Genomic DNA, 144,179 nt, shown 5'->3' with positions numbered 1-144,179 from the left:
AAGCGTACTGTCCATGTAGCTCTTGTGGAAAGAAAAGGCCTGTTAGAGGTGGCCTGCCAAACAGAATTTCAAACGGTGAAAGTCTATGTGTTCCCTTTGGTGTGTGCCTTATTGCAAAAAGGGCTAAAGGTAAGGCTTGTACCCAAGTAAGTTTTGTTTGCTCACAGATCTTAGCTATTTTATTTTTCAAGACACCATTTGCTCTTTCAACCTTCCCTGATGCTTGTGGGTGGTATGGAGTATGTAGGTATTGGTTAATCTGTAACCCTTTCAGCATCTCTGCAAAGACCTGCCCAGTAAAGTGTGTCCCTCTATCTGATTCCACAGTCTCAGGTAGGCCGTATCTACACACAATTTCAGCTATCAGTTTCTTAGCTGTCACTGCCGCTGTCGCCTTGGCGACAGGCCAAGCTTCTACCCAAGAGGAAAACATATCCACACATACCAGGACATATTCATAGACACCACACTTAGGTAACTGAATGTAGTCTATCTGCAGTCTCTGAAAAGGGTAATCGGGTCTTACAAGGTGTTTCATCTGTACCTTAGTCAGTTTACCCGGATTGTGCTTTGCACAAATCATACATTTTGCACACCAATCTGTTGCGAATTGTGGAAAACCTGGTGCAACCCAGAACTTATTGACAGTGGTAATCATTCCCCCTTTGGAAATATGAGAGGGGAGATGAGATATGTTTACCAAAACAGGGTACAAAGCTGGAGGTGCACACAATCTACCATCCTCATGTTTCCAAACATCATTCTCTTGCTTACAGCCTAGGTTTTCCCATTTACTGTGAGTCTGAGTGCTTGCCTGTTGCTGTAAATTCACGAGAGTATCCATTGTCAAATGCTCATTATTGTTAAGTGACTCTCGGAGAAGCCTAAGGGCTGCCTTTTTGGCTGCTTCGTCAGCCCTGTTATTACCCATAGTGATGGGATCTGTTGCTCGCTGATGCGCCTGACATTTAATAACAGCTATAGATTTAGGTAGTTTCACCTTGTCTAGTAGGTCATGTATGAGGTCTGCGTGTTTTACCACATTTCCACTGGAGGTTAGAAACCCCCTGTGTTCCCACAAAAAACCAAAGTCATGCAGGACTCCGTAGGCATAACGGGAGCCTGTGTAGATGTTCACAATTTTTCCCTCTGCCAGCTCACAGGCTTTAATCAACCATTTACAGCAGGTATTAGTTGTTCTCTGACAGGGTAGACTGAGGCCTGGGGCAGCGTTTGCTGCTCAGTCATCGTACGGACCTCATCCTGGTTTATCTTGGGAGTAATCAAAAGCTCACCTTCTGCACCACAGAAGACCCTCAGGGAGGTATAAATTCAGGGATAGCTGCATTAAGACTGGATTCAACATATGTTGGAGGTGGAGGGTTATTCAAGAGTGCCAGATCTCCAGTGGGATATATCCCAGCTGAACTAGAAGACACTTTAGATCTTGCCCCAGAGTTTGATGGACCAGGACGCACTTTGGGTCTTGCCCCAGGGTCTGATGAGCCAGTAGGCACATTAAATCCTGCCCCGGGGTCTAATGGAATGCTCTGGGTACTTGAATCAGGGACCTCTGGGTCCACTGTAGCGGGCTCCAAAAGAGAAATTGCAAGCTGTTCTATGTTAACCATCTCTTCCTCCTCCTCCTCAAGCTGCCCATTATTTCCTGACTGGTTTATTTTCTGGGCCTTAGTGCCCACTGTAAAAATGCCTGGGGCCTTTTGCTGTCTCTTATGGGCCTCTACTATCCACCTTGACCAGGCGGCCTTCTCACTTGGCTCTGTAAGTTTAGATTTGTAATTTTTATAAAGGTGAACCCAACAACTTACATCAAAGGTTCCCTCTTTAGGAATACACAAATCCATGCCCCTAGTCAGCTTGTACCATTTAGGTAACTGCTTGCTGACCCACTTGCCATACTTTAACTTCATCTCCTCTTTTGGGGTAGAAGGAGAGATAGGACGTCCATTCCTTTTATCTGGTGATCGGCCAGACACGTATGCCGCAACTGTTTCCCATAGCCCGGCTATGATGGACGGGACTCTTACCCACTTCTCTCAGTATACCAGCGGCTATACCTTATGGCGTGTGGCTGTCAGGGAAATTCCCACACCACGTATCCCCTCTTCTAATCTCCAAATCTTCCAACAAAGCCAAGCCACAACTAACAAACTAAAAACTCCTAAAAGTACTTGTCCTCGAATATCATCTAGGCAAAACCACAAAAGTACAGTGTCCTCTAGGCTAGTAGTATTTGTCATAGAGAAACAAACCAGCTGCAGCTTTGGAACATGCCCTTAAGATAAGATGCGGATCCTAAACCAGCGTTGCACAGAGCGACAGGCCAGTAAAGTCACCACACCAAATCACCGTTAACCTTCAATCTTTGTCCCTCAGCTGCCCAGGCAGTAGTTAGTGACAGCTTTATCAATTTCAGAAGATAGAAAACATCCGTGTCTGAGGGCGATAGGGCCCTCTTACTTAGCACACCAACTACCCCCACTTGCGTTCTCCACTGGGTGGAGGGGCGTCTTGAGGCAGCGCAATCACTCAGCCGTAAAGGACCTCTTTCACCCAAAGGTATCTGGACACCGGTATTCCCATTCACTCACACAAGCATATCCAAAAGTGTTAGTAAACAATTTACAACTGTTTCAGGTTCTTGGGAACTGTACTCACGACAATAGAACAGAGGGATTAGGAGCATGATAGGAGTGTGATTTCTAACAGCAAGCACAGTCCCATCATGCCTAGGTACCAGCATTTACTGGTTGCCTGGGTATGTTAGCAATCATACTCCTATCATGCCAAGTCATATTGCAAAATTTTTTTTTCCACTTGTGGTGTGTTACCTACTTTTATTAAAAATATGAGTTTTTATTATTATTTTTAAAGGTGGGGGGTCATTTTCGGTTTTGGCTAAGTGAACCATGAATGTTTTGGTCCAGAATTTTCATTTTGGTGGATCCCTAGAATAAATAGAACTATTTCATTTTTAATTATCCTGAATCCTGAATTTGTAGTCACAAAACTTTCTAGGCCCAGAAATCAGTGAGAGGAAAAGTAAAGGTTTTTATTTACTTCATTTTAATCTGCATATTTTATTAAAGGCCATATTTTCTCACAGTGACAAATGAGTGCGGCCCTCGCACGTATACAATTCTGATGAAGTGGCCCACTGCAGAAAAAACTTGGACGCCCCTGTACTAGAGTATACTTTTTAAATGGCCTTACTACACAAGTCACATTCATTATAATTATTTACCTATTCCCAATATATCCAAAATCAGTGACTGATAAACTTAAAGATCCCTCTTCTGCACACCCTACGCCTGCACTGTGTATAAGATACTGCTTATCAAAATAAGCATGCTTTGGAATTTATGTAATTCAGAACTCTAATTATACGTATTTAGATTTACAATAAAAATTGTGACAAAAGTATAATTGGAAACACAAGATCAACAAAAGCAAAAGGAGCTGGGAGTTGGCTCAATGTCGATCGTATGCGTGAAAATATGTCTTGTTCATTACTATTTGTAACAATAGACCATTTCTCGGTCTAGGCTGTTATTTGAGGAAGTCAGGGTATCCTGAGTGTCAGGAAGGAGCCAGGCTTGGGAAACTCTTCAAGAAACTTATATAAACAGTCGCTTAAGTGACTTCTGTGACCAACCCCACCCTGTGTGTCAGACCTTCTGTAGATAAATGTGATGATCCAAAACCTTTTTAAGATAAGAAGTCTAGACTCTCTCAGGCTTATTGTTTGCCGGTGTTTTCTATGAAATACCACTTGCTGGTACCAAGACACCGGTGAGAATCAAGGGGCTGAATCCAAATCCAGAAGAAGGCAATACGTACACCAGCCTACCAGAACCATGGACAAAAGTTATGCGATGGCCAAGTTTGGACTGGAGTCCAAAGAGATGTTACGATCTAACCAGAAAGACTGCTGGTATTACGTGAAATATTTCTTCCTTTTTACGTCCATCATCCAGTTTCTCATCATTTTGGGGCTGGTGCTTTTTATGATTTATGGTAATGCTCATGCTTCAACAGAGACCCGACTTAAAAATGTAGAAAGCCACAACCTTAAACTATTGGGAGATATAAAAACACAAGAGAGAGTTGTCCAAATGCTCAGCATTAATCTAACCCGGGCAGAGAAGGAGAAGAATTTGTTGTACGTCATGCTAGAAGGAAAAAAGAAAGAGCTAGTCTCCATGAATGCAACAGTTATGATCCAGGCTGCCAAAATAGTAAGTGAAATAACTGTATGAATGAAAACCTCTTTAAAACTGGATGATATTAAATCAGTTCCTTCCAAAATTGTTTCATGAGGTTGGATTGAACAAGAGTTATATAATCAAAAGGCTTCATGTTAACAATTTTCAAGAATTTAACTTGAGATGTAAAACACGTTCCACCATTATTTTCATGTTCTGCATTCTATGGCGATGACATGTGCTTATAATGAAATGTACTTTGAATTTGTTTTTCTAGTATTGTATTGCAAGTAAACCTTCATGTGCTTGATAATGTTGTGTACTCAACTAGTGCATTATATGTAGGTAACACTTTTTAATTATTAGTTCAGGTTTTATATAGGTAGATAAGCATTTAGACTCTGCAGGATGGCTGCAGATACCTGTATAAAAAAAAGAGCTGCGGACTTCAAATAGAAAATATGGTTTGTATACAGGAGCTATAAAACCAACAGCTTCTTTGCTTAGCTGCTTTGAATACTGTGAGCATTTTTGGTTGTAGGAAAAAAGTCACAAGACATATATATATATATAAATATGATCATAAATATCTATAAATATCAAATATATTTTTTAAGTTATTTCTGTAGGATAACTCTCCATTGTTCTTTATATAACAATTACCCTTTAGCTAAAGTAATGTATTCATGTGATTTGTCTCTTTTGTTTTGATGGGTTTTTATACTTAATCTTAAAAGGTAAATGAGAAAACCAAGTCTGTGAGTCATGTACTAAAGAAGGTAGAATCGGGTTAACCTCAATAACAATGGTGCATTTATAGCAAATTCAGAGAGGTTCCGTGCCACAAACGCTATCATTCTAAATTGTGTACGTCGTGTACATACACTAAATACACACCACTTGCACACCCTAAACACACATGTACCCCACAGGCATAGTCTCTGCATCCTGTATTCTTCATGATCTCTCTGTCTCATGATATTCCTTTAAATCAAATTGGTCCAGATGGATTGAAATTCGAGATTCTAACGCCAATAACTAAAGAATGCCTTTGATTATTTACATGCAGAGAATGTACATGCAGAGCAGACTCCAACTAATATTAAACATTAAAAAATACAATTTGGGGGACTAGACTGTTCCTTTAACATGTTACTCAGTATAACTGAGGTTAGACTAATACTAGTCAATAGCGAAGTTAAGAGCCCTGGACGTAATTCTGTAACTATAGCTATGTTTTTTTTCATGCTGTTTGACCTTTTTTTCTGCATACTAACCGCACATGGAATTGTTTCATCTTAATGTCATTCATTATTTTGCAATTCCAAGCAAAATGTTGCGGCTTTATTTTTGCTTGTGTTTCTTCAAGATATAGGTTACCTATCATATGCATAATGAAGAAGTAGCATCTCAATCTTGATCGACATAAATCAAGACTGATTGACTGAATTGACTGTTTAAAAGTTGGCTAGAAATCATAGGAGTTGTTGGTTATGCAAATCTGGATAGCTACTTATTGTTCTCCTTATTTGAGCAGAATTCATGGTTTCTGTCCTCACAGTGCAATTGATTTGGATTCAGTACAGATAAACTTCAAAAGAGGAAACGAGATTTTGACTTGTAATTAAATGATTTTAAAAAGTATGCATTGTTTCAACATCTCCTGCGGCATTTATTTTCCACGGAACTATCAATAATATGTCAGGCTTTTCTTTGTACTTTTTGGGTTACTTATTTTTCTTGCTACTTTTTTTCTGTATTTCAGCAAATGCTTAATAACCAACTGTCTTTTTAAATAATAAAGCAAATTGAAAAACAAAATCCTCATTGTCCTCGTTGTTCAACAACTTTGGTGCCTTAGACCTTCCCTTACGAAAAATTACTGCAGTTTTTCTGAAGTAATACTGCTATTTTTTGGACATGAAAAAACTGCAATACTGCACTTTTACTGCAGTATTACTGCACATTTACTGCAGTTTTACTGCATTTGTACTTCACTGTACTGCAGTTTTACTGCACATTTACAGCACTTTTTTTTTATATTGCAAACCTACAGTTGTACTTCAATGTACTGCAGCTTTATTGCATTTGTACTTCCGTACAAAAATAACTGCAGTAAAACTGCAGTACAGTGAAGTACAAATGCAGTAAAACTGCAGTAAATGTGCAGTAAAACTGCAGTAAATGTGCAGTAATACTGCAGTAAAAGTGCAGTATTGCAGTTTGTTCATGTCCAAAAAACTGCAGTATTACTTCAGAAAAACTGCAGTAATTTTTTTGTAAGGGTTTAGAAGAGAGAGTCCTTCATTGGGACACAAATCCATCTCTCCCTCTTTCCTTCACTGAAGTCCCTCTTTTCAAGGAGCTCAGAGTGTTTGCTGGGTATAAGGGTATTACACCGGTGCCTCTTCTTTAGGGGCCCTAAGTGAAAATGTTTAAAGGGATCCCACCTTAAGTATAATTTTTTTTAAAAAAGATAAGGGCCAAGCTTGACTGAATCCTCTGTAAACTTAATGGAAAATCAATACTTTATTTCCTCCAGTTTCACCCCTAATTTATTTGACCCCATTACCTTCTTTAAATCACCAATAAATCCCCTTAAATGATACTCCTTGATTTGTCCCATTTCCACTTTTCTCAAACAGAACACATTTTAGAGTTTTCATATACTATACTATAAATATATTGATCATCTTTTATACTGTTATGTTTCTCTGTGCATAACTCTGCTTCTAGCAGGTGAAAGTATTAAGAGTGCATGAATAAGGTCCAGAAAAACAAACAGATCTTGGCATTACTGCCTTAATATATACAGTGTGGAGGACTAAGGACCAAGATGCATATCACACAGTTATGCTAGTGATACTTCTGCTTATCCTATTTTTTATGTATGTTTCCGCTAGTAGCATTGCTCTCTTATTCAGACAACTGTATTTTTTTTTATACAGGTTGAACTGACTAGACTAACCTCAAAACTTGTGACAAATCAAACACCTGCACCAAAGTGTGACTCCTGCAATGAAGCTATCCAGAAGATAAACAATACATGGTTTGGTGAGTTATTCAAACACAGACCAACATAAATCCATGTACCATCAGTACCATCAGTACCATCTGCTTTACCCTAGGTAGCCATTGAATGCTTGATTTAAAGCTAAATGATCCTCTCTCAGTAATGGACTCTTTCCTGATATAACTTTTAAACTTTTGCCCCTATAATTTAAGACTATGTCCTCTTATTGTGGTAGTTTCTCTTCTTTTAAATATACTCTACTTCTCTGTCGTGCTGATTCCCTTATTTAAATGTTTCTATTATATGTGATGTATTTAAATGTTTCTATTATATGCCCCCTGTCTCTTCTTTCTGGTAAATTGTATCCTGTAATCCATAAACCATTTAAGTAGCCTTTCTCTGAACTTTCTCCAGCATATCAATATCCTTCTGGAGATACGGTCTCCAATACTGTACACAATACTCCAAGTGAGGTCTCACCAGTGATCTGTACAACGGCATGAGCACGTCCCTCTTTCTACTGCTAATACCTCTCGCTATACAACCAAGCATTCTGCTAGCGTTACCTGCTGCTCTACTGCATTGTCTGCCTACCTTTAAATAATACCTTGAAATAATAATAATACGTAAATGTATATTATTGTAAGTATGTGTAAGCATGTGTATGTGTGTTAGTGTGTGTACATAAGTGTGTTAGTGCGTATGTTGGGAGGCAAGGGATACTTGGCATCTAGCCCAATGTGCCAGAAGGTGCCAGAATGCCCTGCTCTTACACATATAAGCACACACTATATCCTTCAACTTCCTTGTCCCAATAACCCTAGGGTCGCCCCTGACACTCTAACACCACACTCATGATAATACCATACACACTGACAAAAAATGCTAATGCACATATTCATGCTAACACTTTTATTTTCAATCTCTGTGCTACTACCATTGTGTGGTCAGGTAAAGTGACCCTTCTGGGTTTCTCAGTTTCTCTGGTGACTGCGACTAGGACAGTTGGGATCTGGGCTATTGTACACAGATCTCCACATTAATATATATATATATACACATTTGATAGTGACTGTAACATGTAACTACAAAAGGAGCTTCTTACTGGCACAAAAATCTAAAGTTTAAATTTGTAAAATGTTATATTTTTTTTATACGTGTTTTAAAACCAGTCCCTCTACAATAATCTTAAATACCTAAAGTGTGGAAAAATGCAAGTAAAGTTCTTTTGAGATTTGTACTTTCTCCAGATATAATCCATTCCTAGGATTATCCATGCTATATCACATTGCAACTCCCTTACCTCCTTTATTCCTTTTTCTCATTTGCATCTCATTCTCACTTTTCTCTTCTGAAACAGTTGACAAGTTACTATGCCAAAATGAGAAAGAACGTATTTTGTCTGAATACAGAACATATAAGGAAACTTGCAACAAGACAGTAGATAATGTGAGCAGTAGGCTTAGACAGGCTGAATCTGAAAAAGACAAGTATCTGACGCAGACCAACACACTTAGGAAGGAAAAGTTGGACTTAATTGCACAGATGGACATGTTCCAGAGATCCTGCACAACTATTGAAAATAAATTTAAGGAAGAACTTGATCTCCTGAAACAGAACTTTGAGACAGCTCTTAAGAACACTCTGCCAGATGTGTGGAACATTAACTATCAACGATCTAAGTATGAAGCCATTCAACAAGCCTGTAATCCTTTACCCTCTCAAATCACCAGCAACATAGACCAAGCTTTAACTCGCTTGAGGCAGTATGTCACATCCACTTTCAATGAAAACAGCCTCTTGAAGGTCAACAACCAAAGGAGCACTGAAGATCTGAGGAAATGTAGCCAAGAGAAAGAAGAAATCTTACAGAGCAAGCGTGATGAGCTGTCTACTATGCAAAAGAATTCCAATATGAATCTAATGAAGATTCAGGAGGAGAAGAATAGGATGAAGATAGAGAAGGATGAAGTTGACAGGAACCTTAAAGAGACACACAACTCTCTGACTAGGACCAGTATGCAACTAGTGGGATTGATGGAAGAGTTACAACGCTGCATTAAGAAAGTAAGTTATATACACATTTTTGGGAAATTTAGTCAAGGGCCAATATTTTTACAATGTGAAATGTCACTCCGAGATGACTTAAGAACATTTTGTTTTCGGTTTCCAAAAACATCGATCTAATGCCATTCTTCTGTTTTTGGCCATAATAAAAATCTGTTTTGGATTTATTTGCATTGCCAACTTAATTATAAATTATTTTTATTTAATAAATTATATATAAAATAATTATGTGTAAGAGACACAAAAAAAGTATATTAAAGACCTGATTTCCATCATGAATCCTCTAGAATCCTTTCTATACAAAGCAAGTCTACTTGTTATTTTGGGTTTTTTTCATAGATCCTTCGAATTTCAAATAGTCACTTTTGATGTGGTTAGTAGCATGGCTATAGAGTGGGATTTTAATGAGACATTGTAGGTAATTTTGTGGTTATTAAGGATTATAAATGTAATTTTGTAAGGATTTTGGTAAATAATATTTAATTACACATTTCTTTGCTGTTTGTGTAATTATTAGTATTGCTTTGTTACACTCACACTCTATTTTTCTCTTTACAGGATCCATTAGGCCCTGGTACAGGTGTGGGTAAGTATGTTACTTAAAGTACTTATAATCAGCTGCTGTGCATGGCGAATGCCTGCACTCATACATTTAACCTGGTGGATCAACCTGCGCCCTTCAAATTTGGATTCCTATTTTTCTATTTATTTGTAGTCTATTGCTATATATACAGCTTCTGTTCAGTTGAGATTGGCCTGTTAGTTCCTTTATTTTTCTCCCTGTCCGTCGTGCCTAGTCACTGTATATATCGCTTATCATTTACACTCAACCTGCATCAACCCACTTTTAAGTTGATGCACATTTGCCTGTATTTTTTTTATATATATATATCTGTCTCTGTCTAGATGATTGTCTCTTACTTGTGTGTATTCTTGTCACTACCTACCCACCTATGTATCACTATACTACTTGAAACACCTGGTGACTTAATGTTCCAGCATTAGAAAACATTTAAAAATAGTTTCAACATAATATGTGCCTCTATTTATTATACTTTAAGAGTTAAACAGAAAGAAGAGATTATTGACGTACAATATTTTAATTATGACTTTTATCTGCAGCACCAAACCCATTAAACCAGGAGGTTAAGAAGACAGTGACATAAATGGAGGAATGGCATTCCAAGTTCTGAAAATAACCTCCTCGCGGATTGCAAAAATACAATCAAAACTAAAAGACGTTTGATCAAACATCTGCTAGATTCATTATCATTACTAAACCAATGGAACCAGTCTAATAGGCCTAGAAATTAAATGTCTCTCTCCCTCCTTCTCTATCTCTCTTCTCTCTCTCTCTCTCTCTCTCTCTCTCTCTCTCTCCCTGTGCAAAAGCTTTAGGTAGGTGTGAAAAAAGGTTGTAAAGTAAGAATGCTTTAAATAAATTCAAACCGAGTGAATGGAGGAAAAATCAGAATATTTGATGTGATCAACATTTATCCTCAAAACAGAATCAATTCTTCTATGTACACTTACACAAATGTCAGGTATTTTGTAGGCACATAGTCAGGTGTATGATTAAACAATTATACAAAACAGGTGTTAACGATCATCAATTTAATATGTAGATTCCTGCTGTGGAAGAGGAATAAAACTGGGTGGGCAACAGCCAAATTCAATAGCAAGGTGAGGTTGCTGAAGACACAAGACACAAGGTAGTTAGAGTGCATCAGCAAGGTCTCTCCCAGGGACAAATTTAAAGGCCGACAGGGGTTTTCAGATGTTCTGCCTAAGCTCTTTTAAATATGCAAAGAAATGGGCACTGTTAAGGACCACAGATGCAGTGGTCGACCAAGAAAACTTAGTGCAGAAGATGAAAGACACATCATGCTTACTTCCCTTCCCATCGAAAGATGTCTAGCAGTGCCATCAGCTCAGAAGTGGCAGAAAACAGATGGATCCCGATACACCCATCTACTGCCCATAGAAGTTTGGGCAGAAGTGGTCTTCATCGAAGACTCGCAGGAAAGAAGCCAAACCTCTGATGTGGAAACATGGCCAGTCGACTCAATTATTCACGGAAACACAGGAACTCCAGTGCATGCAAAAAAATTCAATGGGTACTCTAGACTAATTTAATTATTTGGCTGTAGCAGAAGGCAGTTAGTTAGCTGAAAGGCTGGGAAAAGACTGAATTAGTGTTTGCAGTTAACAGTGAAACATAGTGGAGGATCGTGAAAACAACCCCAAACGTACACCCAAAGTCAATTAAAAAACGGCTTCAGTGTAAAGAAGAACAAGGACTCCTGGAGGTGATTGAATGGCCCCATAGAGCTCTGATCTCAACACCATCCAGTCGAAGGTCGATCACATCAAATATTGATTTGATGTGTATTTTTCTTCGGTTAACTCACTTAGCATTTTGTTAAATGATGAAATTAAACTATGAACATTTCTTTAAGGCATTCTTACTTTACATAATTTTTCCACACCTGGCTAAAACGTTTGCACAGTACTGTATATTCTGTAAATATTCTATATATTTGTATATATATATATATCTCAATAATACCACTGTTGTCATTATTGCTACTCATATAAGTATATCCATCGCTATTAATTAAACCACCAGTAATAAAATAAGATGAACGTATTCTTTAATGTAAAAATTATTTTGTATATTGCTGAACCTTTTCACTATAACAAATATATGCCATGTTTCTGAATTAAAACGATGATTACTATTTAACTAGACATGTTCACCTCATTTGGGCATCATATTAAGTATCCATCGAGCTTTAGCTAATCCAAGTTATTTAACAACCTGTTTACAAGGTCCTCTTGAGAAGCTCTGAGCTTGTTGGGTAGAACTTGAAAATGATCATCTTGGGGTGGTTCTGAGGCAACTACATCAGTTATGAACACTAGATGAATGCCCCCTACCTATGTTTTAAATAGTGAATACATACTGCTATAATAGCTTTTCCAGGGAAAATTAACCCTTATGGTGGTTAGAAAGGAGGGACGACATTATTAAAATCTTTATATTTTTTTTTATAAAATGTTGATCTTCTGCCATGCACCTTGGGTAGTTGCCTGTCATGATAACTCTCAAAACAGGTCCACCAAAGAAGAGATTGTTGAAATGTGGTGTTAAAGGATCCTCATAATTACACTAAGAAAGCTAGCTGTTTGTTTATACCCACCACATTTTCCCCCTGATTGTATCAACTGTTTATATAAGCATTCATGGATTTTTCCTTTCTCCACCGAAAAAAAAGGCTATTTTTTTTCCAGGAAAACCCTTCTAATTTTCCCTTGCATGCCAATTATTTCTTTCCTTTAAATTCTACCCAAACACAAACGTATTGTTCTTTGTGTAAATATTTCTTTGCTGTTCCGGAAGCTGAAAATAAATGTTATGGTTGAGTGTAACATGAGCTGTTTCCTGTTAGTGATAACTGTCACCGATTGACGTGTTGGGAAGGGATTGGTGACAATCCTATGCTGTGACTAACCACTGGGAAGGTCAGGAGGACAAATAAATATTTGGGAACAACCTAGTTATTGAATACATAGTTATGTAAATAGCTGACGTGTTTTGGGACAGAAAACACTTGGCTTCTACACTCCAATGTCTCAAAGTAAACACACTTATAATTACTTTTTGTTATAAAATGTATTATATCTGCTAGTGCTCTAAAATACAACGATATAGAATGTTTCTTAACATTCTTAGTGCTTTCTTAATGCTACGTTGTAATTATTTCAGATCAGTGAATTGAAGGGGTAAGACTTACGGATCAACATGATTATAATGTATTTTACTTATGTTAGGGGTGGTACTAGTGTAGAGAAGATACAGGCAGGTACAGACAGGTTGGCGACATTTAGCCAAAGTGGCCAGCACTGCATAATTGCCCAGCAAGGCCAGACTGAGAATAAAAAACAGCCCTGACAAAACTGAACACCAGCCCCAGATGTTATAGTGCATTTTGTTTTAGTTACAATTGTCCTAGACTAATAAATATTTTATGTTCAGTCCTCTTTAATAAATACACCATCTCGCCCTCACCACTTTGCAGATCTTGATATGCTTATGAGCAGTTAGCCTCATCGCTGGCCAGGTGAACGTTGTGGGTGGAGGTCTGTTTGAGACCTCTGTGTATATATACAGCAAACATTCCCATTGATATCAATAGGAGCACTCTGGTCACTGATTGGCTACTTCAAGCAGCCAATCAGTGGTAACTTACCTAGGTCATGTAAAAAGGGGAAAAGGCATATGTAAGTACTCAAACATTCCTTTAGATGGAGTTTTAGGACATTAGACTGTCATACATGTGCACAGTGTGAGCTATGAAAATGCAGCCCACAGACATTTAAAGCACCGGATCTGGCAAAAATAAGAGATTCGGGCCATCTGCAAGCTGCCGACTGGTCAGTTCTTGGCCTCGTTCAGATAATATGCCCAGTACAACCTTCCCATTAATCTTCCTGTTAGCAACATAGTTACAGTAGGACAAAAAAAGGAATGTATGTTATTGATGTTAATGTATTCAGTACCAAGGACAGTGACCTCTGTGGGATTTTCTGCAAGTGCAAACTGGATGCATTTAGATATCTAAGTTAACAGTGATCAAAAAGTAAAAATCAAAAGGTAGCTCAACAGATACAACTAAAATACAAAAAGTAAAAATCAAAAGGTAGCTCAACAGATACAACTAAAATACAAAAAGTAAAAATCACAAGGTAACTCAACAGATACAACTAAAATACAAAAGGCTTAAGAATGTGTAGTTAAACAACAGCTACAAATCTTCCTTTACGGATACTTCTGGTTTGAATACATAAGAGAGGTCATCGCCTCTATGTCACTTACTTTTTATTTTTATTATAAGATCACGTTAGGTGTAAATGGGATACCACTTGTTAAAATTTTAGATATTTCTGATATAGTCTATAAGCTGGGTAAATAAATCAAGCCTATGTTTAAAAAAATACAGAACAGCCATTCTATACACAGTATCAATTTTACCAATTCAATATCCCGGAATAAAAAAAATGAACCACATTCTAGGAGATAGATAGGAACAGGTCATAGTCTACACAAAATGTTATAGTGCAAATGTCGGTAGCTCTATCCATATGTGCTTTATCCTTGAAGATGTTACAAAGAGCCTATCCCTTTCCACGAAAACTCCTTTAAGGTTTTCTGAAAACAATTCATCAACAGGTATCTCATCTTGTACATGTGGTTCTATGTCCTCCAGGAGATACCGTATTGGCTCGGATATAGGCCGCCCCCGTATATAGGCCGCACCCTAAAAGTTTGGTGCTTTTTTAAAGAAAAAGGTTTTTTTCTTTAAAAAAGCACCAAAAAAAACATGCTGCCACTCTGTCCCCCCCCCGAGATATGCTGCCACTGTCCCCCCCCGAGATACGCTGCCGCTGTCCTCCCTCCCCGCGATACGCTGCCGCCGTCCTCCCTCCCCGCGATACGCTGCCGCCGTCCTCCCTCCCCGCGATACGCTGCCGCTGTCCTCCCTCCCCGCGATACGCTGCCGCTGTCCTCCTCTGCCCCCCCTCCTCGACTTACCGGAGCAGACTCCCGGGTGTCTTGCGGGGCCGGCGAGGGACATCTACGCAATACGCGTATGCAACTTCCGGTACCGGTACCGGAAGTTGCATGCGCGTATTGCGTAGATGTCTCCCGCCGGCCCCGCAAGACACCCGGGAGTCTGCTCCGGTAAGTCGGGGGTGGGCAGAGGTAAAACGCTTAGATAACCTCCCGTGCCGGCACCCCCCCCCGTGGGAAGTGCTGGAAGGGGAGGCTGTCTGAGCGTATCGGGGAGAAGGATGCAGGTCCCCTGCACCGCTGCGGGGGATCTGTATCTTAACCCCGCTGCTTGCCCGGGGCTGCTTCGGGCGCTAGACCCCGAATATAGGCCGCACCCCCACTTTAAAAACTTAAAGTGGGGGAAAAAAGTGCAGCCTATATTAGAGCCAATACGGTATGTATCCATGGAAGAAAGCACATGCCATCGTAATTACGCACACTTTCTTTAGAGCTCCCCCAGCTGTATCCAAGAACAATAAGAGACCAATGGTTCTTTCAATTATTTTCCTCTAAAGACTGGGGAGGGAGATACTTTTGGGGAAAGTCTGAGGGGGCTATGGAAGAGGAGATTCACACATCAAGAATTAAAGGCGGTAGAACACTAAGACTTGTGGAGATTAAGCAGGCCATGGAGGGGGGGCAGCAATTACACTGCCCTTCTTTACTAGCTCTGTGTGCAGTGGGTTGGGGGGACACAATAATGTACCCTTAAGAAGGGGGTAACTGGCACTTCCTTGACTGTGGGTAAGTAACACTCCTTCTTACACCACTTACATATACACATTCATGCTTCCATATACACATCCATGTTAACACACACTTACACATTCATCCTAACACACAAACACTTACACGTATACATCCGTGCTAGCACACAAACACTTACACATACACTTCCATGCTAGCTCACAAACACATACACATGCATGCTAATACATAAACACTCAACATACCCTTGCACATTTTTGTTAACACACAGATTTATAGATACATTCTAACATGCATACACACATACATACTCACTTGCTTCTTGCACCCCCTTTACCTTACGGAGAGCTTTATCTCTGACAACTCGTACTGGGTCCTCAAGAGAGGGAGAGAACCACTCATGCCTTCTACTCCAGCCTCTGTTGCACTGAACTTGCATCCACTCACACTTTAGTTAATAGACCTGATTCACTATGAAATATACAGCTCTGTTATGTTTAACTGCAAAATGTAAAGCCAATAGGATTTATTTTAGTACCATTGAGGATTATATTACCATTAAAACAAATTGGTCACCATTATTAGCAGTTCACTAGAACAGATATTTTTGGGTTAAGGCTGGAAGGAAACTGCATATTATACAGTTATACAGTATACCGTACTGTGTATATTGGGTATTTAGGTCAGAACATAACCTTATTTACATTATTATTCCTATGTAAAAATCAGACTTGACTTTAATAATTTAAGATCATCACGTGTTGATGTAGCCTGTAGCCCGAAATGTAACCCAGGCATGGTTGTGAACATTTATCATACATTTTCTATAAATATAGCTTTGGTCATAACCTAATTTAGTCAAAGACTATAGTAGAAAAATCTAAGAATACCCAGGTGTGTTATGTTTTCCATTTTCTAGCTATTAAAAGCAGCGTCTGTCAATTTCCTCTACGTGTTAGGACCAGCTGTTCCAATGGGCTTAGAAATTAAAGTTTGTATGGCTTCATATCATAACACAATACATGGGTATAATTATATTTATTACTGCAGTGGACAATAGGACACTCCGTGCTGTCCCTTTCTGAAGGATGTTTGATGTTCTAATTATTAAACTAGAACACTTTACCAGCGAAGGAACAAAATGTTTTTTTTATCACTAAAATATTAATAACTTCTTTTCCTGCATGCTCTTTATTTTGTGGTGTTTTTTGGCAATTGGATTACTTGTCCTGTCATGTTAGTCACTGCAACTTCCTGTGAACAATAAAGTAATTGAAGTGAATGATGAGATTGTGGAAAATTAGGGATTGTAGAACAGAAATGGTTAACTGATCACACCCATATATTTTGGAAATGAGTCCTTCCCGCAATGCTATGTAGTGTAGTCTGGTATATTTAAAGGGACACTCCAGCAATCATGTGCTCTTTTATGGATATGATAGCCTCCCTTACACATTAATGGAGGGATTCTGCAGAATATGTGTTTGCCCCTTTCCCCACCCCCAGGTATTTTCCTTGCTGGAGATATATTTGGACAAATACATCTCCTGACAAGTAGTACATTTACCACCAGTCAGCTCCCGTACTGGCTCGATCAATGTCATGGGGATTCTAACGAGACTTCTCAGGTCACATGAGCAGACAGCGCTCTCATTGACTTTAGTGAGACCATTTTCCCGCCACTGATTGCTTGCAGCTTCTTCTCCCCATTGTTGCTGGAATATAAATTGGGTTTAATGATTATACTAAGAATAGTTGCTTGAGTAACAGCTAACCTCTAGTCTGCTTTTCTCACCAATAATAAGTCCCACTGATGTAACTTAAAATTACATACAAAACAGCCCCTGGACATATATACTAGGACGTATATCAGAATCTGAGTACTTAGCCTCAGAATCAGATGATGGCATGTATGTTATGCTTGGAACATTAAGCCTTGTGTGGTAAGCATTTATCACCAGTGTCCAATGTGTTTCTGGCACAGTCATGTGGCGACCCTATTCATATCTTCCAAATGTAACCAGGTTCAGCTCCAGTTCCAAGTGATTCCCAATACTTTAGTCAAGAGTCTGAACTACTTAGGACTCACATGCCCAAATTCTGGTTTGATATGTATGGATATGGCTATTACATGACAGCATGATGTAATTTCGGTAGGATTTCTGCATGAAATGGTTGGAACTAGAACAAAGTAAAAAGGATGAAGGCTTGAACCAATAAGGCTCAGCTGCTGAAACGATTTCTACAGAAGATCTTACTTCTCAGGAGATCCTGTCTTATTTTCATTCCCTGAATACAGCAATAATTGTATTCCAATATAGGCATACACAAAGACGATCTTTTGGAGGCTACAAGAACATAAATGCAAGAAGTGGTTCCCTATGTGCCTTTGAGGAAGGTATTTTAGGTATCAGGGTAATGGGAGTTAAAGATAGAGATACCTTGTGGATGGAGCACAAGAGGTTATAGCAGAAGCTAAAAAGATAACATGTTAAAGTTTGACTTATTTGCAAGAACAAGAGTAAGATTTTTAATGAGACAGCCTTGTAATTGTTCTGCTGCTACTACTCAAGGTGTAGAATGAGGACCCTCAAATGTCCCCCCACATGATGTTGATTGTATTGTTGGGTGCCTTTTGAGACAATCTATGTGCTGAGTATGCAAAAGTCACTTTCCATGAAGTCATTGTAAGACGTCCCTTAACAAGGAATTCACTCTGCCCGAATTACAGCGCTTATAGCTCTTAACAAAGCGTGTAGAATATCTACTGAAAAATCTATGCACATAACGACTACCATTACATAGTAATGATTTTAAGGGGTTTAGAAAACTATACATATTCTCACAGCTCTTAGTATTTGAATGTTTCACTAATTCAAAAAGTGAAGCTAGAATTAAATAACCATGGATTAAAAAGCATACATTATCTCCTAATGTAATGTATTTATTAACAGCAGTGCAAGGCAGCTGCAACTCTTTGTTCCTACAGACCTTCTACAGACTGGGTTGGGCTCTCATCATGATGCTAAGAACGTGGCAAAGAAACCTCTGCAGGAAATTCCCTAGATATGGCCTGCCTCAGATCACTAACATCGATCAAAGGACATATTTCACAGGATATGTCATTCAGACGGTTTATGAGAATACAAAACAACAAGAATTCAGTGCAATAAACACATATCATATTTTTGAACACCTATATAAGGCATATTGGGGATCCTGTCACACTATATGGCCATATATTGCTTAGCCCGCCACCAAGTCAAAGTACCCCAAGTTTGGCGAGTCCTAATTTATTTTTCATGGCTATATTGCGTACCAAGGAGATGAATCAATGGGAGTGGACTGCGTTTTAAGCCAAATGAGAGCCTCAAACAATTTAAAGCATACCTTGGAAATTCCCAGGGTAAGCTACCCAGCTTTCCCCCTCTTCTTGGAGTTTGGCTTCATAGAAGGGCTAGGCTAGCCCCAGACAGCCTTTAGTGGGTAGGTAGTGAAAAAGAAGGAGGTGAAAAGTGGATGGTCATGTACCTAGCAAAAAAAAGAGAAACTGAACAGGAGATCCAAGGATGCAGAGCTTTACCGAGAGACTCCAGGTCAAACCCAGAGAGTTTCCAGGTATGTTAACAAGGTTCTGGGGGTAGAACTAATTTTCCATTGCTCATACCATCCTCAAGCAGCTGGTTTATGTCTTCCTTTCATGATAGGATAGGATCATTTTAATGGTTTTGTGTATGGATCGTATCCTATGAGTTTGTGATACTATACAAAATAGGTGCCATGAAAAACCCTTTAGGTAGATACACTGTCTCAGTAACTGCTAATAAACATTTCTTGCCTTCAACTTTTTCTTCACAGTTAAGATTTATACAACATTACTAAATTTAGAACACAACTGCAAAAAATGTACTTGTTCTAAACAGCAGCAGCACTGTTGGATAGACTCCAGATCATTTTATTGTTTACATTCAAACTTATCTGACAAGAACAGTGCTAGATCCTGAATCCCAAGCCTAATGTTTACATAAGAAGACAATGCCTCCTGAAAGCCTAAAATACCCAATTTCAGAGGTAAACCATATTACATTAACTCTATAGTCCGCTATGAAAGGCAGTGACCTCATGGCAAGACTGGACATTTTTAGGCTCACCTTGACTACAGTGGATATAAAAGGCTACACAGCCCTGTTAAAATGCCAGATTCGTGTGATGTTAAAGAATGAGACACAGATAAATCATGTCCGAGCTTTTTCCACCCTTAATGCGTAGACTTTTTATATCCACTGTATGTTAGAATTAAAATAGATCTCAGGACAGAGTATGCTGATGGTATACCTACTAATATGGCACATTAATCCCAAAGTGTGCGTCTTCGCTACAATGTGTTGTATACTGTAAGCGGCTTTGTGTGCAATCTACAGGTATGCAGAACTACAGATATTTACTATAGGGGAGAGATCGTCAATATAAATATATACTACAAAATTATATAGTTTTGGTTACTTTGCTTATTTGGTTCAGTGCTAAGGGATCTGCTGGTGCTATGTAAATAAATGTGATGTAATGTAATTTTAAATATTTAGATAGTATTCTTTTGTCTAAGATCAGTGTTAGTGTGATGCGCATGCTGACTTAATCTAGGTATTTGTTAACATGTCAGGTTGTTGTAACCTAAATATAACTACATAGAATCCACGAGGGTGAGCAGTACTCAATAACTGCAGAAATAAGGCTAGTTGACTTTAGCGGTAGTAATAATCTCTTTATCCCAGGTCAAATGTTAAAAGGACATAGAGCCTTTCTCACTTAAATCATGACAGCTGGGAGGTATGAGATAATCAGTAAACAGTAATGCAGGGCTCGACAGAACAATGTACTATATAATAGCATGAAATGTCCAGGCTAAAGGGAAAGTCACACAGATGACAACTCCTTGGGTCAAAGTTTGTGGCTCCCAAATTACAAATCTGGAGCTACTGGTGAGTAATCCAGAGCTGTGACCAGCACCCAGACCCAGCACACTGCCGAAAACGTCCAGGACAGGAGTTTAATCTGCACAAGGACACTGGCTGAAATCCTCTACTTAGCATGACTGCAGAAGGCCAAGACGTACTAGGATTGAGGATTAAATTACCAGTAAAACAATTTGGTCACCATTATTAGCAGTTCACTAGAACAGATATGTTTGAGTTAATGCTAGAAAAGTCTCAGGGTCAGCTCATTTTCTAAAGTTCCAAGATATGTTGAGTTAAGGGGACACATTTTATATCGGAGCCAACACCTGCATGTTCCCCTACAAAGTATGACTTGATGATGAGTGCATGATGTGAAGCTAATGTGATGAGATGGGACTCATAATGGGATTACCTGCGTGTTAGATTTATTCTATATACTGTATATTTTTTATAACAGCAGCATCTCATTGTGCACGTGTATAGCGACCATACACGCCGATTCAATGTCTATAGGTTTGAAGAAATTATGCCCTCAGCTACTATTTGCAAGTCTTCCTTTTACATCCAGCTACAATACGCTCCCATCCCTTTGCTAAGTTGGTGTACGGAAATCCTCCTGGCAGTAGCGTGTGACAGGATGCTGACTATACTGTATGTGCCAGATGAGGAAATGTCCTTTGAGAGGTTAATGGGGCATCAAAATACCAAAAAGAGAGTTAGACATGTGCTTCCTACAGCTTATCTCTATTACTGCCACGATTAAGGGAGAGCTGTCACGTTTTCCAAATCCTACATTTTTACAGATCCATAGACAGCATAAACATGTAATAAGGTTGAAAGATTAAAATAATGAATTCAGAGTTAAGACATTTATTTTATTTACACAATAGATGAAGCCATCCTGCTCTCTATAGCTGCATGGGATGTGGGGTAAAGTTGGTGAAGTAGCCTGCTACCATTTCAGCTCTTGGCTGGGGTGGGGAATATAAAATGAACTTAGTGTATTATAGGGAGGGATAGGGGTTTTAGTTGAGGTATTCCAGTAGGGGGTTTGAATATTATGTCATTATTATGTCAGTCTCACCAACAAGGAATGCATCATATTAGCTTCACATCATGCACGCATCATTAAAGACCAGGGCCTTTTATGCTATAGGACCAGAGCAATTTTGGCATTATTGCTATGTCCTTCTTGAACTGTTTTTTTTTTTTTTCAAGCACTGCCTTTGCCATTTAATTGTATCCCTGTATGTGATTGGCTGTAGCAGTGATCACATGCATGGAAGTGCATGGCATCTGCTGTAGGTTTCAGATATTGCTGTACAATGGGCCGTTTACCTGGGAGATATTTAATCTCCCCAACCAGCCTATTTACACTATGAATGCTGTCCCGGCTCAGCACAGCATCCATAGACTTCATTTACTAACACCCACACACACACTCCCTGTCACACCGCTTATACATTATATATACAGATTCATGATCAAATACAACACATACACATCCATGCTCACAAACACTTACACACTTGTGCTCATACGTACAAATGCTTCCAAATACAGATTCATGCTCACATACACGCATACATACATACTCATGCTCATATGCATGCAAACATACATATCCCCTACAGTTGCCCTTCTGCTTAAAGCAGGCAATCGGTGGGCAAAAAGTGCTCTGAAATCAATGGAAGCACTTTTCACACATGCACATGGAGGGGTTTGAATTGCTCCCCAGTGTTCATGAGCCAGCACTGGAGATTTACAACTCATAGTTTATGTAAATGTTATCCAGTGGTATTGCACACGTAAGCACGGTTAGTTTTAATACAGCGAGGGGAAACATATTTGTGGTAAGACATAAGGCCATCCCATACCTCTTGTAAAAAGAACAATGAAAAATGTATAGTGCAGGATAAAGTGATACATACTATGAATAGTTACAAGGTTTATGAGTTTGTTTATAGAGAGCAATGAAGACATGTGCAAGGAGAATGAGGGACTGGAAAGAAGAGCCACAGTAATCAAGCTTTCCCTGATGATTGTATATAACCGTGTGACTGGAAACGTTTATTTTCTAAAAGAGGAAATGGCACAGCTGGAAGATAGCTTATATATACACATTAAACTGTAGCACTTATCTGTATTTTTGGAATCTCCAGGGTCCAGAGAGAATACTAGGAATGGGTTGCTGCTAAGGATTGCTTCCTCTTCCTTTCACAAAACTGATGTAAACATTCACACCCAATTTTGATTTGGTTTCCATTGATAGAAACATAGAATTCGATGAAAGACAAGATCGATTCAGCCCACCTAGTCTGCCCATTTTTCCTGATGTAAAGGCCCAGACCTTAATCAGTCCTTGGGCTGATTCAGGATGCCCATCCCCTGCATGTTTAAATCACTATTTTTTGGCCTCTTCCACTTATCTACCATCATTCCAGTAAAGTAAAAAAATTTAAAAATTTCACCATCAAGGGCATTTTAGTATCCTCATGAAGTATAACATTTGCTAATAGACGTGTTCAAACTTCCATTGTACAAGGCAAATTCTGGACATAGTAAATAAAGCATGTACAGTATGTTCAGAGCTGCAAAGTGCCATGAGAAGTACAGCAACATGTGGTAACTGTGTAACCACATGGTGCCTCTAAGATCATTATAAAGGGAGCAAAAGATATGCGAGGTTGATCTATATACACCAGTTAGTCTATCAGCACAATGGTTAGTTTGTCATTGGTTTATGTAGAATTTGCACAGACTGGTCCAGAGTGTGGACTTATGATTTTGTTTTATCCTCTTAAATAGGTTATTTTGTACCCCCAAAACCAGAGCTTTTGCCATTTCTGCTGTTTGTTCAACTGTGTGTCTATAGTATTATCTTTTATTTATATAGCGCTTAATACAATACATATATTTAAGGGGTATGACAAGAATCGACAGACTAAGACAAACCGATACATTAGGTGGAGAGAGCCCTGCTCGCAAGCTTACAATCTTGAGGGTATGGGGTGAGGACAAACATAAGGCACAGAGAAAGGGTGAGAGGTAGTGTGGGGTTGTATCAGTGACAGGAAAATTCTAGAAAACATAAACACTATATATATATATATATATATATATTTCTGAATGTCTCAGTGCCCCAGTGCTACAAAGGTTAACAAGTTAAAAAGTATTGAATGCAGTTTATTATATCAAAGTTTCATTTCATAAAATCTTATGGTAGTTATCACAAGTCAAACCTGCCCTATGAACCTGTATGTTGTGAGGTAGCTGAGTGGGAGTTGCAACACAGACCGCCATTACTTTTTCAGCTGCCTTGGTCACCCAGCAGAGATCATAGAATTTCCCCTATCGATGTATGAACCCCACTACCAACAAAAGTGTGACAGTTACTCATTGTGACACAGGGAGAATGCATAGAAAAGGGACACTTATGAGATATGCAGAAGCGGTCATTCTATAACTGTGTCAAAATAATGATTTTAAACACGGTCACATGATCTAGGAGTGTTTTCAGAGAACAACCTATGTTGTAAAATGGACCTATGATCTCACGGCGTTCTATTCCGCCCTGTGGTATGTATATACATACAATACACACATACATAGCAGCATAGATATTTTATCCATTGATAAATGGCACATGGAATATATACTTCAGTAACCCAGAATGCTTTGAGAGGTAACATCAAAGAAAGAGGACCAAAAAAACCCAAAACATGTCAATAGTACAATTTGTAATACAGATCAGATGATGTATCACACGTTTCTGAGAAGGAAGTTCCCTTTAGAATTATGTAACCTTGCTATTTTTCGCTGACAAATACTTTTGAGGTCATTTTCCAATACAGAAATCCCGGAATATAATGTCCAGTATCTCCTCTGCTCCAACCTTGCCAGTGATGGACCCCAGCTGCCTGTTGGCTACACGAAGCTGCTCTGCAGCTAACACTAGATCTTGTTCCCGATACACAGGGTACTGCCCAAGAGCATCCAGACAGGAGGTCAAGTGTAATCGATGCCGCATCTGTGTGATACTGGGAGATCCTTCCAGAGGGTCCCCACAGCTGGGGAGAGAGAAATAAAACACCCTGATTTAGATAACAAGCTAATTTGTGTTCTCAAATTACATCAAGGTTCTCTAAATGTCCAGTACAAAATCTTTGTTTTCATATATACTTCAATAGAACTGAAAAAAATGTTATGTTGCTGGTAAGGCACAGAGATAACGGCAAAGACAACTGTTTGATCAGAGTTACTATTTGACTTTTCAGGGATTCAATTGGAGTATTCACAATAATAATGAATAGTGAAATCTGGATGCTGAAACCACAACTTCCCCTGCTTTATTGAATAACCCCAAGGTGGATTAAAAAGGGTGCGCTAGAGTGGGTCTGACAGTGTTACTAGACCCACATTTATGGTTCCAATACTGTTCCTCCTCTTCTAACATTCTCTTTCCATAAGAAATCTCTTTTCTCACTCCCCACATCTGTCCCCCAGTTTTTTGAAGACATTACAAGAGCTTGGGAGACAACACTAAATACAGGTGTTCCATATTTTATGAGGAGGTCCATGGGTAGCTGTCAGCAGAGGCAAAGCTATCGCTACCAACACTGTGGACCTCTGAAGCCTTTGTTTAAAAAAAAAAAAATAATTGAAACAAGGCATAAATCAGGATAAACTGATTTCCGGACCACTGATTTGCTTGAAAATGAGGACAGGATGTTTACAGTAATAATACTGCTAAACCTGCTTACATTAAAGTACACACATTCTCTGGGTCAGGGACATATATTGTGTGCTATACATATGAGGTTTTCTATATCTTATTTTTTCCCTAACTAGTAAAAAGGAGGGATTGGGGAAGTGACACATGGGAAAGCATCTGCGAAATCTATGAAATATTAACAGTGAAGGCTTTTTTGATGCATTCGAAAATTCATGGAGGGATTACCCCTATGCGTTTGCCTCTTTACCCAGAACCCCATCATCACTTTGTGGAACAGGAAGTAAATTTAAATACACATTAAAACATTTCCAAAAAAAAAACACAAAACAATTTAAGCAAACTGTAGTTATACGAAAAATGTTAAACAAATTTAATAAAAACAGAACTATATAATTGGATCACAGAAAATAACTATTCAGTCCATCTAGTCTTCCCATTTTTCCTGATGTAAAAAACTCCTTATTCAGACCCTGGTCTCATTTCAAAGTCCATGCCTATAAACCACTTCTCACAACTAGTCTTAACATATTATTATGTTTCTGTAATATTTCAATATATATACAACTCAAGATGCTCCTTACATGTTTTCAAGGCTCCCTTGGAGAATGTCTAGGAAATCGCTGACTCCTTGACCAGTGTGGCAGGACAAAAAGCACACAGGGGGTATTTTAGGACCTTCACAAAGCTCCTGCAGGCTGATGAGGGCTGACTGGGTCAGAAGATCCACCTTGTTAAGAACGATGATTACGTCACCAAGGTTTTCTGCTTGAGAAGTGGAACATAAGAGACTTTGCCAATGGTTGAGTAAGGCGTCCTTGTTAAGAGGAACTTCGCTGGCATCTATCACTACTACAAGGATGTCGGCATCGCCCTGCCTTGGTAAACAAAATAAAAATATTTTTCATATATATTTAGAATTCACAGATATTTGTCAAAGAAGAAGAAAAAGGACTGATTAAAATGAATAAAGGTACTTTGTTATTTCCAGTAATTTGCATGGAAGACTTACTTTAATGTATGTGATAGCTGAGTGATCCCTCATCTTGCAAATGCACAAGGAGGGACTCTGCAGAATCCCTCTATAGGCATCTGCTGCGCAAGAGATGGGTTATAAAAGCATGCATATGACAGCTGTCACCTGACAGTTATATTTCTTTGTAAATTCAAATTTATAGAGGAACCAATCAGAATCCTGTCTTTCCGCCTGCCCAGCCCGTTCTCCTGGATTTAACTGGACACCCTGCAGGCATGTACAGAAAATGCTCTTATTGGTTTTAATCTGGAGCACTTTACTGCTGCCAGAGGTCAGCTTCTACAAGCATTCAAAACTTGAGGGCTTACACTGCCTCATTTTAGCAAGGTAAGTATCTTTTTGTTCTTCTTCCGTGTAAAGTACTTTAACTAGGATTTATCATAGGGGCACCAAACTGTCCCTTTAAGTTTATAAATAAAAAGTGAAAGGGATTATTAAGGCGTTTGAAGACTTTGGTAAACAAAAGGGACCTGCTTTAGGCCAGTCCTGTTTGATATAAACCTGACTAAAGTTGGTCCTTGCCATCAGACTGACACTACCAAAAACTCACAGTCCAAAGCCTCATATACACCTACCTGTGAAGATCTTCTTCAATGAACAAAGAGAAAAACTTATGAACTAAACCAAACATAGAGAGAACCCCAGTAATCTCTGAGTGGACAGTAACAACATGGATACGTGCATAAGAAAGAAGGACATGGTGAGCAACAATCCAAAAACAATACTCACAACCTAATCAAGACCTTGGGCCCAGTGGAGCAGGTGATTGTGTCTCATTTTAAACCGAATATTAAATGACAGTTTTGCATAGCTTGTAAGAATTTATCTTCAGGTGTTGAAAAGTAAATTGTATGAGTTAAAGTAGTGCGTGCCAGATAACACTTTTCATTTTCATTTCATATAAATTGCACTTATTTGGAACAAATAGCTTCATTATATAAATGTTGATATGCACGTGGACGTGGAAAACGAGAAAAACAAAAAAACAATTCATCATCATAGGGTAGAAAGGATGCAGCTGTCTCCCCAGAACCTGCTTATTTGCCAGATGCACTTATTGGAGGCTTAAATCTTGACAGGAGGTGAAAACAGGAGCAACAGTCCTGTGACACTACTTGCTTTTAAACTTGAGGCATTTTATGTTCATCATTTCCAGTAACTCCATTCATTTTAGGAGTAGTTTAATCTAAACTTAATTATGGAGTAGACACAACAGCTCCACTATTGCCAGCCACATACCTCCGGTAGGTCAACACTGCCTTTGGCCCCCCATTACATTACAGTCAATCTGTTTTCTTGCTTAAGCCGTGAAAGGCCAGTCACTTGTCATTTAATTAGTACATATGCTCACAGTAGTCTCTTATGACAGACGTTCCTTTTGCCGGTGACATTATTTGCAGGTTGTCCTATCAACATAAATGTGGTGTGATAAGCCAAGCTGTACTTCCAATGAGATTGAAGATGAGTGGCGTATGGCTAGAAAAATCCAAAAGCTCAACAACTGGGGGCAAGTCGGCTCCTAGCCAATGCATAACTAAACAATGATGTCTGAATATCTGCACTTCAATGCATATTATGACGGACAGTTCCTTTTAAATTGTTGTGGTGTCCATGTTGCAAATTCATTAGGACTGACATTTTAGAAGGATCCACTCACCGCTCCTTTGCTCTTCGTATTCCTTCCATCTCTACTGGATCATCTGAAGCCCTAAGCCCAGCTGTGTCACTCAATATAATGGGGTAACCTCCAATATTCAGCATAGTCTCAACCACATCACGGGTGGTGCCAGGAATGGGAGAGACAATGGCAGCAGGTTTCTGACCTGAGAAACGGCAAGGCATTCATCATTTAAAAGATAAGGTGAACAGTTCGTAGCAGGTAGTTATGTTGTAATGCTGGAGGTTATAGAATAACTCAAGAGTAGGTAGCTTCAGGCTTTCTAGGTACATGTGTTTATTTATTAAGGGCTAACAGATTTACTTTTAGGATTTTACTATTAACAGGAGGTACATGCGTGCTGTTATATAATAAATACAGGTATGAATACATTAGGAAAGGAAGAGTAAGGAGTGAGTGGACATATACAATCATTCTTGACAGAGAGTAAGAATTGTTGTAAAGTATGACATGTTAATAGATGTGTGTGTGTGTGTGTGTGTGTGTGTGCGCTTGGAAGAGAATGGGTTGTGGGAATTTGCAATGTACCTAAAGTTGTGGTAGTCTGCATTTGTGGAAACAACCTAGGGGAACTCAGTTTAGTTGGATCCCACGGCACTTGTCATGCTGCCAGGTTCTGCTATCGACAGGCACGTTGCTTCTAGACGGTTCGGAAGTGTGAATCCAAAGGCTAATGGATTATTATTATGAAATGCTACGGACCAAAAGCCAATACATAAAAATATCCCCTTCGTAGGGCAGAAATGGAAAATGCAGTTACTTCCAAAAGAGGTGCATTAACCATATGATGACCAAGAAAGTAAGGTGACAAAAAAATATTTTATATATATATATATATATATATATATATATATATATATATATATATATATATATATATATATATATATATATAAATAATATTTTTTTTGTCACCTTACTTTCTTGGTCATCATATGGTTAATATATATATATATATATATATATATATATATATATATATATATATATATATATATATATATATTTGCCAACTCTAAAATTCTGTATAAGCACCGTACTTTACCACGGCGCCTAGAACACATCTGACCTCTGTCAGTGCTAAAAATAAAAAGTCTGGTCCTCAAACCTTTCAGCAGTGCTTTCAAAGGGTCACATCCTACAATGCAAAATGCATATTTACACAATGGGGAAGGAAACCAACGCTTCAGTGTAAGCGACGCGCTTGAGACGGTTTAACCTCTCTGCGAGGAGACACACTGTCAGGGAGAGGACAACCTTTATTATTTCAGTCTTTTTTTTTTTTTTTGCAGAACATTTCTAAATATGGCTTCCTCAGAAAAAGCTCTATTAATGTGAATAAGTCACTCTTACCCAAATATAGTTTGCATTTCAGTAAATGAAATAAACTTATGTAAATAAACGTATGTTTGGTAAAAGTTGATTGGTTGGGCAATGAGAAGGGCATATGACAATTAGGATAAGAAACATATTGTTATGCCTTTTCTTCCATCTTCTGTCATGATGCTTCAGTTTTCATGAGGTAAACAAAATCAATCATAGTGATGTAGACTCTTCGAACACCTACGCCTACTTAAATATTAAAGAGATGAAACAAAAAGATACTTCCTTTCAGGGCCCTACTAGGGATTAAAGCTGGCCTTGTCAATTATATAAATCCAGCTGCCTGGCAGATACACATAACCAAACTCTGCATTCACAATTCTGGAGTATCTAAAGTATCACAAAAAAGGACAGTATCTGGTACATGAGAGACAATTAAAGGCACCATTAGGGATACCGTCATATGGTATGGCTATTTTACCTCAGCGGCAATATTTGGATCAACTGTCATATTAATTAATTTCCTATTATTTTCTTGTCTATCTGCCTTCATCCTGAGAAAGACTACAAGAACCAATTATGGATTTTTAAAATAGAAGAAATAATGCAATTTTAAGAAAAGGTTGTTAAGGCATATGGTGCTGTGGCAGGGTAAATAGTCACAGGTGATACCTTTTATCAGAGCACCATAACAAATATTTAAAGTCACATAGGATTTTGTGACCTCAGTTTTTTATTATTTAGACTGATATTAATGATAAACAGGGAACGTGAGTGATTTAAGACTATTCATTAGGGATACAAAACTGCATATCGCATGTTATCAAACACAAGTTTTCCTAAAGCATTATTTTTTATATATTGTCATGTTTATTGATTAAAACAGAACAAAAGAAACCCATAACACAGAGCATGAGATCTAACAACATCCTCTAGCTTACCAATTCTTTATAAGAAGAATAGTGGAGAATACAGGAAAAAGAAAGAGGTGAGGTAAGAAGGGGAGGGAACCATTATCCAAGCCCTAATGCATTATTGTAAACACTTTTATATTGTTATGGAGTACCATCTAGTGTCCAAATGCAGTATGACATTTATAACAACTGTGAAATACGGGGATAACATTATGATTTTGCAACAATGGAACGTAATACAGAGCTGTAGGAAGACATTGTATGTCATATTACCAATAGTTGCAAACCAATCTACCCTGTCCATTTTTCCTGACGTTAAAACCCAGAACTTAATCTGTCCATGGCCTTGTCTCTTAAATTCTGACTAGCCTTACGCATATCCCATGCATGTATAAATGTCCTCTCTTTCCTAGCCTCTACAACTTCATTTATCCACCACCCCCTCAACAACATTTAAGCCACCGGCCACCTAGTTTTAGATTACAATGTCTTGTTCCAACATTTCTCCTCCTTTGAAATATACTTCCCTCCTCTAGTTTGTCAATTCCATTGAAGTACTTAAATGTTTCTATCACATCTCCCCTCTCTCTTCTTTCCTCCAAGCTATACATGTTGCACAGTCTTTCTGGATATTTGTTATCCTGCAAACCATTTACCATTTTAGTAGCCCTACCCTTATGGAGATGGGGTCTCCAGAACCATATGCAATGCTCGAAGTGAGGTTTGTAAAATTGCAAAACCACCCTCCTCTTTCTGCTACTAATGTCTCTAGCTGTACAACCCAACACACTGCTTGCTATCCCTAACACTTTATTGCATTGTCTTCTCACCTTTAAGTCCTCAAATAATTACTCCAAGTCCCTTTTTTGTTGTTACTGAGAGGACAGTGACCCAAGTGTTATATTCTGCCTTGGGATTTTTACAATTATCAACATTACGCTGCAGCTGGATAGCAAAATAGTTTGTAGAGAGGTAAAGTATGTGATAATAGGGAGATAATATAATTTAGCTTCACATTAGCTTGAAGTAAAATAAGGGTTAAGGAAAAGAGTTTTGTATTATTAGCAGACGCATTATGTCACGTGAACAGGTTTTGTTTCATCAAATCCAATTTAAGGTTAATATTACCCTTCATCAGCTGCTAAAAACTGTATGTATGTGTGTACATTTTGGAAAGAGGTACATGCTGGAGGATAGATCGGGGAAGCAGAGTTGAACTTAGGTCTCCAAAGTATGCAGGACATACAAAGACAACAATTGTGTGCGTTTGTTGCCAAAAGATTAACCAGTCTAGCTCTCAGAAGATTGAAACAAAGGACCAAGGACCAATCATCCTCCGACCTAAAGAATTATCAACACAGGACGGCTTCCCACACTTATATAAATGTAGCAAAACAGTAGCGCTTACTTATGACATTCAGAAGACTGCTTTTTCCAGCATTGGTGGCTCCTGAAAGGACAACGTGAACCCCGTCTCTTAACCTTTCCCCTCGTCGACTGTCGGTAAGATGTTGCGCCAGCTCATTTCGAAGCCTTTTGACCTGCTCATCAACTGTTAATTGAAGAGTGGACATAAGCAATCCAAAGAAAATTGCCTTTAAATTATGAAATCATGAAAATTCTGCTTTATAGCCAGTACACTGTAAAAGCTAAACAATTAGACAAGCAGTATTGTAAGCATAATTTGCTACATATACGGTACTGTGAAAACTTATTTGCCCCTTCCTGATTTTTTTTTTCATGTTTTCCAGACTTTCAGATCATCAAACTAATTTTAATATTGGACAAAGCTAACCTGAGTTAATGATTTCATGTATAGAAGGAAAAAGCTATCCAACCCTACCTGGCCCTATGTGAAAAAGTAATTGCCTCCTTAGTTACTAAATCAACCAATTAACCAATTTTTTTTTCAATGGAGTTCAATTTCACTATACACTCCCAGGCATGATTGCTGCCAGCCCTGTGGAATCTAGTAAAAATATCTAAAAAAGCAGTACCACAGTAAGAGCTATTATCTACAAACCGAGAAAACATGGAACAGTGATGAACCTTCTGGGGGTGGCCGGCCTACTACAATTTAGGGCTGCAACTGCATCTAATCGATAAAAATCGATTAGTCGAATAGATTTTTATCGATTATAAAAAGAGTTTTTTTTTCAGAGAAAATGCTCTGAAGAACTCGTCTCCTTATACAATCCGACCTCAAACAGAGATCGGATTATAACACTAGAATCCAGATCCCCCGAAACGCTGCAGGGGACCTGGATTCCCCTCACTGTCAGCCGGCGGGTGTCCGTGCGATGCGCACAGTCAACTTCCGTCTCTCCCCTCCACGTCCGCTGGGGCTTCTACGATGCAGCGCCAGCATTACATGATGTAGAAGCCCCAGAGTCAGCCGGTGGGGGTCTGCGTGATGCGCACAGACAGACTCCGTTACTCCCCTTCACTTACGCTGAGGCTTCTATGAAGCTGCAGTGAAAGTGCCTGTCAGCAACGGAGGTTCACAAAACACCAGGGAGTCGGGAGAGAGACAGAGTGGTGTATGGGAAGGGGGAGGACGCAGAGTAGTGTATGGGAGGGGGGAGGAGGCAGAGGGGTTTATGGCTCCCATACACCCCTCTGCCTCCTCCCCCTCCCATATACTTGGATACACGTAAAATTGCTAAAACTGAAGTCACATCATATACAAATTATGATCAACAGCTAAATTTGATCATACAACAAAAAACATGCAATTTGTTGACACATACAGTGTATTCTAATAAATACGGTGGAAAGGTGAGTTCTGGTGGTTATTAGGTACAAAAGATCTTACCTGCAATAAGAACCCCATCTTCCACATTATCATCTTCACTAAAATCTATGAATGCTTCAATATGTGCAAGTGCCTGAAAATCACAAACAGGAAGATATGCTCTTGTAATTTGCTGAGACCAGATGAAATTCATCTGAGAAACAGATGAAGAAAAGAAGAAAGGCAGAAGAACAAGAAGAAGCAAGACAAGATGCAGAGGTGCAGCAATGCAGAGACATTGAGACAGAACATGAGAAAGTGTGAGTGTGAGACAGCATGAGAAAGTACGAGAGCAGGAGTAATGTTAATGACAACGCATTGTTTCTAAACGGAAAAAGCCCTCTGAATTTCATGCAAACCGACGAATGCTCCATTTGCACAAGTCTAGTTAGTAATTAACCAGGCACGTCACGGAAAAATGGTCAGTTAACAACAAATGATGTGCCTGGCACATTATGGCATTGGGTTAAATTAGAAATCGTTCTAAGATTGCTTTCTTTGCTTAAACGGTGTTGCTGTAATGCTCCGATGAGGCATTCAACACCACCAAGGTGTAGCCCTCTGTAGGACCTCAACCTTCGCCATATACTATCCGGCGGCAGTCACCCAATTTAAAAGAGCTAAAAACGTGGTGGCAGAGAGATTTTGCCAATTAATCAAGTTTCCAGGAGGGTCTCTCCAGACCCTCCTGAGAATTCTGCAGGTTGAATATAGGTACTGCTTTCAACCATGCAGGTCAATGGAGGCCAGCTTTCTAATCACAATATGATTAGCAAAAAAAAAAGAAAAAGAAAAAAAAAATTGGAAACATTTTTAAATAATTATGCAGTGATGTCATCAGGTGAACCATCCAGTCCCAACGAAACTTTTAAAAAAGCATCCAAAATAAAAAGTTATATCATAAAAAAATGTTTATTTTTATATTCCCAACAATCCTGGCATGGAATATGTTAAATACTAGCATTTCAAAAACTCATGGGAGTAATGAAGTAATTAAAAACGTATGGTTTGATGGGGGTAAATTGATTTGGCCAGATTCAAAGATGCCCCAAATAGGACATTGGCGCAGATTGACAAGATGTCAAGATGAAAAGAAAAAAATGTGCACCATGTGCACCTTTGAGCCCCCAAACCCAGCAAACCTGTGCATTGGTGGTATCACTGTGACTCAGGAGATGTTGCTGGGGTGTTAGTCAGTGACATATGCCAAGAGTTGTAAATTCATACGCAAAGTACAATGCGTTTGAATGTTTTTTTTTAAATACTACCACAAACTTTGGCAAAGGCTGGTAGTAGAATTAATGCATGGAAAGGGTTAAAATACCAGCATTTGAAATTCCCTGGGGTGTCTAGTTTTGAAAAATATGTGGTTTGATGGGGGTAAATTGAATTGACTGGCTTCAAAGATGTCCATTTTTTTGAAAAATAGCAAAATGCTACTTGTACTCAGGACAAATAAATTCTATTTCGCAGGTTTTTTCATTAGTTTTTGTAGTTGAGTAAAAAGGGGTTTCAAATAAACGCAAGAAAATGAGCTTTTTTCATATTTTAGATTTTTTCTTATAAGAAATTAGATATGATCACAAAATGTTATCTGAAGAAAGCCCTTTTTGTTCTGAAAAAACCCAATACATAACTTGCGTGGGTACAGTAAACGAGAGAGAAAAAAATTATAGCTAAACACGATAAACGCAAAAATGTTAAAATAGCCTCGAAGCGAACAAAAAATAGCCTGGTGCTAAAGGGGTTAACACCTAATAACTAACATTCTGGACCATATTATCACATTGCAGAATAAGAAACATGACTTATTTAGCCTCTAACCTTGACCAGTCTGCGACTCCATCCTTGATATAGGTTTCCAAGTTCTCCAGACATCTGCCTCAGCGCTTGCCTTCTTTGAAACTCCGTGTCTGCATGGATAAGGTCACCAAGGCCTTCTACCTCAGTCAGATCCAGCTTACCATTTTGGAAGGCCCGTTTAGTGAACTCCCCTGGCTCTGCTGGACGCAGTGTTGGTATACTCCCTACACACACAGAACATACTTTATCTAAAGAAACTTTCTTGGCTGAGTAATCAGGTTATGAAAATATCAGTTCTGCTCACCAGAGAAAAAGTAATTTTATGCACGCACACATATACACATATATAAGCACACACTATATGGACAAAAGTATTGGGGCACACATCTTAATTATTGAATTCAGCTGTTTCCCATCTGCATTTACAAACATTTGTGAGAAACATTAAGTTCTACTTACCGAGAGCTTCTTTTCCCTGCCAATCCCTGGTGACACTATGAGAGACTCCTCCTCCGTACCTGAGATAGGGCAGGACTCAGAACATTTAAAAGGCCCCTCCCCTCCTAGCACCCTCAGTGAATATCAAAGACCACACAGGAAAACAGAATCGCTGCAAAAACAAACATTTATTGAAAGGAAGGGAGGGAACAAAACGTGTCACCAGGGATTGGCAGGGAAAAGAAGCTCTCGGTAAGTAGAACTTAATGTTTCCCTGCCATCCCAGGTGACACTATGAGAGATATAACAAAGAAGAAGGGTGGGAAACAAAGAAACTCAGGGGGAAAACACCGCCCCAAGAACCGTACGACCGAACAGGGCATCTTCCTGAGCCATCTGATCGAGTCTATAATGTCGAACAAAAGTACTTAGAGATCCCCACGTAGCTGTTTTACAGATGTGTTCAGGCGAGACAAGACATCGTTCAGCCCATGAAGTGGAAACTGCGCGGGTAGAGTGGGCACGAATCCCCGGAGGGGGAACCCCGCCAGCTGCTGTGTAAGCTAAACAGATAGTAGACACAATCCATTTCGCCACCGTACGCTTAGAAATGCCAAGACCTCTACTGGGACCAGAAGAGGCTACAAACAAACTAGATGATTTGCGCACAGGCTGCGTGCGTTCCAGATAAATAGAAAGACATCTTTTTAAGTCCAACGTATGGAGCGCTTCTTCTTCTGCCGATTGAGGGGACGAGAAGAACGTAGGCAACACAATTTCTTGGTCCCTGTGAAACGCCGTCTGTACTTTGGGTGAGAATTCCGGGGGCAAGGCGAGGATGACCTTATCCGGAAAAAAAACGCAGAAACGGTTCTTTCATAGAAAGGGCCTGGAGTTCACTGATACGCCTCGCAGAGGTAATGGCCACCAGGAAGGCCGTCTTCAGAGACAACAGGTGTAGGGACACTGATTGAAGAGGCTCAAAAGGTGGCAACATGAGCCTGCGAAGGACCAGGTTCAGGTCCCAGGGAACCATCTTGGAGACAGGGCGAGGACGAATACGCACCATAGCCTTGGAGAAACGCCTGATGATTGGAACAGAACTCAAATCAAAGCCAAGTAAAGCACTAATGGCAGCAATCTGAACCTTGATGGTAGAAGGCTGAAGTCCATGGTCAAACCCCGTCTGCAAAAATTCCAGAATAGCAGCTGGAGAACACTCTGAAGGAAGAATTTTCCTGGATCCACACCAGCTACAAAACTTCTTCCACACTTTAATGTATCTGATGGATGTGACCTTCTTACGACTGCGCAGAAGAGTTTCCGTAACCGACTCAGAGAAGCCTCGAGACCTCAGAATCCTCCGTTCAACCTCCAAGCCGTCAGCTGAAATACCGCAGGATTTGGATGAAGGAACTGACCCTGGTGAAGCAGGTTTTCCCAGGCCGGGAGCCGTAGGGGTGGTGTGTGGCTGAGTGAGACTAGGCCCGCGTACCAGACACGTCTGGGCCAGTCCGGGGCAACCAGTATAACTGATGCCCGGTCGAACTTGATCTTTTGAAGAACCTTGGATATCAGAGGCAATGGAGGGAAAACATAGGCGAGGTTGAAACTCCAAGTCTGAGCGAAGGCATCCACCGCCAAAGGCTGGTCCCGAGGATTGAGAGAAAAGAACGCCGGAACTTGAGCATTGTCCCTGGAGGCCATGAGATCTATCTCGGGCATTCCCCACCGTTGGACAATCATGTGGAAGGCTGCCGGATGCAAAGCCCATTCGTGGCTTAGAACGGGAGTTCTGCTTAGAAAGTCGGCTTGGGAATTCAAAGCCCCCTGAAGGTGAACCGCAGACAAAGTCATGAGACGAGATTCTGCCCAAAAGGAAATCCTGAGAGCTAGACGCAGTAGGCGAGGACTTCTTGTACCCCCCTGCTTGTTGATGTAGGCGACAACCGCCCGATTGTCGGAACGAAGCAGGATGTTGCCGCCAAAGAGATGCTTTTCCCAGTGATGAAGGGCATTCTCCACCGCCAGCAGCTCCAGGCAGTTCGAGGGTAGGAGCTGAGTGGCAGGCGACCAGAGACCTTGAGCAAAGTCGTCCCGATAAGTTGCCCCCCAGCCTGTACTGCTTGCGTCCGTCGTCAGGAGCTCTTTGGATGACCAGGCCCATCGTCTTCCCGAGGCCAGAGTATCTCGTAGGAGCCACCAGGAGAGGGATGCCTTGACATGCGGAGGAAGACGAACCAGTCTGTCCAGGGCGAATGGGTTCTGCTCCATCAAATGAAGAATATGGTTCTGAAGGACCCTCATGTGAGCCAGGGCCCAGGGAACTGCATATCTTGCTGAAGTCATCTTGCCGAGAAGAGACATACACCGCCTTAGTGGACTTCTTCGTGCAGAAAGCACCTTGCAGGTTAGGGAATAAATACCGCTGATCTTGCTCGAAGGAAGAAAAGCTTTTCCTTCGCAGGAATCCAGGCGAAGGCCGAGGAACTCCAATCGTTGAGAAGGGACTAACTTGGACTTCTCCCAATTTAGAATCCAGCCGAGATCCTGAAGCGTCTGGACCACCCGGGAAAGGTGAGACTGAAGGAGAATCGCTGAATGCGTGTGAATCAGCCAATCGTCTAAGTAAGGGATGACCGAAATGCCCTGACGTCTGAAATGGGCCACCACCACTGCAAGGAGTTTTGTAAACACTCTGGGGGCTGGAGACAGTCCAAATGGCAGGGCTTGAAATTGAAAATGACTGATTCTTGAACCCCAAGGAATAGCTATCCGCAGAAACCGATGATGGGAGGGATGCATAGGAACATGAAGATACGCATCCTTTAGGTCTATGGAGACCATGAAGTCCTGAAGGTTTAGAGAGTCCAGTGCTGATCTTATGGTCTCCATCTTGAACCTTAGGAAACGAAGGTGACGGTTCAGGAAACGTAGGTCTATAATGAGACGAAACCCCTTTGGTGACTTTGGGACCAAAAAGACCCGAGAATAAACTCCTTGACCCTGTTCCTGCCGGGGCACAGGAATAAGGACTTCTGTATGTACAAATTGATGGACAGCCGACAGCAGGAATCCCCGCTGTTCCAGGTTCTGAGGAAGGTGGGAGATCAAAAACCGGTCTGCAGGTTTGCTTTCGAATTGCAGTCGATAACCCTGGGATATGATGGATCTCACCCAGGAATCCTTGGTGATGAGGAACCAATAGTCCATGAAATGCCGAAGTCTTCCTCCCACCGGGATGACTGACGAGTCATGCAAAACCCTTGGGATCCTGGGCCGCTTTGGGGAAGGCGAACCTGTCGTGTCTACCTCTCTCACGATGGAATCTGCCCCGGAAGGCATGCTCCCTTGCAGGGCGAAAGAAACCGGAACCATAACCCCTGGACTGGCCTGGAAAGTATGGACGAAAGGACTGCCGCCTCCTGGGAGCAGTTCTGCGTAGAGGCATCCAATGTTTATCCCCAGTCGTCTTCTCAAGCAGGGACTCCAGCTCCTCGCCAAACAGAGACCCTCCTTTAAAAGGGATATTTAGCAGTCTGATCTTTGAGGCATTGTCAGCCCCCCAGGCTTTAAGCCATAAGGCCCGTCTGGCCGCCACCGAAAGTGCAGAGGCCCTGGCTGACATCCTGACATTTTCAACCGAGGCATCGCAGAGAAAATCCACTGCCAATTTGAGAGCAGCAATGTTCTTGAGGATAGTTTCTCTAGGCGTTTTTGCCGCAACCTCTTCCTCGATCTGTGACGGCCAGATTTTAACAGCTCGAGACACAGAGGCAGATGCTATGCCAGGTTTAAAAGCAGCAGAGGAAGCTTCAAAAGATTTCTTAACGGCTGCTTCAGCCTTCTTTTCCATCAGATCCGAGAAATGAGAGCCATCCTCCAGCGGCAAGGCAGTCTTCCTGGAAACTTTCATCACCGCGGTGTCAACCAGCGGAGTTGCACAAAATTTTTCAAAGTCCTCCTCAAACGGAAAGAGGCGTTTCACCCGCCTGGACAGGTTAACCCTCCTCTCTGGATGATTCCACTCCTGCTTAATGATGTCGGATAAGGCAGGGTGCACAGGAAAAGAAGGTGACTGCTTGGAGAAGCCGGCAAAGAAGTGATCCTTCTTAGGCGTCGCTGTTTCCTCCAAGTTCATGGCAGACTTTACCGCAGAAATGAGAGTATCAATTTCTTCCACCGGGAACAAATAGGAACTTTCCTCTCGGATTTCACCTTCCTCAGAAGAATATTCCTCCAGCTCAGGATAATCAAACTCGGAGTCAGAAAACTGCTGGTAACCCAGGAGCGATGGTTCCCGAACTGCCGGAAGATGGGAAGGAGCAGGAACCGATTGACGAAAAGCCGAAAAGGTGGACTGCATCTCCTCCTTGAGCCAGGCCAAAAACTCTCTCCCACCAGAGGCTTCCGAATCCGCAACGGACTTTAGACAAGCAGAACAGAGCTTTTTCTTAGCATCCTGCAGAGGCCTGTGACAACCAGAACACTGCGCATGTTTTGATTTAGTTAAAGCCTTTTTAGGTCTCTCCTCAACAGAGGGAGGCTCAGAATTATCTGGAGCAGACATAATCAGACAAAATGCAACAGCACCGTCAGAAAATATATAATAACCCATTGTCAACTCACCACACCGCTTAAATAGCTCCAAATCAGGCTACAAGCTGCAACAGCAGCAATTCTGGCGCCAAAATTTTGAATTGAAACGAAAACGAGGCTTGGAACGCATACCGGACATGCCTGGCGAACCGAGCCGGAAAAAGCCGAGACGCCATCTTTAAAAATGCTGAGACGCCGAGCCGCGGCGTCTAGGAACAGCGAACGGCAGTGGAAGCAGCGGGGAGCTGAGGGAAGGAAGCCGGACGGATCACCGCACAGCCAAGGTAAGTAAGCGCCGGGCAGCGCGGCACCAGCCACCGGCTAAGGTGCAGAGACTACCCCCACCCGAGGGGGCTTAGCCCTAGGGAGAAACGGCTCAACCTAGAGCCGAAATAAAATAACAAACGGGAGACGAGTCCTCCCTACCTGATGTAGGGCAGGAAAAAACACTGAGGGTGCTAGGAGGGGAGGGGCCTTTTAAATGTTCTGAGTCCTGCCCTATCTCAGGTACGGAGGAGGAGTCTCTCATAGTGTCACCTGGGATGGCAGGGAAAAATGGCTCAGTGAATGCAAGCATAGTACTGTGATAGGATGCAACATTTGCAATAAGTTAGTTAATGAAATGTCATCCCTGCTATTTTACATTTAGGAACAGCAGCAAAAGCCTCCAGCACTCTACCGATTCCATTCCAAACATCCACTGGCATTAATACCAGAACAAAAACTGTGCGGCGGGAGCTTCATGGAATTCAGCATGCCACCACTGAATTCTGGAGCAGCAGAAACAAGTTTTGTAGAGTGACAAATCATGCTTCTCTGGCGAGTCTGGGTGGGAGTAGTTTGGGGAATGACTGTGCCCCAGTGCACAAAGCAAGGTCCATAAAGACATTGTTAATTGAGTTAAAGAATGTGACGGACAGAACAGATCCTTGAACTCAACCCCACCAAACACCTTTGGGAGGAACTGGAATGGAGATTGCAAGACAGGCCTTCTTGTCCAACATCAGTGCCTGACCTCACTAATGGTCTTCTGGATGAATGGGCAAAAATTCCCACACAAACACTCCAAAGTCTTGTGGAAAGCCTTACCCAGCAGAGTGGAAGCTGCTATAGCTGCAAAGGGGGGGGGGTACATATTAATATCTATGTATCTAGAATACAATGTCATAAATGTTCCTGTTCGTGAAATGGTCAGGTGATCCTTTTGTCCATATAGCGTCTGTGTGTGTATAGATATATATATCTATCTATCTATCTATCTATACACACACATACATACATACACACACCATATATACCATTCTAAACATTTTTGTTGTTAGCATTCACCAACAGATAATCATGGATACCAGAATAAAAATTCCAAAATATATATATGAACATGGATGTAGCAAACAATCTTGGGTATAGCTTGCCCTTATGCTTAATAAACCTTACACACTTAAAACTAATAATAAAGTATCCACTACTTAACTACTAGAGAAAAGGGAAAAATGTATTGTATAAATACATTACTGTAACATCTGAGAGAGCTACAGTGTGTCATAATAACCCAAATAAGACTCTTAAGAATGCATCAAACATGCACATATTTGAAAGCCTAGGATGAAAATGATCTTGCTTTGACTATATAAACAAAAACCATGCGATTTTAGCTCGATTTTAAATCTCACCCAAAGCCTGCAGTACACCCCTGACCACAGCTGGACCCCCATGCACATGGTATTCACAGCAATCCTCTCCTGTAAAACTACGAGGACCTGGGGAAAAACACATTATTTAAGCAAAGCCTCTGTTTCTTGAGTATCAATCCATTCAGAAAGGTATGTATTTATATTAATGCACACTAAAGATCATCTTATATGTTATTTCTTATATGTGTGCAGATTAGGGTTAAAACATGATAGTGTGCATGCAAACTTTTACTAAATGTTTCCGATCAAGGTCATATATTTTGTAGATGGTAATACTCTAATCATATGGCCCACTACGGTGATGTGGCCTTTCCAAATACTGCTGTAATGTTGGTATTAGTACACTTTAGTTATTTGTATCTAGTTTGATACTGTAAGTAAAAGACTCAAGGAGCTGACAGGGCCATGTCGTTTTCTCTTTGGGCATCCTTGAATTAACCCTGTTCAACCTTTATGATTCTTCACACGCTCTGCCTTTTGAAGGTGTAAGAATCAGACATGTAGATGTTTCCTTTTGATACAAAAATGCCTCGCTCTGTAATAGTTTAAGATATTACTCTGAAGCAGAATTGATTGTGAATATTATCATAAGGCACTGAGACTGCAAGAAAGGAACTGAGTGCTATTACAATGGATCTGTCATTATTTGGCTCCAGCTGACAGAGCCGAATTTAACCAATGATGTATTGGATAATTTATTTTTTATGGGGTTGAGCAACAACTTGAGAATTCCACAACCAAAACATTATTAGACATAATTGAAAGGAACAACTAAAATGAGGGTGATTAAAGTTATTTCTATCTCACATCATATTGTTAATGAAAAAAGGATCATGAGCTCACCTGAAAACCATACTATCAAGCCTTTGTCAAGCAGTTCCCCAGACTTAGGGCAGGAGACTGGGGTAAGGGTGACTTTACGTGGGGCAGGTAACCGCTGCCATCCTGTTAATAGCTGGAGTGCCTCCCGACTGGCAGGGCCACTGGTACGAATCACTGCTACACCACATTTCCCATGGCCAGAGGAGAGGGCAAAAATAGTATCCCTGGTAAAATCATGACATGCCCACCTTTTGGACAGACTAGGAAAAATAAAAAAAAACAATAGTAATAGTGATCACGATAAATGACATACACTAGTAACACCTTAATGCAGTTGCCAGGAGAAAATCTATGAGGCCCTACAGCTGAACCAAATTTGAGTGTTTGTATTTTTTCTACTGTGTTTGAAACAAGCGAGGAATCATATCAACTTTGGCTATCATTCTAGAGATTTAAGGCACCTTGCCATTCTAATAAAACAGAGGCTGCCTTCTGAGATAAATTGAACATCATTGTTTTAGAAAGGACACAAACAAGCACCTGTGGACTAGCTTTAATTAAGAGAAAATCAGATCAGCCCCCTGTTATAAGTAATTAATAAACCATTTTTGAGTATCTCCAGGAACTACATTGAGTCTCATTAGATTTGAATGAGAACTTAGTCCATGAAATAAACTCGAGGAAATGCACTGAACCAGAATTGCTGATGAGTTTCCAAATAATGTAATTCAAAGTCACTCAGTACAATTTGCACTGAGCTTACTGGGTCCAAACTTGCTAAATAACACTTGACAATTTGGATCACCAATTCCTGTATAGGATGCTGTATGCAACTTAACCTCTTAACAACCAATGACGTGCCAGGCAGGTCACGCAAAAAATATTTCCTTGCTTAAACGGTGTTGCTGTAATGCCACAATATCAAGGCATTCAGCAACACCGAGATAGACGTCACAGACCATGTCTGGCCCCTTCCCATGGGCGTCAACATCCGCCATACACTGTATGGCGGCAGACCACAGTTTTAAAAGAGTTCAGGAGGCGATCGCTGAATTGCCTCAATAACGAGTACCCAAGGGGTGTCAAAAAAAAAAAAAAAAAAAAAAAAAAGAATGGTTTGATGGGGTAAATTGGAGTGGCTGGGTTCAAAGATAGGGCATAGGCACAGACTGACCAAAATGGGGGGAAAAGAGCGCACTTCCCAAATGTGGCCTCTTAGCCCCCAAACAACCAGACAATCCCATGCATGGGTGGTATCGCGGTACACAAGAGCTGGTACTGAACACATATTGGGGTGTTTGACAGCAACATATACCAGGAGCTGTAACTTCATACCTGAAGTACAATGTGTGTGTGTGAAAAGAAAAAAAAATAGGCTGGTGGTATAATCTTTTATTATGTTTTTTTAAATAATGTTTTTTATCATAGATCATATGATCAAAACAATAGTATCTTAAGAAATTCCTTCTTGTCCTGAAAAAAAACAATGTATACCTTGCGTGGGTTCACTAAATGAGAGAAGAAAATCACAGCTAGACATGAGCACAGCAAGTGTTAAAACAGCCTTGGTCACAAAGTGTACAATTTTTTTTTTTTTTTTTTAAAAAACAGCCCGGTCCTTAACAGGTTAATATCTGGGATAATTCCATCCAGAGTTGTAGACATCAGCTCTAAATGTACATTTTTTTTTTTTTTTTTTCCCAGTGGGGGTATTGTGTACCTGTAAATGAAACCCCCTTGTGAATTTTGTGAGATGTATAATGTTTATGTATAAGGCCAAATGCGCTTTTCAGTTACAAAAACCTTAAACGTATGCTTTAATTTCATTGTACCATAACTATGGGAATACACAAGCAGCAAAATAGCCTATTACGCTGCTTGAGAAGGGTATTTCATTAAATATCCATACGCTTCAGTGGCCATAGACTGCCATTACCTGGTCTCACTCCAAATGTTTGGTTTGTAGTCAGTATAGATATGTCAATGTCAGAAGAAATAGAGAGAAAATAAACCAATAACAGACCTCTGGGCAATCAAAAAACACAATCGTGTATCAATTCTTAGCATACTAGACCAACCATATAATTGATTGAGAGAGAACAGCAATGGCTCATACAGAAAGTATTCACAGTTATCACCGACACATAGGAACACTATATTAAAATGTTAATGATTCATACGAAAGCACATGCTGCTGACAGGTGAATATTTTCAAGTGGATACTGCATCTCTCATATTGGTGAAGACTATGACGTCTTCCTCTGACAGTAATGCAAGTATGGTCACCGGTGCTGTTTAAAGACATAATAACTGTCACGAACGGGGTCTATGTAGACGACTAATGACCCAGAGCGCCCAAAGATGGTGTTTAGGCGTTATTGCGCAGTAGTGGAGTTGGACAGGGCCTGGTGCAGGGCGACTGCACTCTCCAAGGTGATGAGCACCAAGGGTTATGCGGCCACATACCAGGGACCTGACACAGCAGCTGATGTTGACCAGAACTTGGAGATATCCTGCAGGCACCCTGGAGCAGGCATGAGGCATAGTACTAGAATCATGTGCAGGATGCTGCAGGCTGGGAGTAGGGAAGCCAAGCAGAGTAACAGCAGAAACATAGCAAGCAAGGGGGACAGAGCTAACCAAGCAAGAAACATAGCCAGACAAGACATACATGTACAGGACACAACAAAAGACCGGGAACATGGAACACAAAGGATGGAGTGAGGAGCCGGGATCCTCTGACGCTTCTCCTTTAAGCAAGGACAGGACATCTTAAAAGATGGATATGGGTGGAGGAAAGAAGAACCGAATCAGATGATTCAGGGAAAAAGTACCGTATTTGCTCGATTATTAGACAAGGATTTTTTCAGAGCAAATGCTCTGAAGAATACCCCTCGTCTTATAATCGAGGCTGTCTTCTAATCAGACCTCAAACCGGGTTCTGACTATGAGACTATGATCCCGATCCCCCTCAGCGCTGCAGGGGACCTGGATCCTCCTGTCTGGTAACCTCAGCTGTTGCCGGCACTTCCACCAGGCGTCTATCACCGAGCAACGGCGAAAGCCTAGGACTATATGATAATTGCAGAATCAGTCGATTCTTATGGCCATGGTATGCTTAGTATGCATAGTATTAGGGCTGCAACTAACGATTATTTTCATAATCAATTAGTTGGCCGATTATTTTTTCGATTAATCGGGTAAAAAAAAAAAAAAAAAAAAAAAAAAAAATCAATATGCAAATGTTTCGTTTATTTAAAATAAAATACTTATAATTTACAATGGCATTTCACGATTTGCCTTCTTATTTTACTGACATAATAATTAAAGCTATATTTTAACAAGAACCCCAACAACTACCAAAAAAGCTTTACTAGTAAATATTCATGTAAACTATTTTTGCCCAGTTTTGCACATCTCACCGCCAGCTTGCCTCTGTCCCAGAAATGCCTTATACCCCCTTTATGCTACTCTGCCCCTATATATGCCTTATTCCCTCCTATATGTCAGAGATGCCACTGTGCACCCTTATACCTCCTATATGCCACTCTGTCCCCTGATATGCATTATACACCTCCTGATATGCCTTATAGCCCCCTATATGCCACTCTGTCCCCTAATATGCCTTATACCCCCTATATGCCACTGTGCCCCCTGATATGCCTTATAGCCCCATATATGCCACAGTGCCCCCCTGATATGCCACCATGCCCCCTGATATGCCTTTTACCCCTATATGCCAGAGATGCCACTGTGCCCCCTGATATGCCTTATAGCGCCTTCATGCCACTGTGCCCCCTGACACGCCTTATAGCCCCTTTATGCCACTGCCCCCCCTGATACCACTTATAGCCCCTTTATGCCACTGTCCCCCCTGATACCACTGTGCCCCCTGATATGTCTTATGCCCCCCCGATATAAGAAAAACTGACATCGCTAAAATAGGTTTTTTATATTTATATTTATTAAATAGACAAAAAAATAAATACACAATACAATATAAATATATATATAAATATATGGACAATATAAACAATAAGTCAAATAAGACATCAAAAAATAAAAAAACAAATTAAAGAATGCACATAATTAATAGATCTCGCAAAAATTATACCTGCCCCACCAAGGGTTAATATATCAACAGAAGAAACAGGGCAAATGAGCAGGGGTAGGTCTGTGCGATGCGCGCAGACAGCCGCTTCTCCCCTCCGCTTCCGTTGGGGCTTCCATGATGGAAGCTGCACCGGAAGGTCACTTGACGCCGGGTTCAGTAATAGAAGCCCCGGCGGAAGTGGAGGGGAGAAGCGGAAGCGGAAGGGGAGAAGCGGAGGATGTCTGCGCGTTTTGCACAGACCCTCACCGGGTGGCAGAGAGGATCCTGGTCTCCTGCAGCTTTGCGGGGGGTCGGGATTCTAGAGTTATAATCCGATCTCTATTTGAGATCGGATTATAGAAGAGAGTTTTTCAGAGCATTTGCTCTGAAAAACATCATTTTATAAATCAATAAAAAAATTTTATCGATTTGTTGTTGCAGCCCTACATAGTATGGCCCACCACTACACCAAAGTACTCCAATATTTGGTGGGTCCTAGCGCTAAACCCTTCTTACTGAATCACTAATAAGCTGAAACTAAACATTAAATCTATACACAGAACAGAGAAGGACATACCTATATGCAGACAGACAAAAATAACAAATGGGTGGGGCACACCTTATAAAGGAAACAGGAGCTGTGCATGGGGCCTGACATTAACCTGCTTTTTAACTATTTTATTATGCTTTCCCAACCTTTAAAAAAAGTATATGACTGGCAGCTTTAGGAGAAGCTGCAGCTTTACAACACCACCTCTATGCTGATTAAAGCAGCTAGTCAGTCAGGAAAGCACTGCCTCTAGAATCAATGGGATTGTTTTTTTTGCATGCAACAACAGACATGTTTGTCTGCACACATCTTGTGCAAGCCTAGGAGATTCTGCAGAATACCTCCTGGCATTTGCAATGGGGACCACAGAAACATTTATGTTTTTATGAATATTTTTTCACTGCATGCACTTGTATCACATATTGCTACTTTAGAATCCTGAGCCCTCTGTTTTCTGCTATTTCACTGTTATTGATAACCATTAAGCACTTCATTTCTATCTCTTCTAGAAAAAGTTGGTTAAACCCCTGAGAATCTGTGGAGGCTGCTATAAATGTAAACGGATTACTCTCCGCTGGGAGAAATTTACACAGCCAAATACTTATCTGTGGCCTTAATGCCTTCAAAGAGATATATCCTTAACATTTCACTGAAACATTGGTTTCCCTAATCCCAACTCTTCATCCTTCAGCAGAACATTAAAAGGGATCACTTCCTGAACATTAATAGCTTTTTGTCCTTACCGGTTGGCAAAAAGTTGCAGGCAAGAAAGTCACATTGCTTTAATTTGAAAAGAAACATATACATTTCAAACTGATACAGCGAGAAAGGTTCACAGATAATTCAGATTAGTAGAGGGCTTCACAAATATCAGGAGGCTCTTAAAAGAGCTTTAGAAAAAAAACACACACACACATATATATATATATATATATATATATATATATATATATTGACTTGATGTAAAGGAGCTTTTTTTTTTTTAGATGATCTTAATACATCACAGGATTTGTATGCAACTCATAGCAAGCCATGGAAAAAATACCGTATTTGCTCGATTATAAGACAAGGTTTTTTCCAGAGCAAACTCTCTGAAAAATACCCCTCGTCTTATAATCGTGTAGAGGTTAGTCCGGGCAGCGTGTAGAGCTCTACGCGATTCGCATAGAGCAGAAGTTGTCTACGCGAATCGCGTAGAGCTCTACGCGCTGCCCGGACTAAGCACCGGGGACTCAGAAGTACCGGTAAGTTTGGAGGAGGGAGGGGGAGGGAGTGTTAAATGGGGGGTGTAAGGCATTTCTGGAGGCAGAGTGCTCTGTGAAATGCCTTTTAACCCCTTAATGCCACTCTGCCTCCAGAAATGCCTTTTAACCCTCTATACGCCACTCTGCCCCATAATATTCCTTTTAACCCCCTAAATGCCAGAGTGGCATATAGGGGTATAAGGCATTTCTGGAGGCAGAGTGGCACATAGGGGGTCAAAAGGCATATCATGGGGCACAATTATTATAACAAATGCTTGGAAAAGAGATGGGGTGGAGGCAGTTGATCATTGGCAAATATTTGTTGTGTTGTATTCTTTGGATTAATACATTCATATTTGATTGGCAGTTGGCGTGCAGATCCTATTTGTACTCTTGTTGCATTGGCTGTTTAGGTAGTTTTTTTGAGATACTTTCCCCACAGATTACTGTTTTTTTCTCTTCTTTGATTTGTTTATGTGCGGCCCTTACAATATTTGTTAATATACCTTAATGCATCGCCTATACATATATCTTCCACAGCCAAACTGGTCATACTAAACCGCTAGTGGGTGGGCGATGTACCTGACAAATTTTCTTTTCTTTATTCTGGGGGTTACCGAGAACTCAATGCTTAGCTCCTAATAACTTAAAACGACTAAAGGAATACAGCTGGCCATTTTTGTCACAAATGAGTATTCATTTCAACATACATCGATGTGATTTGCTTTAGAACCACCTCATACAATGATAAACCCCAGACATTCTAGTAATCCAGACCGAAGGGAGACGTCGGTCAGGCTCCCAAAGAGACATCTGACAGGTTTGCTCATGATGAAATGCTTTTTTTTGTAATAAACAAATGTATATATTGGCCGTAAACATATTTATGGTATATATATATATGTTACAGTGAAAGACCGAAATCTGTAGAATGTTGACATTCACCGGTGAATGTCAACATTCACATAGTCGCTTGGTGTATGTCCGAAATATTTGCTAAATACCCTTATTTCTTACTTACACCGGCCAATGTCGACATTCACCAAGTACTAATGGTGAATGTCGGAGATTTATATTTTCTTCTCCGTATTTCAGTGGCGATAAAATATCACAAGGGTGACGTAACTTTTTCGCCTCTCTTTCCGAGAGGAGTGACCAAGAACTTAAAACAAACAGCACATTTCCAATAAGAAAAGAAAATATAATATTAATAATAAAAGGATTCAATTATGTGATTAGAAACTTATTTATTGCAACAACTTAAACTATTATGACATTTTGAATTACACAGAAGTCCCTTGCTTTTGCAACTGCATTTATTTGTGGAACACTTCCTTTTGCAATGACAGCGTGTATAGCCTTGCCCGCCGCTTCTCGAATTAGCTGCAGCTGCTTCTCTCAGCCCTCGGCTCCTCTCTTTTTGACCTCCACCAGAGCATATCTGTGATTGTCGACATACACCGGTGAGGGTCCGAATGTAATATAATGAAATGAAATATTCCATCTTTCACCGACGTATTTGGTATGTGTTGACATTCACCGGTGAAAGTCGACATTCACCAATTTTGGTCTTTCACGGTAACATATATATATATATATATATATCCGTTTGCAATTAGGACTGTGACCTCCGGGTCGTAGCCCTCATAATACAAAGTGACATATTAGTGGAAGTACCGGGTATTCACGAGACAGAAACACATACTTCTCTAGAACAGTCTGAATGTCAAGGTACATGGAGGTCTAATACTAAGGGAACAGAGAACGCGCCGTACTTACATGTCTATCTGCCCGAACTTGAGAGTGAGGATAGAACGCGAGAATATGCGCGCTATCGCTTTATGCATATGCGCTCGTATGGCGATATAACTGAATAACCTCAGTAATACCAAGCTCGTGTCCTCTACTTCCTGCTCGGACCTACACACAAACCCGATGCGCATGCGTGAAGAGCCAAAATAAATCAACTACGCATGCCCGTACCCTGAATTGATACGGTGATTGGCCACAACCACGGGCACTGCAGGCTGGCGCAAATTCAATAAGAGTCTGACTGATAGCGGGTGCGAAAAGTATTAGTGCCTACGTTACAATAATTTTGACAACTAACGGCATGGTTCTAGACCTTAAAAACATGTATGACAAAGTTAAGTTTAATACTTCCAGCGTTACCGGTGGGTACAGTTACGGTGGGTTTTCCAATCTTGCATCAGCGTTTGTTCCTTTTTGAGGCCGTTCTGGGCATGCTCAGTCCCCATAAAATTGAAATTAAGCCCTTACTGATTTAATTATGTTTTCTAGAGGGCTCGCTCAGCTGCTTTGAAGCTCACAGGTGTTTGCGCTTGGACTGCACTGCGGCATTAAAGAGGTTAAATAATCACACGCATACAATGTTCTACTGCCACAAACAACATTACCAACAATTAACAGAAACATAGAATTTGATGGCAGATTTGAACCATTTGGCCTATTTAGTCTGACCATTTTTCCAGATGACTCATATCCATTAAAGTTTGCATGATGGCTGGAGAGTGCTTTTAAAGCATTATAGACACATTTGCAGTAATGTATAAAGAAGTTAAGTAATTGAGCAGATGTTTTTCACTTCACCGTGAAGAGGTTAAATAAGTATAGATGCACCTATGTTTTGCATGAGTCACGGCATTCATACGTGTTTGTTGTGAGCGAATATGAACAATACAGCACATCTGTGTGTTGTCTTAGCAATGTATGCCAGAACAAAGCTCAACTGTCAAAAACGTGGGTATTGGTATTTGTGGCCACATTTTGGACCGCAGAATGGGTGTTTTCTTTAAATTTAAAACAATGTATCTTATTAAAGTACTCACAAAGTACTTTAAAATGCATTCTCTTTTGGTGATGTTGGGACATTAAATTCTATGGTTCCGGTCAATGCACAGAAATGAATGACCATCATCTGTGCGGCAGGCAAACTGTCCCTAACGAGAAGCTGGAAAAAATGTAAACCTCCTACGATCCAAGAGATTGTGGATCTATTACATTATATATGCATTAAACGAGAAAACTTACCTTAATGCTCAAAATAGATCACATGTCTTCCGGCTAAGTTGGGAATCATGGCTCCTTTGTATGGGGGCTCCTAAACTCTAATTTGAATTGGCAGCAGCATTTATTTCTGAAATACTACAAGATTGGTTGTTTATTCCAGTACTTTTTCTAACAAGCAATAAATGTTAACATGGAAATGACGTGATTGATCACACTCTTTAAACAAGTTCTCTGAAACATTTCGGGTCCCTGCCATTAACCATCTATGTTAAAGAACAGCACAAACCTGGGAATCTAGAGCCAGTCACCTATATTTAGGGGATAACGGCACACCACAAACTCAAAAAAATGAACTAAACCTGGACACAAAACCTGAACCCAATGTACTGCCCCTTATACATCATCCCAGCAAAATGTAAAAATCTATCTCTTTTTTTTTATTGTGGAAAAATCTTTTCTGCTGATCCAGCACTTGTCCCTGCCTCCAGCCAAAGTCTTGTGGAGTTTAAATGTATACACAATATGTCTGTTATACATAGAATTCCCCCTTAATTTGTGTTTACATTAACTTTTATATAACGTTTATATATTTAAACTTACCCTTTATAATGTATAAGTATTGGAGACGTTTTACCTGCAGCTACTTGTTGTAAAACAAGGTGAGTTTAATACAAACTGATTTTAATTCTTCAAATGGGTTGTGTCATAGCAATGCTTCCATTTTTATACACTTCCCTCCAATTCCTTTTTTAATTGTTATTGTTTTATCCTGTGCTGTTCTGTACATCAAATGTATGAGTGTAAATAGACCAAAGCTGTTTCATTACACACTTTTTTCAGGGAGATGTTATATATAATATATAATGTACAAAATATTCAAGAATGCCAATAATGTGGACCATAACAATATACACAGCACAATAGAAGTAAATTGTGAGTTTTAGAATTTTTAAAGTGTAGAGCCAAAGGGTTTTAATACCAACATTTGAAATACCCTGGGGTGTCTGGTATGAAAGATATATGGTTTGATGGGGGTAACTTAAACTGGCCAGTTTCAAAGATGTCTCAAATAGGGCATTGGCGCAAACTGACCAGATGTAAAAATTGCTAAACAAACAAAAGAGATGTTGCTATATACAAGGAAACAACTAAACAAACAAAGGAGATGTTGCTAAACGCATATTGGGTGTTGCTTGACAGTGATATATACCAGTGGTGCAATGTGTGTGGGAAAAAAATGAAAAAAAATACTACCACAACGTTTAACTGGCTGTCAGTAAAATGAGTGCATGGAGAGTTAAAATACTAGCATCTGAAATACTTTGGGGTGTCTAGTTTTTAAAATATATGGTTTGATGGGGTAAATTGTTACTGATGCTTCAAAGATGTCCCAAATAGGATGTGGGGGCAGATTTTTGAAAAAAATGGTTTAGAAATAGAAATGCTACTTGCACTTATTTCTCTATAACTTGCAAAAAAAAAGTTTATTTCTAAACTCAGGATAAATATGAGAACCTATTTTTTCACCATATTATGTATATATCTTTTAACAGCAAATTAGATGATATTATCAAAATAAAGGTATCTAAAGAAAGCCCTTCTTTAAAAAAGCACCAAAAAACATGCTGCCACTCTGTCTCCCCCCCGAGATATGCTGCCACCCCCCCCGAGATATGCTGCCACTGTCCCCCCCCCGAGATATGCTGCCACTGTCCCCCCCCCTCTCCGAGATATGCTGCCACTCTGCCCCCCGACTTACCAGAGCAGACTCCCGGGTGTCTTGCGGGGCCAGCGGGGGACATCTACGCAATACGCGTATACAACGTATACAAACACCGGAAGTTGTATACGCGTATTGCGTAGATGTCCCCCGCCGGCCCCGCAAGACACCCAGGAGTCTGCTCTGGTAAGTCTTGGGGGCAGAGGTAAAACGCATCGTGCGGGCGGTCACCGGCTGCGGCGATGCGGGTAAACAACCTCCGCTGCCGGGACATCTGCACGATGTGCTTTAACAATCTCCCTTGCCGGGACTCCCGGCCGTGGGAATTCCCGGTAAGGGAGATTGTTAAAGCACATCGTGCAGATGTGCCGGCAGCGGAGGCTGTTTACCCGCATCGCCGCAGCCGGTGACCGTCCGCACGATGCGCTTAGACAACCTCCCGTGCCGGCACCCCCCCCCTTGGAAAGTGCTGGCAGGGGAGACTGTCTGAGCACATCCGAGAGTAGGATACAGGTCCCCTGCATCTGTATCCTAACCCCGCTGCCTGCCTGGCGCCCGGGACTGCATATCCCGGGCGTCGGGCGCTAGACCCCGAATATAGGCCGCACCCCCACTTTAAAGACTTAAAGTGGGGGAAAAAAGTGTGGCCTATATTCGAGCCAATGCGGTACTACCTACAGTAGTAGGGTGGGGCCTAGTAGAGAAAGAGAAGAGAGACAACAGAGAAATTAGATGAAATAATACAGACAGAGAGAAAAATTTGCAAGATAGGATAGACAAAGGAAACAAGAGAGAAAGAAGAGAGATAAAGTAATTGAGACAGAGGGTAGAAATAAAGCAAATGCTTTCCGCAGCCCCCCATTTCTTGGATACTCTTTGAGTTTGTTATGGGGTCAAAGTTTAGCTAAGGTCACAGTTTTACAGATGACAGCTTAAATGTTTGGTTTAGTAGAGAGAAAGGAGAAAAGAGGGTGAGTAGTGAGAGAAGGAACAAGAGAGGAGAGAAAAGAAAGTATAAATATAGAGAAATGAGAGGAGAGAAAAAAGGGATGAGAGAAATGATCAGAGAGAAAGGCTTCTAATGCCGCTCCCTTTCCTGTATTCTCTTTGAGATGTTTCCCTAAGGGTGCGGTCAGGGATGTGGCCATCAGCACAGTTTTACAGATGTCAGATAAAATGTTAAGTTTAGTAAAAAGAAAGGAGAGGAGACACAAAAAATAGGCAAATTAGAGGTCAGAGAAGCAAGAGCGTTGGGGAGAAACTTTTAGAGATTGTCCAGTTCTGCTCCCCCACAGAATGCAAAATTACAGGGCCAGGGACATATTACCGTAAATCATGGGCCCTTGACTTAACTCCAAGACTGTCCGGATGAAAATAGCACAGTAAACAACGCTAGGCAACCTATACCTTATTCCTCTACTTATACAGAACCACATAAAACATATAATTTCATATATGTGCATGATTTTGGACTGGCCCTGGTCCAAGCAGACCTACTAATGGACTAAACTCTTTAGCTTTATTAGTCTGCAATAAACAACCAACTTGATAGGCTACAAAGAACTGTAAGAAGCCCCTTAAATTTGCAATAAAATCGTTTAAAATAAAATTGTTTTAACGCTTGCGATAAATGTTATTTGACATTGCAGAGTTTCCCAAAATGCTCTTTGCTGACCAAGGGTCTTGAGTTCTGAGTTGTAACCTAGCATGACTTTTGCAGACGAGAGCACTAAAATCCCCGGCTCATATAAGGTTTCTTGTGAAGGATACCAGGCTGACTGCTGGTTGGTTTTTTCTTTTTACTGTCTTGCAAACATAAAATTTATCAGAGCATGAAGAGTGCTCTTTGAGAGTAGGTTTCAGTCTGGCCAAGATATTAATGTTATGATTGATATTAAAATCATTGTCTGGGGCAGAGAATTCTGCGTATGTTATGTTTTTAAATTAAAATATTTCTGTAGGTAGATAGATAGATACATAGATAATAGATAAGCATATCTATGCACAAAGCATGTTTGGCTTGAAGTCAATTTTACAATTTCATACTAATAAACTAATGTTTAGAACTGTGTCAATTATATCGTAATGACCAAAATAGGATTTAAAAAATACGGGAGTCTGTGCCTCCTGGCAGTCAGTGAAGTTAGAGAGCACCAACACTTAGGCGAGAGCCAGATTTATGATATAGTAGTACCCGCTAGTAAAAGTGTGAAAATACGATGCCCCAGGAGTGGCAGCCAGTTAGAAAAGTTTGGCTACCACAGGTGCGCAGGAGCTGCCACCCAAATTACAAGTATGCGAGTTGTACCGCCATTGGTTTCAGTAAAAACATGCATTGCAAAGCGGAACGTTAGACAGAACTCTTGTTTTCCAAAACATTAAAAGAGAATGCATATGATGATTTTCACACAATAAAATGTGTCAGAAGAAATAGAGAGCTTGCTTGAATGTACAGTAAACTCACAACAAAGGAGTTAAAGGATCAGGGATACTCTCTCGTTATTAATAGAGATCCTTCTGGAATATACTTGGGAACGTCCAAGGGTGGACCACCTGGAGCATTCCTTCAGGAGTGGCTTCTCAAGGTGGCAGGCCTGTGTGTGTGGGGCTAGCCCCAGACAGCCTTACGTAGGCTGAGAGTAGGGGAAGAAAGTGAGCGGAGATTGGGCACGGCCTAAGGCAATTCCTCTACATGGGGACAATGGATAGTGTCACCGGCTCTGTGGGAAGCAGTGCTTTGTGCAGCGGGTCCGGGTCAAACCCAGAGAGTCCCCAGGCATGCTGGAGGCATGTGCCAATGGCATACCTGGGAACTTTTTATTGTAAATGAGCTACCCTGAGACTCTTAAAATATTAACCAAATGGCTCGGTTTCTGGTCCTCATTCATACCCTGACTTAAGGAAGTTATCTGCATTCAAGCAGGGTTATCAACCATAACATACTTGAAGCAAAAGCGCCAACCGGGAGTCTCAAATATGATTACAGCAGGGTAGAATATGAAGGAGTTTGTTCTAGACTGTGTGACAATGAGAATTTGCCCCTCATTAGGGAACACTTTGTATATAGTCTTTTTTTGCACAATTGCACTGTTTTTATGCACAGAGCATGTGTTTTTGTTATTTTTTGATCATATAAATAGAGACATTTGGAAGCATAGTAAGATGATTTTGTTTTAGAGACACTGAAAAAGCCATGGGGGAGCCGGGTCCTGAATTTACCCCTCTTCACCCTGAGATTGGGGGGAAAGTCTGAGACTCACCGCCCAAAGACCCCATCCGCCTCCCAGTATAAATGTCAAATTAAAAAAGAAAGCCTTGTTCAGTACTATGGAGTGCTGGCAAACATAAATTTATTGATTTTAGAAGCGTCACCAAAATTGGAAAGGGTGTGCAGTTTATTTTTTTCTGGCCTTTTTCCCGCCTTTTTTTAAATATTTTATTCCCAATAAGTATTATAATGGTTTCACAAGGAAGCGCTACTTGAAAACGGCCATATATTCTTCATGTGGGTGCATAAAAAATAAAAAAAGGTAATCACACATGGTAACCAACAAAGAATACAAATTACTTTTGGTAATCTAAGGATGAATAATACTAAAGGTCTGTCAATAAATAGAAGGTCACTTGAAGAAACCCACAGTCCTTGAGGCAGAATAGTAAATCACACAGCACGTACAAGGAAGACGAAAACGAGCAGGGCGGGCCCGACAAGCTAAATATGAAACGCGTAAGGCTCCTTGCTGGCTGAGTGTCCCTTTGTCCCTCCTCTCTCTCTCTCTCTGCACAGCCCCAATGACAGCGGGGAGCTCCGGACCCATGCCATCCTGATCCCGGCAACACAATGCCGGACACCGAGCCGGACAGAGGAAGGAAAGCCCAGTCTGATGGGGAACGGGCAGAGCCGGCTGCCAACCCGCATGGCACGACTGGGGTCCTGGGTAAGGCTGGTGCCAGCTTAGAATAAACCCTGGGAATAAAGGGGCGAGGGGAGATGTTATGTTGGCAGGAATGCTGTCATCTATGGGCTCCCGTGACTCCCTATATGTGTAACAGCGCACGGGTCACATCCAGTGATGATGTGTTACTGCCGAGCGCTGTACAGGAGGCTATAGAGGATTTAGTAGTTTCTGCAGTGCATGCGATGTATGGTGCTATCGGTGTGAGGATATGGAATGTGACATCTCATGCTTCTTCCTGATTGCAGTGTTCATTCTTTCTGTATACTCGGGTACTGAATCCTTTATTTAAGCTTGTACAGGGACCACGATTTCTCTGTTATACAGGCTCTGGCATGTACAAAGGCATTCCTTTATTCGGCTATTGTGTTATAAGCAACAATAGGATGCGATCCCAAAGCCTGGGTGCTGCTGGCACATGTGCTGTCAGACAAGGTTATATGGATTGGCCTCTAGTACTATGTCTTCGCACTGCCCTGGCCATGCTTTGTATAAACATGTGAGGATTGCGCGCTTTCCTAAAATGCTGTACGTGTTACCTGGCTGAGATCAGGACTTTTACTGACGGACGCTTACACATATATGTGAGATGCAGGATCCTCTGCGGCGTATGGGACCTGACAATGCATGTGTGTAATAACATGTGGCGTGTTCTTCCGGTGCGGCGCTGATCCTGAACATGATACATCTCCAATTAAAGCACCCGAGTTACAGGTTCATATTTATAGTGCCCGCTACTGTATGTTAAATTGTATATAAACATTTGAATGTTACTGTTACCTCTGCACTGCATTGCCCAGGCAATGGATATACATATTACATGATGATGGGTTTGCAGTACTAATGCTAGCATATGAGGTCACGTAAAGTACGATACTACTATTCTGCAGGCCTAGCATCCTTATGGATTTTTAGCATTTTTGGATGTGCAGGGGATGGTGATTTTTAACCCCTTAATGACAAAGCCCGTACATGTACGGGCTCAAAATGCATGGTTTTCAATGGGCTTAGGGACCGCCCATTGTCCTTAAGGGGTTAATCTGTGTTCAACTCCACCAGTGGGATCATGTTAAGATTATTAAGTATTTTGTATGCAATGTATGGTCTTTTAATAGGGCTAATGGCAAAAAGGCCTTCTATGAATTCCTTCCATCAACAAAAGAGGTTTTACGCATTAAACACATGGGTTGTAATAGTTGTAAATTCTCCTCTCATCACATTAACTATTTATTATGAAGAGCCACCTCCAAGGGTTGTGTTAACTCTGTATAATGCATAGTTAATGCAGTGAGATAAAATGTTTCTCGCTTGTTCCTATAAATTCAGGATTAGTCTTGGTACCAGGCATTATAGACAGTTGCCTGAAGCACCTGAATCAGGGAGGCGGAAAAAGTGGCATATTCCTAAGGAGACAGGTCCAAAGTGGTGGCAGCCCTTGGGACACTTTACTATGGGCAGGTCGTCCTATTGCAACAGAAATACCAATGCCTTTCACCCACAATACAGAATGGCATATGGATGGCTAGGAGATCCTGGAAGCCAGGTAGCAATGGCTACCAACCTTCTGTGGCATCTCACATTGTTTTCTATGGCTATACCCTTTCCAGGCCTTTTTTACTTTTTCGAGTGGGTGGTAGATAAATGGAACAGCCTTCCATCAGAAGTTGTAGAGGCTAATGGAATAAACCTGCATGGGATAGCCATAAGCACTGATTAAGGTCTGAGTCCTTACATCAGGAAAAACCGGCAGACTAGATGGGCTGAATGGTTCTTTGATGCCTTAAAAGTCTATGTTTCTGTGTTCCTGACTCCTTAAAACAATCATGATGGCTTGTGCTGTATAAAGTTTTACTGCCCAGGTGATATGCATGACACCCCGCCTAATCCTGAATAGGATACCCGTTTAATTACATATGATGTACATTAAGATACTCATAAATGCATTAATAGGTTTCCGTAGTGTTTTGGTACTCCATTCAATATAATTTTATTAGCTTTACTTGTTTATTGCTTTAACAGGCAATGCAAAAGTTTCAGATGTTGTGAAAAAATAGAATATAATCAGACATGATTTTGCAGTGATAAAAAACACCAGTTACTGTAGTTTACAGTAGCGTTCATTGTTAGTCAATTTAATAAAAGATGCAGTATTTCTGACACTGTAGATGCTACGCTCGTAAGCACAACTTTTCACAATGGGGGTTGAAGACCACAGCTGCTGAGGTGCTATCCCAAGTCCTGTTATAAATTTGCCTGTCCCAGATCATTTTATATGTCTCAGAAGAAAGAGGTAAGTCCTGAATCATGGATTCACCTCTTAATGTCCAGCCAAATGCTGGTGCTGTGGCCATGTGAGTCCACATTCCACAGAGGGGGAATAAGAAGTCTTTGAACAAGTAATAGACACTGAGTACAGATTATGTGGAAAGGAGAGCGTTGGAGACAGTCCGGACCAACAAAACTATGAGTAGGGTTATGGGATATTTTTAAGATGTAATAAGTATATCTTACATTTTTCTGTTGCAACTGTTACGAGGTCCAAATGTCATCAATCTCAGTCAAAGGGTTTTCTTTCTATTCTCATCTCTTCTCTAATTTCTCTCATTCCTTTTACTCTGATTTCCTTTTTCCCTGTCTCTTTTTTGGTATTATTTCTCTCTTTTCACTCTACTCTCCCTCGCTCCCTTCTTTTTTTTGTTCTTACTCACTCCTTCTTATCTATTTTCTCTTTTGTTTTTCTTCATTCTCTTGTCTCTCATCTTTCTCACATCTATATCATTTTTCTCCCCTCTTTTCTTTCTTTTTTCTACTCTCCTTTCTTCTGTATTTTCTCTCATTGTTCTTTTGTTTATTCTCTCCTTTATTTCTACCCTCTTTTCTCATTTATTAATCTTTCTTCTCCTTGTAGTTTTCTCTACACTCTTTCTTCACATTCTCCTTTCTCTCATCTCTCCTCGTGTTCTTTCTTCTTCTAACTCCTTACTTTTCTTTTTTTATTCTACTTCTGTCTCCCGCCTTTTTGTTCTTGTCTCTCTTTCTTTTCTCTATACTAAACAAAACATTAAAGCTCTCACTCACCTATGGCCACACCCTCAAACACAATCTAAAAATTTGCCCAGCAACCAGCTCAGCAAAATGTGCCAAACTTAATCATATATGACCGTACCTGGGAACTTCTTGGCTCTGGCTACCCGGAGCCTTCCCTTGCGGGACACGGCCAGTACTGCACACTGAGGTCAGAGGAGTTCCCGCTGACGTCGGTGGGCGGTCCCACTGATGTCGGTGGGCGGTCCCATTGACGTCGGGGGCGTTCCCGCTGATCTGCTCCCGCGTCCCGAGGATTCGGGTCTTGACCCAGAGAACCGGAGGAGCAGCGCTAACCCGGCAATGTCCGGGTCAAACCGGGAGATTTCCCAGGTATGTATATGACTTATGTGCTGGCAGGACTGCTACAATTTTACTACAGGTACTAACTGCATGCCTAATAAAGGGACACTCCAATGTCCCATACAATCTCACCAATAAGAATGCATATTAAAGCTTTGTAGGTACTTTAAATGGACAATCCAGCAATCATATGTACTTTAATGCATAATATAGCTTAGTGGTACCTTTAATTGTTCTTTCTCTCTTGCATGTTCATTTGTTTCCTTCCCTGCCCCCCGGTTCCTTAGCTTGAAGCACTCATTGATTAGCAGGAAACCACTCACGTTGCGATCCATTAGAGTGCATCATGCGCATGCACAGAGGTTGCCTAATTAAACCCTTTGAAACTCCTGCACAAGCCAGTTCTGAAGCTGGCTGGCATTAAGCATAACATGAGTGTCCTTTGGAAAGCTTTGCTGTTGAGGGCTGGAAAACTAAATATAAAGGGGACACATAGCTATCATATGTATTAAAGTGCATATGCTTGCTGGAGTGTCCCTTTAAGAGATAGTGACTCCCACATGTGTGCTTGCTTTACTTTAATATCATCAATTATTTGTCACTGTATTATTATTTGTCGATCTTTGCTGATGGCAGATAAGAACCCTTCGGTCCATCTAGTCTAGTTTTTCCTGATGTAAACCTTGATTATCCATTGGGCTCATCTCAGACGCAGGATAGCCATCCATAAGTCTTAGAATCCACCATAGCGCCAAAGTAGGAAGACATGCAGCTTGGTTTTACCAATTACTATGACGTGTAGGAGCTCATGAGAACGAAACAGGGCCTGGTAAAAAATAATGCTAGTCCATGGACTCTTATCCAATCACTTTTTGCTATAGTTCTTTTCGCCCCATGTACTGCAGTAATTCTGCTGGAACATTTTTGGAATGAATTTAACCCTTAAAGCCTCCATATAACTAGCCCTGTGATAACTATTATTGTGAAAATGCTGCCACTCACATCCAGGATGTTTCAGTAAACATTATTAGTCTACTGTATTGCAAAAGGATACCACTAAGCCAATAATTGGCACATTTTATACCACAAGTGCTTAATCATATTGATGTATATATCTCCCTAGAGACGATGGGTAAGACACCCACACAAGCATGACACACCTTTGTGATAGAAATGAAGATTTTTTTTAGAGCCTCCTCTACTTTTAAATATTGTGGTTTATAAGAAGACTGCATACTGCAGGCCTGCATTGACCCCAGTTTTATTATTTAGTAATTTATATAGTGCCATCATAATCTGCAGCGCTGTGCAATAAGTAGCATGTAGTGTATTACATAACAATTTGTTCTTATAGAAGCAAACGATAAGGAGGGCTCTGCTTAAACAAGCTTACAGTCTAGAAGGGCTTGGGGCACATTTTTGAGGTGGACCCGAAGAACAACCGTCTCTTGGTCTAAATATTGATTAACCCCTTGACGACTATTGACATGCCTGGCACATCACGGAAATACATCCCTTTAGAGACAATTGATGGGCCTAGCACGTCTTGGGGTTTAGAAAGCGATCAAAGATTTATTTCTCCTCCCAAACGGTGTGGCTGTAATGGCTCAATATCGCGGCATTCAGCAACACCCAAAACTGCTGCAGTGGCCCCGTCTGATTGCTGCACAGAGTGACAATATACTCCATATTAAAAGCGCTCAGGAGGCGATCAGAGATGGAAATAATTAAAATACCAGCATATGAAATACCCTAAGGTGTCTAGTTTTCAAAAATGTATGGCTTGATGGGGTAAATTGAATTGGCTAGCTTAAAAGATGTCTCAAATAGGACATGGGCGCAGGATGGCTATATGTCAAAATTCCAAATAAAGTAACGTGCCTTTATCCCCCAATCAACCCAACAAAACTTGGAATAGATGGTATCAAGATGGTGATGTTTGACAGTGACATATACTTGTAGCTTTAAATTCATACCTGAAAACCACTTCCTGACGCCCAGGGTTCAATGCGACAATGGATTAAAAACTGGCCATACTACCATTGTGAATATCGCACCCTATGCTTTTTTGCGGGAATGGCAGAACGGCACAATTTAAAACAAAAAATCATTGGTATTCCTAAATTTAGGACAAATATTAAAATCTATTTAACAGTTTTTTCATTAGCTGTTGTAGATGAATAAAAGATTTTTTAAATAATAAAAGTCAGAAAATGTGCTTTTTTAAAATTTTTCACCATTTTTTTTTTGTATAGTAAATGAAATGATTTGGTCAAAATAATGGTATCTAAAGGAAGCCCTTCTTGTCCAGAAAAAAAACCCAATATATAATTGGGTACAGTAAATATGAGAAGAAAAGTATTATTATTATTATTATTACAGAAGAAATGCTAAAAAAAACCACTGTCACAAAGGGTGCCAAAAAACCTAAGAAAAACATTTCTGTCCTTAAGGGATTAAATAATATTACTAGATATCAGTATGGACTCTGCAACCGAGGAGGACTAAGCAGGACTTTAAGATCAGTGGCTGCACACATTTTGCCCTAAAACACATTCCATATACAGGGACCAAAATACAGTATGCTGGCTAGTCTAGAAAAGCACACTCATTAGTACAAATTACCACAAAGTAGATTTGGCTAATATAAAACAGCTAGAACACATATCCGTGGCTACTTATTAATATATTTTATTTATATACTGCCAACAGACTAAGACAAACCAATGCATTAGATAAAGAGGGCTGCTCCAATAGTTACAATCTAGGCAGTATGGGATGAAGCATTCCACCCCCAAACAAAAATTCCAATAAACAAAATTATAAATCAGATTTAACAACAAATAAAAGTCTAATTTATTTAAATTAAAAAAAATATATTTTTCTTTGATTAAATGTTTACGATCATAAACTCGGAAACATAAAAACATTATTGGGGTTACTCACTAAGCAAAGAATTAGTGAAAATTTCAATGGGTGTGCAAGAGAATCTGAAAATGGGCCAAAATAGCAGCTGAGTTGGAAATTTTCTGAACTCAGTTTTTTTGGCCTCAGTTTTGAAATTCTACTACAATTCTCTTGATATTCGTTCCCCGTCAATTACTATTTTCTCCTTGTGTATTTATTAACACCTTTTATATGTCTCTCCATGTCTTTTTATTAACACCTCTCCTCTGCTTCTCCCATGACTTTTTAACTGCTCCCAATTTACTTGTTCCTTAGCTCTTTTTTTTATTAAGCTCTTTCTTTACTACTCCATTTTGTCTTTTTTTCATTATTCCCCTCTTATATCCCCCCCATGTTTTTTTTTATTATTATTTAATTACACCTCTCTCATCTTGGTTTAATGCCCAGCATCATACCTGTGAACAATTCTCCAGGTCACCACACGTTGCAGCACTCCCCACTGCCAGCCCACTTTCCCATCAACAGAAGCGCATGGACCACCCACTGACATCAGTGGAACAGCCTGCAACATCAGTGGGACCACCCACTGACATCAGTGGGACCTTCTGCCTGCATTCCGCAAGAGGGGGCCCTGGGTAGCCAGAAAGTTCCCAAATATGCCCGCCTTTACATCTCACCCATGTTTTACACTCCACCATTACATCTCCTTTGTGTTTTACATCTTGCCTATGTTTTACATCTTCTTTGTGTTATATCCCCACCTTGTCAGATTCCTTGTCCCTATACCCCTTGCCCCAGCCTCCTGTACAATTCCTTGTCCCTGTCAAATGCCAAGTGCCCTCTATTATCTCAGGCCTGCTCTGAGATCCCACATCCGCTGTCATATGCTTTAACCTGCGGGTTGACATACTGACGTTGATGGTCCTCATTGGACAAGCCCCCCCGCAGTGTGAGGCCTCCATTATACCTTTTTTCCTATTCTATGATCTCCCTCACCGAGCCCCGTTGCTTTTACCAGGTTGACCACCCGGATTCTTTTGAAGATGGATTTCTAAGAGAAGCAGTTGAAAGAAGCTTTTGTATTTCCATGATCCTGTCGCACATGCCTTGTTGTATAACACAGCAAGTGATCAAAATTTACCCTCGCAACAGATTAATGTGATTTAGTTACTTCTTTTTTTCCTTTTCAAAAATCTCCATTCTTACCTGGTGACATCAAACTAAAGAATAACAACAATTTGGCATGCAAGCTGATCTTTTCAGCTTTTGTTAAACATGGGTCTCAGTCTTAAAAGTAATAAAAATAACAGTCTTATATACCGTATTGGCTCGAATATAGGCCGCACTTTTTTCCCCCACTTTAAGTCTTTAAAGTGGGGGTGCGGCCTATATTCGGGGTCTAGCGCCCGACGCCCGGGACATGCAGTCCCGGGCGCCGGGCAGGCAGCGGGGTTAGGATACAGATCCCCCGCAGCGATGCAGGGGACCTGCATCCTACTCCCCGATATGCTCAGACAGCCTCCCCTGCCAGCACTTCCCACGGGGGGGTGCCGGCACGGGAGGTTGTCTAAGCGCATCGTGCGGACCGTCCGCACGATGCGTTTTACCTCTGCCCACCCCCGACTTACCGGAGCAGACTCCCGGGTGTCTTGCGGGGCCGGCGGGGGACATCTACGCAATACGCGTATGCAACTTCCGGTACCGGCACCGGAAGTTGCATACGCGTATTGCGTAGATGTCCCCCGCCGGCCCCGCAAGACACCCGGGAGTCTGCTCCGGTAAGTCGAGGAGGGGGGGGAGAGGAGGACAGTGGTAGCATATCTCGGGGAGGGAGGACAGTGGTAGCATATCTCGGGGAGGGAGGACAGTGGTAGCGTATCTCGGGGAGGGAGGACAGTGGTAGCGTATCTCGGGGGGGGGAGGACAGTGGTAGCATATCTCGGGGGGGGACAGTGGCAGCATATCTCGGGGAGGGAGGACAGTGGTAGCGTATCTCGGGGAGGGAGGACAGTGGCAGCATATCTCGGGGGGGGACAGAGTGGCAGCATGTTTTTTTTTGGTGCTTTTTTAAAGAAAAAAAACTTCTTTAAAAAAGCACCAAACTTTTAGGGTGCGGCCTATATACGGGGGCGGCCTATATCCGAGCCAATACGGTAATAATCGGCTTTACCAATCAGTGGCCTATTCAATCCATGCTATCTGTGTTAAGTTATGGAAATTGTAGAGCATTATGACCGTATATCGCTATTTCTTAACGAAATAGAAGACAGCTGCCCTGTTAATAAAAGGGACGGTTTACTGTCCCTGACAGCCCCATTAAAGAACACATATTAAAGCACTCTGAGTACTTTAATGTGCATTCTTTTACAACAACTAAAAAAGCACTTCCCTGAGGTAGAAGCTGCAGCTCTGCAGCGTCCATCTTCCCCCCTGCCAGTGGTTGAAGCAGCCAATCAGCGGCAGGAAAACACTAACATTGATATCTGAACAGACCCCAAGCCAAGTAATCGCTGGAGTTGACTGGCAATAAGTAAATCACATGTAAGATATGTTCGACCTAACACATGTCCCCTGCATTGAAAATAACAAGGGGGGGTCAAAGAGGAAATGCATCTGGGGGTTCAGCATTTGCAAGGGGACCACCATGATAATTTAAAGGTTCTTTAATGTGGATTATTAACTGTGCACAGAGAAAAAAACACAGTATTTACTCGAATATGCTCTGAAAATTACCCCTCGTCTTATATTCAAGGTTGTCTTATAATTGGCTATAAGACTAATATCCAGATCCCCCGCAGCGCTGCAGGGGACCTGGATCCTCCTCTCTGGGAGCCGGTGAACATCTGCACGATGCATGCAGACAAACTCCGCTGCTGCCGGCATTTCGTCTGGGGCTTCTATGACAAAGCACCAACGTGATATGACCTTCCAGTGCTCAGTGATAGAAACCCTGGCGGAACTACCGGATGGCAGCAGCAGAGTTTGTCTGCGCACAATCCCACACTTCCGGTGCTCCGTCATATAAGCTCTAGCAGAAGTGTCAGGTAGCAGCGGAGGTTGTCTACGTGCATTGCACAGACGTTCACCGTCTGCCCCACTAGACACCAGGGAGTCGAGCACGGGGGACAAGTCTGGGAATGCACTGGGGTAGAGTGGCATATACAGGGGTATAAGGCACATCTGGGGGGCAGAGTGGCATATAGGGGGTATAAGGCATATCTGGGGGGCAGAGTGGCAAGCCAGGGGTGAGATGTGAATAACTGGGGGTTTGCAAATAAAAGGAAATAAAAACAAAAACTGCATTATTCTCAATCATAGTTTTCATTAAATAGGAAAAAATTGTTTACATGTGAATTCATATTTACTAATAAAACTTTTTTCGTATAGGGTAGTCTTATATTCGGGCTTTTACTTTTTTTCCTTAATTAATATTTAAATTTGGGGGGTCGTCTTATAATCAAGCAAATATGGTACTTCCCTTGTTGAAATGGCAACTCTGCAATTGCGAAATCTGCCCAGATTGTACCAAATGTTAAAACCCGAATATAAAGGGGTACGAGAGCTTTACTCCAGTAAGAACAAATAACTTTTATCCGCTGACAGATTCTGCATTTCTAAGCCATATTTAGGGCCTGGAACGCTTAGTAATGTTATATCCATCCACTAATGGCCTAGCTGATCATATCATTTTTCCTTTAACCCGATACCTCTAGCAGGTTTCCCATATGGCGTACACAGGGGAAAATACCTACTGTATCCTGCTAAGCACTAAATGAGCTAATATGTAATATTTATGAATCGTATTGATATTTATTAATGATGAATGATTGCATCTCTTAGAGGGAAACTAATGACTGAGGTTCCAGTAACTGGCAAATTGTGTACACTTGCTTTGATATTATTTTTGCGAGTGTACAGAATCCCTTTATTGAAAAAAAATCTTTATAAAACCCTGTTTTTAATAAGACTGGTCAGTGCTAAGGTAGGTATTCTCTGATTTAAGATATACCATAGATGACTGGTATTTATCAACAAATTTTGTGTATTAATCACTAAAGTGCTCCATCCATCATATACACATTAATGCAAATGATAGCTGTGTGGCCTCTTTTTCAAATGAATGGGGGGGACTCGGTAGAATTTGCCCCTTTCCTAGTTGCCATGCAGGAGATGTGTTCAGCTGAATACATCTCTGTGTATGTGATATATACTCACCTCAGGTCCAGCACTGGCTAGGTAAACGCTGCTACCGGGTGTCTTTTAAGACAGTTACAAGAATCATCAGATCCCAAAAGAAGACGGCAATGGCAGAGTTAACCGTCCCTTTAAAAAGGTAATTCATCAGAATGGCTAGAATTAAATATATCCTCAATACGTGTAAACTCAAGGAACTTGTGGACCAAGTATCATGTTTCCAGCAGTTCTGCTAGCATTGATTAGGTACCTTCAGTAGCTCATCATGTGGAGGTCCCCAAACATTGTTTGAAGCTTCATCTGGGATCTCATTAGGTCATGGCTTAGACTAGTCATGGCTTATTATATCATGAATGGTTAAAGATGGTGGACGTTTGATGGCTGATAGCCTTGTAATCTCCTTGGTTCATTCAAGAAGCCAGCCGGTGAAGATTAACTAGTGCACACCAGAGTTGGGCTCCCAAGTGAACTCATGAGCAACTCTTCCATGCTGATGACACCAATATCTTTAAGACATGACAACCTCAGCAATGGGAAAGGTTTAGACACAGCATGGTGTTTCTGTACTATTGAGTACATTCACTAAACAAGTAGCTTGCAGGTGAGCTGCAATCTGCAATTTGACTCAACAATGCATTGCAAAGGGCTCCACCTGGCATGTTTCTTCTGAAAGGAAGACTGAGCTGGCTCAATGTAAATAATGCAGGGAAGAATTTGACAGTTTCGGGTAGATAGATATCCATTTGTAAATATCCAATACATTAACCCTTTAATTTGTATATAGAGGGAAAGAGGTAAAGCGGAAGGAGGTCTTTCTATGATTTTTTATCTCTGAGCCGGCAGTGTGCATAATCTAATAACTGTGAGAGTTGAGTGTTTGGCAAAATAAATCCTTGGCAAATATATCTCTCGGTATCACAGCAGAAAGTTTTATATTGAAATGCTGCAGTATTCAGTAGAGAGAATGTGTTTGAATTATCTGGCGGCTCCGACCTGATTTTTGACCTACTAGAACATGAGTTTGGATGTGTGTTTTTCGTTAGTAGAGAGGGAGAGTGATAATCTGCATGTAGGAGATTTCTCTGAGAGCAGGGGGCAGCATGATGCAGCGGGGGAAGAGAAGCGGCTGGCTTGACCTTAATCCAAGGAGCCAAGGTGAGTTGGGGGCTCGGGAGGAGGGGTTACTATGGACGAAGTGATGATGTTTAAACAGGTCCATAACCAAGACAGGTTTTCCAACAGAAATGTTCATATTCAAAAATACGTCTAGCCTTAAGCACATCCAGGAGTCTGTTGTAGACAAAGCTGCTTTGAAACACAATGATCTCTAAACAGCTCATCCACGAAGCGTTCTTTTTGATCCCGGCCATTACATTTATACCGAACTGTAATTGTTCAGATCACAAAAAGTCTTGTGATAGATCATAAGACATACAGGCAAATAAATTCGACACACGATGAACAGACTAGGATAAAATGATACGTCAGGTTGATAAATGTATCTGTTCGCATACAGGCAAGTTCATGATGAAGATGGTTTTATTTATAAACTCTAACTGTGCCACTTCTAACTACATTTTGTTCGGGGCTGGGACACTTTGTACTAGACACGTGAGTCATGAATGCTAATCATAGATCATATACATAGATACTGCACTTTACACAGAGATCCCTTACTGGATCCATCACATGTCATTGTACATCTTGCACATTGGTCGCAGAACATATACATAGCAGAGACCTTTCACATGGATAGTGCAAACATCATGTAATCACCCATTGTACAGCGCTACGGAATTTGATGGCGCTATATAAAACAAATAATAATTCTGAGATCTGATATGAAACGTCTGTGCGGTGCATGTGCATTTGGCACATTAAGAGCGGTTATAATAATAGATATGCATAATGAAATGGAAAACTGCCACTAGTTTTATTACTAATATAACATTAAAAAAATATACTAGGTATTTAGAAGAATGTATTTTAATTGCACTTTCATTTAGTCCATTTAGTGGAACACTGTGATGTACTGATACCTAGGAATTGTTCAGAGCACCTAGAAAACATAGAAAGAGAAGAAAGAGGGATTCCTAAAAAGGGACTGTCCCTCCTTAATAGGGAAACTTGGGAGGTATGTTATCATACCTCCTTGTGGCAAAAAGAGTGTGTCACTCACACACTGGCTAATAAAAATCTATGGAGGATAAGCAGAACTTAATTAGTATTACCATAAAGAAGAGTATCACACAACCTCCAGAGCTGCTGATAAAGGACGTGCATTGGAACAAAATGGAATAAAATCCTCATTGGTGATCTATAGTACATCGCTGTATACCGCACTGTATTTTATCATCAAAGAATATGATTTGTTTTCCATTGGACTTCTCCTATTAATCGGAAGCTAAATGTCCTAGAGAGATTCAAGTTGTGGCAGGAGATATAGTAATGATATAATAGTGATATGTTATATTAGGGGGCTAGGTGACACAATAAGATAGGCTAGGGGTAGTTTAAGGAGAAGAATAGAATGTATATCATGTCAGGCTTTGTGAAAATACTTCGGGGGCAGTGAGACCATTACGTTAGGTAGCACATTTGCTATTTCGCCTTGAGGACCATTTTGCTGGGAACTGTCTGGTCATTTTCTAAGTGAGAAACATGTCTAAAATTATATTTAAGAGTTAGAAATATTTGTAGAGGCATTGATTTTCTTGGACTATTCACAAGTTACATAATCTTATTGAATATCTTCCAAGGGTCCCTGTTTGAGACACGCATCCCTTTGTCCCTCGTTTGTCCTCTGATGTTCTTCTTTTCTAGGAGGCTCAAAATGTTTCCTGAGGGAATCAGTGTTTTATATGAAGCTGTATGAGGAGCAATAGGGCATAGTTCTAAAATAATTTAACTTGTCCTATCCAATGACACAACGTAAATAATTCTGAACTGATTACTGGTGAGAAGCCGAATCTATCGTCTGCCTGAAGAGTGTAGCCGATGTGGCTGTAAAGCAGTTAATGTGCGTAGTCCTATCAGGAGTGCTGCGTGACTTTGTGAGAAGGTTAGTGAGAACATTGTGCTGCAGTGGCATTGCTCGGGCTCCTCCCAACAGCATGAATGGGACAATTCATAGTACAATCCACTGACTCATGACTGAGATGCAGAATTAGCATTTGGCGAATCAGAGCTAGGAACCTATGTCCCATTCATTACAATGCACGCAGTGATGTGATGCTTTACGCGCAGGTACACTGCGAGCTGAATATACATGCATTTTTTTGCTTAGTGCCAGGCATAGGAAGTCCGATATCTTTCACATAGATGACTTAAGAAATAAATCAATTTCTTGATCTATTGTACTCATTCCCACCGGTTTCTGTTTTCAGTTATGTACCACACTTCACAAAATGAAAATGCACACTGATTGCTTCCTGCTCTTGTTCCTGGAGTAATATGTCTAACGTACTCCTGCCGCCCCAGTCTCTGTCTACTTCTGAGTCTTCAGGGCAAGCAGTATTCTCAAGGAATTTTCTGGGCCCAGTCCAATGGTCTTCAAGTAACCAGTCTGGATTTCACTGGATAATATCACCACGAGCCAGCCTGAGTTCAGGGTGTGGATAAAATGGAAAGGGTGGAAAGAGTGTTATATACACAGGAAAATACAGATTACACACAGTTCTGAGTGTACATGAGTGTCAGTGCAGTACAGAGCTATTTGTATACTGGAATGATAAATGGTGCATTGTTTAGCTCTGTGTGTACTAGAATAATAGCATCTACCGAGTTGTGCTGTGTGTGTGCTAAGGCATAGCAATTGGGCTGTGTGTGTGATGTGTACTGAATATTAGATGGTGACATTTAGAGCTCTGTGTATACTGGAACGTAAGAAGGTGCATTGTAGACGTCTCTGTGTACTACAATGATAAAGGATGCAATGTTTAGCTCTGTTTGTACTGGAATGATAGCATCTGCAGTGTTGAGCTGTGTATGAACTGAAATATAGAGTTTCATTGTGTACTGAAATATTTGGAATGCAATAAAGAGTTCTATGTGTACCAAAGTGTTACATTGTAAATTGTATGTACTGGAATATTGAATGATGTTGTGCATGTGTAGAGCCCTCTGTGTACTGGGATGGTAAAGGGTGCGGAGGGGCTGTGTGTACTGGGTTGGTAGACTGTGAAGTGTAGAACTTTGTGTACTTAAATGTTAGAGGGTGTAGCATAGAGTTCTTTCATATTAGAGAGTGCTGTGTTGGCTCTTTGTGTACTGGAATATTATATGGTGGACATAGAGCCCTATATGTACTGAATGTGGCAGTGGGTGGTAGGGTGTAGGGTTCTGTGTGTACTGGAAATATATTAAATATTAAATGGTGATGTATACAGCTCATATGTATTGGAGTATTAGGTGAAGTGTAGAGCGGGGGGTTAGAGCTATTTGTGAACTGGGATTTTAAATGGAACAGTGTACACTTTATCAACTAAGCTGTGCTGCAGTATGAACATGCAGGTACCATATAAAATTGGAGGGGGTTAAATGCTACTTAAGTGTATGTTAAAGCATATTTCAGATCCATTATGTTAAAAGCTTTTCGCATATTGGAATATTAAGGGACGGAGTATGAGTTTATATGAGATTTACATTCGAGAGTGCTGAATCAGAGAAGTGAATGGGTTGGAATATTAAGTAGTGCTGACTCAGATGTGTTTATTGGATAGGTAGAGTGTGCCAAGTCAAGCAAGTGTCTGTCTATTAGAGTGTGCTGAATCAGACTACTGGAATATCAGAATGTAAAGCCATAGGGCTGAGTGTAGTGTTATTAGGGATTGTGAATCTAGGGTTTTTCTCTTTTCAGTAAATAAATATTATGTATGTAATTATTTCCATAACATTACTATTTACCAGCATCAGATGCATGGCAGCCATTGTGAACATAGAAGTGTTATTTATGGAAGATACATGTTAGTTATTGATGTTACTCCACTTTCTCAAAGAGTTAACATACATGATTGCTATTATTCTGTGGCACAGATCAGAATGTGGTGTTGATATCATCGGTGGACAAAGTTCTCATCTCACACTGAGCCAGTGTTATGGTATGGGGTCTTGGTTTTATGTACCACCTGAGTCATGCCCTGTTCCACACCATTTGCTGCAGTATATTCTGTTTGGACTCCAGTTGGGACTGCTGGTTAGCAGGACACTGGTACAAGTGTCAGGACAATCTTGATTTGGCATGAACTCATAAACCTGGTTGCAGCATTGAACTGGGCTTTTAATAGATGCGAAAATTTGAATAGACATGAGAATAGAGCTGAAACAACGAATCGATAAAATCGATAATAATCGATAACGGAAATCATCGATAACGATTTCCGTTATCGATTAATCGAGTGATCAATTCGTTGTTGGAGCACTCGGCTCCTTTTACTTACCTCCGCGAGCGTTCCCCGCTTCTGCTACACGCTCTGCAGTCTCCGCCTTCTTTTAGCTACGTGACGGATGTGACGCGTTCCGGAGGTAAGTATTCTTCATGTCTATGTGCACGGATCGCACAGAGCCACTCGCACAGAGCGAATCGCTCTGTGCGAATGGAGCCACTCGCACAGAGCGGTTCGCTCTGTGCGAGTGGCTCCACTCGCACAGAGCGGTTCGCTCTGTGCGAGTGGCTCCATTCGCACAGAGCGGTTCGCTCTGTGCGAGTGGCTCCATTCGCACAGAGCGGTTCGCTCTGTGCGAGTGGCTCCATTCGCACAGAGCGGTTCGCTCTGTGCGAGTGGCTCCATTCGCACAGAGCGGTTCGCTCTGTGCGAGTGGCTCCATTCGCACAGAGCGGTTCGCTCTGTGCGAGTGGCTCCATTCGCACAGAGCGGTTCGCTCTGTGCGAGTGGCTCCATTCGCACAGAGCGGTTCGTGAGTGTGGGTGCAGGGCAGAGTGGGGGTGGGGGTGCAGGGCAGAGTGGGGGTGCAGGGCAGAGTGGGGGTGCAGGGCAGAGTGGGGGTGGGGGGTGCAGGGCAGGAGACTGGGTGCAGGGCAGAGTGGGGGTGGGGATGCAGGGTGTGAGTGTGGGTGCAGAGCAGAGTGGGAGACTGGGTGCAGGGCAGAGTGGGGGTGGGGATGCAGGGCAGGGTGTGAGTGTGGGTGCAGGGCAGAGTGGGTGCAGGGCAGAGTGTGAGTGTGGGGGCAGGGCAGAATGTGGGGGCAGGGCTGGGTGCAGGGCAGAGTTAGAGACTGGGTGCAGGGGCAAAGTGCTGGGTGCAAAGTGCCAGTGCTGGGTGCAAAGTGCCAGGGCTGGGTGCAAAGTGCTGGGTGCAAAGTGCCAGGGCTGGGTGCAAAGTGCAAAGTGCTGGTGCAAAGTGCTGAATGCTGGGTGCAAAGTGCTGGATGCAAAGTGCCAGGGCTGGGGCAAAGTGCTGGGTGCAAAGTGCTGGGTGCAAAGTGCCAGGGCTGGGTGCAAAGTGCTGGGTGCAAAGTGCTGGGTGCAAAGTGCTGGGTGCAAAGTGCTGGGTGCAAAGTGCAAAGTGCTGGGGCAAAGTTTCTTGAACAGTAATAGTCCACCTCTTTTCAGAATGTTTGGGGTTATTTTGTTTCATAAATATTGTGTTTGGGTTCTTGTACTTTGAAAATATTGTTTTTTATTACATCATAACAAAATAAGAATGTTAATGTAAATTTTAAGTTGTTTTTTAACATCCAGTTCATTAAATTCTTTTAAATAAACGAAAAATTTGCATATTGTTTTTTTTTATCCGATTAATCGATTAATCGAAAAAATAATCGGCCGATTAATCGATTATTAAAATAATCGTTAGTTGCAGCCCTACATGAGAATAAGACAACAAGACAAAGCAGACAAAAGTGCCACTTGCAAACTAGAGACTGTTACATATAGTAAACAGGTAAATCATCAGGGAAAGCAGAGAACAGACGGGATACGCAGTTGACTGGGTTAAAAGTCTGCTATTTCCAGAATGACATAGACAGACATATAATTGCATCATTGTTCACTCAGTAGGTGAGAGAGACATTTGCCCAGTTCATACTCAAGTGTATATGTACATGCGAGTGGAGTGGCAGCCATTCCACTCACAAGTATGCAGATTGAACTCCCATCGACTTCAGAGGAAGCTCAACTTGCAAGTGTTTAATATCTCTTAGTGAAGGGCTTTGAATGCCAATATCAGGTCATGTTTCCAAGTCAAAACTGAATTGTATGAATGATACAAAAATAACGTAATAAAAGTAATACAAATAATACTTTTATCCCAGGAGCCTCAGATGGTTTTTAACTGAGTATAGTCTATCTAGGTATCATGAGAGCTTTAGTTTACCGCCTGGCTCCTCTAGCTAACGCCTTTAGAACTGAGTCTCAGTTTATCCCGGCAAACATTAGTTACTATGTTAGGTTTTGGGGCAAAATGGCTACATTTAGGGGAATAAGTGCCTAGAGCATTATTTGCTAACACCATAACTGCCTGAGGATGTGTATTATAGCTCTATGGTCTCAGTACCACAAGAAATACATTGTAAATTCCAAATGCAAGCGCCTCTTGTATTTATATATAAAGGTTTAAGGGCTTATGTTTGATTTTCAAATTAAGCTCCCTGGATTTAGGGGAGGAGGGGGGCCAGTGTTTCACTTTGCCGTGCCAGCTGTCACATGGATTGTGCATAATTGTCAATGCCAAGCAGTGTGGGAAATGCGAGGGATGTGCTGAATATGTGCTTGTTTTAGTCTAATTTATCATCGGCCTCTGTTCTGTCATTAACAATAGCATACTGTTATCCCCCAGTGCAACATAGGATTGGGTATCCTATGTTAGGAAAGAAAGCTGACATAAAGGGTTGGCTAACATTGTGCAGAATTATTCTGCCATACAATTTAGATACACAACTAAATTAAATTATGCTTTTTATTTTGCAATCATAAAAATAGAAAAATGATTCCTCTGTCATTCTCCGAGTGTGAAGCAGCTCCTGCAAATGTAATTGTTTTCATAAAGGAATGCTGAGATATGCGGCAAAAGGTTTCAAAACTTAGTATTTCATTCCCTATTTTGAAGTCTCCTCCCTTCTCCCCTAAAAACTACAGTATCTCACAAAAGTGAGTACACTCCTCACATTTTTGTAAATATTTTATTATATCTTTTCATGTGACAACACTGAAGAAATGACACTCTGCTACAATGTAAAGTAGTGAGTGTACAGCCTGTATAACAGTGTACATTTGCTAATGGCTAAACCTTGGCAACAAAAGGTCAAAATTGGGCCCAAAGTGTCAATATTTTGTGTGGCCACCATTATTTTCCAGCACTGCCTTAACCCTCTTGGGCATGGAGTTCACCAGAGCTTCACAGGTTGCCACTGGAGTCCTCTTCCACTCCTCCATGATGACATCACGGAGCTGGTGGATGTTAGAGACCTTGCGCTCCCCCACCTTCTGTTTGAGGATGCCCCACAGATGCTCAATAGAGCTTAGGTCTGGAGACATGGTTGGCCAGTCCATCACCTTTAACCTCAGCTTATTTAGTAAGGCAGTGGTCGTCTTGGAGGTGTGTTTGGCATTGTTATCATGTTGGAATACTGCCCTGTGGCCCAGTCTGCAAAGGGAGGGGATCATGCTCTGCTTCAATATGTCACAGTACATGTTGGCATTCATGGTTCCCTAAATGAACTATAGCTCCCCAGTGCCGGCAGCACTCATGCAAGCCCAGACCATGACACTCCCACAAACAATGCTTGACTGTAGGCAAGACACACTTGTCTTTGTACTCCTCACCTGGTTGCCGCCACACACGCTTGACACCATCTTAACCAAATACGTTTATCTTGGTCTCATTGGACCACAGGACATGGTTCCAGTAATCCATGTCCTCAGTCTGCTTGTCTTCACCAAACTGTTTGCAGGCTTTCTTGTGCATCATGTGTAGAAGAGGCTTCCTTCTGGGACGACATGCAGACCAATTTGATGCAGTATGCGGCCCTGCTCCCCATTCACACCTGAGACCTTGTAATACTAATGAGTGACATGACACCGGGGAGGGGAAATGGCTAATTGGGCCCAATTTGGACATTTCCACTTAGGGGTGTACTCACTTTTGTTGCCAAGGTTTAGACGTTAGTGGTTGTGTGTTGAGTTATTTTTAGGGAACAGCAAATTTACACTGTTGTACAGGCTGTACACTCAATAATTTACATTGTAACAGAGTGTAATTTCTTCAGTGATGTCACATGAAAATATAAATAAAAAGGGGTGTACTCACTTTTGTGAGATACTGGATATAAATGCTGCTACAGCCACCCAATAGCAATAGGAAAGGAATAATTTCTAGTAAAATTTGAAAATAAGCCCAAATTGATTTTCCAATTTCAGCAACATTCTTATAAATGAAGCTTGCACATTATAAGTTGCAAGCTGTTTTCTGATGGACACTGGCACCACCAGATCCACCCCCAACAGCCAGATGAGATTTTCACCAAAATCTGTAGCTTTGTTTTTACCATTTGTGAGCTGAAACTAGCGAGCGTTGCTGCAGGAACGACGATAGAAGATCGCTTTGTCAGCATCCAGTCTCGGCTGATTGAGAACATGTATCTTTTGTAAATTCTCTACAACAGTTGTCTCCAAGTCAGTCCTTGGGGTCGTAAGCCTGCCAGCTTTTAAGGATTTCTCTAATTAACATGTTATCAAACAATTTAACATTAGGCATCACTAAGCAATGTGTTATTCATTCCTACAGAAGCCGGTTATTTCCAGTCCTTAAGGATTAAACATTACAGCTCTACTGAAAATGCTTGGAGTATAATTTTGCTAGTCTAGTATTGATCGATGAAGACTAAGACTGAGGCAAGACTCACAGAGGAGCGCTGTACAGATACAAGGCTTAATATGGCTGTGTTGCACCCTGCTATGTTCTCTTGGTTGATGGTGATTGCGACTGACTTCTAATGAATAGACTTGTCCTAATAAGTAGTATTGAGTGATGATAAGTGCTAATTACCACTTAATACAGAACACTGGTAAGCGATGTCTGTATAAATGGTTGATGCTCAGTGCCAAGTGACACTTGTTATCACTTGGTATTAGATGCAATGCTGTGACCGGTTTGCGAATTTGAGCTATAGTTAACTCTTCTTCTTCTAGAAACATTTTCAGTGTGCTATATTTATAGCCAGTCGTGTTGTGTATGGCAATATCAGATTCCTTTGACCTTTGTGCTGTCCAATCCTGGGTTGTATATTAGTAAACCCAACCAATGCTGGAGGTATCTAATTCACAACCTCCATGGATATTAAACGGTTTTGCTGAGGGGTTTTATCTAGCAAGTAACTGTGTATAGGCTATACTCAGCTGGATTTCCTGGACTAACAGTGAACAACATACAGAGTAGTGGGTTCATGCAGAAGCTGTGACATGACAGTAAATTGATAAGGCTTTCATTTTCTGACAAGCTTGAAAAAGATACCTAAGTTGACTCTGAAGTTTGATTTACTTCTACTATGCAATGCATAGTTGTGGATGATGCAGAACATATCAGCTATTAACATATCAGCTATTAAGCAGTTTAACACGATGGCTTGTGAGAAATTAATATATTCCTATACTATTTTAGGAAATCCGAACACGTGGCCATATCAATTTACAATGGGCATATATTTTAGTGGGTTTTGGGGAGTATAACTAGTTGGATGAGGCAGTAGGGGCCATAACTTATGTGGGTAAAGAGGGCAGCTGCCCCAGACACTGCAGAGAGAAGGCGAGCTTGAGCCACCTCCAGAAGTGGATATGACATCAACATGGGGCAGGACCTCTGACCTTGCCCTAGGCACCAAGATCCCTAGTTGTGGCTCTGGATTCAATGAATGAGTGGTCATATGTTTTTTTATCAGGATGTAGCATGATTTTGTGCCAATTCTGAGAAGAAATATACTATGTAGGAGCCATCAAAAAATTACAAGAAACCCATAGAGCTAAATACAGTTATTCACCTAAGTATTCCAATTTTGTAGATTTGGAATATTTGAAATACTTATAACCTTATCAGGTGACTGTCCTCCTATTATACACATCCAGTCTGACAGTACAATGGTGTATTAATGGTGGCACAAAATTGGGATTATATAAACACTATAAAACTATAGTTTCACAAATGCTAAGTCCTTGCAGTTAAATAGATTTCGGTTTGTTGGATGTACTGGACAGGTATAAAATTTACATACCATCTTATTCCTATCGCCTCACAGATAAGCTTTTTGGGAAGCGCCTTCTGCAGGCTGGTCGCTACATTACATCACACAAATCCTGGATGAAGACAGTGCCCACAGAAAATTGTGATGTTGTCATGACGTTCCCAGGTAAAAGTCACTTTGTAAGGTCAACACTTATCATACTGTAAGTATGTATCAGACATCTGAAAAGTACCTTCAATGCCTATATTCCAAGCACTCTTACAGCTGAGAGATCCTCTTGGTGGGATATGGCTGTAACACGTGTAACCTTGTAGCACAAAAGCATACTGTTATTTGAAAGTTGTGATGAACACAGAAACAGAAAATCACCTTTTTATTTTTATTATGACTAACCTTGCTGTACTACCCTTTCACTACTTTATGCTCAGACACTACTGATGACCACACTCTACTATGGCTGCTAAACCACGTCCGACTGGGTATTCCTGAGCTCATCATGCAGATTCGTCATCAGCGGCACACAAGAATCTATGCCTTCTTTGTCACATCTACATATGAAAAGTATGTGCCTTTCTGCTATATGCTCGAATGTACTGCAATTTATTTTCCTGTATGCAAGGACAGGGGTAGGACTTGAGGTAAAATTATTGTGTGTATGTTTCACAGGAAGTGGTGGAAGTGTTATAGAGATTCAGGAGAAATATAAAGTTGCTGAGCAGGGAAGTGATTCAGAAAGACCACTAGAATGCCCCAGCCTTGTACATCCTTATAATGAGACAGGAAGTGTAGTTTAACTAATTAGACCTCTAAAAGATTTGGGGTAAACAGGAAGAGGCCATTATAATCAAATTTTATGTAAGAGAGCTCACATCAGTTCTAAAGTGTGTTTTTTAAGGATCCAAATATAGACCACACTCCACTTCTCTAGCACTCCAGTACACCCTAAATATATTGTCAGCATTCCACCGTCTCATTTTAAGTGTTCTTCATTTTATCTATTTTTATTAAAGTTTTATTATTTCTACCCCACTTGGTAGTTTACTCCGCGGTGCGGAGGAGATTGGACTGCGAAAGCCAGTGAAAGCAGAATTTGGAGGTGGAACTCGGATCTTCTCTTGCGAGGAGGATTATATCTACCAGAACATTGAAAATGAGTTGAATTTTTTCACATCTCAGGTAAGGTTCTGCCATCTTTTCCATTCAATTGTGTGTTTATAGGAACAGTCAAGAGAATGATACAGAGTACTTTGTTACTTAAGTGTGTCTAGCTGTCGCACCTATTCTACATACTGTTACACAGTGAAGGGGCAGTATAACAGCACTGGGCGATTTTGTTTCCCCACATTTGACATAGTAGCCAATATTATCCCTCTGTGCTGACCTTCTTAGGACTAGGTTGGTATATGTATCTGCGCTTTCTGACTTTATTGGATTGCTGTTTTGTTACGGCAGTTTAAATGCTCCTATTGACCTTAACTTAATGCCTTTGTGAATTACCTTGACAAACACCTGTCTGATTTTAAAATCATATTATAAAATACCATGCCCCCAACTATCCTGATTTAGGAAGGACAGTCCCAATTTTTTTGTCCCTGTCCCGCCTATCCCTTCCTCTGTCCGGTGTTTTAAGTGGCGATGCAAGCGCGACATTGTAAAGTGCAATTGCTTGTATATGTGAGTTCCGCGAGATTTTTTTTTAAAAGTGTCCCTCTTTCACATGTTGGGAGGTATGAAATACAGTATTTCCGAATGGTTTGATAGCATGTTGCAGAGGCACAGCTTTCCTCGTTATGAGTCATGCCGCAGTGTATGAGCACATCTTTTGCTAATGACACTGATGGAACAATGTAGGAGCATTAATGTTCTATTTCTGTAGTTTACCCCAGGGTTTTTGAAAGCTAATGCAGGAGCATGGCTGTTCTGGAGAAGTTGTTGCCAGCCCTTTAGGCAACTGCAAGCTATAATTGCTACCTAGTGGCATATTCTTTTAGTTTTTGGTATACAATCCTTTTGTTCATGGCATCTGGCAACACTACCTACAACCTACTACTTATCTCATCCTCTTAATGTTGTCCACTAGGAAGCTTTTGCAAACATCCATGCTGGGACAGTAGGGTTATAGCTTGTTTGTAAAATGTGGCAATGTATTTGTAATGTCATTTTTGCTTGTCATTGTGATTTGTCCGTGTTGCTATGGCATATGTCCAAATGGAAGCACAATCTAGTGATGGGTAAAAAGGCCAGATCTCAGGCATCACCAGAGGATTTAAGGATATCGCTAAACTCCAACCTTAGTTTAAAAAAAAAAATTTGTGGACAAGACTGCAACTTTAAGAAATAGTGTCTCAATCCACACTACTGACTCATGAATGTATTCAAGTAGCCTTAAACAATCATAATCACAATCATGATATGTTGTTGAACTCTCAGGCTTGGGTTTTTCTACAACAGCTAAAAGTGTGGGGAAGCTTAGATTGTCGAATTATCCACTGCTAGCAGACTTAAGGTAATACAAAGGGAAGGCTTATGTCGGGAAAAATCATCCTGTATATACCTTTGATAGGTTAGAATAGCAATTCTTGTTCATATGAAGCAGATTATGAAAGGATATGGCTGACTTTAAAGTATTTCCTGCATCAAAGTAGAATAATAGCTATTCAGAACTTTGGTGTAGTGAATCGACAAAACAGTTCCTAAAGTTCCATTGAAAAATAATATATTTTTCTTTGTGTATTAAATGCACATGTGGAGTAATGTACCAGTAATGTATAGGAGGCTGCCTGGGTAATTAAGACCAGGCCATTTCGTAGTATGATAAGGGTGTTTGTCTACTGATTGGGATAAGATAGCAGAACTAGAACAGATACAAATGGCTAATATGCAGCTCTCTGATACATTATGTGAACATTAGAATTGCTTTGAAAATGTGCTTTGTGTGATACTAATAAAAATAGTGAGAAATCCCCTTTAATGTTTCTGTTTTGGCATGGCCCACACTGTAGGAACCCTTTGGTAGCAGGACCAGCACTACCTATAGGCAAGCGAGGCACCAGCCTATAGTGCAGTTGCAGTGGGGGGTCGTGTGCCAAGTCCCCAGGATTCAATTATCACTTTTATCGGTGGTCTGATTAGCAGACGCTGAAGCTCTTTGTGGTGTACACTGGTCTGCGACAAAGAATTCTGGTGTCCGCCACTCGGACCACCGAAAAATTGATAATTGAGCCCTCCATCGTGTTCTGCTTTAGTGCGCTCAGATTCTTCCCTGCACGCCAATCTGTGATCTGGCAACAAAATAAAAAGACTAGATAACCTTAGAATAGCTTATTCACGTAATGTGTCTGAATTAAAAATAAACTATACTAAATATTGATTAAAAGCAACAACTATCAACCATTTATTTGTTTTGATTCACTTTCAAACACATTTTTCATTGCTTTTTTCTTTTTATATAGGTTTTTATTGATATCCATTGCATTTCATCTAATATCTAATAAAGTCGATTTTTAATTCAGACACATTGACAAGGCTTTTAACCCTTAAGGGTCTCCTATTGTCTGGGGTGACTCAGACACTCTCATTTCGGTTTGCATCAAATTATAGGGATGTCGGGCCATACTCATTAATTAGGTTTATTTATTAAATTAAGCACTACTTAATTATATCTGCCCGCTAAAGTTGTGTTTTGCCAAAATGTTGTCCCAGAAATAATTGTGACATACTTGTGAGAAAGCTGAATATTTGTGATATCTCTCTGCCTCATTTTTTCTGCAGTATAATGTAATATTCCTCCGCGTTATGATGTTGTATCTCTGTTTTGTGATGTGATATCACTGCCTTATAGTGAGATATCTCTCTGAGTTATATGATATTTCTTAGTTGTACTGGTAATATGATGTTTCTCTGTGTTATGTGATATTTCTTAGTTACTGTATAATATGATGTTTCCCTGTGTTATGATGTGATATTCCTGTGCATTATGATGTTATATTCTGTTGCGTTATATATGGTGTCTATCTGCTTTATTACGTGATATACTTCTGCTGCCACAACAAAAATGCTTGGACCAGCCCTGATTGTAAAATGTTGGAACACATCTGTAACGGAAATACATGAGGTACAGTCCCAGCATTGTTATCACAATGCATTAATACTGCTGTTTTAGTTTCTGCTTTGTAGGATCTCATCTGTTCACTTTGTTTAGTGGCGCAGTTCCAGAATACCTCTTTGAGCATGGTGCTGGGCCTTGACTTATTGAAATGCCTTGTGCTGCACAGGTTTATGTAGAACGTGTTTTGTTTTGAAATAAGAGAGACACAGCTTATTAATAAATGTCTGGTATTGTGCAGGAACGCCAGAGCATCATCAGGTACTGGATGGAGAACCTCAGAGCCAAACATGGTGAATCTCTGCATAATATCCACTTCCTGGAAGGGCAACCAATCAGTGAGTAGGCTTTTACACAAGCTTATTGGTGTAATTAAATATCCCCTTATGCCTTCTGTTATTGCTGTTTAATTACTCTCATTCTTATTTTACCTTATTTTTCCTCCTCCTTCATTCTTCTACTCTTGCTTATTGTACATCACCTCATCACTGTTGCAGTCCCAGAACTTACTGCTCGTGGGGTCATCCAGCAGGTGTTTCCTGTCCATGAACAGCGGATACTGAGCCGGCTCATGAAGTCCTGGGTCCAGGCTGTTTGTGAGAGGCAACCTCTTGGTAATACAAGTTTTTCTGTAATATTCTTTACGAAAATGTTAAGGAGGAGAGGCTTGACTACTTTACAAGAAACATCTTTTATAAGTTCTGTCTAAGGATGCAGGACACCTATCTATTTTAATTATTTTGTTATTCATATGAAATCATTCATATTATATCAACTAAAAAAATACATTGTGTATATAGTAGTATCAAGCTTTTTAATAATTTGTTTCCATGTTATTATCATTAATTCTTTTCGTTTTCTATAGCACCATATTCTGCAGCTCTGTACAATGGGTAAACAGGACATAACACGTATATATATAATATAAAACATAACAATTTGACTCAATTTGAAACAACAGGTGAGGAGGGCCCTGCTCAAACGAGCTTACAATCTAGATGGCTTCATTGGGCTTCATTATTAATCTAGTTCCCTATAAAAGTAACAGCTAGAAATGATATTCTTATTTTAATGTGGGCATCGTGTGCAGTAAAGCATGTTAGTTATTCTCAACAAATTATATCTCTTTGTACAGATGAGATATGTGACTATTTCGGGGTGAAGGTTGCCATGTACTTCTCCTGGCTTGGATTCTACACTTCGTCATTGGTCTATCCTGCCATGTTTGGCATGATGCTGTGGTTCTTTACCGAGTCTGACCAGGTAAAGTCATTAAAATATAAGATTTATTAAAAAAAAAACATAATTATTTTAAAGGAAATACACACTTTATGTGTAAATATTCCATTAATATATTAATATAATTAATACATTTTATACCACTGGCAGGATTAATATATTAATATAATTAATATATTTCCTGCCACAGGCAGAAAAGATTCTTCAGCAGGGTGTAAATACAGCTGGAAGTACAACAGAAGATTGCTTCCTTTGCAAAACAGTTTCATACACTGATCAGTAATAACATTATGACCACCTGCCTAACATTGTGTAGGTCCCATTTTTGTCACTACAACAGTCCTGACCCGTTGAGGCATGGACTCCACTAGACCTCTGAAGGTGTGCTGTGGTGTCTGGCAGCAAGATGTTGCAGGGTGGGGCCTCCATGGATGCATACTGGTGGCATGTGTTCTCCAGGTTAGCGATGCTCACGCACCCGGCCATCAACCTGCTCAGTGGTCCAGTTCTTATGCTCACGTGCCCATTGTAGGCACTTTCGGCAGTGGACAGGGGTCAGTATGGACAACCTAACTGGTTTGCAGCTACTCAGCCCCATACACAACAAACTGTGATATACTGTGTGTTCTGACACCTTTCTTTCAGAACCAGCATTCACTTTTTCAGCAATTTGAGCTACAGAAGCTCATCTGTTGGATTTGACCATATGGGTTAGCCTTTGCCCCTACTTGCATCAATGAGCCTTGGCCACCCATGACCCTGTCACTGGTTCACCGCTTTTCCTTCCTTGGACCACTTTTGACCACTGCACCCCACAAGAACTGCAGTTTTAGAGATGTTGGGACCCAGTCGTCCAGCCATCACAATTTGGTCCTTGTGAAAGTCAGTCAGATCCTTATGCTTACCCATTTTTCCTACACCTACTACTTTGAGGACAAAATGTTCAATTGGTACCTAATATATCCCACCCACTGACAGGTGCCATGATACGATTCTCAGTGTTATTCACTTCACCTGTCAGTGGTCATACTGCAATGGCTGATCGGTGAACATTTATTTGTGTTATAAATGTCAAGGTTCATGATCTGATCCTGAAACAGAAGTGTAAGATGAACTCTCTGAGTCCAGTTTTGGAATGAGATACCCCAGAGCTCCCAGGGCACAAGATGCCCTTTATATATTGAATTCCTGTCTTGAAGAAGTAAGGACAAAAGGCTGAGGAAGAGTCACAGCTGAGGTGCAAATGACAGTGACATGAAGTGTGAAGTAGCTTAGCTGCCTCCTCCATTAGTAAGTGCTGAGGAGTGGTTCAGGCGTTAAGGGAGCATAGGTATTTATTGTTTCGGTTTTTTTGTGATGATATCTTGCGTCTATAAAAGTAATTTCAAAGAAAGGTCAAAGGTTCTTGTGTGTTTAAATGTGCCATATGAAGCATTTGGCTCAAGTGTGTCTTTTATCCATTAACTCTTATGTGCTTGGGCACCTTAAGTCACCGTTAGGGTACAACTCTTGTAAAGTCCACTTGTGGACCAGTTTTGTCACCATCTTGTCAAGCGATAAATAGGTATCGCTTGACAGTAGGAGGTTATCTTAGCGATGCAGTCATGCACTCTTCCCCTTAAGAAGTCTTCCTAATGCTTTTAAAAACCACACAGAGAACACTATACACATATATAAATGCACACATACTCACAAACACTACTCCCCCTCTTACCTCATGGAGACACGCTGCTGCCTATCTTCTGCCCTAGTGAATCCGGCACCCTATGCTTTCCTGCAGGGGCGAGGTGAAGCTGGTGCCATGAGGCGCCCAACCCTGGGTGCCAGGGAGTGCTCTAGTCGCCATGGCAACCAGGTGTCCAGGGTTTGTCCCGCCCAGCCTTAAGATGTATTTGTTACAGTCCAATTCATGCTATTCATATGATGGCTACATTTATGCCAGTTTTAGTCACCCTTCCCAGTGTCGTTAGAGGCTGAGGAATAGTAAATAGTATGCAAGTCAGGTTACATTTACTATGCTCAGGTAAAATGTTAGAAACTTATGGCACATTTCTCCTACATGTTTAAGAGGTAAACATGTGGTGTTATTTATTGTAAGTGTAACTGCACATACAGTTAAACTCACAAGGCATGCTGGAAGGGGGTAAGATGGCTGCTGGACAGCTCAGGAGGCTATCATCAGTGTGAGACATGTAAATGATACTGGAGTCCTTTTTTGCCAACCTTGATTGTTTGTAAGTAGAGCAATTTGTGGACTGCCAGCTTCACTAGATTTCAAGTGGATCTGACTTGCAACTTGCATGGAGGTACAAGGGAAAGCATAGCAACTCGCCTTTTCACAACAACTTAAGCTGTCACTTGAAAAGGGGGTTAAAACTTGTCAAATCAACACAACTCCGCGGGAAAGTGAGCTGACTTAGAACTAGTCAAACAGACTGAGCCGTCAACTCCAGTACCTCAGGTATTTGACAGCAATTCTACAGCTGGTAAATGAAACTTATCTTCAAAAGAAACTCAAAAGCACTTGACAGCATTGTAACTGTGACTAGTCGAGTTGCTACTTAGAATTGACTTGTCTGTAATTTTGAGTACTGGTCTTTTTTTGGTCAGTCGTGTTAGCACTAATAAGAACATGGACCTTAACGAATAAACTTGCCTAATAGGCAAGTCTGTACTGTGTCACCTTGGTTGTAACTTAGCTAATAGCTCATGGCCTTCTGACATTCCCCTTAGTGTTATATAATTTGGTCACTGAAAATGGCAGTTTTTATTTTGAACAAATTACTCACCAGGTACCTCATAAGCTTTTACCTTCAATGCAGAAGTTCTAGGTGAGAATTTAAAATTCACTGGTGGCTATGGCCTAGCAAATACCCATGGGCCTGGTGTCGTCTGGGGTTACTGAGTGGGTGATTTCCTTGAATTTATTAAACCACAGAAGAGGTTGAAATACAAACTGTCTACAGATAGTAACAGTAAAAGTAAATGAGTCTTACTGGAAACAAATGTGGACCTTTAGTCAAAGGTCATACCATTTTACTATTGCTGTTTCCATGGACTTGACAGCCTTTTCATGGAGAAATTGCTATTCAGAATTCCAACCAAAAAGATGATACGGGCTATTCTGTGTCTCAGACTATTTCTGGGACAGAACCAAGTTCACTTGATACAGCATGTCTGCCTTCTAAGTACAGTTGAAAGCGAGGGATGTCTTACTGGTGTATCTTTCCAAGAAAGATTTGTTCATTTACTTTGATTTGCCTTAATAAAAAGTTGTACAATAACTTTGTAACTTTAGTTAAAAGCTTGGAAAGGGAGCAATGTTTTTCTCCTGAAACAATGACTGTTAATAAAAATTGTGTAGAAGAAGGGTAGGGTTTTATGTGTCGATGTGTTGTTTGCATTTGTCCTATCTTGGTGCCTGGCCCTTCAGCTATTCACCTTGTGTCATTTTTCAGACCAGTCGTGATATTTGCTGTGTGGTCTTTGCCCTTTTCAATGTCATTTGGGCTACACTTTTCCTGGAGGGTTGGAAACGAAGAGGAGCAGAGCAGGCCTACAAATGGGGCACACTGGACACCCCTGCTGAGTTTATTGAGGAGCCACGTCCTCAATTCAGGGTGAGTGACATGTTAGAGTAATGAGACTGAGTAAGGTAATGTTTATATGGGATCTTAAGGAATACTCACTAAAACAGTAGTTTACAGTTGTTTTAAACATTTTAATTCGCCATTCAGTCAGTGTGAGCGATGAACGGATAACACCAATAAGATACTCCAGCAAGAAGAACTGTGCAAAGTTTATCCTGTGAGAGGACGCAAACGAAATCTCTCCAAATAAAATGTGCATTATGCTGGGTCAGCAGTTAGCAGTCTTGGCCCTAATGCAAACAGTACTGATAAAAGTGGTGATAAGTGAGGACTAGATTCCCCTACAAACAAATATCGCTTCTTTAATCTGATCTCTCCTAATAGCATTTCTCATGATTTATAATGTTTCCAAAGGGTGTCAAGAGGATTAGTCCAGTGACCAACTGTGAAGAGTTCTACTACCCACCCTGGAAACGTCTACTTTTCCAGTCCTGCGTCAGTCTCCCAGTCTGCGTGTCCTGTCTATGTTTTGTTTTTGTAGTGATGCTGGCTTGCTTTGAGCTTCAGGTTAGTGGAATATTTATTTCTGAGCAAAACTTACTAGTGCAGTAATATTTGGTTTCTGATTTTATGTAAACCTTACTGATTTCAGTCTTTTATTTTAGAATAGTAGTTACATCATCAGAGTGACCCACAGAGTGTTCTCAAAACTGACCTGAGCAAATGTAGCCACTAGGTAGAAAATATAGAATTTGATGGGAATAACAACCATTTGGCCCATTTAGCCTTCTAGTTTTACTCCAGTTAGACCTCAAACTTAACTTCTAGATTTTTTGCATATCCCATTCATGCATCATTTTTCCTTACTGTATTAACCCCTACCACTTTTGCTGGGAAAATGTTCTAACTGCTAAGTGGAGAAACATTTTCTTACACTTATTCTAAACATTCTACTCTCCAAGTTATATTCATTTGGCCCTAGAAATGTACGGTACTAATACAGTTGTTCTAATGGTTATTGATGAACTATAATTACCTGATCCCCAATGAGTATTTGGCTTGGCAAAGGCTGTCTGACCACCATGGAGGTTTAACCAAACGACCCAGAGTAGGAGGTATGCAGTGGGTCTCCTTTATTAGCTCCTTCAAGGTGATGTACAGTTGCAGTACCTCCAGTTGCTTTATTAGTTTCTTCTAGGTGCTGCATAGGTGGTACCTAGTGGAAGCTATGTGGGGGCTATGGCTGGTTTTATTAGTTCCTTAAGATGATGTACAGTAATGAAGATACATCATTCATCTCTGCTAAGACCATACACAAACACTCTAACACCATACACCAATGTGACATTGAGCTTCCAGATTTTGTACACACCAGCTGCGCAGTTTGTCATAAACCTGTCACAGTTGACTATTACATAAGCACCAATGGATCTGTCAAAATGATGAAGCTACTGATATGTGATATGTCTATATGTGATCATGAACATTCGCTCAGTAAGATGCACTGATGGTCCTGGGGCTGGCTTTGAAAGCACGTGACTTTTATAATTAACCTGATTTCCAATTGCAGCAATATTTCTATATTAAGGCAACTACCCAGCATCACTCATTCTATGCTTCTCTATCTTTCGGCAGGAGTTTGTGCTAAGTATAAAGGAGCTCCCTCGGCTTGTGCGTTTCTTCCCCAAGATCCTCCTGGCTGTCATAGTTAGTTCCTGTGACGAGGTTTACAGGAAGATAGCATACTGGTTAAATGATATGGGTATGATAGATCTCTTTTTCTCCTGCCATCAGGATATATCCCTCTGTTTATTCTTTTCCATATTCCAGTTTTTCATTGTGTCTTTATGTAGTGTTCTCTGTTCTAGTTTATTGCTTTATCCTCTGTATTTCTGTATTTCGCAGTTTCTTGCTAAGGGCCTATTATAGAGAGTGGAGAATGTTTTATTGGGAACATGAGAACATGGGGCAGCATTACTTATTGTGGCCAAAAACCATAATAAAATAAGGACTGAGTCTGCCATGATATTAGATCTAAGTGGTGGCATGATGTATGACTTACCATACATCAATGTAAGTCTCAAAGAATTGTTGGTACCAAGTGATCTCTGCAGAATCTAAAACAGGATCTTCCCTCTGTCATCATTGCTTTCTCTCATTGTTAAAACATGTGCCTTCTTTTACCAATACGTCTTTTCATTCTTTGCAGAGAATTACCGTTTACAGAGTGCCTATGAGAAACATCTCATCATCAAAATTGTTTTAGTAAGTAGAATGCTCCAAACACTATTGTATTCCTAGATGTGCACTGGATTAAGGCTATATGAGGTTAGAATGCATGCAAGAGATCTGACAGCCACATCTTTTAGAGGACCACAAGGTGTGCTGCAAGTTCCATTACAGTCCTAGACACCTACTCATTGCTTGACTCTTGAAAAGTGTGTATTCCATGTAGTTAATTGGGTTATTTTGGGAAGCAACTGATTTGAATCTTGCATTAGAGAAATAAACAATTTGGATGGTAGTTTGAACGAGAATTGACCTCTTCATGGAGGCAAGTTATATGCTGAGTGACCTTGACCCTCTCTTTGTTTCTCATTAATTAGTAAATCACCATTCCACCCATTCTCTCACTCCAGCATAATCATCTTTATGCATAGTCGTTTACATACAGTTTATGCTTTCTCCGTTTTTCTTTCTCATGTTTTGACACTGTATGTTTTTATTTTACCCGTCTCCCTTAAGTTCCAGTTTGTAAATTCCTACCTGAGTCTTTTCTATATCGGGTTCTACCTCAAAGACATGGAGCGACTGAAGGAGGTAAGTTTGTATTTTTTGTTTGGGCTGTGGTTTTTGGTGAGGATCCATATATAGTGTTAGAAGCACATTTCAGGGACAGTCGACCAAAATCCATTAATTATAGTAGCATGTATAATTCATGTGATATATAAGGGTCAAGGAATCTTACTAACAAACTGTGATGTATTTGAAAATTGCATTTTTTCAGGTTGCATACAAAACTTAATACATATGTATATACATACATATACATACAACAAACAGCAGCTGATAAAAGACCCATACCGATAAAATGCCTTTTTTCTTAAACAAGCCATTCCATCATAGGCAAATCCTCAAAAAATGCAAAGGGAAAAGGTCAGTGATAAAATACAGATCATACAGCAAAGCGAGGAATTTGCACACACCTAGCAAATACTGTTTAAAAGCACCTATCAGACTCATAAATATTGGGATTTCTGTTGCGCTATATGGCCATATATTGCTTAGCCTGCAACTATGTCAGAGTAGTCCTGTGTAATCGTAACATGGCTGTATTGCTTACCAAGGAGCTAAATCAGTGAGACTGCATTGCATTTTAACCCACTCTTACGCAATTTAAAGCCCTCTCTGGACACCATTATTGAGGCACCTGCGTGGCAGGTGGGGTGCTCAAACCTTAGGTCTGGTCATAACCTAGAACTGTACAAAAAAAAGAGACACCCTTAAAAGCGATGAATCCCAAATTTTGGGTTGCTACTGAAATAACCAATATGTACAAGAAAGCATGAAATCAGCGCTTACCCAACAAATTATTTTTAAAATCTGAAGTCAATCTGTCTCACTTTTTGACCATATGTTGCTTAGCTAAGGTAAGGTAGGTGTTTGTGGTATGCATTGGTCATTGGGTAGAAGTCAGCTCTTGAAGAGCTCTTGATTTAAAAACTAAAACAAAATAGCGTCCCACAGTCTGCCTTATACAAGCAGTCCTCACGTTCACATATGGTTAGGCTTAAGGAAAAAAATGACATAAGACAAAATGATATCAGTTAAGTAAAATTTTTGTTGCCTGTTTGCTTTTTGAGGTCTGATGCCCATTTTGCTTATAGAAATGAAATTAAAGTAACTATATAAAGGAAACACAGTACTCACTGGGCTTTATAGTTAATCTTAAGTACACTGCTTTAAATATAGCAGATGTTATGGAATATGTGCATAATAGCACTATGCCGGAAGTTAGTTTTTATTGGAAGGGCACTGGCGGCAGCAATAGTGGCCAAACACCATAATAATGGGAACATAGTATGGTCACTGAGTCTACCATGATGTAACTTGCAGTTGGGTCTAAAATGGAGGACTGATGTAAGTTGATGATGTAAAATGAGGACTGCTTGTATCAACCTTCAATGTATCCATTTGCCTTTCCATCCCATCTGTCCCTTTCTTCTTCACCTTCTTCAAGGTTGCAGTTCAATGGAGAAAACCATACCATATTGTTGGACGGTTGGAGCTTCTATTACTGCAGCTTTTTCCCTGCCATTTCTCCATATTTTTTATCACAAGGTCCTTTCCTAGACTTAATTCCATGACAAAAAAAATCTAATACACAGTGTAGTGTGATCATTGTGAGGAAATATAGGTATTACATATTCAATATAAGGTATACTGTAAGTAACAGTAGTTCACAATACTATATTGTCACCTTCAAAAGGACCTAAAAGCGAACTGTCTCTGTGACCTTATGGCAGTGAAGGGTTAATGCATGCTACTTGGAAGGATCATTATGTAGAAAATAAATGGCACATGAAAAAAAAAATATAATATATAATATATAATAATATAATAAAATGCATTTCACAACTTATTTACTCTTCTAATCGACAGTGACAAGTTAATCGCAGAATCACATGTTTAACTAAAACCCTTGGGCTCTTGTTTGATGCTGTACGATATTAACATATAGAAGGTTGCAGAACCTTCCAGTTGGAACTCTTTCTCTTTTGGATCTATTCCCTAAAGGGAGAGTTGACACGAGAGTTTCCCGCAGAGTGGTTTTGTATCCTTGACTTCATTATATGTTATGAAGGTCCAACCCCTGTGAGAGTCTACGGAAGACCTTGGCTGGCCATGTGTAACGCAGAGTTAGATCCATGTGATTGCATCAGTCTCCCTTCCCATTAAATTATGCATTATGCAATGTTTACCGGAGAAACGTACTAGTGTGTGTCCTTCATAATGAATAGCGAAGTGAGGGAGTCAAAACCACAGCCTTCCTGCCAGCTTTCCCTTTCATACAGCTGTACTGTGACAGTAGGTGGGCTGTTACAAGCCATAACCCCAAATCAGAAAAAAAGGAGCTTTAAATACATAACTAATATTTTATTTAGTATGCTCCATATCACTTATATAGCTCAGCTGAATATGATGGCACTTTATGCATCAGCACATAATAAACGTTAATACCATCCTAATACTCATTAGCACCTATCTGATCTCTTGTCCCCAATTTAATGCTTGAGTATTTTACAAGAGTTTCTGTTAATTGTTGGTAACATATTCAGAACAGATAGAAAATGATGGGTAAAATTGATGTGGGAAGGAGCAGCAGTTTAAAGTAATAGCTGTCTCCTAAGTAGAGTGATGGTCCCTTTCGTCATATAATACCCTCATGATTGGCAACAAATAAAGGGATTGAGAATAAGTAAAAAACCATCAATAAGCATAACTTACTACTGGTGATCAAGAAAGGAAAAAGAAAATTCCTTGGCCAGGGGTACCCGCATACACAAACCCCCGGGGGAGATTAGTTTGCTTGGATTCCTTAGCATGTTATGTAATAAACGTAATAAATTATCATTTTAGACCTGTGTTCTTTTCTAAATTATTGGTGAGCCAGTTAATTGATGGGGACTAGAACATGTGATGTTGCCTTAATTCTGTCATTTCTGTTAAGTTCCCTCTTTCATTTTTTGTTGATTATCTCTTTTTTTCCCATTTCCCTCTGTTTTTCCTTGTCTTTTCCCTCCCTACCTGCTTTCCATCTCACCTTACAGCTCCTGCTTGTATTCTCTCTCCCCCAAAGCATCACCCGTCAGACTAAAGATGCTCTCCTTCCTTTCCTCACCCTTCAGTTTCACCTGTTCTTCATCTTCCTCAGGGCACTACTCAGATCAGCCGGGTGTCTCATCAGATCAAAAGTATGAAGGGAGTGGTGGGGTGGGAAGCTTGGTGCTAATGTGGGGTATGTTGGAGCATAACAGAGAGCACAATGAAAATGCATGATAGCTACTCCAACTAGTTAACTGTAAATGTTACCAAAAGGCATTTCACCTCTAGTATATTGGCGTATGAATATAAGTTGCTTTTATTAAAACAACACTGCCAAAATCAGTGGCTCCCACAAACCTCCTCTGATGGAATGCCAAATAAGCTGATGCATAAAAATAACATAGTTAAGTCTAAGTAAGAAGGTATATTAACCAAATGGGCAATCATTTGTCTAGTGTTCTCCTGTTGCACACAAAAACGCCAAAGAACCGTCAAAAGAGGTAAACTTCAAGTGAACATAAACCAAAATAAAATAAAGAACATTCTCCCAGCATATATATAATGTATGTAAACAAGCAACAAAAATACATAGCAAATGTATGATAAAAATTATCATTTAACTAATACTAATATTGGACAATTGTGAGTATAATGGAAGAAATTCTGTATGTCATATAATATAAGTGATTTCACATTCAGAAAAAATAGCAAGGGTTTTGCTTAAATAAAAGATCCATTTTGCCTGGATTAAGAATTTTCTTAAGATTGGTGCCACTCTACTAAGTAGAGTGAGAGACTCGGGGCTGAAAGTTTGTGAAGCTCTTTGGTAAGAAAAAAAAAATGGTAACATTGGTAAATTTAACTGGTGGAATATAATGCTATTAGATAAATACTTGGAACAAAATCTTATTCCTAGATGCTTTAGGAAAGAGACCTACTTTTAAAGATTCATTATTTATGAAAAACAAAAAAGTGGAGGTTAATTCTGGACATCTATTCAGGGAATATTTATCTTACTGTTGAATAATTATAGGAAAAAATGTCATCAATATCCAGAATGTAAGCAAAGTACTAAATAAAAATAGTAAGAAATTGGGATAATGTGTTAAAAAGAAAATCAGGTTATGAGCTTGAATAGATGAACACCGCAAAGTTATCAATAAACATTTATTTAAATAATATCTTAGAAATACACCCCAAGCTATCATGTAATTATCCAGTAGCCAATTTTTGGTTAAGCAGTGCCCAGAGTATAGCATGTACTACAGCAACTATTGCCAAAATGTGGGTTTAAACAGCACTGATTTCAGTGGGTTGCCTTTACCCAAAACCCAAGCTACCAAACAAGGGGCCAATAAAATGTGTGTTCTCACGATAAGTTAAGTACAGAAAAAAGGTGATGTAATCTATGGCTTATGTGATATAACATGATGACAGGGTCCATGGTGTCCATGCCTGATCCCAGAAGTGCGTTGTTGCCCCCATATGTCCCACCCTTTTCATAGCACAGGCAGTGGGAGAACCAATTTCCACTCTGTCTCTGTAAAGCAGTGAAATCAGTATTACAGACAAAGAGCTGTGACGCTGCTTTTACACACACATATATCATTTAGTTACATTTTTTTCTTTTGAGGGACGTACATATTTCATATATTTTACATTGGTAAATATGTAATACCCCAAAGAAAATCTGTCATTTATGTTATTAAAATCATCTAGGGAATTGCAGTGTCATATTCTGTAAGGTGCAATATTAATTTGCACCATTTAATAGACAGGGTCCATGGTGTCCATGCCTGATCCCAGAAGTGCCTTGTTGCCCCCATACACAGATGCTGGCCACGCTCCTGGTCATACGCCAATTCCTGCAGAACATGAAGGAGGTCTCACAGCCCCACCTCTACCAGAAAATCCAGCAAGGAGAATTGAATCCACAATCAGCCTGGCATATCATTCACCATGGCTTGAGGAGGATGTTGCAGAAGTATGTTATCCCTCAGCGCCCAACATGGTTCTCTGGGGACTCAATGGAACCTGGTTCAGTTGGGCGCAAAAAGTGCCTAAATGGAGGATGTGGAGTGCCAGAGGAGGAGGAAGAAGGCATAGCGTCTGAAGATGATGAGACAGAAGAAGAAAGTATTATGGATTGTGGACTAAAGTTAAAGAGGGTTAGTTTTGTGGAGAAGGGTGAGAAAAGAGGAGAAGGCTGTATTCTACCCCAGCAAGAGGAGGAAGATGGGTTCCTGCAGGAGGGTAGCCCTACACTAGTAGAGAAAGGCAGTGACCCTGCCTCTGTGTTTCAGCTGGAAGAGGATGAGGAAGACGAGAGAGAGACTGATGGCCTGCAGGATGGAGGAGAACAGGAGACTGGCGTAAAATTGAGGCAGTACAGGAGATCAAGAAAGAAAGTGACTGTGGGTGAAGAATTAAGGAAGGGCGGAGAGGAGGAAGAGTATGAGTTGGATAAGAAGCAGAAAAGAGACTCCTGGATGGTCCCTCCAGATGAGTTTTACCCCACAAAACTGTCACAGGCTGAGGTGGAAAGTTGTATGAAGAAGTACGAGGTGAGAGGGGGTGAAATCCATGTGTATAATTGAATATGCTTTTATGAATTAGGACATAGCCGTGTTAGTCCAAGGGAAGATAGAGTAATTAGTCAAAGGTGATACTGCTTAATGGCCTAGCAAAGAAAAAAGTATTTGATCTGAAGAGACCTCTGAGGTCCCATAATCTTATGCGGCTTTGTTTTTTTATGCTGGCCCTTTAAAAGATATGACATAGACTAAATGTATATATGCAAATAGCACAGATGTGGTATTACATGCTTTTCAGCAGTTTGCGTTATGGCTCCAGTTAATTTGGTTGAAATAAGCATCTAGAAATACTGTGTTTGCTAGAAGTTATCTTGAGCGTAGGGTTCAATCAGATTTGGTAAATACTTGCTTGTACGGAGTTCCACATAAATCCCCTCCGAATCTGATCTGTAGCTATCTTATTCTGTACCTTCAACATGGACCTTAGTAAATATAGCTTGCGGTCCACATTTTATCTATTTCTTGTAACAATAGTAAGCAAGTACATTAACACAATGGGTTTATTTCTAAAGACCTTTTATCCTGCAACATACTCACTTATATACAGTATATATTAATAATGACCCCATTGTTGCGATATAATTTATCACTCACAAATCGTGCTGTCCTTAAATTCCTTTTCAGAATTAGGTAATTTTTCTAGGCGTATACTGTCTATATGGTTCTAGATTTTGTATTGTGGAAATGTTTATTGCTGTGACTTGCTTAGCCGTCTTGAATTTTCTTTATCCCGTGTACTGTAGTTAGCAACACAAACAGCTTCATAAGACCATTTCTCTTTCCCAGGATACTTTTCAGGATTACCAAGAGATGTTTGTGCAGTTTGGCTATGTGGTCCTCTTCTCTTCGGCCTTCCCACTTGCTGCATTATGTGCCCTTATTAACAATATCATTGAAATACGCAGTGATGCCTTCAAGCTATGCAGTGGGTATCAGAGACCATTTGGTCGCCGTGTGGATGGTATAGGACAGTGGCAAGTAAGGAGTTGGTGGGTTTGGAAAGTAATGTTAGACAACAGAATGACTGAATCCCCTTTATTACATTTTGAATCAGTTATTTAATATTCCCTTAACATAAACTCTTATAATTTTTTTCTCAAGTACACACATACATATATATATTACAGAACATGATCGCACTATATAATTCAATTATGTGTTTATTAAGGTTTATAGTATGATTGTGGAAACCGGCCTGTTATTCCAGTTAATGGAAAAAAAACTTTTTCTTTAGGGCTCCAGGGTAATATAGATGTTGGCAGAAAATGGCAAAGTGTGACACTTTTCAAAAGCCATGCTTGATGATTATCACCATGTCTTTCCTTTCCAGAATGTGATGGAGGCAATGGGTGTTATAGCCATAATTGTGAACTGTTACCTGATTGGTCAGTGCGGGCAGCTACAGAGACTCCTACCGTGGCTGGGACCTGAAAGTGTGATCATATTTATTGTGGTCCTAGAGGTTTGTAGCAGTCATTCTCCCCCTTCTACCTTATGGTAAATACCAGTGTTTCTAGCATGTGTGCATTTCACCTGTATTTGTCTTGGTTTGTTATGGTATGTGTGAGACAAAAAAAGAAATGTCGGGTGCAGAATGCATAAAAGGTAAATTGTGAATGCATAAAAATAGAGTTTATTAAGGAGGTTTGACTGACCCTTATAAATACATGACTTATAAAAAGTTCATTTCAGTAAATCTATTTATATATATGACTTGCACCACTTTTTTGTGGGGTAGTAAGGGACTTATATGGGTTTTATATTTTGCATACATTTGCTTTGTATTCCATTTACCTTTTCTTGTGTTGCCAATTCTATGTGCAATCTCTAATCTTCTTATGTGTTGGCTGCACACATTGGAGGAACCTGTTAGAGTGCAGCTTACTGCAGCGTTGTATGTTGTCAAGTTGGACATTGGAAGTCTACCATCAAGTTCTGTTGAGTTCCACTTAATAGTTGTCAAGTTGTTTGTCATATCTGATGGTGATATTGAGTTTAATAAAGTTCTGGGTTAACTTGGCTCTTCCCGAGTTGGTAAGTTGAAGTTTGTTGGGTTGCAAGACAAAACATTGACAACTCTATGGTAAACTTGACTGAACTTTACTACCTCTGAATATACTAGCTGCTATAATTTCCATTACAACTTGGGGCTCATCATGGCATTCAAGCTGAGATTCCTAAAGTTTGGTTCAAATCACTAGCACTAGCAGATAGATGCTGTAGCCATAATATATGCCTTGGCCAAACTATATGCCAGTAACCAAAACTCCGCCTTCCAGTATGTTCACGCAGAATTAAAGGCATTTTGGCGATTACATTTGCTTGCATCACACTGATGGCTTTTTACTAACTATAAGAATAGAAAGTATTTATGTTTGTTTCTCTAAGACGAGAACACTTGAGTATTCTATCTTGTAATCTTGTCTGGCCTGCACATGAGTCTAAAGCTGTGTAATGTTCTCAATGACTCTTTCCCTGCAGCACTTTGCATTGCTCCTGAAGTACATCATACATGTGGTAATTCCAGACATCCCAGGATGGGTGGCTGAGGAAATGGCAAAGCTGGAATATCAAAGGAGAGAAGCGTTTAAGGTAGTAAGCTGGAATGTGAATCAATTTTATTGTGATCACTGTCTGTCAGCGCAGATTAACTGTATTTTTTATTGGAATCTATAAAAGATAGGCCTAAACATACAGAAAACATCTACAAGCCAATAGTAATATACTCACCCTCATGTTTTTCCATTATTTGTGATCTGCAGAAACATGAGCGCCAGGCTCAGCATCGCTACCAGCAACAGCAGCGCAGGAAGCGGGAGGAGGAGGAGAGGCAGCGTCACGCTGATTACCATGCTCGAAAAGAGCGGGAATCCCGAGGAGCCGATGAAGGAAGACCCCCTGGGCAAGACTCCCAATCCCATGAAAAAAACACAAGTAAACCTAAGCCATGTGGCCCCTCTGGGGGGAACACCCATGACAAACCGAAGAGGCCCAGCTCACTGCTGGCCAGCAATAATGTGCTAAAACTAAAGCAAATTATTCCCCTGCAGAGCAAGTTTTTGTCAGGGACCAATGCCAAATCTCCACAATCACCCCCAGGGGGAGACACTAAAATCCCTAGCTTCCTCAGCTTCAAGTTCTTGAAATCCCCAGAAACAAGAAGAGAAGCTACACCGGAGAGAGCCCACTCTCCAACTAAGCCCTTCAACCCTGGAAAGCTTTTTAACTTCGGGGGCAAGGGAGAAGGACAGGTGGGAGGTAATGGACTTGGGGTACCTATTTCCATGCAACCACGAGGGGCCACAGGGATGGGTTCATCCTCTGATGGAACAGTACCTGGCAAGTCTCAGCTAAATGGGCTTTCAGAGGATATATCCATGGATGATGGGGAGGACCAGGGCAAGGCACATAAACAGTGAAACCGGCAATCCCTTTTTCCACTTCAATCCAATGTGATAGAGGGATTTAGCAGCCTCGCAGGATGTGTATCGTTATCATAAGGTTGAAAACAGTCTCCGTCCCAATGATCATGTAAATTTGCTGGTGTGGAGTTCCCACACAGGCTACTGAATACCATTGCCAACAAGAGTCTGCTGTGTACACCTATATGGGTCCATGGGAAGAAGGCACTGTGGTACATAGTGATATTGAATATCTTTTTTTATGCTTACAGCCTTCTGCATAACAAACAGTATGTGATGTTTAATGATGTCAGAGGTATCTATACAAACTCCAGGTTTTGATAAATGGAATTGCATTAGTCGTGCATACGCACAGCGCTGTATGACAATGAGGTAGCATCGAGCCACGTTTCCTTTCATCAAATACACAAGGGTCTTTGTGGTCACTCAAGTATATCCAATACATTTCTTAAAACTTTATAGGGAACATGCTGGTAAATAATGATATTGAGCATCTGGATACCGGGCTTGGCCACTCTGTTTTTCCCATAAGCTGCAGATGGAACTGTACCGTTAATCATCCCCTAGTGTCCGGATACTTTAACTAAAACATTTACTCCAAGCTCTTACAACAAACGGTGAGGAGGGGTTGTGAGGGATTTTTGAAGAGACACTAGTTCTGGCTGGACGTTTTTGCAGTTTTTCTCTGTGGGTGGGTTAAAAACACTGGTTTGGGCTGATCTCTCCACTCGGATCTGTTGTGCCTGTCACTTTCTTAAATTCTTCCTAACTGATTAGCATCTTGTTCAAACTTACTTTCTCAGTCACTTAAATGTGGCTAATCAACAAACTTGGTGCATGTTTTCATTTTGACTTCTGTCAGCCTAGCCTTTGATCGCACCATTACTTCCCTACCTCTAGATTAAAAAAGAATGTAATAGGAAATGGGGAGTATTTTCTTCTGTTTAGGAAAAGGCAGTATAATAATCCACGTCATTTTTATTGGGTTATCTGTTAGAAAACAAGGGTAACTGCCAACTATCAGTGATTATTTGGGATGAAAAACCCACCCAGTTTAATGCACCAAATCTTGCATAGCAGTCGGAGAGCTACATAAAAGATTGTTTTTGAGGGGAATAAACAGCAAGGGTATAACATAATCACATCTTTCTAAAAATATAGACAAGAAAGTTAAGGTTAGTAATGTATTTATAAACCTCTTATAATCTCAAAGGATCAGGTGTGTGGAGTGATGGTAGTTTTGACAATTCAAGGACTCTCCCATAGGATCAGATACAATGGAATTTAGGTGTCAGCCCTTTCAATGATCCACAGCTAAGAGTGAAAATGTGAACACCATTAACATTTCCATTGGAACTGTATCTAGATAAAATACATCAAAGCCAGGTTTTGGAGTCTTTGTTACCAATCATTGCAGGTCTTAATGTGTTTGAAGGAACCTTGAATCAAGTAGTTTAATGTGGTCAAATATACATAATTGGTTGAAAAAATTGAATGGGATTGATAAAAAAAAATCTAGACCATTAAAAAGACCAATATCTTTCTTCTTTAGCGACTGTACTACAGACAACACATTACTCTATAGCCAAAGGTGCTTAGATCAAGGCTAGATAACTGCTGCCATCTGGTTAGTGTTGGACTACAGTTCCCTGTCTCCACTGTAGCCATTTTTAGATGGAGATTTGAATTATAAAACCAGCTAGACCTGTCGGAGACTCCAGTCAACTGAATTTAACATAAAGCCAATTGCTCAGTTTAAACAATCCTGAAAACACATTCTTTCTTAATGTGATATTTTATTCTTTATTCCATCGGCCCATCTTGTTTCTAGAAAATGCCTGCAACGTGTATCAGTAAGATCAGTACTGGCTGTAGGTAACCTTTTATATGGCCTGTTGTTAAAGAACCAACACAGTACATCTCTACTAGGCACACATTAACATTTTTTAACTATTTACAAAAAAAAAGCTTTATGATTGGTTCTGCCATTAAAATGTTTTTCTAACCTTTTTTCTCCTTCTTTAGTACGTAGACATTTTTAGGAACCCAATAAATGACATTATACAGACATGCTTTAAGATATATATATATTTATCATTACATAACTCACTAACTGAAACCTTAAAATGTAAGTGAAGATTTCCACTGACAGGTCCACAGGAAGTATCTATAGAGCAGTAAGAGATAACCTGCTAAAGTCCTCTGTGATGACTTCCTTGATCCATGTGGAAAATAATGAATAGAGAGGGGAATGAAATGGAGAAAGGGTAGCGTGCGGCAAAAGAGAAATAAATGGACGGAAAACATTGAGATGAAGCTGTAAACTAAAACGAGGAACTATGGTGGAGAACATGGCAAGACAGAAATGAAGAGGGTTGAGAACGTTGGAGATATGAATGGGGGGGACTAAAAAGTCAAAAAGGACATGCCTTGTCATTTGACTGCCAAGCTTCAGAAGTATCTTGTGTGCTACAATGATTTAATAACTACCCACCCCTGCAATAGAACATGAATGAGTCAGTTATTGACCAGGGCCAGATGTACACTTAAAAGTGCACAATATTCACAAAGTCATCAACAGTGCTCCCATGGGTAGAAAACAACAAAACATAAAAATGGCAACGTAGGATGGGCAGCAGCATTCAGTTACAGAAAGGGCTACCTTTAAGTGCAATCCTTTTTGCCTCCTTTGCCCTCATAAAGACATGATGCTGTCAGCACATGCCTAGTAGCAAATTCAGCCCTGTGTATGACTCCAAGAAACTGCCATTAGATCCTCAGATTGGAATAACGATGGACTTCAGGCCATAGAGTGCCTGCTGCCTTAGCATTGCATTATAACCAATGACAACTGGAAACTACATCCCTTTATGTAACTTCTGTCTAGAAATTTGCCTGTATGAGCAAACATGTTAAAACTTTTAAAACTCGTATATTAACAAAAAAATACAGGTTACATGAGGGGTTGTGTTTATAAGGTATGTTAATTCAAAGTTCCATCATTAATCATTTCTACAGCCAGGGTGTGTGAATCTGGTGCTATTTATGTTGTTTAGCTGCCGTTTATATGTGTTTTCATGCATCAGTCCCTCATACATGGGAGTTTTCCTTCTAAATCAGTGTATATGATCTTTTTTTTAACCCCATGAGTTTCTGAAATGCCACAATTTCCTGCAGAACATCAGCTCATACCTGCCTGCAGCTCTTACTGAAGACAGCAGTGTGTTGTCAGCTAGAAGTCATGTTCCCTCCCAGCCAAGGACATGCAACATCTGGCTTGTGTGGACTACCAATCCCAGCATGCACATCCATGGCTAGAACCGTGTGTTGCCGTTCTTCACTGCCCATCATCACCCTTGATAGAACTAGTTCCTTGGCTTGTTCTTTTGGCTTGTGTCACTGTCTGACTTTATCTGGATTTATCATGTAGGCATCCATGTCACATGGAAGGATTTACATGTGTTTAAAAAGCATTTTGTTATTTTAATGTTTGAATTATAACTATGCAAGGAAAAATTGTTTTGCTAATAATGTTAAAAAGAAAAAAAAATCTGGGGAAATAATTTGTATTCCTGTAAAAAAAAATGCTCTATGGGGAAGTTTCATTGTGTAACTCAAAGTAGAGGTTGGTAAGCATGTAGATACAAGGAAATATAATCACTCAAGTAGAGTACACGGCTAAGAACTAATTTAAATGGGTAAAATGTTGATAGCAAGAAACCTGACGTAAAAAGACCCGATATAGTAAAACGCATACAGCTGGCTTGGTGTCAAGACGTTGGCAGTTATGTATAGAAAGTTATTCTGGTGCAAAACTTTAAAAAGTGGTCTGATCCACACAGCAATGTTAGTTGGAATGGCGTTGCTGGTTGGACAAGTCAATTGGTTGCCAAGGTAGTCAGATCACTTTTTAAACTTTTATACAGTAGCCCCATGGTGCACTACAACCAAAAACATGCCCTGTGCATCCTTGTGTAGTACTGTGCGGCAGATGCCATCAATAGGGGACATTATCAGCACCCCATTGTACAGCGCTGCAGAATATGATGGCGCTATACTAACCAATAATTCTGTTTATGTATCTTATTGGCCTGAACATACACCTCATTTTGCCATAAAAGAACAATACGGTCTCTACATGCACTCAAATAAGGAGTGGGTTTCAGAATTAGGAGAATCTCTTGATTTATTCCATTGTAATATGTGGAACATGGTAAGCAAGGACTAACCTTTAAAATGGTTTCATGTAAACTGTAAATGTTGGTCTCAGAAAGGACTGTACCCTAAGCATGTCATTAGTACATTTCGGTATTACACACTGGCTCTAGGAGAGACTAATCCTTTAACTTTGTCATTGTCATTAGTAAAGCTGTGGGTTAAACAAAATATATATCACAGGCCTTTTCCCCTAGAATCCTGCAGAGCTTCGTGTGATAATCTGTATACATCTCCTATAAAGGAGATCTCAATGACATCACTTTGTTTATCTTCTTTTAAATCAACAGCCTGGGAATGGGGATATTTATTTCTTTAATTTATTTTCTCATATTTTTGTAAAATCAGCAGAAATGCAATAAAAATATATTTCAACAAAAAATCCGAGCTTCAAATTTTAATTTTTTACCCATTTTTGTACTGTACTATCCGTCAGAACGGCAAAAGTAACTCGCTAGAATAACCACTATGGACACAGCTAGCTCACAGAATTGCTTTCCAGGACATCAGATATACATTCAAGGTTAAATTGCTATTTGAAAAAGTTTACTGGAATGATGAAAATCTCACTTTTAACAGCATTAACAATAGAATGCAGTACAATCTCTTGCAAAACCAAACTGCAATAGGACTTTTTTTAAAAGTTACAAATTAACCACAGGGCCAACTAAAAGCTTCTGCAAGAGGAGCTTAGGTCCTGTGTAATGCATAACCAAGTATGCATTATGCAAGGCCAGCTCCTGCAAGCTACTATTTTGAATGACTATATACTGATTTATTTTCTTTAATGCGTTTCACCATCTATGTTTAGAGCATAATCACCTCAGTAGTTGGCCTACAGCAATACAATTACAAAAAGCCTATTACAAAGCTTCATCCAAAATGAAGTAAAAACTGCAGACCATTCTGTTTCGGAGACTTTATTGGAAGGCCACAGGATTGATAGGTCCTGACCACAGAACGTAGCAGAATTGAGTAGAGTGCAACATAATTTTTTTGTACAACGGCGCCACCAGGTAGCACCAACAGAGCTTAACAGGCAACTACGAGCAATGACCATCAAACTTGTGCCAAGAACATTCAGATTTTAGTCTTTTTAATAACATAAAATGCACTTTAAAATAACCTTGGTATTCATCCAAAGACCTTGATAAAACAGACAAAATGTTTTACAAAAAAAAAAAAATTACAGTTTTGGTGAGTGAATTGTTAAAGTGATTTGACATCTTTCCTACATAGATACAAGTAACGCAGCACAATAACCCCAGGTCTTAGAACTGGTGGCCATCAAAGTGCAATTACAGCATCAACATCTGTTTAATGCTTCTCAGCAAGTCTAGTTTACATAGAGCTTGAAATGTTGGGCATCGATATAGTTGATTGGGCAAACATGAGCTTATTGTAGTTCAGACTAGTGAAGAGACCAGTCAACGACACATACAAAGTCCAATGTAGTACATCAGTATGGTGGTCATGCAGGTGACTCTAGAAGAGGAACTCCATTAATCCTTTATGGTAAGTCAGTCTTTGCTATGGCATTGGGTGAGGATTTATGACACACAAGCTAGAACGTTTTTGTGTACATCTTTCTCTTAATATATATATATACATATACACACGCACACTTCCATATACCCATTCCTCCAAAAAAAAAAACATAAGAAAAACAAAAACACGTAGTTTGTTACCAAACTACAAAGATTTTCAGTTTTATACCCTTGCCTATAGAATCGTGTTTTTCTGGCACCAAAGATAAATCTACACCTTTTCTCAGAAGTGGTGAATTGTGTTATAGTGGATTCTAGTACAAAGGGGGAATATACTTTAGTTTTTTTTTTTTTTAAATGCATGCCGATGTCAGCAGCAGGGAAAGGGAGGGGGAAAAAAATAAAGGAAAGTTTAAAAAAAGGTTCATTCCTGTTTTAACATCCTTTCTCCGAACTGTATGCAGCACAGCATAAATAAAATCTGGAAGAAATAAATACAATTTTGGCTCCTATGAGATCTGAAGAGAAATGGGAAGCGTTGAGGGAAGGGGAGGGGGGAAAACTTGAAGGGTCACAGAGAAGCATTGTCAATAGTGTCTAGGTATCCTCATTCATATCTTGGCTGTCCGTCCGTGCTATCTTTCGCGGGGGAGCAGACGTTTCAGCTATTTCGAACTGGTCTTGGTCTCTTTTCTTGGCAGCGTTCTGTGGTGAACAGAGAAGAGAATTGTCATTTTCAGTCCAGGTTTGAAGAAAGAGAAAGAAAAAGGAAAACAAATAAATAAATGAGTACTTTAGGCTGCATTTGCCACAGATTTCTTTATATTTCAACATATAAACCAGTTGCTGTTACATTTTAGCAGTTACATAAAGGAGATTAACATTTTGGCTTTAAAATGTGCCTCTTAAGCAGTCTATCTAATGCACACTAAGGTCAAAATAATAATTCAAACTCTTAAAAACGGGCAATATTTATGCTAGGAGTCTTTTGAAATCATATGCTAAAGCGTGGTGTGGAAGAGCAGTTTATTAGTAGTCTTGATAGTCTCTCTTTCTCTAGTTACTGCAATGCGTTTCATTTCAGCTGTAGAATAAATGCCTAATCCTTGGTGCACAAACCCAGCGCGAGCAAGTCCTTTCTACATGTCGCACCAAACTACCCCTTATCCGGCAGGCATGTCCATAAAGTTGCCGAAAACCAAATAAGCGCACTTTTACAATACACAAATTACTGGTACCTGAGGATCGTCCTAGAATTTATTTTATCATATGGAGCTATGACGACAACAACATGTAAAGCAGAACAAACATTTGCGCCCAATATTTTTTCATTCGCTGCAATCTAAGCAGTGTTTTGAGTATATATATATATATATATATATGGTATGATATTGAACCAGAAGTGATAAAGCTTATATACATCATGAATGATTTAAACTTGTTCAAAATACATACCTTTTTGTCCCATTGTTGGTGTAGGTAACGCAAAAGTATATTTGTTTTCTCTGTTACTATGACTGGAACAAAAAAAATTAAAGCATTATGAAGTTTTCTACGGGACTGCAAGATTTTTACATAACTATGTAAATCAACGTAGATGTAAATTCTTTTTTTTTTTTTTTTTTTTTTTTTTTTTTTAACAACTGCCCTTATAACACTTAGTCTTCCCTCTCTGCCACCCATTGGCAATGTGTTAAACTCACTTTTGTTAACCCCTCTGTTTGGTATCTTTGATGGACTAAGATGCTCAATCTATCACAATCTGAAGATTAAAATACCAGATAATACCATAATAGATAAATATATAACAACAAGCAAACCATCTCCTATAAGAACACTTACTTTGGTCTGAAGGGTATTCTCTTGTAGGGAGATAAACTGAAGGCCGCCTGTTCTGAAAGACATTATAAAAACCAAATGTTATACAGAAGCTCCTGCATAAATTGTCACCAGTTAGAAATCTTTCTAAGACATATTTATATGTATTAATGAACATTAAAATACACAATTTGTCAGATATGAAGATGAAGCAGAGTGTCTTTTGGCGAACATAAAAATATGCAGTTTGCTGCTACAAGCAGAACTGACAAAACTGCAGTTGAATAGCGCAATATAACATTTTTGAGGCGATGTGGCGATGTCAACAGGTAGTGTGTGATCAGTACACCATCAGTATATGCCCTCCCCGATGGACCAAAGGTGGGGGCACCAAACCACATATCAGGTTTTACTGTGTACTCAGCCTTAAACCAAACTCTAGAGCTTTTTTTTTTTTTTTTTTTTTTTTTTTTTTTAAGAACAAGCACACAGCATCGGAGGTTTACATTAAAACTGGAAAGACAGCAGCAAAAAGTTTTCTTTTAAAACACAGGTGAATATTTAAGCTGCTTATTTAACATGTGTGTGTTGCACTCCACATAAAAAATAATGCACATTTTTTTCCCAAGCTATGCGCCTTTTTTCCCTACCTGACACCGTAATAAGACCTGGAGCTTAAGCTAGAATGGACACATCCACAAAAAAAACAATGTGGGGAAAAATACAAATTATATATATTTACACACTAGCAGTAACTTACTAGGAGCCGCTGCTACCAAGCTAGTGTGATTGCATGGCTTTTTCCTTAAATACCCTATTAAGTTATAGATATCGCTACATAGTATATCACTTTTGCACATAGTATTACACGCGCACACACACACATATACATACATATATATATATACACACACACACATATATACACACACACAGGCTACTGTTTAGTTGAAAGGCCTCTATCTAGTCAAGGGGCATTTTAGAACTTCCTTGCTCCCAAACACACTACAAAATGAATATTGTTCATGTCCAGGGCTGTTATTCTGTTGTAGACAATTGCTAATATTTTAGTGTTTGCATCACAGAAGCAATCACCATAAGACAACTATGAGCACAAAATAAGCTTGGAAACATACTCTAGTCAGAAAATGAATTTAAATGTCAAAACCCTAAATGTCGGTTACTGCGACACACAGCTGTATGAATCTGGTGAAGAGTGTATTGACTGGCAGAATTCTTGCTACTCAAGGCTTTGGCAGCATAAAACCTGGGGGCTGGATGCAGCCATTTAGAAATTCCATTAAAGTTATTCGATGTCAACATGTTTCAGGAGTTGTATTTTACAAGAGAGCTGGATCGGAGGATCTCACCGAACTTTGTCTTATTGCATTTAGCTTATAGCATTACAATTGGTTTTCACTGTACCCGACTTATCAAAATGTTGTAACATTAAACATATTGGAGATCTAAGGCGACCCCAAGTATAAAGTTACTGCCTCGAAAATCTAACAAGCCCTCATACATAAACCACCCGTTAACGATGTAAAAAGGGTTTTATCATTTAAAGCAGGGGTTCTCAAACTGCGGCCCTCCAGCTGCTGCAGGACTACATCTCCCATAATGCTCCTTCAGCTAAGGGGCTGGCTGAGGAGTATGGGAGATGTAGTCCTGCAGCAGCTGGAGGGCTGCAGTTTGAGAACCCCTGATTTAAAGTTATGTTTGAATGCAAAGGTACGACTGGCCTTACTGCGATGGGCATGTTTCATGTAAACTTACAAAGATCATTTCAAATGTCTAGACTGGAAACAGCGTTAGAAAGAAACAAACATGCCAACTATAATATATATATATACACACACACACACACATTCAATAAATGCTTCTGTCACAGATAATGTACTCACTGAGGCTTTACAGACGGAGTCTGCATGAAATCGGCTAAAGTTGCTTTCATTGTAGACTGGTAACCCCTTCAGAAAATCCGCCTGCAAGAGAGACAGGGAGAACATGTGAGCAGCCATAACGTGCTTACTGCTGGCGTGTAAACATACATTATAAATAGTAATAATAAGCAAAACACATGTGAATTATCCGCAAGTACTATATTGTACTCATGACGGTTCCATATCACCAACTATTTCAATCCTCCAGGAAGAGTTTCTCACGGAAAGGGCCAACTCCACTAACGTCACCTACACCGGCAGTGTCAGCTCAACCTCCAGGGGGTATAGCAAAGCCACACAGAACATGTACAGCCAACATACTTGCAAAGCCACACAGAACATGTACAGCCAACATACTTGCAAAGCCACACAGAACATGTACAGCCAACATACTTGCAAAGCCACACAGAACATGTACAGCCAACATACTTGCTGTCATGTAGCGCGCATGCTGCGGTATACTTTGCATGTAGCCGAATGATTGCATGCATTCTTTAGTTATTGGCTTTAATAAATGAGGCTTTTGGTTTATTTTCCTCCTACCCCTTATATACAAAGTCTGCATAAAGGCACCGAAAAGAGGCAGAACTACAGCAGTTCGGGGACATCACCCGACACAAAGCAAGCCATGAGCTCTCCCTGACAGGCCACATACACACAGCCTACACTAATATATACACCTCTGGCCAGACGTCCTAACAGGGCCTACCGATCCCCAAACACCCCCAGCACGTTACCACAGGGCGGACTCCACTCACAACATGCACTGCCTACCATACACTGCATACACACAGGCCTCAGGCCTCCAAGTCCCACACCCAGGGAGACCGCCGCTGTGTAACTAGATATCAGATACACACCAGGCATCGGATACCGCGCACACACGGGACGGGCGCCCTGCGCGTTCCTTTTTACGCACACATGCACCTAGGTTGGGTTTTCAGCCCTCGTATTTAGCCGGGAAACATCAGCGCACGTACACTGCACCCGCCCGCGCACACACACAGCACTCTTCCCACGCTGTATACCCACCATCATCGGCCGCCTTTCAGGATCTCCGGCCTCGTCCTCTCACACAAACCCACCGCGGGAACTCAGTCTCCTAAACTTGCTTCTGACTGGTCGCTGCGTATTCCGGACTTCCCGCCGCACAACTTCACGAATTGGTGATTTGGACTATCTGTCAAGGATTCGCGAGGCTTATTGGCCTTCCCACACATCCGTCTGTACGTTCGAGCAGAAGGCAGGGTACGTTGTCCCGTAACCGTCACCTGTTCGCCTGTCTGTTCTAAGAGCTTGGGTATCATTGGTTGGAAGCTTGAGGCCGCCGCTATGGCTTTCGGGAATTGTAGTTCCTGTGTTGTGCTGGCCATGTGATGTTAGGCGTGGAATATGTCAGTGTGCGTAGGCATGGTCCGTGCGTTTTAATACATTCAGAAAGCAAACATGAGCAACAGCTCCATTTTACTGTCTATCTATAGAAATATATAGGCATACCTGGGGACATCCAGGCTCCAGCTACCCGAAGTCACAGCTGAAATAGGTGGGCGGCCCTATTGAAATCAGTGGGCGGTCCTGGTGACGGAAAACACAGTGGTTGGAGGGTGATTGGGGAGTGCCACTCCCACGATCCAGAGTTTCTCTTTAGCAACAGAAGATGTATCTCATCACGTGGTTATATATATAAGATGTATCTCATCACGTGGTCATCACGTGGTCATATATACCGTATTTGCTCGATTATAAGACGACCCCGATTATAAGACGACCCCTCAAATTTTGGATCTTATTGGGGAAAAAAAGAAAAGGCCTGAATATAAGACGACCCTAATGGGAAAAAAAATCAAAACCACTGTTTTTGTCATAAAAATAGTTTCATCATTAACATATAACAACCAGATTATCTGTAAAATAGCAAACATGTACAAAAAAACTTGCTCACCTGTCAGTGGGAATAGCAGATCTATAGATGTCCCATCAACTTGTCCCACGCTCCTCAGTCACGCTTAAAGGGGTCTGGGAATCATGGGAAATGTAGTTCTCTAGGTTGTGTCCCTAATTGAACCAGCTATGCAAATCATTCCTACCTGACAGTCTATGCTCCTCTTCACAAATTGTGAAGAGGAGCACAGACTGACAGGTAGGACTGATTTGCATAGAATCATAGGTACAAAACATAAAAAACGAAGCTGGGTCAGGTGAGAACAGCGCGACCCACGTGACCCGCGCATCAGAGGATGCTGAAGCCGCGGATTACGGAGGCGGAGCCGGCAGCTGCCGTGGATGCGGCGGCTGCTGCGAATACGGAAGCGGCGGCGGCTGCCGCGAATATGGAAGCGGCGGCGGCTGCCGCGAATACAGAGGCGGCGGCGGCTGCCGCGAATACGGAAGCCGCGGCGGCTGCCGCAAATACGGAAACAGCGGCGGCTGCCGCGAATACGGAGGCGGCGGCGGCTGCGGCAGATACGGCGGTGGCGGCTGCCGATGTAATTGTGAGGTATCGTGGGGGATGATCTGAGGTCTGATTACAAGACGACCTCGATTATAAGACGAGGTCGGTTTTTCAGAAGTTTTTTTCTGAAAAAAACCTCGTCTTATAATCGGGCAAATACGGTATATGATAAATCTGTGTGTATTATTCTGGCCTTGTGTAGTATTTATGCAACAGAGCGTGGCCTGGGCACACCCCCACTGGGGCACCCTAATTCCTTCAATCAGGGGAGAGCATGTGTCACTGTCACTGAATTACTACACCAGGCTGGAATAATGCTGTGGAGAAGACAGTAGCCTCCGGCTATCCTGAGCCTACCCTTGCAGGACATGGGCAGGACTGCCCACTGACCTCATCGGTGGGCGTTCCCAATGACGTAGCAGAAAACGCCCCCATTTAAAGTGGGAATGGGGCGCTTCTCCCTTAGTTCAAACTCGGGGAATTCCCAGGAACGGTGACAACAAATCACATTTCCCAATGGGAAAAGGCCCCAAATTTTGTCCGAAGCAGGAAACAGAATTTGTTGTCCGAAAGCGATTATCCATGTGCACAGGTCTAGTAGATTGTAAGCTTGCGAGCAGGGCTCTCTCCCCCTAATATATTGGTTTGGCTTACTCAATTCTTGTCTTGTCATACCCCTTGAATATATGTATTGTACTGTACCACATGCAGGAAAAAGGAGTAACACTACCTGAGAACATCAGAGAATTACCTTCAAAATTCTACTACGTGACTTGATTAGCAATTTATCATCTGCAACTTGGGAGGCATGTTGTAAAACATGGAAGGAGTAATCTAAGTGTATGAACTTTTGGGGATCAAACCTGAAACCTCCAGTTTGTCCACTACAGGCTGTAGATGAGTTTATGAATGTTGTAGCCATCATTATCTGGATTTGTTTTAATACTTCTGTCACTTGTCCCTTTAACAGGGTTTTAATTTAGAAGAATGTTACACTAACTTAGATACCACAGGCTTCCCTGACTCTATGGGGACAAGTGGTACCCCATTATACCCCTTCTTAATTATGTTTATTATATGTATGAACAACTACTATACCAGTGTGGCTCTATTTCAAATCCTTTTTGAGTTTGAGACTGTGACCTGTGGGACTGTACGGGAACACCATAAAAGTCTCCCAAAGCAACTGGTACAGACCAGGCAAAGTCAGGGTTCTGTGATGGCTTTCCACCATAATGAGTTGTTGGCTCTCAAGTGCACAAATCACAATGATTTGTGAATGTTGCCCATATTAAGTCTGCTGTGACAACATGCGTTGTGGGAAAAATATCACCAAAGCATATAGCACATTACAATACACACATGAGGGATGTTTCCTTGGATGATAGTGCCTGAAACCCTTAACAGATTCTCGCACCGGGGTTAAAGGAGGTAATTGTCCTAAGGGTGTGAATGGGTTGAAGAACGTGTTCTCTTAATATGTATTGAAATTGCACCCGAACTGGTATGGTACAGCAGATTGGACCTGAAAACACAGAAAAGAACTAAATAGTTGAAGCCGTTTTATCTTTAGGCACAATAAATTGGAGGGTGGTTGTGAAGGCCGACGGATGGTCTACATTTTGTTAGACATTGGTTGAGATATTTTCAATGTTTATCTACAGAGCGTATTAATTCTGGAAAGGAGTTGATATATTTTTGAAGGGGTACACAACTCAGTACTTAGTAACTAGATTTCTTTGAATTCCACAAACCTGTAGCTTTAGCCTTCTAAGGCCAATTCATGGATCTCTGAGTTATAAACAAATACTAAAAATAGCTGCATGGATTAATCCCCTCCAGAAATCTAAAAATGTATAAACTATTTGGCACCATGGAAAAACACACTACCTACAAAAGCCGAATGCGGTTTAGAATGATTTTGTAAACATGAAAAGTGCTTTTCTGGTCATTGTTTTGGGCGTATGGCATTACGTTCCTGTGATCTCTGGGTTTATGGCCTGTGTATTCCATATTATCCGTAATAATTCATTACTGGTAAGGATGTACTGGATGGTTGCATATAACAAAGAACTTATTCGATGCATAATTTCTTAACTGCTGACGCTGCACTTTAGCGCATATACTGGAACATTATCCACCATGATATATGGAGGCTGGGTGCTTTCCCCACTGCAGTATATTTCATAAAGCTTTCATAATCACTCTAGAGGACAGAATACAATCAATGATAAAATAAAAGGGTCGATGAAATACTAAAATAGCAGCACAGGAGACACACAATATTGGATTAGCGAAGGAATATCCCTCATTACTGCTATTTCACGTCTATCCTACTCACTGATCGGATTATATGTTGATGGGACAGAATTGATGGAATAAGTAAGTAGCGCTGCCCGTCAGTGGGAAATCCAAGTTTGTCTAATGCTGGTTAACCCTAACATTGTAGAGGAAGAGACTCTATCTTTACTTTGAGTCAGTACTTACTTTAAGCCAAAATCACTTTATAGAACAAAACCATGAACTGGAAAAACTCAACACAAAAAATGATGGGGTAAAAGATGGGACGGGGGATGGTAATACTTTGAGGAGCCTGGTCAGTTTGTAGAAGTATTTATTCTTCCCACGAAAAGACAAAGTGCTTTACGGTCTAAGGCAATACATAAGAATGCATTTAAAACATACACCAGCTCTAACTTTTTTTTCTTTACCTTCATTATTGCTAACCAGTACGCTTGGTCCATGGCCAAGGTCTATAACAAACCATAATCAGAATATACACAGGTGGGCGGGTCTAAATTCCTTCTGAAAATCCAGAAATCTCCATTTCTTTCCAGGGTTGGCTCATTGGTACATTACAAATGCTATTTCACTCATAGAGATTGCAACTGTTTAATTTCAACATTTTCTTTTTGCGCATTATCAGGTAGGGTTGGAGTAGCTGTCCTGCAAGGTCTACTCCTTCCCATGTATTTATTGCACAGTGTCAAAACTTCCCATGTATTTATTGCACAGTGTCAAAACAGAATGGAAACTTAAGCAAGGGGACACCTGGTATACAAATTGTCTATGTATATACATGGTAACCTTTCTCTTGCAATAGGTGGATTAAGTCCCACACTATTTTGGCAAAATGTATTTGTGTGAGCAACAGTCTCATCTATAATGTTATCCCCACAGGAATAGTGTTATCCTCAATTAAACTCCAAGCTTATAAACTGTTCATGCCACTTGATGTGTGATGTGTGCATGTCCCTTACAAAAAAAATACTGCAGTTTTTCCTGAAGTAATACTACAGTTTTTTGGACATGAAAAAACTGCAATACTGCACTTTTACTGCAGTATTACTGCACATTTACTGCAGTTTTACTGCATTTGTACTGCATTTGTACTTCACTGTACGGCAGTTGTACTGCAGTTATTTTTGTACGGAAGTACAAATGCAATAAAGCTACAGTACTTTGAAGTACAACTGTAGGTTTGCAATATAAAAAAAAGTGCAGTAAATATGCAGTAATACTGCAGTAAAAGTGCAGTATTGCAGTTTTTTCATGTCCAAAAAACTGCAGTATTACTTCAGAAAAAACTGCAGTAATTTTTCGTAAGGGCGTGTCTCAGACTTTGGCTTCTTTATATGACAGAAAAAAAATCCACATATGCACTGAATGTAAATAACAATTAACTTTATGAATCATCACACACCATAAACTTGTCATGGAGCACTCCATTCAGAACATTTTGTTAAGACTTATGAAACTGATATCTTTATGAACTGGGAAGTAGGAATGTAATGGGGTTATGTAAGTTACCTGACTCCACAGAGTAAGTGTTTGTGTGTGAGCATGAATGTGTACGTGTGGGTTTGGATGTGTATGTGTAAGTGTGTATGAGAATGTATGTGTAAATGGTGTGTGAGCATGGATGTGTAAGTGTGTATGAGCATGAATGTGTGTGTAATAGTGGGTATGTGTTAATATGAGTGTGTAGAGTGTAAGCCTGTGCAAATGTGAGAGAGTGTGTAAAAATGTGTGCCAGTGCTTATGTCAGTTACTGGGGCAGGGGGCAAAAAAACCTTGTAGTGGTGCTTGCTGATTAAAGTAAGAGTAATATAATAATTACCGGTATATGATGATTTCACAAATGTGACACTGTTGTCTAATATGCTGGCATTAACTGTAAGTTTAATAAACGTATACTCAAGTTTGATCAAAAACATGCCTGTGTTTTTTTTATTTATGGGTTTGCTTTAGACAGTTCCTGTTTGTGTCATTGAAAGCAATGTTTTATAGTCGATTACCTAATGTAATGTTTCCAAAATATGGTGTAATACATCCTAGTACATTCCTTCCTAATTGGAGTATCAATTAATAACAGGATGACATAACCAAAGCATGGCACACAAGTGATGGCTCTGTATGGCATCCGATTAGACACCAAAGAATGTGTCAGTTAATTGAAGCAGCCTATGGTATAAATTAGAGAGCTTTACTCACTATGAAATACAACAAGACACCCAGACATAAAGTAAGTACATGGCTTTATTACGGTTTTTGTCTTACCAGAATTTAAGCATTACTTGTATGGAATTAGAATACTGGAAGCTCCCTGCATAACAAACTTAAGTTTCCACTATTGTATGATGAAAACATAAGAGTTAATTTATGTTTCTACCTATATATTTCTGGATCTGTGAAGTGAGAACAATATGGACCCCACAGCTTGTTGAGGTGGCCCCTTCTACAGGGGATCTTATAAAATTAAGAGTAGCAGAAATTGTCTATATATGTTCATAGAACCCAAACATCAGAAGACCAGGGATGTCCGACCTCCCCAGCCTCATACATAGATACTGATTGTACTCTACTGATGGTGATCCTGACTGCAGTATGGAAATATAATAATATAATATATATATATTATATATAATAATAAATATATAATAATAAAGTATAATATATTAAATAAAATATACAATTTGATAACTGATTTGAACCATTTGTCCCATCTAGTCTACTACCTTTTATACAATTATTTCTAAGCATCTAACAGAGGGAGCTAAACAGACAACTCTGGAATAAGAAGAAAGCCTATACATATTTACAAATCCTATGCATAAACTTGTGTTTACAGGCTTTATCAAAGACTGTCCAGCCTGTGATGTATCAGTCGGTCGTTTTGCTCAGAGCTATTTGGTTGAGTGTATTCGTCATATCTGATTGGCTTATTCGGCATGAGCTAGGCGATGTCCTTGCTTTAGGTTTAAGGGTTGTATTTCTCATGCTGCAACTTTTTTTTAAAGTTCGTATTTAAGTCTTATTATTGAAATAATGATAATTGGTTGGTGCCAAACAGAAGCATCCAGGAGTAATATTCACTGATTAAACCAAAGTAGAATTTATTAGTGATCTTCTTTTTCTAAGCACATATGAATAGTTAAATCTCGATATCCAAAATTTTGGGTGGACAAAGAAAGAAATGGACAACATTGCATTAGAAAACAGCATTTTGGGAGGACATGCAAACAAATATAATTTGTTTACAAAAAAAAATGTTCTGATCTAAATTATCGTATTTGCTCGATTATAAGACAAGGTTTTTTACAGAGCAAATGCTCTGAAAAATATCCCTTGTCTTATATTCAAGGTCATCTTACAACCAGACCTCAAATAGAGGTCTGACTACAAGACTAAGATCCAGATCCTCCGCAGCGCTGCAGGGGACCTGGATCCTCTTCTCTGGCAGCCGGTGGAGGTCTGTGCGATGCACACGGACAACCCCCATTGCTGCCGGCACTTCCTCTGGGGCTTCTATGACAGAGTGCCAGCATCACATGACCTTCCGGTGCTCCACCATAGAAAGCAGAGTGGCATATAGGGGGTTAAAAGGCATATCAGGGAGGCAGAGCGGCATATAGGGGTGTATGAGGGATATCTGGAGGGGCAGAGATTCAAATAGGGAGTTAAAAGGCATGTCAGGGAGGCAGAGTGGCATATAGGGGTGTATAAGGCATATCTGGGGGCAGAGTGGCATATAGGGGGGTGTAAGGTATATCTGGGGGTCAGATGTGCATAACTGGGGGCAGGTTGGAAAATAAAAGGATATAAAAACAAAAAAAATCATTTTTCTCAATCATAGTTTTTATTTAATATGAGAAAATAGTATACTTTAAAAACTTTTTTTTCCTATAGGGTAGTCTTATATTCAGGCTCTTTCTTTTTCCCCCAAATTAATATTCACATTTTGGGGGGTCTTCTTATAATAAGGGTAATCTTAAAATAGAGCAAATGCTGTTTTATCCTAATCTGGTATTTATTATATATTATATGTAGCCAGAGGTCTGAATTTCCCCCAAATATAGTTTTAAACTATAACAGGAAGTTAGCATTTTCATGCATTCTATTAAAGAATGGATGGTTATGGTTCTAATTAAAAGAGCCATTAAAAGCTCCCAATCTGGCCCCTGTCTCCTAAACTGTTGCAACTCTGCATTATTTCTCCCATAAAAAGTTACTTTTCCTCTGTGATTCTTGAAGCAACGGGCAGAACCCACATGTTATTCAGAACTCATCTTCAATGACCCCCTGGATACTAACTATCCAGGGCCGGTTTCCAGGCTCCGCATCCTTTCCCTCTACCACACGGGAGCCACGAATATCATTCACTAGTGGTCTGTTTCCACGACACGAAAAATAAAAGGGCGTTTGAGAAACAGGCGCTTTTACTTTAACATAAAATGATACATTCAGAGGAATAATAAAAAGGAGACAACTTCATGAAATTATTATTATTGTTATTAACAGAACACAGAAGTGGGTTAAGGCGTTATTTTTAATAGAACAAGCTATGAAGAATTAAACATCCATAAATTGTAATGTTAATGGTAATGATTCCTATCTTATCTATGAGGTGAGAAAACAATGAAAGGTAAAACACAGACAAATACTAAAAGCAAAGGTAATAATAGTAATAGATTTGAATTAACCCCTTAAGGACAATGGGCGATCCCTAAACCCATTGAAAACAATGCATTTTGAGCCCCTACATGTACGGGCTTTGTCATTAAGGGGTTAAATAAAGGGACTGGGATGTGGTTGTAAATGTCTGATGTTTAATAATGTTGTTATGTCATATCTGCATGACAGAAACCCGCTCTATTACTTTCATTGCAAAAATAAACATCGTATTGCAGAAAAATGGGTCCTTTCCGGCAGAGAAGGGGTTAGCTGTCACATCCTGTAGAAGAGATTCGGAGCAGCATGGTTACTAAGTTGCTCCGTGTCTTTCGCGCAGCCCTATTGGCTGCTGCTGCCTGCCCGCAGTGGATGCTGATAGGAGGTTTATTCCGTCCGCTCCGCACACACCTCCAGGGAGGGATTCCTTGGGATTCTGGATGGCAACAGCGTGCAAGGCGGCCGGAGAAAGCGTAAGATGTTTTGGGGGGCGTAGCGCTGCGCTGAGATGGGGAACACCAAGCAGAATCCCCCGTATTCACCATCACATTGCGCATTGTACGTGAAGCCTCACGCACTGGGTGCAGGAGAAGAGAATTAGCCTCAGCAGCTGATTTGCGCTGCAGGATTTGCTCTCTTTATCCGTCTCCCACCCACATCCCAGCCTGAAATAAATCCGTCCCGCCGATTCTATCAATTCTCTACCTTCTCGCAAACAAACAAGGTAAGCGATCGCCTTTTACACGCGCTGGAATCGCCTTTATGTATTTCACGCATGCGTTGCACTGTATCTGGAATTTTGTGTGTATTTATGTATATATATATATATATATATATATATATATATATTTGTGTGTGTTTATATATATATATATATATATATATGTGTGTGTGTGTGAATGTCATGACATTTCTGCTTCTGGTCCAAGGAACTTTAACCCTTGTTTTGCCTAGCGTCCTGGATAAGCATCACATAATGTGCAGACCATTCTCCTAGCCCCTCAGTTGCCATTGATCTTGACCCAGATAAAAGCATGTAATAGTTAGTTGCTCCCAGACTGTACTAGATGCCAGTTTATTCTGTTAGATGTGATGATTCATACTCAGTATCTGACCTACTTATCTGAGAGAAGGTGATGCAAGGGACTCCAGCTCTGCAGATTGCTAACATAGAACATAGACATAGATTTCTAATAAAGCGCTTGGCGATGCTTTTTTTTACAGGGTTTATAAATGCAGTTGGTGAGCTGTACGCTTATGTTAACTAGGGCATGCAGTGAATGCGCACTATTGATTACATGCAACTATCAGGGGTTTCTAGGATCCAGTAACCAGATCTGCATTAATACTCCTTTATGGACCTGCGCTTGATGCCAAGTTACATGCCCTGATTGCTTCCCAATGCGCAGAACGCAAAGAAGCAGAATGACTACCCACATACTTGGCTAGCTGTCTGTTGCCCTTTGCCTGCCCCACTGCTACTGGCCAAATTTAGTGGTAAATCCAATAAGCATATACATTTTTTTGAAAGAAAAGACAACCATCTGCCGTAGAATTATCAATCAGAAACCTTGACGGCAATGAAAAAAATGCAGATGTATTTGAATAAATTTGATGTACTTTTAAGCAGGAGCAACAAGAAACTATTTAACTAGAATGGACCTTGCCAAACTAACCTTTTAGAAGTGAGGTTTTGTTGGATGAAATTCCTCAGCAAAGTGATGTGGAGTTTAACAACAATAAATACAAGACTGTGCATTTGTAAAAAGAAACTATCACAGTGCTGTTCATGCTGCTATTTGTATATTTCCAAAAGGTTACGTTTTAATGGCACTGATGGAAATCTGAATGACATGCATTGTTAAGTAGCAACTTAATTGTTTCCCTACCCTGTTGCTTGTCAGTGTTTAGAATTCTGCTAATTAGGAATAAAAGGAATAGGTAGGAGGTAACTGTTCAAACATTCAGCAAGAGGCTACTGGTGACCTCTTGGTGAAGGTTTGTTGGACAAAATAGTATATTATACAGAAAATATGTCAGAGTTATTTGTCTGGGCTTGCCCCAGGCATTAAGTACCAGCTTCTCTTGACTCAGGGTACTTTATGCCTGGGGGCAAGCCCAGATAAATAACTCTGACATATTTTCTGTATAATATACTGTTTTGTGGCTACCAGCAGGACTGGGCTACATGGAGTCACTATAACAAGGTTGTCTCCCTTGTTAGCAAACAAGTGCATGCAGGAGGGGGCTTTAGGCACAGGGTTCACAGAAGGTTCAAGAATCCTTACAGTCAGCCTTGGCTAGCTTCTTGGAATGCTGAAGTTATAACTTAAATAGTAGCAGAAAGCATATAAACATTAAGCCAGTTGTGCAATTATGTGCACGTTATGCTATGATTATATGTTGTTTATAACTCACAACCCTATAATAATACTAATACTTTATAAATTAGTTTATAAATGTATGCCCTTGCAGGGATCGTAACAATAAAATTCAATGCTTTCTCAGCTCTTATCTGCATGTTACCAGTTCTAGTCCTTCAAACAGTCCCGCTATTAACTCATAAATATCTGTATTGAGATGTACTTGGAGGAGATCAAAGATTTATTGTAAGACATGGGCACTTACTTGAAGGATTGGAGAGGGGGGGGTATTCTTCTTCTTTATATACACCCAGAACTGCAGTACTCTGGACACCTATAACTGCTGGCGTTATCCGTGTGTGTTATAGCAAACATATAGTGTATACATAAATACATAAGTAACACCTACGGTGGCCGTATGATCAATTTGTTTCCTGGAGACATTTTATTTTTACATGTTGCTAAGCAGGATCCATAAAATGCTGTTATGGGGGGGATGCATAAACTTGATTAAGTAATTACCATTATGTGATTTGATGCCCACGCTCAGTAGAGGATGGACTGAGTAGCTGCCAATGGTAGATGATACAGCAAAGTTTTATTTTTCCTTACAGTTGCAGCGGATCTGTCCGTTCAAATTTTGTTATACCCTTTGAATGTATGCATTGTTAGAAGCGAAGCGTAGATTGTTGGCGCTATATAAATAAAAGATAATAATAAATAAGAATTTGTCTCTTTTCCCAAATGCTCCATTTTACAGTTCTATACACTATGTTGTTCACAAATTAAAATAATGCATATATATATATATATATATATATATATAGTTGATTTTTTGTACGATGGAGGAAAATAATTAACAACTTCATCGATATGCAAATGTTTCCACATTTTCCCGACTAAGGTTAAAAAAGAACCAAGCTATCTGCATTTTTAATAAATTAATTTGTAAATGTGTAAAGGTAACAGCTTCTTCTTATTACCCATGTTGATATTAAATGTCTGAAATATTTCTACTCCATATTCTGGAACTATACAAGAAGAGAATTACTAAGAAATGCTCTACCTGCTGCGATACTGTAAATATTTTTGCATGCTTAGTCATAAAGGGGAAATACTTTGTATTTAAGTGTATTTCTGAAGTACTGACTGTTCACTTGCCTATTGTTTCAAATAAACCATAGCGAAGGAATAGAGAATTAGAAAAACACATTTACAGAGAAAGGTCATATAAACATGAAAACATGCAAAGTTCTCTTGTTTTTTTTACTGTTACTGTTCTGTCTAAACATTTGTCATTGACCCCAATTGGAAATGAGGGGGTCTATGGAGACTTATGGTCCCAAGAACCCCACCCCACCCCAACTTTCCTTTTTTAAATCGTATATCCTTTTATTCACTTCTCTTGTAGTTATCCCTTCTTTTTTAACCCCATTTTCCTCTAGTCTGAAATATCAGGACTGGCACTTAGCTGTTTTCATGGAAATCAATTTCTAGCTGTACTGGCATAATTGTGACAGGGTTTTCTAATGATCAATTAGCCTTTTAAACTTAAACTTGGGTTAGCGAACACAGTGTGCCATTGGAACATAGGAGTGATGGGAGTGACAAAAGGCATCCGCATCCAAAGCCGATGTCCAATTCTATAAGCGGTGCTCCATACACAGGAAATGTTTTTTAAAGTCGTAGGTACAGTTTTAAAGTGGAAAGTTGCCAAAATGGGAAAAAAAGATGAAAAAAACCAAACAGCAAAAGGGACACCTACTCTCTGCGCCATATGCAAGCATAACAGTACTTTTGGACCAGGAGACAAGCATAAAGACATCAGGCAAGTGGGACAGGCCCTGCGTATGGACAGTGGGCAGATACGGATGACATTCATTCTTGTGTCGCTCTCAGGGAAATAATTGCTCCACGCACTGCGCATTTCCCTAGCAGACAAAAGCTTAATAAATGGATTTTATGTTCTCACACACAGGTAGGGGATACTTTGATTGACAAAGCCCTGAATGTCTATTCAGTAGAGATTAACCTATAATTCTCTGCTGGCTGGAGAGAGGGGGGGGTAAATGCTGTCACTGGAAAGGAAGGGGTTAAGGTTGTATGTTATGAAAACAACATAAAGGCAAGGCTATTTGTAGTTTGTATGACGTACAATCCATACAGTTAAAATACACATAAACATACATGGATGTGAATGCTGGGTAAAATGGTAGAAGTCGAGGATTTTGCTTCACAATGTTGCATGGGGATAGTGGTGAGAAATAAGCATGCACACAGGGTTAATGATGTGTATACTGTTTTATGGAGCGTTGAATAGAGTGTAGAGATGCTAGTTGGGGGTGACAGTAGAACGTGTCTCTGACAGCGTGTAGGGGGCAGCAACCAATAGGATAAGGTTAAATGTTGCCATGGCATCTACACAAAAACGGCCAATGAAGGAGCAAGCTTCAGGGCAGATACAGCAGCGGTTCAGTAAGAATCATCACTTGATTCTTCCTTATGTCGGATTCCTTGCAGCCTTTCCCCCCTTTTGAATGGGTTTGTTGCCCTGTCTGTTATCTTATATGAATAAGATATTAATTAATGTGCAGAACCATCACCTTCAGCACATTAGGTGTGTTCTGGATTCACAGGTCTGCGGTAACAAGTCAGTCGTTTTAACAATCCCAGCTGGCTACAGACCTTCACCTTCTCCTTGCCAATATATAGGTCAGAGCTCCGTTTAGAAGCTGGGTTTATATGGGTATTTTTAATCCATGAATTATCACATCTAGCACACACTGTTCAGTGATGGTGACTAATTATGTACCACAACTTTCAAGAACATTTCAGTAGAGTACAAAATGAAACCCTGTGTCCCCTTTTATATTAACCAATATATTGCAATGTATTAATTAGCATGCAAAATCTAAGTATTTACCTTGTTCCAAGCATGCTTTGCGTTACTTCAATCAACCTGGTCTCTTATATAATCAACACTAGGGTCTATAGGCAATCGTTAGAATTTGGTCCACCCACAGGTTCAACATGGAGGCCCTACTCTGTCTAGCGCCTCTTTATTTTAGGGTGTCTTCTTCACCCTCCCACCATCTCAGTCTTTTCCTCTAGCCTTAAACAGACAAGGTTGTTCGTAGGGTAATCAAATTAAAAAAGTACTGTTGGCTGTTGATACATAGGTTACCTCCTTTGGGCCCCCAAACAATGGACAACTGCCCATTTTCCCTGCCGTAATGATAACTGACTTTATCATTTCAAGCCGACAAAACCCTGACCAGATATATATTTTTTTAAGTCGCATGTATTACTTCCGCACTGTTCCTAAATAAAATGTACATTTCTAACAGAGTGTTAGATGTCTTCTTGTTAGATAAGCAAAATGTAGGTCACTGACAAAGAACAGTCTAGGCCAAGTGGTCTTTTCCTCGTGGATACAGTAACTATGGTGACTGCATCCTGTAACTATGGTGACACAATCTCTGTGAGCTGCATCCTGAAGTGATATTTCCACGATAACTTGGCAGGGGGGAAATTGACAGCAGTCTGCTTCTGAGTGCATTGTATTAACACCTTCCATGTAGTGAAATAAAACAAATTAAATATATATATATATATATATATATAGACTAATGTGCAATTACTGAATTCCATCAAGTTATCTGCTCCTGTTTATTTATTCAGATTTATGATAAAATAAGAGTACATGAGTGTCTGTATAATGTATTTAGTGGAAGAGGGTGGAATCTGGTTTTATTGGGTCCTTAGAGACTCTGCTGTCTTAAATACATTTTTGGCGCTGATCTATATGGTATTTTTCATCTTTATTAGTAAAGTCAAGTCATTGTGATAAATGTTCCTAGAATGCTGCTATACCATGGGTCGTCTCTGGTAATGGAGGCTAATTTAGGTGCAAGTCTGGTTTGTAAAGCACAATTTGCAATGTATTTGGAGACTCAACCCCTTATGTGTGTAGTACTGATGAGCGTAATAGCCTTTTAACATCCATTTAAACTATACAATGCTTTTAACGGCCTCCTGCATCGTAATGTGTGCAGCGCACTTTAACGATAACTCTCTATAGAGCTGTGCTGCCTCTAAGTGTGCTGAGACTCCAGCAGTTATACGCCAACATGATGGCACCTGATCAACATATATCCTAGCTGAGGCCATTCTCCTGCCTGTCCTGCCTTTTCATTGCTGGATCTTGGCAGGTATCCTGTGGGGCTTACCAGGAAATCACAGCCAACACCCTACCTGTTAAATTGAAGGAAGAGACCATCAGCAGTGCCTTGGAAATTCAGTATACCAGTATACAGTAATATGCTGGCGCTGCATCTCTTACACAAAATGCCAACATCCAGCCTAAAAATAAGCATCCTAGTTCCAGCCACAACACTGCAACACTTTTTTTTCTCTTTCTAAATTATATTGATGAATTTAAGTGCCCTTATCAAATGATCACGTTTCTGTTACTTTTAGATATAGATAAACCATTCCCTGGATTTATTATTTATATGATCTCATAAATCTGAATGGCTGAGAGCTTTAAAAGCGTTTACAACTAAATCTGGAAAGGTTGTCAGAAAGGCTTCATACAAGTTTGTTTGCATTAGGCTTAATTTCGACATTTATGTGTAATCGATCATTTAAAAAAAGGCGTTATCTGGTAGTAATAATAATAAATAAATAATAGTCCATTCATGACCAAGCAGGGGAGGCCTGGTTTCTTCTGGCTGGCAGCAGGGTCAGGTAAAGCCAAGTGGCCCCATAGGCCCCTTGCCCCCTCTGGTAAGTTACATACATACTGACAACTGTGTTGTAGTAAACAATGCATGAGACTTATAGTGAGGGCCGCCAAGCTCTTGTTACACATACAGTAATATATTTACGCACACACTACGACACTGTACCATTCTTACACACAGTAACATAATTATACACACAGTAACATACTAGTATACACACACACTAACATACTTACACACATGGTAACATGTACACATGCACATACAGTAACATACTAACATACATACTTACACACATGGTAACATTTACACATGCACATACAGTAACATACTTACACACACTCTAACATAAACACAATAACATACTTACACCCATGCTAACAAACACACATATACTAACATACTTACACACAGTAACATGCACATACACTAACATAATTAAACACACACTTAAAGAGATACACACACATACTTAAACACACACACTAACTTGAACACATACACACATACTTACACCCCCCACCCCCCCTAACTTTGTTGTCCCAGCGAGAGCTCTTCTTCTCCCTCACAGTCTTCAAACGATGGCTACGTCTGAGTGTCGGGAAACGGCATCATATGTACGTGTGTGTCTGTACATATATATATATATATAATATATATATATAAAATATATATATATTGCTACTAGTGCTGCACAACTGGATATCACCTTGGGGTCAATACATATTTTAGTTATTTTTCTTCTGACTAGTGGGTAATGTCATGGTAACATTGCAGGGTTTCCTATAAATAACTTTTATTTTTATTTTACTACAGTTTTTTTCCTTCACCACGGTATGCATGATTAGTGGCGAGGACAGGGTCAACAGCATTCAGTGTTACACCTAATCTGTCAGCTAATAGTTATCTCTGTCATCTGTTAAAAGGGACACGTAAGCTATAATATGCAGTTCAATGCGTATCATTCACCCTTGAAAATGCATGGGGGTATTCTGCAGAATCCCCCGTATGCATTTGCCCCTTTTGTCCCCACCCCCAGCTATAAGCTGTTGAGAAGATGTGTTATGATGATGCATTCTAGTAGTATCAGAGTATCGGAGATTAGCCATGTGCTAGTGGAGTTCTGGGCAGCCCTGTCAACAAAGGATGGTTTTAAAAGAAGAAAATTGTAGTAGTGATTTGGGATAAGGTGAATGTGAATATTGTCACTGTATTTAGTGGGGTCTTATCTCCTCTGCGTCTGGATCAATGGTGTGACAATTTAGATGGACTAACAATATCTGGCAGTATGGTATTTACCTATGACAACCTCCTTTCCCCTTGAGGATGAGCCGAAGGGCACTCAGCCACCATAACTTTGCTGCTTACCAAAGTACTGGCTACCAAAGGAATGTCAGGAACAAATAGATAAATCATCATTATCAGACCAGGGTTCAGTACACAAGAAAAGCCAAAGTTTAGTACACAGGAATACAGATCAGACATGGTCAGGGTCAAGCCAAAGTTTGTTACAATAATCATAATAAGGTTAGAAGCCACTAAATTATTTGAACAGGTAAAGAATAACAGAACAGAGGAAGTACCGGTATATAAACCATTTTACTGTCAGGTGACAATGAGAAGAAAAGATCATAACCCAGGACTCCTTAGCCAAACAGGTTGGTAAGTGCCAAGCTGATTGGCTGTCAGACTGCATCCAAGGTCACAGCCTGAGTAAGTGTGTGACAAATGGCCCTGTAACTTTGAGAGTTCAGTAGCAACCCCCTGTTCCGCATCTTGCTGCAAGAGTCCTGATATGCTATTTTGGCCAAAGGACAAGTCTGTATTGGAGATAGTTGACAGCTGGCACAACAGTGATAAATGGCATACAGCATGTGTATATCTGTAAGCAAAAACAACGGAAGGATTTCTCAAGAACTTAGTTATTTAAATCTGTTAGAAAATACATTACATTTGTGTTTAAGCAGAATATCATTATGCAGTTTATCATTAAGTTTTAAATTATGATTTTGTGTCCCAGGAGATAGTGTTTTTTTTGCAATGCATTTTGGCCCATAAATTTGCATTGTAAATTAGAACAGGCAGAACATTGTGTATTGAGGGGGCGAAAGTTGTTTCGTGTCTTGTACTGCATTCTAACATGCATAAGCAACTGATACCTTTTTCAGAACATTACACATATATTTTACACACAAATAGAAATGCTTACATGCATTATTAATAACATAGAGCTGAAAGGTTTAACTAAGTTTTTTTTGTTTTTTTTTATCAATCTTATTTCTTAATGGCAATTATTTCTCTTCTGACAGAGCATGTTGTAACATATGCATACACATGTCATGTGTGATGCAGAGCTGTAAATAAGGCTCTTGGCGCCTTGGACAGGGATGAAGGTCCTGCCCGCGCTGACACCACATCTGCTTATGGAAGCGGAAGGAGGTACAGGAGAATTATAGTTGGGCCACTCAAGTGTGCCCCTGACCTTACTGAACCTGGGGCAGGTGTCTCAGGTGTGATACTTTACCACCTTAAGTCTACTATGGCACATGTAGTAAGAATTCATTCATTTCTTTGTGATTAAGTTAACCACAGTTGTAACCCTTCCAAGTAAAAGTTACTGGCATTGAAAAGGGCAATGAGATTCTCCATGAGGACATGTCTCACATAAACAATAGTTTATAACAATATAGTTTTTTTTGTAATTTTCAGTTAAAGGGAATAAATATATGATTTATGGTTTCTTATGCCTGTATGCATACTACCAATCCATAAGTATGCACAAGACAAGATTATAATTCATACATTTCAGGTGATCTTGGCTGTACAAAAAATATGTGAAGACTGTCCCTGATCTTTCCCGTTTCACGCTTTCTTCTTGCAGGACCATGCTGACCAGCATAGCGGAACGTATTATGTACTGCCTGACTGGCAAGACTCCGAATTCTGTTGGTCCTGTGGATATCTCGGAGACCAGTGATGGCTATGATTATTTAGAGGTGAAACCTGGCAGGGTCCTAAGAGTACGTCATATTTTGCCCATCCGGCCAGCAGGTGGAGAAGAAGTAGAATGTGAAGAAGGGAAAAATCCAGGACAGGGGTTGATCCACTGCAAACGTCGTATTACTGTCTATCGTAATGGGCAGCTGGTGATAGAAAACCTTGGTGCCGCTCTTCGATCTGAAATTCTTCATTGCCGAAATGGAAACTTAGAGCCTGTTGGGACAGTAGAGGTGGAGATGTCTGATTTCACTAGCTCTGGCACTGAAGGGGTAACAGGCAAAGAGTGTGATGCACCTTCTGGAAAACGAAGAAAACGCAAGCCAAAGAAGGTTGTGGTGGTTGATAGCCAAAGACAGGTAACTGGCTGTAAAGGCACCCATTCTGATGTGGTCTTGTTCTTTTTCCATGGAGTTGGAGGTTCTCTTGACATATGGAAGGAGCAGCTGGATTTCTTCTCCAAACTTGGCTATGAGGTAGTTGCACCAGATTTGGTAGGGCATGGAACCAGCTCTGTCCCACATATTGGTGCAGCTTATACCTTTTATGCACTTGCAGAGGACATGAGGTGCGTGTTCAAACGCTACGCCAAGAAGCGGAACATCTTAGTGGGACATTCATATGGGTAAATGAACTTGGCAATAAATAATAATAATCTCTTTATGTAGAGGTCAACTAGTGACAGATTAGCCTTTGAAATTAAGTTCACCATTTTTATATTACCGTGTTTTCTATTTATGTCTGAACACAAACTAAAATATTAATCCATAATAATTTGTGTTTTGTGTGAAACTCATTTTCAATGAGGTATCAGATATATGTGTTATAGAGAGTGCAGCTAGGAGGAAGCCCTGTGTGACCTGTCACACTGCATGATGGGGCTGTATGTAACATCCCAGATCTCCACAATTGGCCCATGGTTTCCAAAAACATTGTTGAGAACACATGTACACAGGGTGGCTGGCTTCTAGATCCAAACCAAATATAGGAGTCATTTTTTATTTTCCAAATCTTGATTCCCCCCATCCGTCACTAGCACTATACATATATTCACCAACACACGGTCACAATACATATACACACACGTAGCGTGACACTACAGTACATTACATGCACACTGACTCTAACACCACAGTACACACAAACACACAGTACCCCCTCCCTCTTACTTCCTCAGACCTGTCTGCACTGCTTGCGGGCTGCAGGTCTCTGCCTCTTGTGGTCACACAGGGTCACATAACGTGGGCACCTGGGTGCCATGCACCAACAGGCACCAGCCTCAGTGCCCCCCTGTTGCCAAGCTGGTATACTGGGCATAGCTCCCTGGTGCCAGGAAGTGATTTCTAGTCGCCATGACAACCTGGCACCAATGATTTGCCAAGCCTATTAGGTGACTATATTTTCTAGTTACCAGCACTGAGATTGTCGCCACAGATAAAATATCAGGGAGTGGCACACTTGAAAGGGTTAGATAAAGTCAGACAAAATTTTTGAAGAACAAATGCAGCATAACATGTGATGTAGCTATTTTGTTAGGGCCTTCTCTTATTTTTGTATGTTTTTTTTTTCACTCTCTATAGAGTCTCCTTCTGCACTTTCCTAGCCCACGAATATCCTGACTTGGTCCACAAGGTGGTCATGATAAATGGGGGTGGTCCCACTGCACTAGAGCCCAGCCTGTGTTCCATCTTTAATATGCCGACGTGTGTTCTGCACTGCCTGTCACCATGCCTCGCCTGGAGCTTTCTCAAGTAAGTTATCTAACTGTTGGGTTCCCTTTGTAAGCTTGCAAGCCTTGCCATCAAGGCTCATATCTTTATATGGTTGTGCCTCCCAAAGATAGAGTTATAGTCAAAAAAGAGATCTGTTTTATGGCGTTGGTGGATAAGTTAACACATAAAATACTGATAGATGTTTTTTTGCATTTGGTCTTGTAATGCAACTAGGTTTGTTGTTGATTATCTTCATTTCTTCTGCTAGGGCTGGCTTTGCCCGACAAGGTGCCAAAGAAAAGCAGCTCCTCCGGGAGGGTAATGCCTTTAATGTGTCATCCTTCGTCCTACGCGCCATGATGAGTGGTCAGTACTGGCCAGAAGGGGATGAGGTATATCATGCAGAGCTCACTGTCCCAGTCCTTCTGGTGCACGGGATGCACGACAAATTTGTTCCAATAGACGAGGATCAAAGAATGGCAGAGGTACAGAATCCTTTGTCACTGTTATAACACAGTGTCTTTTATATCCATGTCTATATATTGTGTACTATCACTTGCATTGGCTCTGTGTGAAAGCTACATGTATCTACTATTAAATGTATGTGATAAGTTCAATATGGGGCTCGGGCTTTTAAAAAATTGGTTTGTTTTACTAATGGAATGTATGGGGGCATATTTTTGTATTTTACCATTACATTATGTAATCAAATTCACTTACTGTAGACTACATATCTGTGAATAACTAAACTCTACTGAACACTTGTGACACCCCTGTTTCTGTCTTGGTTACCTTCTTCAGAGGGGACAAGACGTTCCAGTCCTCCCTTAGATTTTACCAGGGGGAAATTAATGGGCTACATATAAATTTAGGGAGTTCCTCTGTGGCTTTAAGTGGGTATTTTTAACTTAAATCATATTTGTGTAACTCTTTCAGAGATCATGGTAAAAATAATAAGATGGATAACATCAACTATAACAATGCAGTTTATCTGCATAGTACATGTGTTAATGAAAAGTAGTTGTTGAAAAGTTGGTGGTAATATGGAACCATGTGGCTTGGTGTACAGTTCTTGTTGCTAATAGGAACTTTCCCTTTACCCACAGATCTTGCTGGTATCTTTTCTAAAGGTGATAGAAGAAGGCAGTCACATGGTCATGCTGGAGTGCCCAGAAACTGTTAATACTCTACTCCACGAGTTCTTCCTATGGGAACCAGAGGGGCAGAATGAAGGAGTAGAGTAAGGTGGAAGAGAGTGAAGATGATGTAAGATCAGCAGGAGACAGAAGGGAGATTTATCTGGTGTTAATTCAAATAGTGGAGGTGTTCTAAGCTTGAGAAGATGCACTGGGGTCTACATATTGGCCAAGGTGTTTGGCAAAGAGGAAGGTTTAAAAGGAGAATACTGTTCCAGAAAATTCAGCAACCTTGTTTAGGGTTGAAGGTGTTGACAGTCTCTCGTTCATTTTCAACAATAAGTTGTTGGGCCTTTGAAAAGGTTTGGCTAAGATCCATCAATGGAACGCACATCGGACTGTTAAAGGAGGGTGGTTTAAAAACAACTTGAAATCATTTTACAAATACCGAGAAGTGGAAGAGAGAACTTACGTGGCAACATAATCTTTATCTGTGCTAACGAAAACAAAGATGTTAAATTAAAACTTCTAAATATCTGTCTCTGAACTTAGGTAATCACAGTTTACCCCTTTAATGGCAGGGAAGAACTGCAGGCAGTACATGGGCTACATTAGTCAGAAAAAAATCCATATTGCGTATTAAACCCAGTGGGCAATAAAATGTCTTTAATGTAGAAATGATGTAGAAAATAACTGTACAAATAAAACAAAAATGTCTATATCATATTTTCTGTGACGTGTAAGATCGATGCCATTTTTTTTTTTGGTTGCAGACGATGGGGGGGTAATGTAATATATATATATATATACCAAGTAAATATGTGATTTAATAATATTTTGTTTGCTTGTTTTTTTAACCATTCAATCCTTAGAAAAATATAAAAAGCCCAGACCTTGTATTACATAAAAAAAAGTTAGATTAATTAGTTCATTAATAGAAAAGTAATTTTATAGGATAACGTATATTGCAGGATCCACCATTACTCATGATATATTCTGGTTTCTATATAACTTGATGGAATATACTCTGTTGGTCCAGGTACACTTAGTCTCCCTAATGATGTGCACATTTCAGTTATTAAAAAGAGAAGATTGAAGGACCTCTTGGTGGATCCATGAGAAATGCCCATTACGGCTGATTGAAAAAAGTGGTCCTGTCACAGACGACATCATGATATAGGTGTATGAAAAACGACAAATGAAGAAAGGGCCTTAGAGATCTTTTAAGCTTTCTACATCTTACTCTATAAATATGTTGAGCAACTAAATAGAATTGCCAAAACCAAATGATTTTGATGTATGATTCCTTCTATTTTCTGTGTATATTTCACTGCAACTTCCCACATAAAACCCATCCTGTTTTTCATACAACCACTCCCCATTTTCCAAGGGAGCAACTTGGATAGTGACTTGTTAGATTACAAAGTAGAGAGGGTCAGTAAACGCTTACAGCAAATAATCTTATTTTAAAATGCAGCACTGGTAACACATGTTCTACCTCACTATCTAATGCTAGTTCACCTTTCTTTAACACTTTGTAAAACTGAGAAAACGAAATTGTTGATAATGGCAAAAACCACCTTTACAATCTTACCAAAGAATTACATTTCTGGCAGTTTACCAAACTAACAATGTTTATAACACAAAATTACTGCCATTTCTCTAGAATAATCTTGCGAGCAGGGCCCTCTCTGCCTACTTATCAGTTTTTCTTATTCTGTTATACACCATTCAGTGATAACATTATGACCACCTGCCAAACATTGTATAGGTTCTCTTTTTGCCGCCAAAACATCCCTAACCTGTCAAGGCATGGACTCCAATAGACCTCTCACCCCCAGCTGTTGGTTTCTGTTTTTTCCCCTTTTTATCCAGTCACCCTTTTTTAACACTTTAAGCACTGTTATAGCCTATATCAGGGGGTATTCAAGTTTTTTCTGCGGTGGGTCACTTCATCAGAAATGTATGTGTACATGGGATGCACTCACTTAACAAAATATACAGAATGACTTCTATCATTATATAGCATGCCAGACACAGATGGTGGCACAGCATAACTCCTGCGACTATATACTGAGCCAGATATTGACAATGATGCAGCATAAGTAATGTTTCTTCCTTCCAAGTGGCTGGATGGGGGAGAGCCTGTCACCTTGGTTCTGCCCATTGCAGAAGTATTCCAAGAGGTCAGAATAATGCAGACAGGTTTTTGCTCCCAAATGCGTCTCTATTATTCTAGGCTTTTAGAGTACTTCTACAAAAGGGCAGAGTCATGGGAACAGCCCCTCCTCTGATTGAAGGACTTGGAGAGAGGCTGTTCCTTTTATGTAAGTACTGGTTCACTAAGAAGCAGACATGGGGGGAAGCGGACTGACAAGACAGAAGAGGCAAGAGAAGAAGCCGAGCTGTGGAAAATGAGATCGAGAGGTGGACGCAGTCAGCGGAGAAGATTAAGGAGACTCAGCCGGCACAGACTTAACCCCTTGCACTTACTCCCTACATGCTATTCACAGCGCATGGGTGTGGTGTGAGCTATGGTTGGAGTTGCAATTACTTCTTGAAATCTCATTTGGGCTGCAGGCTCGATGTTCCTTGCCCATATATATATATATATATATATATATATATATATTGTAGGGGACAGCTCACACATGGGGCGGCAATGACAGTATTCGCACAGGTTTCAAAAGTCAAGCGTGTTTATTTAGATGATGTAGGCACAGAGCACCTTGAAAATAAGACAAACTCTAAGCCTGTCCGGCTCTAACTAAACATTTGGATACCTCTCTACAAGCCTAAGGTCTGGCACAAAGCAAAGTAACAGGTTGTCAATGGGTAAAGTTTCATACCTGGTGGGCTGCAGCACTGGCTGTAGCTGCTCCCTGCCTCAGTCCCTCCTCCACCCTGCAAACCCAACAGCCCTCTCTTTTAAGGCTTCCTCCCCAGTAATGAGCATAGGAAGCCTCACCTGAGGGCTCCTGGGTTTGCTACCGTGCCTGGCTGAGGAAACCAGGTGAGATATATACCCCATCCACCACTTTCCCATACACTTTACCACAATATATATATATATCATCTAAGCTATCTGGACCCTAAAAGCATATTTCAGCATCCAACATTTGGATGCAAATAACTGTTATTACAGTAGATTACCACTTTTTCTTTTAGCCCATTCCTCACCACTTCTACTGTTAACCCAACCGTCTCGCTTTTTTTTAATTATTTGTCTCACATTTTTGCTCTTCTCTCTTCTTTTAAACTATTTTCTTTGTGAAGCATGGTCCTTCCTCTTCTCTCAAGCTTTCTCTCTGTCCAAGATGGTCCTCCCTCCTCTCCTCAGCTTTTGCTATCTGTCCTGCATGTCCTCTTCTTATCTCCCCAGCTCTCTTTGTCTAGCATGTTCTTTCCTCCTCGCCCCAGCTTTTTCTATTTGCACCACATGGTCCTTCCCTATTTTTCCAGTTTTTTTATAAATGTGAAGGGAAAATCCAGGGTAAAAGTTTATTCACTTTTTCGTAATGGTCAGCTGTTGTGTCACTCCGTTATCTATAATTCTTCACTTAAAGTCTGTTGGCAAATTGGAGATGTTTAACTCAGAGACTTAAGGGGTAACAGGTAAAGAGTGCAATGTTAAAGACAAGTGACGGTAAAGGCACTCATCCCTATAACCATTGAGGTCATTTGGTGGTCACATGGATGCAGCAGTAACATGTTTTAACAATAAGCAGTTAAGGTGTGCATATGAGCAGGGGAAAATTAGGTTTGAATTGGTTAGTGCGATGTTTAGTGCAGTTAATGGATCAAGATACAAGCAGCATGGCACAAAACAGCTACATTTACCCATAAAGGGACCTTAAAGGGATTGTTTAGTGCAGGGGTGTCCAAGTTTTTTTCTGCAGTGGGCCACTTCATCAGAAATGTATATGTGCATGGGCCGTACTTATTTTTCACTGAGAGAAAATATTGCCTTTAATAAGATATGCAGATTGAAATAAAGTAAATGACACAAAACCTTTACTTTTCCTCTCATTGATTTCTGGGCCTAGAAAGTTTTGTCCTCTGAAGTGACTACAAATTCAGGATTCTGGATAAGTAAAAATTAAATAGTTCCATTTATTATAGGGATGCACCGAGATGAAAATTCTGGACCAAAAACGAAAATTCAGGATTCGCTTAGCCGAAGCTGAAACCAAAAAATGACCACCTTCAAAAATAAAATGAAAAATAACCACACTTTTAATAAAAGTAACACACCAAAACTGTACAAAAAAATAATAACAATGTTAATATATATATGCATATGATTGTTAACAGCAACCTCAGGCATACCCATATTCCAGCATGTACTCGTTGCCTGGGCATGATAGGAGTGTGATTGCTGTTAACAATAATATATCAATTAATATCGTATTTTTTGTCCAATTTTGGTTTGTTACTTACTTTTAATAAAAGTATGGTTAACACACCAAAATTGGACAGAAAATTAAATAACAATATTTATATATGTATGATTGTTAACAACAATCACACTCCTATCATGCCCAGGCAACCAGGAAATGCTGAAACCTGGCTAGCTGCCCCCCTGTGTATTGATGCTGCCAGCAGTATGGGGTCTGCAGCCTCTCTGTGCCATGCCCCCCCACTTACACATACTTACACATTCATGTTATCACACACACTTATTCATATACTCATTCATTCACAGATTAATTCCCTCAAACACGCATACTCATTCATACTACCCTCCCCTAACCCCGCTCACAGACGTCCGCAGGGGCCGCTGATTACCTCTGTGTTGTTCACATTTTGTGCGAGCAACTTTTCTTGTACAGCACAGAGGAAGCAGGAATGGAGCAGTGTCATGTGATGTGATTCCGTTTCCCCTGTGCGGTATAAAAGACACTGCTCGCACACAGGTAAGCAGCAGGGCCTTTGCGATCCTGGTGGTGGGCTGCATTTGGCCCGCGGCCCGCATATTGGACGCCCATGGTTTAGTGTCACAGACAGAATCACCAAAGAAGAACGCAAATCAATGTGTACCACTTACAATTAGAGAGAAGCTGCAGCACAAGAGAAGAATGCCTCCAACGTAATAGGGCGATTTGCACCACTGGTTAGCTGTTAAAATGATGTGCACAGGATTCTTTTCAGAACCCCCATAACATTCAGAGTCAGAGACAGTTAGTATACCACATCAGAGACGTGTTCACCAAACACTTCTCTTGCATGGCAAAAATGTAACCATTATCACAATTACTTAAAAAAAAAAAAAGAGTACAAACTGTGGGTAAGGTGCTTTACCTAAAATCCTAGGGTCAGATATATTGTGTAATGTATGGAGGTTCTTACTGAACAGATAATGCTGCTTTCTATAATACAACCTCCAATAAAAACACAGGTCCGAGGTGGCCACTCTATTCTGCAAAGGCAAATGGATTTAAATCATCTCCATTTCTGCAAATTCTACAACTTCATCAAAGCTATATTCGTGTTCACTATATGAGTCAGACATTAACTGTGGTACAGAATAACTCTCATAACTATATACTGAGCCAGGCACTGATGGTGGTATGCTATAACTCAAACTCACTATATACTAAACCAGACATTGACGGTGGTACAGTATAACTCCTATCATTATATACTGAGTCAGACCAGTAACTTCAGGGGTCACATCGATCACAGCTGTGATGGGACCCCTGCCTCTAGGGGGCCTGGTACGACTCCTGCGACCCCTTGTTCCTGTCTCCTCTTACCGGTTCAAAATTATTTAGAAAGTAATTCAGTTAATTTCAAAGGGTTCACATACTTTTTCATGCAACTATTGCCTGATTACTGATAATTACTGATACTCCTTGAAAGAAACTCCATAGCTAAAACGGTGGTACCTACAACTGTGGTCAAGTTGGGTATCCTGCTTAGAATTAACACACATATGCTGATGAGAACCCCCAAGTGGCAAAGACAGAAGTGTTTGGTGATTAGTTGTTTTCAATGTAGAGTTGTGAGCACAACATGCTTTGCATGGAACTTGCCAGGGTCTGAGGAGTTTCCTACAAAATGAGTCAAAGAGGCCCTTGTAATTGGTTAGTGAACAACATATAACATATCCACTAATCCTCTACATAAAATATGTTTAGAAACTAATATCAGGGTTTTTTCTCTAGCAGAATATGCTATAAATCTGCCCTCCCAGGAGCGTCTCCAAGACCGCAGAAGTAGAGCATGCTCTGTATGAGTAAATCAATAAACATGGTCCTTGACCTTCTACAGTCATCTCCCAAGTATTCCATAGTGTCTTATTGGAACAATTTAATCAGCCCTTCTTACAATACATATATTGAAGGGGCGTGAGAAAACTAGAATTTGGCATAGAAAGGGGAAAGAGCAAATTTGGTGATACCTTTATTGTCTAACTGAAGTATAATGGATTGCAAGCTTTCAAAGCTATCTGGGTTTATTATATTATATGATATGATAATATATAATATAATATATGATATATAATTTTTATGCTCTTACGGACATTTAAAATCCTGGCGCCAAAGCTGCTGCATAGTGCGTACCGCATTAACCCTGTATTAACCCCTTCCACAAAAAACTGCAAAAAAGAAAAAAAAATTAACACGAAGAACGTACACGAATATTCGCCCGAACCGAACACAGGAACGGGGAATACTCGTGGAATACGAAGGTTTTTTCCCCCCACAAAGAGCTGGCCGCCGCCCAAGTCTTATATACAATATAAAGGCATTTGCCACAAAAAAAGAACCAATATAACAATGGCTGAAACGCAAATTAAAAACTAAACGTGCATACATTAATCTACAATTAACAATTTATCTTATTATTACTAAAGAAACAAATAAACTAATTTACACAAATAAAATTGTTATAAGAAAGGATCAGTGCTGCAACCTTTACTTAATTGCTTCCTAAAGTATATTTTTATAAAAATGTGCTTGACTGAATGATCCATATAAAATCCAGACTTTTCAAGAACATAAGGATTGCCAATAATCCGTACAGGATTAGTATTTTGACTGATTCGTGAGTTAGGAAACTATAGATTCGGGAGATTTTTCTCAGGTGTAGACGACGGGATTTGGTGAGTGACCGAAAATACTCTGCGCACCTCATTAAGTTGCTTAGTAAAAGTTATCGTCTGTTGATTTTAATGTAGCTTTTGCATAAAATGCATTTTCAGCCACTGTTAACACCAGTTATGATCATTGTGTTGAGGCCTTATGTCCTATTTCAACAAACCATCAGGTATCTCGGTTTACCATGCCAATTTCAATTTCGCCACTAGATGTCACCATTGACTATTGCTGAATGTATACTTCCAGATTATGATTGATTGTTTTATTTAGCGCCATCAAATTCCATAGCGCTGTACAATGGGGGGACAGGACAAAACAAGTAGTATGTAACATAACAAATTGACTTACAGAGACAACAGAAGAAGGCAAAAAACCCAGTTTGGCTCTTTCCAATTTTGCACTAACCAGGGAAAAAATTCCTTCTTGACCCCAAAATGGCAGTCAGATTTCTCCTTGGATCCATAAACTGTTTCCCCATAATTAAAGATTATATCCCCCAATATTATGTTTTTCCAAGTATTCATCCAGTTGCTGTTTTCTAAAACATTATATATATTTGCATTGTCAACAAGCCCTTTTTGAGCACCTAAGACTAATTGTGTACAGAAGGTCTTAATTCCTCATAAACCCAGGAAATGTTTCTCCTGAACAAATGCAGACCTTGATAACGTTACCGTCTCAACAGTTCAGGCAGGAATCTCTGTGCACAGACAGGTGGCAGAAGCCCGCACTGGGCTGTTTGACTCTTGCACTCCCAGTTGCAGATGGTAGTCTGCTGCAGTATTAACCTTCAAGGTTGTAGTTTACTTTACAGGCAAGAGCATACATAAAAAAACCCAGAAGAATAATAGGCAAGGGTAATTAATGTCCAGGCCAAAGTCAAAGGCGAGTCAGAAACCAAATAGGCTAAAACAAAGTATCAAAGGGGCAAGTTGGACCACGTAAACCAAAGTCCAAAGCCAAGGTTCACCTTGACCCAGACAAAAATCACCACAGGAAAATCTCAAAGAACAGAATGTTGGGAGCACCCTTGACAAAGGTCACTGGTGATTTAATTGGCTGCAGGTATGTCAGGAACTGGGCAAGGCACTGGGGAATACAGAAGGCAGTATACCCTTGGAGTAAGGATAAAGAAGTGAATCAAGTAAGTCTGACTTACCTCTTTATCTCCCTAATTTTTAGGAGGAGGAGAGGTTGAACAAGGTCACATAACATTGCACTGTGAGTAGTGAGAACTGCCACAGCTCGCAGGGCTGATGCTTTGCAGGGTAAGTGAGTTGCTTGTGTGTGTGTCTTTGTGTGTTACTGTGTGTGTGTCGTTGTTTCTTACTGTGTGTGTGTCTTGGTATGTTAGTATGTGTGTGTGTGTGGATATATCAGTGTGTGAGGATGTATCTTTGTCTGGTTTTGTTTGTGTGTGTCTGAGTATTTTTGTGTGTCCGTGGGGGAGGTATTTTAGTGTGCAAACGTATCTTTACGTATTTTGCCATGTTTGTTGGGTACATTAACGTGTAGGTATGGGTATTTTAATGAAAGCCTATGTGTCTGGGTATGTTAGTGTTTGAACATGTGTCTTTGTGTATGTTAGTGTGCAGGGCCGGCCGAAGACTTAGCGTCGCCTGGGGCGAAGTTTAAAATGCCGCCGGGGGGCGTCACTTTGCCGCCCCAAGCCCTTTTTTTTTTAAAGTGAAAGAGAGAGAAAGGGGCTTGTATTGCTGAGTGCCGGAAGATTACCTCATTTCTGGCGCTCAGCATTACAAGCCGGCACAGAGACCGAACAGGGAGACTCGCCGCAGGACTGCTGAAAGGTAAGTACAAGGGGGGGGGGTAAGGGTAGATAATAGGGAGGGAGGGAGAGGAAGGGTAGATGATGGGGGGGCGGCAGGGACGGAGGGAGAGGAAGGGTAGACAGGGGGGGGCGGCATTTTAAAATTCGCCCCAGGCGGCATCTTGTCTTGGACCGGCCCTCCATCTGCCTTGTAGATATCATGACTTCCAATGCCCCAACACTCAATGTAACATCTGCAATACCTTCTTTTTTTTTTTAAAAGTGTTGTGCCTTTTTTTACTATAAGCTTCATCTCTTATATCCATTTTACAATGTGGCTATGGAACAGGCTGCTACTTAGTTAGTCTAAAGATAGAAACATTATCATAGCATTATGTTTTCTGAGTGACAGCCATAGTGGTTTCATGTATTGATGGAATTACCATGCAAATGAAAGTAATTTTTTTTCTTTATCTTTCAGTGAAATCAGACTTCTTGTGAAACAATCTGGAAAATAAGTAACAAAAAGACCATCCGATAAAAAACTGGCTATATTTAGTTTTTTTTTTTTCTTCAGTGCATAATTATGGCAATTTTCACCTTTCAAGGCATTTCAAGCTTCTTAGATAGTGTGCTGGCAAAAATGTATGTAGCATAATGTTAGTATGCAAAACATGAAGCAAAATCCTGGTCCTTGTTCATCTCCTAATCATGATGGCTAACACTGGGCCAGGAGCGCTAAAACAAATCTACTTGTTTCGGTATTCATCCTATTGTGAACTCTACATATCTTTATGGAACTAGTTAATGTTAATGTCTCCTGATTAATCTACAATAACCTGAATCCTGGACACTAATTATGTTAATTCTATTCTATGGCTAGCCAAACAACTCTCATTAATGCTGAATCATGAGTTGTTATTTCAATTCTAGAGCCCAAACATCCCCTTCCTAAACCCATGTCTCTGTATCTTAATAAATTCCTATGTTGTCAAGCAGATCTGTTATTGTTAATTCCTGGGCAGTTATAGAACCTACTCTGGCCCATGATTACCTGAAAATTAATTAATAAAAAGTAGGGCCACCATTGTTTAATGCTAATAACTAGTATATCCTAGGATCATTCGCCTAACCTTTCTAACCTTAACCCTACACCCTGTATATCGTACTATGCACTTACAACATAATTTTGTGTGTACTGAGTAGGTTTTTCTCTATGGACTTCTGTCTATAACTAATAACTGGCTCTTTATGTTTAAGGACCAGTTGCCTACTAAGGGGGGTTGACACTAATCAGGGGGTGCCGGACTGGCACACAGAGGTCCCAAGTCTCCCAGAAGTTCCCTCTCTCCCAATGACTCCCTTCCTCCTCTACCTTTCTTCCGCTTCTCCCTGTGTCTTCTTTCCATGTCTGCTTCTATGATAACCAGGCCTCTTGGAGCAAAAAGGTGGAGGCTTTCAGCACACCCTCTCCCTAACTGGAGGAATGGGGAGAGGCTGTCTCCAACAGTTGAGTGACCCCACATTTTTGAAAGGTAGCGTATATTGACCTGATCTTCCTTGACAGCCCAGGGAGCCGTGAAATGGGTAAAGCTCTGCACTGTTGCAGCAGATACCTCCATTGCAGCCCTAAAATGGCCACCTGCAAGATGGCTCTTCAGGTAAGGTAAGGCACTTCCGCCCTGCCCCCTACCCACCTTTGGCAACACCTAAAATGTTGGGAGTATGTGCCATAAATGCCCGATCATAGCAGTAGAACATTTTTTAAAATTGGTTACATTAGTTACATGTAGTTACAGTATGAATGTGTTACATTACATTATCTGTTACTATAATTATTATTCTTTACTTATTACACCTTATGTAGTGTTGTAAGAACATTTAGGAGGGGTCTTGAAGTTGAACTGGTCGTCATTCACCAAATCCTAAATACCATGTTAAAAACAAACCCAATAAACCATCAACCACCGTTTCAACAATTCTGTGTGTCATGTAGTTCCCAATAAATTATGAACCTAATCCAAGTATGTGAATGTTCTGATTATTACCAGTGTTTCATTATGGACCATGATAGCATGTACCATAGATTTAAAACACTTGTTCACTCCAGAACATTAAATGCCCGCTAGATGATTTATACATCCAACAAGCTAATGAAATACGTTTGGTGACTTTAAAAAAAACATCTTTCAAATAAATGGAGAATATGTTAATTCATGAAAATGGAACTTCATAGGAAAATTACCCTGGGTGTTAGCCTTGGGTGTTATCGATCATTACAGACCCCAGAGAAAAGAAAAACTATTGACTTATTCTTGTTTGAGCTTGCTTTCTATAAGGAGCTAGCTCCCGAGTTATGCTGACAATATACAATTGATAAAGCTTTTTATACTGTGATGTTGCTCTGGGTGGACAGGTATGTGACATGATTTTCTGCATCATCAAAATCTCTAAACACAGAATACTTGTTATTATGGATCATGTGATAGGGCATGTAATATGCATTCTGTATAATATGTCTGCCCCAGGACTAAACCTAAACGTACCATGGTTTGTATCAAACAGATTTGAGATCCCACAAATAGACACAGGCATGTGTACATAAATATCTTATTTTAAATTACAATTAGATTAAAATAGATTAAAGTCACTTCAATGAAAAATGAAGCAAGTAGTCTAACCTTAGTCTGGATTGAAATAATAAAAATCATTTACTTCGACAAAATCTGACATCAGAGACAAAGCTCCTCACAATCCTAACTGCTGGAACCCAGAAATGATCTTCAATGCAAAGGGTATACAGGAGATTGGTTTACTTATTCATTTAAAGCTTTAGTCAGAAGATATAGTCTCATGTTACTTGCACAATTTGATTTATTAAAACATGGCTTACCTGAGCTATCAAACATATAGATGAACCACTCCTCACAGGGCCGGCCTTTGGGGTGTGCGACCTGTGCGACCGCACAGGGCGCCACACTCCAGGGGGCGCCGCCGCGGGGTCCGCCGGGGTCCGCCGCCGCCGCCGCAGCGCGGTCCGACGCCACTGCCGCCGCGGGGTCCGCCGCAGCGCGGTCCGACGCCCCTGCCGCCGCGGGGTCCGCTGCCGCCAGTATTGGGGCACCCGGCACCCCTCCAGAGACGGACAGTAATGTCCGCCGCTGGAGGAGCAGGCTCGCAAGGGAGCAGTATCGGAGGTCTTTAACAGACCTCCGATACCGCTCCCTTGTGATCCCCGCGGCAACAGCTGCTGTGCGCCGGGGTTTGCTGTCAGATCCCGGCGCACAGCACTGAAGCCGCGCCCACCGGTCTCCGTGCCCTCTGACCCGGAAGAAGAGAAGACAGAAGAACTAAGAAGAAGAGCGAAGAGGAGGCAAAGAAACTGAAAGAGGAAAGGTAGGAAAGCATAGAGTGACAGTGAGAGTGGATTGGTGTATATGTGTGGATTAGTATATATGTGTGGTTTGGTGTATATGTGTGGTTTGGTATATATGTGTGGTTTGGTATATGTGTGGATTAGTATATATGTGTGGTTTGGTGTATATGTGTGGATTGGTGTATGTGTGGATTAGTATATATGTGTGGTTTGGTATATATGTGTGGTTTGGTATATATGTGTGGTTTGGTATATGTGTGGATTAGTATATATGTGTGGTTTGGTATATATGTGTGGTTTGGTATATGTGTGGATTAGTATATATGTGTGGATTGGTATATATGTGTGGATTGGTGTATATGTGTGGATTGGTATATATGTGTGGATTGGTATATATGTGTGGATTGGTGTATATGTGTGGATTGGTGTATATGTGTGTGGATTGGTATGTGTGTGGATTGGTATGCGTGTGGATTGGTATGCGTGTGGATTGGTATGCGTGTGGATTGGTGTATATGTGTGGATTGGTGTATATGTGTGGATTGGTGTATATGTGTGGATTGGTGTATATGTGTGGATTGGTATGTGTGTGGATTGGTGTATATATGTGGATTGGTATATGTGTGGAGTGGATTGGTGTATA

General features: G+C 40.3%; 5 protein-coding genes across 11 annotated transcripts; 3 read left to right on the top strand and 2 right to left on the bottom strand.

The window, feature by feature from the left end:
* The first annotated feature begins 3,692 nt into the window (after positions 1–3,692).
* Positions 3,693–10,612, top strand: PLVAP (plasmalemma vesicle associated protein). The gene is made up of 5 exons (XM_053465771.1): positions 3,693–4,259; positions 7,175–7,280; positions 8,600–9,306; positions 9,865–9,892; positions 10,429–10,612. The coding sequence occupies exons 1-5, from the start codon at positions 3,879–3,881 to the stop codon at positions 10,470–10,472; spliced, it is 1,266 nt and encodes a 421-aa protein (XP_053321746.1). The 5' UTR covers positions 3,693–3,878; the 3' UTR covers positions 10,473–10,612.
* A 13,452-nt stretch (positions 10,613–24,064) lies between these two features.
* GTPBP3 (GTP binding protein 3, mitochondrial) lies at positions 24,065–50,197 on the bottom strand. Of its 2 annotated transcripts, XM_053465761.1 has the most exons (9): positions 50,086–50,197; positions 42,441–42,679; positions 41,577–41,663; positions 34,888–35,090; positions 33,085–33,157; positions 31,678–31,821; positions 28,012–28,177; positions 25,903–26,196; positions 24,065–24,656 (listed from the first exon to the last, which is right to left on the bottom strand). In XM_053465761.1, the coding sequence occupies exons 1-9, from the start codon at positions 50,151–50,153 to the stop codon at positions 24,425–24,427; spliced, it is 1,506 nt and encodes a 501-aa protein (XP_053321736.1). In that variant the 5' UTR covers positions 50,154–50,197; the 3' UTR covers positions 24,065–24,424. The 2 variants fall into 2 exon arrangements, with proteins under 2 accessions (XP_053321736.1, XP_053321737.1); XM_053465762.1 differs by lacking the exon at positions 31,678–31,821.
* A 6,625-nt stretch (positions 50,198–56,822) lies between these two features.
* ANO8 (anoctamin 8) lies at positions 56,823–100,094 on the top strand. 3 transcript variants are annotated; one of them, XM_053465759.1, is made up of 18 exons: positions 56,823–56,994; positions 78,749–78,859; positions 79,123–79,255; positions 79,732–79,870; positions 83,041–83,137; positions 83,297–83,413; positions 83,935–84,062; positions 87,497–87,658; positions 88,043–88,195; positions 89,264–89,390; positions 89,838–89,893; positions 90,374–90,448; positions 93,460–93,603; positions 95,287–96,018; positions 96,835–97,026; positions 97,379–97,510; positions 98,530–98,640; positions 98,811–100,094. In XM_053465759.1, exons 1-18 carry the CDS (start codon positions 56,898–56,900, stop codon positions 99,465–99,467), a joined length of 3,363 nt encoding a protein of 1,120 aa, XP_053321734.1. In that variant the 5' UTR covers positions 56,823–56,897; the 3' UTR covers positions 99,468–100,094. The 3 variants fall into 3 exon arrangements, with proteins under 3 accessions (XP_053321734.1, XP_053321733.1, XP_053321735.1); XM_053465758.1 differs by having other exon boundaries at positions 95,233–96,018; XM_053465760.1 differs by lacking the exon at positions 93,460–93,603.
* Positions 100,095–105,603: 5,509 nt separating this feature from the next.
* Positions 105,604–110,179, bottom strand: DDA1 (DET1 and DDB1 associated 1). 3 transcript variants are annotated; one of them, XM_053465768.1, is made up of 5 exons: positions 109,966–110,179; positions 108,895–108,975; positions 107,015–107,061; positions 106,628–106,689; positions 105,604–105,877 (listed from the first exon to the last, which is right to left on the bottom strand). In XM_053465768.1, the coding sequence occupies exons 2-5, from the start codon at positions 108,942–108,944 to the stop codon at positions 105,770–105,772; spliced, it is 267 nt and encodes an 88-aa protein (XP_053321743.1). In that variant the 5' UTR covers positions 108,945–108,975; positions 109,966–110,179; the 3' UTR covers positions 105,604–105,769. The 3 variants fall into 3 exon arrangements, with proteins under 3 accessions (XP_053321743.1, XP_053321742.1, XP_053321744.1); XM_053465767.1 differs by having other exon boundaries at positions 107,015–107,066; positions 109,966–110,176; XM_053465769.1 differs by lacking the exon at positions 109,966–110,179 and adding an exon at positions 109,794–109,920.
* An 8,606-nt stretch (positions 110,180–118,785) lies between these two features.
* ABHD8 (abhydrolase domain containing 8) lies at positions 118,786–132,015 on the top strand. 2 transcript variants are annotated; one of them, XM_053465763.1, is made up of 5 exons: positions 118,786–119,060; positions 128,326–129,066; positions 130,022–130,192; positions 130,422–130,638; positions 131,260–132,015. In XM_053465763.1, exons 2-5 carry the CDS (start codon positions 128,330–128,332, stop codon positions 131,395–131,397), a joined length of 1,263 nt encoding a protein of 420 aa, XP_053321738.1. In that variant the 5' UTR covers positions 118,786–119,060; positions 128,326–128,329; the 3' UTR covers positions 131,398–132,015. The 2 variants fall into 2 exon arrangements, with proteins under 2 accessions (XP_053321738.1, XP_053321739.1); XM_053465764.1 differs by lacking the exon at positions 118,786–119,060 and adding an exon at positions 127,765–127,954.
* Positions 132,016–144,179: the final 12,164 nt, after the last annotated feature.

This window comes from Spea bombifrons, chromosome 1 (genome assembly GCF_027358695.1).
Source record: "Spea bombifrons isolate aSpeBom1 chromosome 1, aSpeBom1.2.pri, whole genome shotgun sequence".
Taxonomy (NCBI): domain Eukaryota; kingdom Metazoa; phylum Chordata; class Amphibia; order Anura; family Pelobatidae; genus Spea; species Spea bombifrons.
Note: the sequence above shows the minus strand (reverse complement) of the source record. Positions and strands in the feature narration are given on the sequence as shown.

Coding starts and splice junctions, on each gene's coding strand:
- DDA1 (XM_053465767.1), bottom strand. Junction 106,690..107,014: donor AGAATACCCTTCAGACCAAA/GTAAGTGTTCTT, acceptor TTTTTGTTCCAG/TCATAGTAACAGAGAAAACA. Junction 105,878..106,627: donor ACCAACAATGGGACAAAAAG/GTATGTATTTTG, acceptor TGTTCACCACAG/AACGCTGCCAAGAAAAGAGA.
- ABHD8 (XM_053465763.1), top strand. CDS start 128,330: ATGCTGACCAGCATAGCGGAACGTATTATGTACTGCCTGACTGGCAAG. Junction 130,193..130,421: donor CTCGCCTGGAGCTTTCTCAA/GTAAGTTATCTA, acceptor TTCTTCTGCTAG/GGCTGGCTTTGCCCGACAAG. Junction 130,639..131,259: donor AGGATCAAAGAATGGCAGAG/GTACAGAATCCT, acceptor CTTTACCCACAG/ATCTTGCTGGTATCTTTTCT.
- PLVAP (XM_053465771.1), top strand. CDS start 3,879: ATGGACAAAAGTTATGCGATGGCCAAGTTTGGACTGGAGTCCAAAGAG. Junction 4,260..7,174: donor TGATCCAGGCTGCCAAAATA/GTAAGTGAAATA, acceptor TTTTTTATACAG/GTTGAACTGACTAGACTAAC. Junction 9,893..10,428: donor AGGCCCTGGTACAGGTGTGG/GTAAGTATGTTA, acceptor TTTTATCTGCAG/CACCAAACCCATTAAACCAG.
- ANO8 (XM_053465758.1), top strand. CDS start 56,898: ATGCCGGACACCGAGCCGGACAGAGGAAGGAAAGCCCAGTCTGATGGG. Junction 56,995..78,748: donor TGGCACGACTGGGGTCCTGG/GTAAGGCTGGTG, acceptor ATCGCCTCACAG/ATAAGCTTTTTGGGAAGCGC. Junction 89,391..89,837: donor ATACTGGTTAAATGATATGG/GTATGATAGATC, acceptor CATTCTTTGCAG/AGAATTACCGTTTACAGAGT.
- GTPBP3 (XM_053465761.1), bottom strand. CDS start 50,153: ATGCATAAAGCGATAGCGCGCATATTCTCGCGTTCTATCCTCACTCTC. Junction 28,178..31,677: donor CAGTCTTCTGAATGTCATAA/GTAAGCGCTACT, acceptor GCCGTTTCTCAG/GTCAGAAACCTGCTGCCATT. Junction 24,657..25,902: donor CAAGGGAGCCTTGAAAACAT/GTAAGGAGCATC, acceptor CTCTCTCCCCAG/CTGTGGGGACCCTCTGGAAG.